Below are 131,046 nucleotides of genomic sequence, written 5' to 3'. Positions count from 1 at the left end.
TAGAGGAGAGGAGAGGAGAGGAGAGGAGAGGAGAGGAGAGGAGAGGACTTTCAGAAGCCTCTCAGCGCCTCGATCAGGTCGGGGCTGCGGACCATCGCTCTCGGGCCGCTCCGTGCGCGGAGCCGCAGTGCCATCTCCTGGGCGGCCGCAGAGTCGCTTCGAACGAAGGGCTTCGCAGCCAACGGGCCTCGCTTTTGGGATTCCCACCTCTGTGTCCCGAGGGATGACGACATCAGAGCTCTGCTTAAGCGAACGGAAAGCGGAATCTCAAGCAGCGGCTCTGAGGCTGGAGGAAGATAGGGGTCAAAGCGCTGCGGGAAAGGAGGTGGAGGAGTAACTGAGGAATTGTACCCCTCAGGCAGAGCTGGGCTGAGGTGTTGGGTTATATTTCTATCAACTCGTTACAGGTTTTTGCCACGGTGTTACTTACATGTATGGAAAGGGAAGGGAAAGGCTCTGCCTGCACCAGCCCTGTCTGCAGCAGCACGGAGGTGTTGGGTGCTGCAGAGGGGTCTCGAGGGACCTTTCTGTCATTGCAGATTTAATCGAATGCTGCAGGATGATTCCTTCAGTTACAGGCAGAGCAGGCGCTTCCCTGGTGCCCGGAGCCGAGTGGAAAGAGGAGATGTGTCTGGATGATGGATGGGGCCTCAAAAAATAGTGCAGCCCCTATTGCAGTGTGAGGTCCGGACCATAGAGCAGCGTGCAGTCAGCACAGCAGCGTGCCATACCTGCAGCAGGCACGGCGATGTGCAGCGTAGTTCGTGCAACCTTAGGGCGGCAGAAATCGTGTGCAGCAATGCACGGAGTGCGCTGTGCAGTGTGCGCAGCAATGCACGCTCGGTGCAGCAGTGCCGGCTCCGTGCGCGCAGCAGCACAGCCCGGTGCCCGCAGTCTCGGCGCACACCGCGAGGTGGAGCTCGGCGCTGCAGCCGCTTCTCTTCTCGCTCTGGGATGTCTCCCAGCCAAAAGACAAAAAAAAAAAAGAAAGATAGAATTGAAACTGTGTAGGCTATTTTCATCCACCGAGATGAATGAAATGTAAACTAAATAAATAAATAAATAAATACAGGTTGCAAGTTGTGAATTCTAAAATTGATTGGAAAATCCAAACGTGCTCTCAGCTTCAAGCAAGGGAGATTTCAGCAATGGGATGCCATAAATCCGTGGGACTCTGGTGAGTAGAGAGGACCTGCAGTGCAGCTCTGCACCTGCTCCTTGATCCTGGCACTCTTCACGCTCAGTCCTATGCCCTGCGCACATCCTGGCTCTCGTGAGTCCTGGTGCCTTGTCTGCAGCCATGGCGAGAAGGAGACATTGCATCCACTGATGGGCACTTGGGGCTCCCATACCAAGCCTCAAATTGGAGAGAGCTGAGCTGGCTGTGAGCTGTGAGGTTCCTGCACACAGAGGACTGCTGATAGCTCCGGTCCCAAAGGCTTAGCGCTGAGCTACAGCTGCTTGCCCCTCTGCACCATCCTGCACCCTCTGCACCCTCCTGAGCACATCTGGCACTGCTGCAATCCAGATGTTTGCTGCTCCTATCCATCGGGCAGCAGCACTAGGACCCAGAAACCCCCTTCCAGCACAAAACCAATGCTAATGGCAGTCTGGGGGCCCCAGAGGTCAGGGCACAAGGGCTGCAGGTTTCCAGCCGGCTGCACTTGTATTGGGGCACCTCCAGCTTTTGTTGGTGACTCTGACCATCACAGTGTAGCTGCAAGGACGGAGCAGCAGCCTTGAGATGTGGAGCATGGGACGTGGCTGCAGCATGAAGCACAGCATGGTCGAACCATCACTTCCACATCACTGCCCTGGTCCACTTCAGCCTCCCAGAGCCACCACCCCCTGCCCCAGTGCAGTTTGTATCACAGGGAAATGGTGCACAAAGCGCCATCCAGAAATATCTCCATCCTCTGCACTGCCTGGAAATGGGCTCAGCTCTACAGGAACTGCCCAGGCTCAGGGAAGGGGAAGAACACCAGGCTCTGAAAGCACACCCACAGGGCAAGAAGCCATGTGATTCATTCTGGAGGGAGCGTCCTGCCTAAAATAGGAGTATACTAAAAGAAAAAGGGCAAAAACACCTTTTTGCCCTGCTATGGATTCAGGAGCCAGCAAATATCCTCCCCTGACTGAAGCAGAAAACATCTCTGGAAATAGACCTGCTCCTTTGCTCCCTTGCTCATGGCAATTTGGGCTGGTGCTATTCAGCCACATTATATTTAAATTACTGGCCAAGCAATTGCACTGCATGGTCTTAAACAATATGAGCACATCCTGACTGCCCCCAGGGTGCCTGTATCGGCTGCATGTGCTGACGGCACGGCTGCTTCTTGCCCCAGTGACTGCACAGAGGCACCAACAGAGCGGCTGGAGGCATTCTGAAGTTTATTAGCTTTTATAATGGTAGTGAAAATAATTGGATCTCAGGCATGTGGCTGCCATTTGGTACAAAGGAGCACAAAAATGAGGCCAGATGAGGTGCAAATGAGAAGCAACTCCAGAGCTGCTGGTGCAGTTGGAGCAGAGCAGGGTGAGCCCAAGTGCTGCAGGATCAGGGGACATGGTGGGCTTTTGGATGCGGTTGTGCAGGAGGGAGGAAGGGAATGATCCCAAAACACCAGGGCTGAGTGCCCTCCGCATCCTCATCATCAGTTAGCTTAGATTAAATTAAGAAACAAGTCAGACAGCTGCTTACCCACGGTTCTGTGCTATCTCCATAGCATCAGAGCTCCCTACAGCCGTGATGATTTGTGTCTGCTTTGTGCTTCTGCATAAATGTACATGTGGACATAGATGACACAGATCCAAGGCGAGATCTCATGGATAATCCCACTGCTGAGTTGGTCCATGCCCTTCTGTGATGCTCCCTCTCTGGCCGGAGGTGCCCTGGGTCCAGAAGTCAGCATCTAAATTTTTCTGACCTACCAGAGTAATTCCCTGTGGTTTAAGCCTCCTCTGGCATAAAGGTGTGCTCACATAAGATCTAATCACTGATCTAATTACACTGATTTGCTACTGTTTTAAATCAGAGCAGCTATATTGAGCAGATTGCCTCTGTGTTTCTATTCCGCCTCATCACAAAAAATCATAATAAAAAGCACCTTCAGGACATTGGGATTCAAAAAGAAAATTACATTTATTATTTTAAATCCAGTCTCTATTCGTGGGATGTGGATTTCTGACAGGGGCTGTGAAATCCTTGGTGTCAGCAACAGTTACCTTGCATTTCTCTTATGCAAACCTCTGTAGAACATACATTACTGCTCCAGAAGGGCCTAAGGAGTTTATGAATGTAAAACCCACTGAAGGTGACAACTCATTTTAAAAACAATACAAATAAGCAACACCGAATATTAGACTGATAAAAATCTCATTATTTTTAAAACCAGCCCAAGATTATTTTTGTTCGTGATGTGAGGTTTGTTACTGTTTCCTTATAAATAACTTCTTCACCTCTTCCCTGGCACAGTCACTCGGAGGCAGTTGTTTCCACTTGTGGCCACGAAGGATTTCCTGATCGCTTTGGGGTTTGCTGGCTGTGTGACGATGTTAGCAATGCAAGCTATTCTAGGAAACAATTGCCTTCCAGCTAAAATCAAGTTAAGTAAACTTTGAAAGAGTGATGTAGGCACGTGGAGCTATCTATTTGGGCCAGAATCACTCCAACAGTGGTCCTTAAACTCTGATTTAGAGTCCGTCAAAAGCTGCAACAGCAGCACACTGGATTGCACAGCAGTTCCAGCCTCAGCCTGACAGCAGGGCAGTACAAGGCTTTCCCAGCTCCTTTCAGCCCCAGGTGACAGCCTGCAGCCCCCACGTTCCTCTGCAGTGTAGCATCAGCAGTTCACAGCTGGGCAGCAAACTGGTGCTATTAATCAGGCTAATAGTGTTAAATGCCCTGGCTCCTTTAAATCACTCTAGCTGGTGTCCCACACCTGCATTTCTCACCCCATCACCTGTGCTTCTAGGGAGGAGCTGTGAGCAGCAGCTGTGGGGTGAGGAGTTGAAGCACAGCAGGGGTTGCAGCTCTAAAGATAAGGGGTAGGCATCCTGTTTGCTGTTGAGAAATGGCACAGTAGAAACCCTTAGAGCTGCTATGGGGGAGCAGAGGGTGCTGAGACACTCAAGGACTGGGGGACTATGGCAATCTTGCCATCCCACACATTGTCACCATGGCAAAGCAACATTTGGTGAATAGTGAGGCTAATAAAGCAATTAACAGGGTTGCCTGAGAAAAGGTATCCTTTGGGATTTGAGTTCTTTGGGCTAAGCTAGTGGCTGGTCTTGTGCTGTACCCGAAGACCATCTTTGGCACAAGCTGTGGGTAAAAGGCCCATAGCACATCAGTGGGTGGCAATGGCAGTGAGTCCTGGAGAGGAGGATCACATGCAGGGCACGAGAGTGCAGAAAGGAAATCTGGGTTGGAGAAATGGATCTGGGCATGAGGAAGGTGAGTCTGCAATCATATCCACCTCTACCTGTGTTGCAGAGATCCTTCCTGTAGGCTCTGTGAACTTCCAGCTCTCAAAGCTGGCTGAAGCAAAGCTTTCCAAGGCTACATTTCAAATCAGTCCTGGTGCAGCAAGGTGGACTCTGGGGCACAGCTATGAGTATCAGCACTCCTACTGATTTTTTGGATGGGTTTTGGCTGCTCAGACCTCCTGGAGCTCAGCCCAGCATTCTCCACATCGTGTGGCTCCAGAAATGGAAGCACTCCAAGTGAGCAGTTTCTTTCCCGAAATGGGGATTCTTCCATCCTTTGGATGGAAAACACTACAGACAGGGGAAATATTATCTCACTGTACTGTGGTAGAGAACCATTTATTAACTGTGGGTACCAAATTTAGCTGGGAGTAGTTTTAATAGCAGTTGTGATATTAATAGAAGTGTTTGGACTCTTTCCTTGCAGTGTCAGGAATCTGCATCACAGCATTGTGCCACTACGTGAGAAACAGCAACAAAAAAAAGCTGAGGGAGAAAAAGAAGTGAAACTGACTACTCTGAATTTGTGAGAAATTCATTCCAGGGACAGAAATGACATGAAATGGTTCCCTATCTCAGTTGCACTTGCAGTACAGCACTGAAAAAGAGCCACCCCACTGCCTCCCACGCTCACCATGTTATGCCCTGGTGACTTTTGTGGTGTGCTCTGGAGCTCCCTGAGCTGCCAAGAGTGTGATGAAGAAAGCTGCATATCCAAGGCACTGCTTTGGGTATTAACACCAGGGCTGGCTGCAGCAAGGCACTGCTTATGGGCTTCTCATAGCTTTTATTTGCTGGGAGCAGGGAGGCAAAGGTGGCCTGGAGAAGGAAGGCATTGTAAGCTCCTATTTACAGCAGTATCTGCTGGCTCTGCCCCATCTTACATCTTAAACTGTGAATAACTGCTGTGGTTTATTATAGTGGAAAACAGCTTTCAAGATGATTTTGTTTCAAAGCACTCAGCAGCATGAGTAGGTACGAATGTTTGGAGCAGGTTATCCTAATAAAGAGTGAGCAGAGAGCCACATATCTGACTGTTCCTATTTCAGACAAGTGTCACTTTGCTCTAGTGACAACAGGCTTACAGGATACACCAAGCTGGAATACAGCACACAGGTCTCTGGCTGTGAAAAATGGTAAGCTAAGCAGTGCGAGTGTCCAAACCACAGCTTTTATACAAATGAACTAAGATCCTCCCTCCCCCCCCAGAAGATAAAATGAAACACAACAGACTCTAGATATGGGATTTTAGGGTTTAAATCTCTTTTGTAATTGGTTGTTTGTTACTTCTTTGTTGGCAGAGTGACACTTGTGCACTTGTTTAATATCCAAAGCCTTTTTAAAATACACTGTCCCTGAATTATGAGTGCTGGGGAACTTGCTGCTGCTGCCTCTAACAAAAGCAGAGATTCTTATGAAGTAACATCATAGAAAACAGAATAAGCAAACCCTGGTGTCTCGGATCTGCTGAAAAAATTGGAAAAGTTGGCAATGTTGTGTGCCTCCTGCTGAACCCTATGAGAGGGTCAGAGACCTGAGCTATTGTAAGCAAAACATCAATCTAGAGACATTTCCTTATGAAGCCTGCTTCATTGTAAGACATAAAATGCACTATATAGTAAAGCTGATTATAAAAGAGAATAACTGAGTGAACGCTATCCCGTTGGCTTTACATGATGCTGAAAGCAAGGTAATGGTGTGGAAAGAGGGCTATGGAGGGGTAGGGATTTGGATGCACAGGGTTTGTGTGCTGCGTAGGTCCTATAGGTTCTCATTCGTATTTAACTTCCACTTTTTTGGTCTAAAACATCACAACCTGAGCTGTTAGGACCTGATGGAGCATTCCCTCTTGTACTGGCCAGTGACCTATGTGGAGAAGCACATTGCTGCTGAATGGTGGCAGCTGCACACGTTGCAGTTCCCAGGCCTGGCACCTGTTCTCCCAGATGAGATGCTGGAAAGTGCAGAAGGTGATAGGGCTCAGCCTCTGCTTCCTCCTGTTTTGGCTTGTGCATCACAATCTTGTGCTGGCTACTGAGAAGTGTCCTGCTCTGCTGCAATTCCCACTGGGAATCAGTCCTCACTCCTTACTGCAAGCACAGCACTGTGCACTCTTTGGGGTGACATTTGGCAAAAGCGGAACTGGAAGCTGAATCTGTTCTGATAGCCACAGTGTAGTTGCAAGCTTGGTTTGGCAGGGGGATTTCCTGCACTTGCAGATCCCATCCTCGCACAGGAGGTCTGACTGGAGAAAGCTGTGGGATCCCATTCTGATATAGAACCACATCGTTTGTAAAGCTGCTCACCTGCCTCTGCCAAAATGAGAATCCTGAGCCTAAACACTGCAAGAGGCCCCAAGAACACAGAATAAATCCAAGCTCACAATTCACTGGAATTAGGAAGTGGAGATTTTCCTACGGGTTTTGTGTCTGGTATGATTTATTATTTAATTTAAACACATAATTTCCAGCAGTTTTGTTTTGCAAGCAATCACCTAGGCTACGTTAATCTGATAGTGATGTACTGCTGTCCTGGGGGGCCCTAGGACAGACAGAGCAAGACCACAGCACTCGGAGGTGTGATCTTCCCCTGTTTATCTTGATGGGGTGCACACAGCCTTGCCAGGGAAGTGGATCCAAACAACTTAACCATGTCACTGTCAGACACTGCTGTTGAAAGGGCTGGTGGTACAGCAGTAAGAGCTATATGGGGCCATATCCTTTCTCCACTCAGAGCCTCCCAGCACCAAGTGGTGCAAGTAGTCTGGCAAGGATTCATGGTTACACCTGCTAAAGACTCCTGGAGCATCACAAAGCAGGTTACAGCCAACCATGCAGGAGAGCAGAGACCACAGCCTTTGCTGGGACACGAGCTAGAAACTGGGCAGCTCCCTTTGAATTCAGAGTTAATCTGGCTGGCTGTTAGCAGAGTCTTGCAGAGCACGGTGCTGAGCCTCTTGTGCCAGTTTGGAGGTTCCCTTTTGTACCCAGAAATGTGCCTGCAAAAGCCCCTGAAGATGGCAGCTGCTACAAGGCAGAGTGATCCTTTCCTCTGATCACAGTTTGCTGCAGCATGGTGGGTGTTGCAGCAGCTTCTTTTCATGCAAGGCCACCTGAGCAAGGTTCCTTGGGAACCTGAAGATATTTAAGCTCTAACACAAAACCGTTGCTTCCTAAGGCTTTTAGGAATTTCTTCTGCCCAAAGTGGGAGGTGTGAGGCTGTTCTAATTGCACATCATAAGATACAGCCCCTACACCTCTGTGTGGCAGCGAGGGTAGGCTCAAACCTTTGGCTGTTCTGGAAACAAAGCCCACTGTCATCTCATTCCTCTGAGCTAAGGACAAACACCTCTTTCCATCACGTTTATATTTTAAAACCTAACAGTGACTAAAGCAGTTTGCATAATAAACACATCTAAATCCAGAAATATTTGCCTGCTCTCGGTAAAAAAGGAAGTCCTCAGATCCTCTCCTGAAGACTGCAAGAAAGTGACAGAGTTATCCCTTTACAGGATATAAATATGCAGTGCAAATAGGTGGCTGCTGTCTCTGCTTACATGTTGATGCATCTCTTCAGATAGCCTGGCAGAGCTGGATTATTTTAGCATCAAATCAAAGCCCAGGATGTGTAAAGAAGCTGAGGAAAGGTACAGTCTGTGTTGCAGCACAGGATGGTAGCTGCAAGAAGATTGGAAGCAGTCCTGTGAGACACATACCAGCCACGCATACTAAACCTGCCATTTAGTACATTGAAAAGGATCTCGGTTCAGCAGGGCTGCTGCAGAACAGAAGCAAATGCCTTCAGATTGAAGTTGGGGCAGGGGATTGTTCATGTAGGAAGGTATATGATTCATCCTCACATTAGCTGAAAAAAGATCTAGCTTTTGTTTCCTCTTTACTCTTGGTTTCCTCTTGAGAGAAAAATATAAGGCCTATTTACGCTGGAAGAAGAATCATGATGGCTGATCCCCTTTTTTAAAGCAGAAAGCTCTCATTTGCAATGCAGCATTGCCGTCCTTGACTTTAACATCAGCCCAAATCCATCTGATCCGCATCCCCCTCAGCATCAGCTGTGTGTGGATGCAGGGCATGTGTACAGCACTTCGCACAATGCAATCTCTGCAGGGTTACTGCAGCCTCTGCATTCTGGGCTGACACAATCGCACAGACAAACAGCGGAAGGTCGGTCACACGCTCAGGCTCCCTACAGGACAGATGTGTGCAGCAAGCACGGCTCATTTCCTGCCAAAGGAACAGGCAGCAGCACCGTCTTGAAAGACTGAAAATCAAACTGAGCCTCAGAGCATTTGCGGAGTGTTTGTAGGATTGTGGCTCAGCACAGCTCAGAGCTCCTCCAGCAGAGAGCCCGTGTAAGGGAGCAGCCCATCAGAGCCCAGCAGCTTGCACCGACTAGGCTGGCAGAAGCACGGTCACAACACCACAGCCGTGCAGGGGATGTGAGGAGGCTGAATCGACCCCCAGCACCTGCACCGCTCCTGGCATGCCCCTGCTCCACAGCTCAACCACGCTTCTCCAGGCTGGGAAAGACCTGCTAGGCCCCTGGCCCCACTGGGCTTAGGCCCCAGCGGCACACGAGGAGATCCAGCTGCCTGCCTGTACAGCAGGAGCTTCCGTGAAGCCCCGCAGCGTTTGCGACCACGGTTACAAAGGGCTCTGACGAGGGGACGCCCCGCCGCCTGGGTGCCGCCATGCTCCCTGACAGAGCGGGGGCGTGGCCTGCGGGTGGGTAGGCGGGGCTCGCCATGCAAATTCAGTCGGCCGCCGGCAGGGTGTGGTGGAGCGCATGCGCACTCCGTGCACAGTGGGGGACGGCTTATACACAATGCGCCGGGCTCCTTCCGAGGCGGGGAGGGGAGCGCCGGGGCGGAGCTTAGTATGCAAATGAAAGGTAAGGTCTTTTTCCGCGATTGGAGGACGAAGAGGAAGGGGCGGGACCGCGTGTGTTTTACGAGCGCGCGGGTGGGAGCGGGCCAGTCAGCCGCGTTCGGAGGAGCGGACGGGTGGGGGCGTGGCCTGTATGCAAATGAATCGCGACGCCGGACCGGGGCTTCTATGCAAATGATCCAGCTGCCGTTTCCCGGTCGCCCGTCCCAGCGTTCTGCCTAACAGCGCCTCGGCTCCGCCCCGCGGGTAAAAGGCGCCGCGTCTGCGCAGTGCGCCGAAACCAGGACTTAGTGTCTGTTACACAACCGCTGAGGAGCCCGGGGCTGCGCTCTGCGTCGCGTCCCCGCTCCGCGCGTCCCCGGCGGCTTCAGCTCAGTTCTGCTCCGCTCCGCTTCGCTCTTTTCCCGCTTCGCTCCACTCGGCCTCTTCCGTACCCTCCGGCATGAGCGGGGACCAGCTGCACAACGACTCCCAGGTGAGTCCCGGGGGAGCCCGGCGCGGGGCCGTTCGTCTCTTCCCGTCGCGGTGGGCCCCGAGGAAGCGTTTCACTTCAGCTCCCGCCGGGTCGGGACGCACCGCGGCGCTGCCCAGCGCGGCTGGGGGATGGCAGTCAGCCGGGCACGGCCGCCCGGATCCGCTGGGACTCGCTGCTCCCGGTCGGTGCCTCTGGGATGGGGTTGGGGTTCCCCGTGGGTGGGGGTGGGGGGGTTGCCGGTTCTTTTTGCTTTGGTCCCCCCCGCCCGGTTGTACGATGGCTTCAACACCCCCCTCCACCCCCCCCGTGGCGGCGTTCCGCATCGTGCCGCTGCCTTCTCGTTTGGTATTTAATTTTCCGGGGAGAGAGGAGGGAAAAAAATAAATAAATAAAAAATAGAGAAGGAAAGATAAAAGAAGGGGGGATCCGGGCCCGCCGCCCCTTCCCCCGAATAGCTCGCTAAACGCACGCGGCCCCCCCTCCGTGCTCGGCGTTTCTCACGGCCTCTCCCTGTCTCCTCTCCCCGCAGATCGAGGCGGATTTCCGAGCCAACGGTGAGTGGGCCCGGCGCGCCCCGCGCCGCGCAGACATGGCGTCCCAGAGACTAAGTCCCGGCTCCGCGCTCACCGGCCCCATTGTTCCCATCGAGCCGCCCCCGGCGCCCCCGCCCGCCCGCTCCGCGCCCCCCCGACCGCCTCTTCGCACAGAGGGGGCACCGGAGGCCCCCGATCCGCTCCCGTCGGCTCCTCCGGGGTTCCCTTTAGGCCCCGATTCCACGCTGGAAAGTCGCCGTGTCGGCGGTCGGGACTTAGTCTCTGCGCCATTTTCTTTTTCTCCTCTCCTCTCTGTGGCTTTTCTCTCCTTCTCCTCCTCCCCGAGCCGCCGCCGAGCAGCCTTCCGCGGTGGGGGCGGGCGGCGATCCCCGGCTCCAGCCTTCTATTAGCAAAGGGGAAAGCGAAGTTTTTAGCTAAAATAAAGCCCGGAGCCGTTTTTATCGCAGCCTGCCTCCCCCCATTCCCCCCCCCCCCCCCCCCCCCACGTTCCCTGCTCTGTTCCTTTCAGGGAATCCCTCCCTTCCCCTAAAATGAAAGGTGATTGCAACATGTTGCTCTTTTTCAAAGAATCTGCCGCATCCATTTTAAGATCCTTGGTAGTTCTTTCCTCCCCGTTTAACTGATGGAAGTTCACCTTCTTGGGTGGGGCTTTTAAATTAAAATTAAAATCCCACGTTAGGGAAAAACAAAATGACAAACAGAAGATAGCACAAGCTGTATAGGCAGTTCCAGAAATGTAGGCAGCATTCTTCCAAAAGTTTGCAGCTGTAGCTGTGCATTTTGTTTAGAAACGCTGTAGGAGTCCTGATTTTTTTTTTTTAATGTACACGTTCATATGTATTAATATATTATCTGATGCTTATATTAATATATATTTATTCTCTAGTGAACCTGATAACAACTGGGTTTTTTTTGGTGTTCATTTGGTGTTTATTTAGGATGCTAACCCCCTCCCTGTGCTGTTAGGTGACAAATCAAAGGGTTGGAGCCATGTGGGGGAAATGGGCCAGGTGTCACCTAGCTGTGTGTTACTGTCACACTGCTGGGGGTGGTAGAGCAGCCCTCAGCACTGGAGTGGCAGAGGACAAAAGCAGTGAATTGAAGATATCTTTGCTTTACTCGGTGCTTTCTTATAGTGATTTCTGGGCAATGTCCACGTGCCCTGAAAGCTGCTATGTGTAAATATTTACAATTCTACCTTTGTGTGCACCTTTCTTCCTGTCCCTTCGTTGGAATGCAGTTGTGTGTGTGCAGTGGGAACGTGCAGTAGGATTTAAACAGCTTTTGAACTTTATTTAAATGGTGATGCTGGAGCAAAGCTCTGTGAATGATTTTTAGCAGAGAAAAATATGAAGTGGATTTTTAAAGAACGGCAGTAGGAACTCCTGAAGCAACTTCAGTACCAGCGTGTATTTGAATACTTGTAGCATTCTTGTGCTGGAAAATGTTTGCCTAAGGATCATGTCTATTTAGGGGAAAGAACTCCCTGGAAAGCTCAGTTATGTGCTGCTTAACGTAGGGGAAATTGTGCACATTGACCCTTTCCAGTGAAGTTCTTTGGGGCATTTTCTCCCCCATTATGACCATGTACCCTTTTATTCTCACAGTGATCTTAATCATTTGGTACTTAAAACTCCTCCAGTTTTGATTTCTACCATGTGTTGAAAGAATCCGCTGTGCAAATTTAAGGACACCTTGATATAGGAACTGAGTTCTGGTAGCTCAGACACACACAGTGAATTCCTACCACTGCATCAGCACTCTTTTCCTTGTATTGTAGTTGTTCTTATTGCTGTCATGAAACATCTTTATGGCTGGTTAGAGGCCCCTAAAATCCCAAATCACCTTCAAGTGCTGGGAGGTGCACGTAAGGCTGTTAGTGTTGGTAAGGTATTCAGGTAACCCTGAATAGACATCTGTCCTCCCCAACCTTGTGGCCAGGGCTGATCTTCCTGAAAACCTGTCACCTCTGCTTGTTCAAGGCTCCTTTCCTCTCTGTGCTCCTGTGTTGGGAATTGTCCTGCAGTCTGAGAATAGCACGTCTCGTTTAGGCACAGCGTTAGGACTCGAGCTTTTATGTTCTTGTTCTGATCCTATTTAGTGGCAAAGAACAGAAGTGGGTGGTGGGAATCTCAAGTACATTTCCCAGATGTTTAGAATTGGTTTGTACTTTGGTTATTGTCAGACAGCTCTTAGCAGCAGAGGCAAAAGTCTCATTTCAGACTGCATTGACTCTGTATTTAGGGAGAAGGGAGGTTTTTGTGAGAGCTGGCTAATTCTGAGTGTTGAATGTAAGCATTGGTCTAAAAGCACTAAACATTTTCATTAACAAGGAGTGTTTTGGGTGACTTCTGATTAGTGTATCAGTAACAGGGCAACTTAGACGCTTCAGTGCTTCCTGTTGTTACAGATGTCTCATATTTAGGTCAGTGTCCACGCTGCTGTGATGGCACAAATTGTTGCAGCTGAAGGAGAGTGGGTGCAGGAGATGTGCTGGCTGGCTGAAGGTCTCAGGAGGGTGCTGGCTGCAGCGGAGCGCTTGGATTGTGTTGCATTCCAGTTTCATTGACATAGGGGTAGTATTAGGGATGAGAAAGGATGTTGCTTGTAAATATGTGTTCTTGGCTATTTCTTAGCGTTGGATAGCCAGATCGCTCTGGCTACTCCAAGCAAGAGTGTCCTGGGTGAGTTCCAACCTGGGTAATTGCATTCCATCTCAATATCCAGATTCTCCCTCCTGTTTAATTTGGCCATAGAGGGTATTTTTTTCACCTTAACTGTATTTTCAGTGGTAGAACAATCTGCAAAGAATTTTCCATGTTCAGTCTAAGAGCGGCTGTTTGCAAACCATCCTGAGAACAGGGCTGTGCTGAAGCAGTGAGGTTTTTTTTGTTTTGTTTTGTTTTTTTTTGTTTTTTGGGGGTTTTTTTTGGAAGTAACCTCCTACAGTCTGAAGCATCAAGCAAGCAAGAAGGGATACAGTAGCCTAAAACTGTCATTTCCAAGTACAGCTTGGTCATTGAAAATGACCCCTTCTTCACAGCAGTGAATGTTGAGTCACAACTCTGTACTCGAGTACAAGAAGAAATTGTGGTATTTTTTTCTCACTTGGCAAATTGTGCATCACTTCAGATGCAAAACCTGCTTGGAGATTCTGTTTAGTTTTGCCTTTAAGAGCTTTCCTACTGAGTTCAAATATAACAGTCTCTTCTCAGGGCAGTTCCAAAAGGAATTTATCTTGACTTTCAGTTGTCGTATTGTGTTTGTGGTGTGCAGTAGATAAAAATTTGTTTGCAAAATGATCAAATTCACACCAATGCTCCTGAATGGAGCTGGTGCTGTGACTGTTGGTCTGCATGCAGAACTTCTGTAATATCCAGCACTGCTCCAGTAGGAAGTGAAGCCATCACCCTAAGCAGTGTTGTGGTTGTTTTTTTTCCTTTCCTGTTGACTTGACCAATGATGTTAAGATTGAATTTGTAACCATTAGTGTGTATCAGCAGGAATGAAGTGTGAATTTCATTGACCAGTATTACAGAGATGGCTTCTAGAAGTCACGTGTGCTTGAATGAGAGGCTTGCATCAATAGTAGTTTGGGGAGGGGGCGGGGGAAAAAAACCTTTCTGTTCCAGCTTCTGCACCTTATCAGAAACAGGCAGGTTGAACTGAGTGCTTGGATGGCACCTCTGAATATCAGAGTGATGGGATGAAGGGGAGGGAGTAAGCAAGAAGGAAACTTAATCCAAATAGCAAGGGTGCCAGACTTACAAGGGTGCCTGCCTTACAAGCTGTGGAATTTCTGCATGCTTTGTTTCACGTTAAATTCATGTTTCCTTTCTGATGATAGAGCCGGACACACAGAAGGTGGGGATGGCTTAAATGCTAACAACCTGAACAGCAGCATAGCAGAGATCCTGGGGATTTTTTCAGTGGCTGTGAGACTCTGCTGGAGACTTGAATCGTCCTTCCTTCTCTGTGTTTCATTGGTGCCTCCTGGATGGCTGAGAGTCTGCTGCAAAGGAGAGCAGGGCCGCTTCTGACAGAGGGCTGGGTGCCCTAGTGCTGCTGCTAGAGCTGCAGAGCAAAACAAACCTCACCAAGTTAGGGAGCTGCGAGATAAGCTCCTGTGCTCTGTCCCTGTTGTACTTCAGGGCAAAAGTGGCTTTTAAGTTCCCTGGGAGTGTGATGTCATCGGTGCTTTTAAATGTCAGATGTTTGGCTGGGGATCCAATGTGCGAAGGTAGTTAGTGGTATTTAGAAACAGATTGATATCTCCACTGCGAATTTCCTTTCCCTTTTTTGTGATACATGGAAACGTGAATGTTAAGGAATGTAGCCTGTTCCTTCCAGCACAAGCTTTGAATCACTCCCTGCCTTCCTTTCCAAAGTGGGATGTTGGTGAGCCTGTGCTACAAGGACTGCTGCCTGCAGCCCCTGCTCAGAACAATGCTTGGGGTGGTTCTAGGTCTGAAACCACTCCGCTTTTGGATTTTAAAAGCATTTAAATGTCAGACCTTGCAAAATTTCTTTGGGTTTCCAGCATCTTTATCAGGATTGTAGAACGTAACAGCGTCGCTTTGCTAAGGGAGTCTTCAAGATGCAGCAAGTGAGGTTATGCTGCTGTCACTTGGTTATTTCTGACACGTCTCAGAAATGCAGGCTGTAGGGAGACCTTGTGAAATGTAAATAAAAATATCGTTGGTAAGCTCTTCTTGTATGTCATGTGCTCCATAAGTTATTTGCATTTATTTTCCCAGCAATAGCTTCGGAAGGGCTTTACCAAAGACCCAGATGTCTGTTGTGTTAATTGTTCTGACACGTTCAGCATTCAGGTTAAAATTTAATGGGTGTCTTGTGGGAGTGGGGAGCTGAATGCTTTCCTGTTAGCTGCGGCCAACTTCTGTTTTTGTTAAAACTCAGCAGAATTACCTAAATGTGCTGGAAGATGTGTTCTGGGGGTTAATGGCCTGTCTGCTTCCTACTTTCAGATTTTCTTAAGATGTTTTTCATTTTGCTTTCAGCATTAAGCAATATCTGTTCTAATATCCCATCAAGGCTTTTTTGTTTACTTTGTAAAACGTGACAAGATTTAACCATGGAACCAACGTTTATGTAGAAGTGTGGCTTTTTACATGGCTCTCCATAAAGCGGGCACACAGCAAATAAAGGTGGTCAAACACAAATTCGGATCTGATTTCATTTTATGGTTGTGATTTCAAATATTTGGCAGATAAATCATTGAATTCCTACCTCCTGAGCGGCACTGTCAGCAGAAATAGCAATAATATGTAATTATAGCAAGCACTTAACATCTCATTGACTCAGATTCCTCTGTTAATGATTTCGCTGGATTCCTGTTAAAGTGATATCTGCTGAAATGGCACCAGTCTGCCTTGGTAGAGAGGGACTCTCAGTCAGATTTGTTCTGATAGCATAAGTTGCTGTAGTTCCACTAAAATCGGTGGCGTCCTGATATTTTTTTGTTGTTGGACTGGAGGGCTGAGCTTCAATGATGCAGGAAATTCTTTATGGAAAGGGTAATTTAGCATAAGAAATCAGTGCAGACTTTTTTGCGTTGGCTTTTCAAGATGGAACAGTTTCTCTTTCAAGACTGCTTGTGCTAATAAAATTTCTTGTAAGAGACACAGACATTCGGAAATATTTACTGGCTTATTAAATTGAATTGCTTTAGTGGCAGCTACTTTTATAGAAACTGCCCCAACTTCTATATGAAACATCACACTGGAACTGGAGAGCAAAATACCATCTAGTGCTGTGTGCTCTGCTCCTGCTTGCATCTTTAAAGGTCTGTGTCTTAGGTTTCCAAATCTGAGAGAGGATACTGCTTGTAGGAACCGGTGTTTATCACCTTGCTTTTCTGGGGCTGTGTTTGAGTGAGGCAGCGTCAGGTGACAGCTCAGCCCAGCCGTGCCTTCTCCCTGCATGACTGTCAGCTCTGAGCTCGCTAGCACCGTCACTGTTTAAATATGTATCATCATTAGACTTTGAAATGCTTTCTCCCCTTAAAAGAACAGGGAAGGGAATGGGTTTGCTGTTGTTTCCGCAGCGTGTGAGTAGCTGCTGATCTGTGCTTCAGATGAACTGCTGGAAAATTGCAGCTTGGAAACAAACTTGCAGCTAGAGTGGAGGGAATCCTTCTAAACAGCATTCCCAGTGGCTGCTGTCCTCGGCTCTGGTAACAGGGAGCTCCTGCTCTCACTGGTGTAACGCTGGGATTAACACAGGGTTGATGTGCTTTTCTGGGCAGAGTAGTTGAGCTGAACGAGTTGTGGGGGCTTTCCAGCATCTTACAGGACTAACAGTTTTTTTAGCACAGAATTTGTTCAGAATGTCCTGGCTCACATAAATGCTAAACATTTCCAGTAGAGTTAATCAGACTTACAGTTAGGAGTGGTCTCACCTTCGGTGCTTGCTTTTTAACTAACAGTCTGAGGGGTGAACTGCAGTAACATTTTCTTGTATCACAGAGAAAGTTAGGAGCACTCAGAAAGGGATGTGAAGAAGGGGTGATGTTACTATTGTATATCTGTGCCCTACCGGGTGTAAAGCATAGCTGAAAGTTGCTGTTGGCTTTAGGAATGTGAGCCTACAAGCATTCTTTGAAATTGAAATGTGGTTCTGGAATGTAGATTCTGCAGCTGATCAACAGTGAGAGTTCCACTGGGAATGGAGAAAAGAGCCTGAGCTGCCGTCAGCCCTCCTGAAACTTGTTCTCATACGCCTGCTTAATGCGTATGGTTCTCAAACTTCTTGGGGATAAAAACAGTATTTTGTTGAACCTTCGTCTGTTTTGCAGTGTCAGCAGGGATATGGTGATAGGAAATAGTTCTGTGCCAGTCCTTGCAGTAACCAAAACTTTGGGAGATCCTCTTGATGCTCTTGGGGAAGTGGGAGACCTTAGCAATTAGTTCCTCATAACTGCTGATGATAGAGAGGAGCTCTACAGGGACGGAAGATGAGTAGAGAGCAGGCAATGCTTTGACTAAGAATTGCCTGAAAGTTTGCTGGAGTTTTATTGCAGAGTTGTGAGGATGTTTTCTATAGTCTTAGGACCTTTTGCCCGCTAGGATAGCATATTTCTGTGTGGAAAAAGAAGGGACAGATAGTTCCTGTGAGTGCTGCGTTCGTCGTGTTGTTTCACCCAGAGGAAGTTGCCTTTGTTCTGAGCTGTTAGCTGGATCCCAATGGCTTCACTTGGAGATGGTCGCTGTAGTGGCTCAGCTCAGACAATTCACTTGCACTGACAACTGCTGTGCGATTGGACTCTGCCAGCTCCCAGCTCAAAGGAGTCACAAGATGGGCAGCACTGAGCTTGTCTGCCTCCTGTCCTGGGGAGCACTGGAAGCAGGGGCTGGAGAGCTCTGAAGTGTGTATTTCAGTGGGATGGGGCCAGCGCAGGCTCAAAGGTGGGCAGCAGAGCAGGGCTGGTTGGGGTGCTTATTATCTAGCTAGCCTCAGCTAACAGTACAGCACCAAGGAAAACGCTTTGTCTTCACCCACAGTAGATCCTCTCTTATGTTTGAATGCTGTGCATCCTCTGGAGCTGGGATGATTGCAAGCCAAACAGAGGCAACATCAGGCCATTGGGAAGTCTGTTATCAGGGTCCTGTCAATCTCTTAAAACCAAAGATTGCTTCTCACAAAGCTTCCAGTCAGCTGATATCTTGAATTCCCTATCAACATTTTTGACACGAATGTATTTGTTCATCCTCACAAGCTTACCATATGCTTTGTGCAGCTGTGAGCTGTGTGGGAGTGCATGTGTGTATTTTTATCTCCTACCTTCGTCAGGGAGAAGGGCTTTTTTTAAGGAACATTATAAAGATGGTAGCTTCCTTCTGAGTATTGCAGAGCACTTAGCTTTGTGGTGCCCACCAGAAAACAGAGACTGACTGCTGCCTAGTTCTGCTTGGTTGTCTGTTAAAGACAGATGGACATCTGTGGGACTCAGCACTGGAGCAGAGCAATTCTGCAGCTGCCTGCATCCTTCTGACTGAAGTGAGATGGATTTCTGCCTCGAGACAGCTTGGAGGGTTCTTGTAGCTTCACTGGAATATTTTGATCAGTCTGTACACTCACCTCTGGCTAGGACACATCTGAGTCCTTTAATGACATGCTCTGTGATAAGGATGCTGGCTGTGTGTGCTAGGTGATATAGTGTAGAGTCTTATGCAGACATAAAATATTTTAGCATGTAGTGCAACACTGGGAGAAAAAAGCTCTCGCATCCTCAATGTAACTGTAGTTCTGATTCTTCAGAATATCTCTTTCTCCTTTAATACCATTTTTCAAAGATTTCCTAAAAATAAGACTTGGCCACTTGCTGCTCAGTTTGAAATTGCTGCCATTGATTTGCAACTTCATAATAATCTTTGCAGCAAGCACCTGGGATTTCGAGAGCATGGGATTCTGCAGTGTGAGGGGATAAATGATGGGCAGAAATGAAATATGAGCTCTCACATTCAAAGCCCACGTACAGCTCGTCCTGTCTGACAGTCACTGTGTTAATGCATGAGTGCTGTTATCTGCACTGCAAGGAGCTTTCCCAGCACACGGTGGTTCCTGGGCTGCCCCCCTGCTGAGTGTGCAGCACATGGGGTTGGATGGTGCCTCCATCCAAATGTCTGTCACGTTCGTGCAGCCAGATTTGTGTGGCAGCATCTAAATGGAACAGCATTAACATCTTCTTGAGGAATTATTTTTTTAGACTGTGAGCAGAGGTGTGGTTTGTGGTTTAAAAAAAAAAAAATACAAGAAAACAAGAGTGGAGCAGTGCCCAAGCACAGATAGCTTTTAAATTTCCTCTGGTATTTGTCACTTCCTCTGATCTATTGCCGAACATTGCTCCTGTCTTAGCAGAATACACACTTGTAGAGCCTTAGCCGGTGCCTGCCTTCTTCCTTTATTTACCACCTTTCTCCTGCAGACCTTTTTAATTTGAATGACAACATGGTAGCTTTTGTCTTTGTACATAGAGTGGCGTAGATCAGTGTGTTGGGGCAGGGCAGTGTACTTTAGTTGAACTTTTTTATTGATGGCAATGTATTACTGCTTAGGGCTTGTATTGCAATATTTGAACAGGGGCCAGACCTGTCAAAACAGCTGCTTGTCTTCCTCTGAGGTTGCAGTTTCTTGTTTTGGAGAAGTGGTTTGAAGTGGCCTAAGAAGACCTTTTTGGGGAGAGGATGAGGAAAAAGTAGACAGTAAACATCTGTTTTCCTTTGACGTACAGTAAATGTCTGTTGTGGGTTTTGAAGTAACCGGAGATAGAGTTGAGAAACTCCTAACTTTGGTCTTCTAACCAAAACACAGGGATTTCTGGAGTCAGAATAGCATAACTAGGAGACAGGCTTCTATTTTTGTGGTTTGCAAGCAGACTTCTGTGAGGAGAAAAGAAGAAATGATGGCAGGGGCCAGGCTGTCACATGGATCGCAACTGGAAATTGCGGACGCCCCATAGCCAGGTAGGAGGGCTGTCCTCATCCTCCTCTATCTTCCTGCAGTGGGTGCAAGTCAGAGTGAGCTTGCTGTGTCCCCAGGGAATTCGGTAGCTGAATAGCTGAGTGAGCTGACAGTTCCAGCTTTGGGTTCTGTGCGGCGCTGCTTTGCCAGCGGTCCATGCTGTGTCGGGCTGTGTGAAGATGAAGGGCTGAATGCAGGAATAGACCCTTCTGAAGTGGAGGCAGGAAGCTCTGGGGGGGGAGGGTGCATGTGGTACATGTGGACCCTGTGTCTGGGATTAATGTCTTTTGTGCTCTATACATTGTTATGCTGTCCTAAGGCCATCGTGCTTAAATAGACAGCGCAGTGGGTGGGGAGAGGACTGTGCTGAGCTCAGAGGTGGAGGAGCATGAACAGAGCTGGAGTGTCCCCAGGAATAGATACAGAGCTGCCTGCATGGGTCTAAGGTTCACTTCCAACCTGGGCTTCTGTTTCTTATGTTGAATTCTCTCCAGCTGAGAACTGGTGAGATTAGGAATGGGAAGTACAAAAAAAAAACAAAAACACAACCTTCTGCAGCTTATGTTGCAATATGTTTTAGATGCAGAATGCATCTCAGCAACTAATGCCTGTGTGTGTGTGTGTATATATGTATATATATATGTATGTATACACACACGCGTGCGCATGTACTGATTTATTTCACAGATAGTAAAATGTTGCATGTTGGGTTCTCTAGTGACAGTGCTGGGGTTGTAGCAGTGAGATGAGTGGCTGCCTGGTGTGTGTGCAGGGTGCCGGCATGGAGCGCTTCTCAGGTTTGTCTCTGCACCATGGATGCCAGCTGGTGCGAGTGTCTGCTAACTGCCTTGAGCAATAGGAAGAGCATCAACACAGCATATTATGTCTCTTGCCAGTTTGCGAATCCTAGCAGTGTGTGAGTAAGATCAATTACTGGAGATAAAACGGCAAGGATGGGCAGGTTCTGGTTTGAACTTGCCTAAGCAGGTACACTTACGGGTTAGACGAGCGCTCTCTATTTGAATCTAGCAGTTTGGGAAGCTGGGAGCAGGAGTGCTATAGAGAGATCTGAGAGCACCATTCATTGCGACAGAGGCAGCGTGTACAAAATGGAGGGAAGGAGTAGCAATAATGACGTAGTCTGAGGTTTGTACTCTAGAGTTAATGACCACCAGATGGGGAATAAAAGCTGCCTGCTCCTCTTTGGAGGGCTGAGAATGTCATGAAGCTATTAAAATGTGCTGTGTCTGTTGTAACACTTCCACGTGTACAGTGAACCCCTTCATGTGTGGATCAGAGTAAGCCTTCCTTCCTGGCATTTCCCTCAGTGCTTGGTTTTTAATGTTGTTTCAGATTTAATAAAAGTCCTCATGGTAGGAAAGCAATGTGCGAGCTGTGTTCAGCACACAGGCATAAACTGCCAGATCAGGAGGCAGCAACACCTTTTGTGTGATGGGAAATACAGTGTGAGAAATGAACTCTTAACAGAACTGATGCTGATCCTGCAGTATTGCCCAAGCCTGATGTAATGATAAAAGTGTCTTGAGCTGTATTTTTAACCAAGAAAGAGTGGCACAAATCAGTTGGGATATCAGTGCTGTTAACTCTGATTCCTGCCAGCCGTCATCCTGGAGCTGCTGAGACATTTGGGTCACTTCATCTTCCTCTAGCAGATTGAAACAGCTCTTCAGCTGTCCAGAACATCTTTGCTCATGGACGTGGATAATGTGTTGTTATTTTCAAGAGCCTTTTTCTCTTTAGTTTTCTTATATCCTCTTGTGTTCTTTCTACTCCAGAAGCAGGAACTGTCTCTGAGAAGCTAGCATCTTGTCTGAGTCACAGTATTATAGCTGGATATGTCACCTGTACTTTATTAGGAGAAGTGTAAGAACTGTCCTTGAAATACTTGTTTTTATGAGTAGATGCAGTTTTCTAATTTAAAATGTGCTTCTCTCTGGAGTTTGATGGCTGTCATAAACAATTAAGCTTTTCTTTTATCATCAAGTGGGCTTATTCAGCATCACTTATATCTAAAACAAGCTTCCTTTTAGATTTTAGACAGCTTTAATTATCTGGATATGAAGAGAAAATATGGCTTGAAACTCGATGCTCCATGCTTGGCTTCTTTAGCTTTCAGTGTCTGGTTTCGAGAGAGTTCAGCAGCGTGGCTGTATTTGCCCTGACCCATAGTGTGTCTTGCAGTGCATGGAGCAGAGCAGCCAGCAGGCACTAAGCTGGCTGTCCCAGTCACGTAGATCTTGCATTGGGTTTTGTGCAGAAGACAAGCGCTTGGATGGATGGATCCATCAGTTTCTTGTTTCATAAATGAAGGTGTGAAGCTATTGCTCCTCAGCTTCTTGAGCATTGCCTTCCATGTTGTGCCCCTTCCCTCCTGCTCAGGTCTGTTGCTGATCTGTTTGACCATGGTGTGAAATCTCCAACTTACGGCATCGCTGTCAAAGCATCAGCTCGAGTGTGTAGAGGAAAAGAGAATGTGCTGTTGAACCATGGCCTGATTTTAAAATGTTTTCCTGTGCCAAGAACACACCTTACAATATTCACCCTATGCAACAATTTTTTTTTTCCAGGAGGCTGATAGCTTTTTGTTTGAAGCTGCTGCTGTTGTCTTTGCAAGCCAGCTGAAACTGTCTGCGTGCAGTTTCGCAAACAGGTGACGTTGGTGCTGGCAGCAGGGATAGCTGGTTCACAAGGTGGGCTGGGTCTGCCGGGAGCTGATCTGTGCTTAGGCTTGGCTCATGGTGTGCTGGCTTAGGATGAGAAACAACAATAACCCCGGGTCACGTTCCTGAAGGATCGACAAGTTTACAGGGGCTTGATGTGCTGCACTCAGAGTGTGTTTTCAAATCAAGTCCTCTATAGAGAATGAAGCTGTGAGCATTGTTTTGTGAAATCCCCTGTAGCTGTGTTGCCAGCAAACAAGCAGTGTTCAAAACAGATGTGATCCTCGTTTGTTCATGTCAGAATTAGGTTGTTTTTAAGTTCTTATGTTTTTCTGCCTTTTTGTAAACACCCCACCCGTCTGTCTGCCAGGCACAGCAGCCTTGTGCTCAGTCTCTAACCCAGACTATGAGACCTTAAATCCCCGGGGGAGCTTGTTAGCATGCAGTTCAAGGAGTCCTCTTTTATCACACCAGCGAGTTTGTTTTGAGAAGGCAGTTGAGCTAGAGAACGCTTTCCAGTTTCGTTTTCACAGAGAAGTCCCAGGGAAGAAGTCTGCTAACTGGCACATGGCAAATATTAACTTTTTTGAATGGAGCAGAAATAAAAACGCTCTTAGACTTTTTTTCTGAGCTGAGTTTTTGCAGTGCCTTATGGTGTGTACTGACAGTTTAATCTCAGCAGAGTTGTGGAATTAGTCTTTGACAATTAGCTCATTAGGGGAACACTGTCAAAGAAATGCTCACGTCAATTGCTCTTCCCCAATATCACAAAAATTATTAATACTTTTATGATTCATAGTCTACAGACAGCAGTAGTGGCATTTTCTTCTGGTGGTTTCAGAGCTGAAAAGGTAAGTGCTCTGCTCTTTTTGTCTGAAGTCTGATACTCAGAAGGGCTTTGCTCTGAGCCTCCGTGAGGGCTTTAGGAAGAACGCAGATCTGTGGCATCAGCTGTGAATGAAGATGTCTCAGATCTGACCTTTGTGTTCTGAAGTCAGCGTCACTTGGCCAGCAGTGTTGGTGGTATTTGCTCAGTTCTTCATCCCATAAATAATTTCTTAAATCTGTACCACCTCCTTCCCATCATTCCGGAAGAACCAAGCAGTGTGTCAGTAGTGTTTGCAAGTTACTGGTTCGTGATGTAGCAAGTCCTGTGCTCTGAATGGTTCTAAGTGTATAGAGAGCTAAGTTGAAGTCACATTACCAGTAGAGATTGATACTCTTATAAAAGACATCAGTATGGAAATGTTGTCAGATGTCTGTCTATCAGGAGTCTTATGGTTCTGTTGGTCACAGCAGATGTGTTCCTGCACTTCAGACCTAACCAGAGTTAGGCTTGTAGGCAGATGCACATGCAGCTTATAAAGCAGCTTTGAACACACTCCTTGATCGAGCAAATGCTGATGTAAGTGCACACTTACCTGTGGTGAAGTTAGATTTTTGAGAATGCCACGCAAATTGCTTCCTTGTTTTACTTGTATGGATGCTTTCTGCATTCAAAAAAAAAAAAAAAAAAAAGCACAGACTTTCTAACTGAGTAGCTGCCACTGTGGTCACTGTATCTTGGCTTTTATTTTAATCACCAGGTAACAGTTGCATGCTTTATAGTCTTGCGTGGAAACCTTTAAACAATTTCTCTGTTCACAGATACATTTGTAGTATTTGAGCAATGACTACTGAACTACTTCACCTCTTAGAGTGCAAACAAATGTCCTTAGGAAACTTGGCTTAGGACTGTCCTCAGCTAGTGCAGGCTGCTCAGTACATCATTACTAAAAGTGAGGCGTTGCTGTTAATCCTGCTAATTTAATTTTCTATTTGATTATAGCTTTATCTCCAGGGATGTTTTGATGTGTCCGTGCTGTTTTGGGGATGGAATGTGTAGTTGAATATCTCTTGCCGTTGGTGAATGTTTTCAGTATAGGTTTTTCATATTCATTCTTACCGTATGAGGAGTACTCATCACATAGTTTTCTCACTTAGAGGCTTTACTTAATGCTACTGCTATGCATTAATAAAGGCTTAAGGCTCTGGTATTGCAGTATCAGTGCCTTTTGACATCTGATACTATCAAGCAAAGCTGATCACAGGTCACAGTTGTGATTACAGGAAAAACAGGGAGTTTTTTCTGATCTGCTGGAGCCTAGAGCACAGGAAGTAACATCATTGTGAATTATAAAAGATCCGAGGTTGAAAATAAACTCATTTACCATAAAACTTAAGAATAGCTTTGCTGAAGCACTTGTCAACTCAACCAGATTGAAGTGTGTTCCAGAGCTGCAGGGTCGGCAGGCTGCTGTGCTCCTCTGGTGCCAGCAGGTCTTGCTGTAGGAGCGTGAGCCGTGCTGCAGTGCTGTCTGTGGGCACGGGCCTGAAGGCTGAGGAGGAGAGGGAAGGGCAGAAGGCCACAGCCAGCTGCTGCTGTGCCTGCCTGGGAATGACCTGCTGCATCCCTGCAGCGGGCAAGTGGCACCAGTCCTTAATGTAATGTTTGTGTGAAACTGTACCAGGTGTGTGGGTTGAGCTCTAATAAGATTCATTATAAACTTTAAAAAAAAAAAATAAATCTGTCAACAGAAATAAGGCTGGCAATCAAGAAACATTTTAAAAATATCTTTCCCCACAGCTTGTAATTGAATCATTCAGGAATAAATTATTAGCTTGTAAATACACTTTGCTCTTGTCCTTCTTCCTGTGCCTATTTCTGCCAACAAAGGAGCAGGTGCAAAAAAACAACTTTTTTTTTTTCCTTTGGAATACTGCTGCAAATCAGCTGCGCCATTTTGTGTTCTCATTTCAGATCACGTTAACCAGGAATATCAAACTGTTGGGCGCTTCGGTAGTGCTCAGAGTTACTCAAGCATCTTTCTGAGCCTCACCAACCAACTTAAAGTATTGAAATATGTTAGCATTCACGTTCAGAAAACCTGGAGAGCGCGGTCCTGTTGCAGAGGTTGTGAAGCAGAACCTCTGTGATGCACATCGTTAGATAAGGACTCACATTTAAGAGCGATGATGAACCAGCTTGTGATGGTTGCACCTGCAGCATGTTTCCTTCAGTTTAAACAGCGGTGGTAATGGAAGCTGTTCAAAAGCTGAGGAAAGTAAGCTCTCTTTCACACCTAGTTATCTCTGCATAGGTAAGGAGAGGTCTGCTCTTAACACTGAGGGAACAAGGTGAGCAGAAGTGGTTGGTTCTGCTCGGCTCCTGGGGATTATGCTTCTTTCCTTTTAATAGGCTTCAGATGCGAAACAAATTAAGTAAATGTTTTTCTCCCATTCCTAAGTCATTCAAGGCAGATGTGAGTTCTGTGTGTAATGTAATCTGAAAATGTTAGTTGTGAATTTAGCAAAATTTTGATTTCCAGTCAGAGATGCAAGCCATTCAGAAAGCAAGGGGGAAGTGTGGAGCTGCTTTAATTGAAGTCAGGAGTTCATTATGCATATTAAACTGCAATGAGAGGTTACATTCTGCATTCAGTTATCTGTATCCATGTGACTTCACAGCTGCCAGCAGTGAGACTTGACCTGGATTTAGCAGAATAAACAGATTACAGATGCATAACAAGATTAAAATCAGTGACTTAAAGTAATATTTATCTATTGATTAAATTGAAGACTTCTAGAGGAGCTGGTGTGCTGCCTGTAGGAGCTTTACTGAGTGCTCATTAAGCACAGCCTTGTGCACTGTAAAACTTGCAGGTCTATGGGCGCACCTTGGATGTGGAAAAATGACTGAATGGGGCAGCCAACACTGGGCCTCGTCGTCATGCAGTGCTGGGACGTATGTGGACTCTGCTCGTGCCAAGGAAGTGTCAGGATTTCAGAGAATCTTCGAAAACATCTTCTTAGTGAACCCAAAACTACCACTTATTTACACAGCAAGCAAGAGAAAATATTTTTCCTAGTTGACATTGCTTGCAGTGTAATTATTCCTTACAACACAGCAATTTTCCTGCTGCCTAATGCAGTTTTTAGGACTGAAATTTTTCTTATGCTCCAAAATGAGATGAATCTCCTTATTTTTCAATACAGCTGAACTTTCCATGATCCTCTCTAAGGACTAGGAATTTGTTTTCTCCTTTCTTTCTCCTGATTCACCTGCTTTGGAAGTTTGGCTGCAATCTGCAAGTGCTGCCTTTGCATTCCAAATAGTGTTTGTACCTTTCTGGTGGTGGCATGAGGAGCAGTTGGAGGCACAAAAGCCTTCTGCTGGGGGACACTGGCTCAGTCTGCGAATGCAGCACAGTACATCAAGTTCCTGATTGCACTGTGGGTTTGTCACAGCTCGTACCAAAGGGTTTGCTTTGCTCTTGACCCAGTCTGCCAAAGGAACTGTTAAAGCTGTTCCCTGGGCAATATCTTGTGGAAAGTCTCAAGAATGTGATGGAGCCCACCTGCCTGTGACAGTGAGGAAGGAGCAGGCTCTGTGCTTGACCTGACAGCAGAGCACAGGCTGGACAAGATTCTCTGAGCTGTGGCAATACCAGAAGGGTACAAGCCCCAGGGATGCTCTGCCTTTTCCCAAGCAGGCTGTGGACCAGCAGCGCAGACAGCAGGTGTCTGGTGTGGCTGAGCAGCAGTAAGTGTGTCTGGCTTTGCACATCCTGCTGGAAAGGAGGACTGCTGGAGCCATGTGTCGTCCCCAAAATTCTGCAGCCTGAACAGTAAGATGAGCATTTCTGCTCAAGAAGAGGAAAGAAGCAGGAAAACAAGGATTAAGTGAGCCATTTTGCTTTGAATTGTTTTGAAGCAGAGGGGAGGTTATCTTGTGCAGTCACTGATTACTCCGTAGTCTAAACAAGGCTCTGTTTTGCAATCTCTGGAGCAGTGCTGGGTGGTGTGTGAGGCTGGCTGGGCTCCCAGCACCCACTGACCTGAGCCCCTGGTCTGTGTGGTGCCATGTGGCTGCCTTTGTCTCTCCTGTGTCTCTTCTTTGTCTCTCTGTGGGATGGCTGTGTGTGGCAGCACCCTGTACTGGACCTCAGGGATGTGCCGAAGGTTTCTTGCTTTTAAACTCTGGAAATGGGATTAGGCTCCCTTGCATTATCCATTTGGTTGGGCTGGAGTTCTACCTTCTGTCATTAGTTTAGGCTAGTTCTGTGTTTCTACACGCTAAGCTGGCCTGCATGCAATTGTCCAGGTTTTCTCCATGGCTGCTCTTCCTGCTGTGCCTGCGATGTTAACTGCATTTTGCACGATGGGAAGGAAATGGATGTGAATTAGAAGTGTGAGATTAGATGGTCTAGTGAACAACATTCAGTGTTAGAGAGGATCTCAAGGAAATCCATTGGGAACCTACCTACATCTTCTGTTTTATGCAAATCTTTCTTCTGAAGCTGGTTCTCATTTGAGTGTTCCTCAGCAACATTTACTTCTATACCCACCCCCCTCCAGAGCCTGTCTGGTATAGATGTCTGTGAGCTAATTGGAACAAAGATTGACTTGTAATGAGCATGAGGCTTCTGAAACTAGAGAGGAAATGAAGCTTAGGCCTGTAGCTGCCTTTTGTTCACTCTTCCCTTTTGGGTCTGATGTTGATGCTCAGAATCTGGTTGGGATACTCAGGTGCACGCAGAGCTGACAGAAATGGGTAGCTGGCTGCTACAAATGGCTGGCTTTCCTCTTCTCTATCTATTTGGCCCCCTTCACTGACTCTGAAAAGTAATTCTGAACTGGTGTGAGGTGGGAGGAGGAGGAATTAATGCTTCTGGAAGGTAAACTGGACATGATAAGGGCTAGGAGTGAAGCTGCTATATACCACGTGACTCTCACATGTTTCCAATGTGGCTTTAGTTCTGGTATCCTGAAGTGCTGTTGAGTCCCACTGTGCTCACTGGGTGGTTTTTCTCCTGTTCTTCCCTGGCTGTATCTTTCTGCTGCGCAGAGATGTGATGAGCAATGGCTTTGGAAGCTTGAGGTGGAAGCATGTGTTCTGCTTTGCTGCTGCTTTCAAGATGTACGTGCAGTCTGTAGCTTTACACATGTGGCTACAAATGCATAAACCAACAGGAAAAACATGCTGAAAACATTTCTACCCCAGCGGGGAAGGACTGTATTAGTTTGCAAGGCACTCAAATTCTGAGTGGAGGAGGTTGTGGAAAGTACTTCTACTCATAAGGTAGTATAGCCTTAAAGAATAAAGTTCATTAGGGTGGTTCTTACCTTATTTTCATAAGAGATGGTGCTTGACATTTGTCTCCTCCATGCCAGGGGCTTTTAAAGCTGGGTACTGACGCTGACAGTTTCCCCAGAGTCTTAACTTGCTTCTGTGTTTTAGTCTGCTTTGTTAATGGAAGCATACTCCTGGCTTTCGTTCTCTGATTTATGCAATTACAGGAGAATGCTTTACATCTTGGGAATCCCTGGAAGCACATGTTTCTGTTCACATTGATTCTATTTATTTATTTATTTGCTGAATGCAAATAATGGATTGGAATTTCATTGTTGCCTCTCAGTCGGGAGCCCTTTGGCGCGTGTAAGAGACAGCTATTAATTTAGCCTTTCTGTACTGATCAAACGTATGTTTTAATGCTTTGTAAGGCTTCCCCAGCCCTGCTCTCTGTGTAGTGCCTTCTGGTGTAACTGTTCTAGCAGTGATTTTATGTGTTTGTCAGCCAGAGAGTGAGATGTACTGCGGGACAGGGGGACGTGGACGTGCCACCTCTTTCAGAAGGAGGCCGTGGGGAAGCATTGGCTGTTATTGGGCTTGCTGCTGTTGTTTTTTCTGCAAAGTGTTTTCAGTATGGCAGCTTAAGGTCATCACACCATGGAGCTATCTCGAGTACTTCAGCATTAATTACCGATGCGCTGCTGTCACGTTGCTTACTGTTTTTCTCCCCTGGGTTGATGTAGCCCTGGGGTTTCGGTGAGGCAGAAGGTGTGTCCATCTTGTTTTGCAAACTTTGTATCTCAAAAATGCATGTAAGATCCTTGCTTTGTGTAATGAAACTTTGCTGGAGAGAAAGCGGAACTTCTCAGTCATTTCATAATGAGAGGGACAGAGGAAGACTAGAGACATTTCTTCAGTAATTTATCTATTATTGGATTACAAGATTAACAAAGAATGCAGCAACTTAGGGGTCTGTCTTTTGGGTAAGCCAAGTATCCCAGCACAGCCCTTTTAAGGAAAAAGCTATAATGTCTCCTGCCCGAATGGCATCTTTTGCCTTAAGTAACTGTTGAAGTATGGAGAGGTCACTGGCTTTAGTCTTTCCATCAGATTTCCGAAGTCTCTTTGCTTTAGGAGAGCAGAACTGGTGCTGTGTGGTGTGGTTCTGGCCCAGCCCTGTTGTTTGCTCTCCTTCATGGGTGGCAGAGTTTGCAGCAGTTCTTTGGGAAACTATACTCTGGGAAATAGGTTGACTCCAATCTATTCAGTGTCGATATATTCCTGCATTTGAACCCTTGGAAAAGAGGGAATGCACTATGTTGAAATCTTGCTTTATTACTGAAGTTTCTGCCTAAGGATAAACTTTTTGCTTATTCTGTTGTACTTTTCCAGGCTCCCTTCTCATGAAGCTTTCATGCTTTTCTTCCTCTATTTCTTCCCTTGCATGATTGGAAAATGAATTATGAGGATCTGAAGCTTCCTAACCGTGAGCTGCTTTGTCTGTTCTCCTTGTGCTCAGTCAAAACTGATTTAGATGCTTGGCAGCAAGGTAGAAAACTTGGGATTTGCTCTTCTTTGGGGGGGGGGTGGGGGGGGCAGGAAAAGTGTGATGGGATGGAGAGGTTTGTTTCTTCAGCGTTTTTAGAGCAGCAGCCTGGCTGGGCTGCTGCGCCTGAAGCCACAGCACAGCAATTGTACTTCATTTGAATTTGGCTTTGGGGGGGATTGAGGATTTAGAAATAGCTTTCTGATATCTGCTTACAGTCGGAACATGCTCTTTCTGTCGCAGTTTGGATTCAAGTACTTCAGTTTTTAAGAAAAAAACCACCACCGTCACAACAGAACATAACCTCGGCAAGCTGCAGTCTGTAGCAGTGTTGATAGTGGAGATGTCTTTCAACACTCGTGTTAAAGGGTTGGATGTGAAGCTGCTTTTGAAAGTTGTGCCTGTTCTGCTAAGTGCAGCTCTGCGTGAAGCAGAAGGCCAGCAGTCTGCTTGGGTACTGCTGATGTTTCATCTTGGCACCAAGTCCTGCTTCTTTACTGAATGTCATGCTTAGGAAACATTGTTTCCCCAGGTGCTATTTCTGTTATTTACTCTGATCCAAGTAATGGAGACTCCAATCCTGGCCTCCCCTTTTTAATCGCTTTCATTTCAGGTCTTTCGCAGTCGGCTGTTAGAGAAATTAGGCAGCAGAGCAAACAGACCTGCGATACCTTTCCAGAATAAACGTTTTATGTGTATTCTGTAGTTTCGTAAGTAGGACCATTAGGCCAACAAGTGACTTGTCCAGTTTCACTTGGGTACTCTGTTAGATTACAGTTTGCTTTTCCGGAGTATCGTCGCAGTACTATTGGCTCCCTGTACAGCGCCTTCTGGCTGTGTGTTTCTTGCCTCTGAGACTGCTAGGTGCACATAGATGTTGTCCCTGATACCTGGGTGCAGTTTTGTTTTCTGTCCAATAGATTTTCCTCTCCCTTTCAGGGCTGCAGCAATGGCAATCCATTTAAACAAATTGCAGAGATGTAATTAGTTACTGGAACAGCACAATCAAACTGTGGCTTCCTGCAGCTGCGGGACAAATACCATAGAATTGAAACCTTCCACACCGGTCAGGAGCAATTCCTGTATGTGCCTTTTACAATTGTTAAAACGTGTCAAGTCAGATAACTTGTCTAAAGCCATAACCTATCCAGCAGTGAGGATCTCAGTCCTCTGTGCCTCAAACCAGAGCCTGACAGAGCAACCTTTACACACATGGACTCACCGCTGCTTGTTCAGGTCACCTGCCAACCACACTGCTGTTCATGGTAAAGATCTTGGGTATTGACTGTTCCAATCTTTCTACTTGCTAATGTAATCTCTATACTGTAGAAAGTACTCCAGTACTACATTCTTTCAATCAGATGCCTGAGGTAAAAATATGGTCTTTGCCAGGAATACAAAGTGTGTTTTAGACACCTGGAACTGCATTCACGTGTTTGAAGATTCACAGCTCTTCTAGGCATCTTTTCAGCACTTGAACCTTAACAAATTTAACAGTTTTTATTCCCAGCAGATAGGAAATTAAATCCCTAATATGATTTGGCACAATAAATGATGCCAAATGGTAAAATGTGACTAGGAAAACTGGAAAGTGAAGAAGTCTTCTGATCCAAACTTTTACAGTGGCTGCTTTTGAGAAGAGCCTGTGAAGGAGGAGAAAAAATCTGTGAAATTGTTTCACCGGAATCATGCAGGGTCTTTGTGCTTTGCTTTCATGTCCCAATAGGTGAGAAGGAAATCGGCCTAAACTGTAAAAGTACTCTGTAGTTGTGTGGTCCAAGGGTGAGATGTTTCAGCTGCACAGCGAGTGCCATTGCTCAGATGACAGGACGGCTCAGGAGAAGGTTTGAACTCAACCAGTTCTTGAACCCAATCCAGTGTTACTGACTTATCTCCCCCTCGGCTGCATAATTTAGCAGTGGAACTGGAGAAGCCTTTAAGACTTTCTTCTGCTCTCTAGAAGAGAGGCTGAAAAGATGCATGCATGCAGTCACCCTGCTGATTACACAAAGCATCCTCTGTTGGGATGGGGAAGGATTTCTTGCTGTTCCTCAGTTTCAGGAGGGGTAAATGCACCAGTAGTAGGAAGCACACTGCATTCAAACTGACCAGTGATTCTGAAAAAATCTTCAAAGCTTGTATGCTTCTCTTGTAAGCAGTAGCTAATATTGAGGCACTGGGCTTAGGGCAGAAATGGAACCCCTCAGCTAAACTAAAAGTGCTGTGGGAGTAGCAAGTGGTTAGAAATGGTTTTTTTGGTGGTATTATTGTGGGTTTTTTTATGCTATGTCTTCTGATTTGGACATAGATTTCAGTCCCAAGAATCAAGTAAATTTAAATTGCCCTTCTGGACATCAGCACAGGGACACATTGAGGTGATGCTTAGAACGGACAGAATACAGCAGCTGGGGAATAGGAGAAACAATTGGAATATTGCAGGAACCAGAAAGTAAACTGCACAAAGTCCTTGTCCCTAAGACTTAGCAAGATACAGCAAAAGGGCAAAGACTTCTGGCAGAAACCTCTCTGTATGCTGGTAAATCACTGCATTCAAGTTGTGCCTGCAAAAGCTTACAAGAATGTGAACCCAACTACAGCAAATACAGAAGGCAAATAGATTTATCTGGAATAGCTCCCATTGGCCAGGAATTGGGGTTATCAGGGTTAATTTGCCTGCTATTTCACTTAATTTAGGAAAAACGAGGAGAACCAGATTGTTGCTCACATCCTTTTCTCAGTGCTTAAAAAGATGGTTCTAAAGCAAAGCGAGGAATGGGAAGCAGGTGAAAGTGGGTGTTGGGAGCGGGATCCAGTGGTGTCTGCATGGTCTTGTGCTGTGTGCCTGCAGTGCCCTCCCAGGTCCTATTGCTGGCTGCAGGGTTTAATTAGGAAAGTTGCCATGTAAACTGAAACATTGATGTAGGGAGCAGACCTGCTCCCCTTGATCTGTAAGTAATCTTTATTGGGGGAGTGGGGAGAGGTGGGTGCTCAAAAGGATTATGAAAGCAAATGAATTTTTCATAGGAGTTGTGTGTAATTCCATATAGCTGGGTTCTGTGAGCAGGGCACTGGGGCAAGGTCTGCCTGGAGGAGAAGGCTGCAGGGGCTCCTTGCTGCCCTTCTGCTCATTGTAGGAGCTGCTGAGCATTCTACAGCCCTGATCCTGAATAAAGAGTGAAACTGTGCTGTTGGAGTAGTGCTGTGCGTACAAGTATTGCAAATAGGGTTATGACTCAGCCTTTCCCTGGAGACCTCTGGGGGGGGAGCAGGGCCGCAGACCAAAAGTGCTTAGAATTTCCCATCCTTAACTTGGCTGTCCTTGTAATTAAGTAGAGTCCAAAGATGAATCAACATACAAAAATGCAGGGCTGCTCATGGTTGCTGGAGATGCAGAGAGGAAGGCAGGAATAGGACAGGACTCTGGTAAGCTGTTGGAGGCGCACCAGGCCCAGTGCTGACTGCCAGACACGGTGCCAGAGACATCAGGCTCTGTGAACAGAGGAGATGCCAAACTCTGTTTGGGTTAGCAGATACTGAAGGGAGAGCCTTGGGGAGATGGAGCCTTGCCCAGTAGGTGTAAACCCTGTCCCTGCTGTAACCTTGGCGCTGGAGACACGCTCTGTTCTGCCATCCTCAGAATGTCACACGGACCCATTGGGGTTTGAACTTTGCTCACAGTGGATAGTGAAGTCTGCTAACGCTCCTGGGGAAGCAGCAGCATTTATCTCCTTGTTTATCGCAATGGGGAGGAGACGTACTTAAGAGGTGGCATAAGAGGCAGGAAACAAATGCATGTGTGATAGTGTCTGACCTCAGCAGCTTGAATGAGGCTGGATCTAGTCAGCTGAGTCAGCTGAAAGCTGGGGATGTTACCGGAGGCTGAGAGGAGGCTTCTAGGAATTGATACGTGAACACATAGATCAGAGGAAACAGGTTATGGGCAGTAATTACTTGTTCCTTGTTCCCGTGCTGATGAGGTTTGGTGTGAGATGCCCTGTGGTGTCATAAGGTTTCATTCCAAATTCACTTTTCTGTTGTCTGTGTGACAGTGCAGAGGATGTTGTCCGGGTGTCTGGGATGTGGTGCACAGACTGGGGGGAAATGGCCAAACTCGTTTCGTCAGCCACGAGATAACCATCAATTTGGTCTGCTAGACAACAGCAGCCTGAAAAAGGTCTCCTGAGACTAGCCAAAGAAAAAAGTGCTGTCCCTCTTTTTAGCAATCTATCTGCTGAGCTACATTCAGCTCAGTCCTCAAAAATAAATAAATAAATGAAAAATTGAGAGCTTTAATGCCTTCTGGTGATGATCATATGTCAGCTTGAGATTATTTAATGAAAGCTTTTGAAGTTCAGTCTTAACCTACCTGATGGCATTACGTCAGAAGGCAGCACTGCTGAGTCTGAGTACCGAGCAAATGTTGCAGAGTAACTTAATTCTTAGGAGATGTGTCTGGGAGGCACTACGTGGAATTTGAAGCGTTGCTTACTCTGCTAGCAGAGAGGCCAAGTCCGTATCCAGTGCTGACTGTACAGGCCAAAGCTCTCCTGTCAGCTTTTCCTCCCTGCTTTCCACACCCCCTCCTGTTCTCCAGGCTCTCTTCCTGTCCTTTATCCCCGACACCCCCACCAAGGACCTTTCTGCAGAGTATCAGCAATGAGTGGTTGAAAGCTGGGCAGAGAAATGCTCCCAAGCACCGTTGGTGTAACCGGTGTGGTCTTTCTCCACTGCACCAGGCTTCTGTTGCCTGAAAACCAGGGTATGGCCTAGAACCACTGTTCGATAGCAAATACGAACTTGAGCTGGAAAGCACCAGTCAGTTGGAAGGGCGTCTGGAGATGAAGGTTGAAGACTTTCATTCTGCAGTGTTTTGCAGAGAAAAACAAACAAACAAACCAATAATCTCTAAAGCAAATAACACTGAACAGTTGCACGTATTTCCCATCAGTTGGTTGGTAGGAAAAAAAAAAAAAAGACTCTTCCTTAAGAAGTGAGCGTGTTAAAAAATGTGTATGTCTTTATATAGCATCATGATGGTTTTTTTCAAGCCGTTTACCTATTCATCAAGCATCAGTAGATGGCTGTTTGCTTCGGCCAGTGCTTTAGGAACTGGTGAGTACAGTCTGTGGAATAAAACCCAGGCAAACAGCCTGAGCTCCCAGCTACTGCTGAACTGCAGAATCCAAAGTGTGAAATACGCTGCAAAAACACTTGTGCCAGCAAAATGTGTGTTGTCCTGGTGGGAAGGAGACTACCAAGGAATTGCTTCCTGACAGCTCAGAGTGGGTGTCCAGTCCTGCGGTTTGTTGGAGATGGCTGCAAAGCTCCAGCCTGCTGTGAAAGAGATTTCCCTGTTTGGGTACTTGAAAACTCTTGGGTAGATTATGCTGTAACACCATATGTTCCACAGATTTTTGTATATCAAAATACAGAAAACTCAACCTTGAGCTTCAAATGTATGCAGTGTATAAACTGAAGCGTTAAGAAGTGTTGCCAAGTTCAGGAGGATCAAGGGAAGTTGCAGAAGGCAAGCAGGGGGCTTCACCATCAGCACTGGTGTCCTGGTTTGTGCTGTGTGACTGTGGGGGTCTGACAGCAGTTCCTGAAGTTGGGGGAACAGCTGGTTATATCGCGTGGCAACGTGAACATGGGTATGTCTGCACTAAAACCTGCTGAATATATTGAGGTTATAAGAGCTGGTGTTGGTCAAGGAGGAAAAAAAATGAATTTGTGGCAAAAGACAGGGAGGCAGGAGGGTGAGGCTGTTCCTTTGTGACTGTGGAATTTGCAACACCTTTGTCTTGCAGTTTCCTTTATATGAGGATGGCAGCCTTTTTAGGAGCATGTTAACACCTTTACATTAATTAATCTTTAATACCTTACATCCAAGATCTGTGGTGGAAGTGCTGGCACTGTTATCTGAAGGCAGTTGCAAAAATCAGCGCAGCGTGTTAGATATCCCAAAGAGCTGTTTAGTTTTAGTTGTGTTGAGAAGTGCATATGAAAAGTAAAATGAAATGAGGGGAATCCTTTGGCCTGCAAACACTCCGTCCAACACCATAGGAGTGACTTTGAGTGGAGGCCGTTGTGCCTGTTGGGGTGGGTTTGAAGTGCTCGATCAGCCTCAGCTCCTTCCTGATTTGCTTATGGGCCTGAAAAATGTTTACCTGTTCATTGCAGCTCTTGCACTGAACTGTCTTGGGTCTGTTGCTGGAGGGAAGTAAGTGTGCCTGCATGAGGGGAGCACAAGGAGAGCATTCCTGGTCTGTTGTTCTTTCTCCCATCTTTTCCTCTTCCCTCGTCGCGCCCCCTCTCCCATGCTGTGTGTCTGTCATGCCACGTGGGTCTAAAAACAAGATTTTAATAGGAGGGAGTAGGGGGAGGGCTGAGGTTTCAATGGAAAGTTTCTGTATCCGGAGTAGGTACTTATGGAAGTATCATTTTGGTACCAATAAGCCTACATTTCAGCTTCATGCTCTGTTTCTGCATCTGTTAGTTACATCTGATGTGAAATACTGACAATCATACAAGCTAGGATTCCCACCTCCCATACTTAACTACATAACAAACCGGGTTGTTTTTCCTCCCGGTCTGTAAAGCATTTAAAGATCATTGAACTAAAGACTGTATAAATGCAACTGTCGCCAAGATAAATTAACTTGGCCTGCAGGAACAATGAATCCATTTAGGACCTCTGAAAAGCAGGATTTTTGTTAGAAATTTGGAATCTGACAAAATAGTGGGTTGGGGTGGGGGGAAACGCAGAGGTTCATGAAGGAGGCACAGGGTTTTTTCCCACCTTCATTCCTTAATTATATTTTTTTGCCTCTCTGCTTGCAGATTCTCACAAACACAAAGATAAACACAAAGACCGAGAACACCGGCACAAAGAGCACAAGAAGGACAAGGAAAAAGACCGGGAAAAGTCCAAGCACAGTAATAGGTGAGGAAAAAACTAAGTCCTCTGAGGCTAAAACACAGTTGTTCATGCAGTCTTAGAATTGTTGTGATGAGGATGGAATTGCTGCATTTTGAATGGGGTTTATGAGTGGAAGTGATTAAAGCCCGACATGTGATGCATGTGTTTCCGTATGGGTAGTTTGTGCATCTTGCAGATTTTAGCCAATACTTCTGTATGAAAGATTATTATATTGAAAGCTTAGTGTGACTGAAGGTGTTGAAAGCTAGTTTAACCCCATCTTCATGAAGATGGATGAATATTGCTTGTAATCCTTTGTGTGCTTCCAATTCATTGTCAGAAATTTGGAGCTCATATGAGTGTTGGTTTAAATAAGCTCCATTGTTTTAGCTTGTGGAATTTGATGTGATTATTCAGCTTCCTAATAACTAGTGGTAGCTGGAAAGATGGTCCCCAGAGTGATGACATCGCCGTTGGCCTTGTCCCACAGAGCCTGAAGATGTCAGCGCTACGAGGCGGTGTTGTGGGGCAGCCTGTATGTTTGTCAGGCATTCTGAGCACATCCCAGCCGGGTTAGATGGTAGGTGTGCAAGGGTTGCCTGCTGATTTGTCTGCTCTGAATGGTGACTCCACCCCCACTGCCTGGGGAACCTGTTGTGTGGAAGTCAGCAGCGATTCCACCCACACCGAGCATCAACATTTGTGATGGTGCTGGGCTCTGGGGGTGGATGCTGCGGGCCAGTTGGTAACCACGTGTAGGTGCAGAATTGCAAGGACCAGGGGGTGCAGCTCTGTCCTCGGTGAAGCTGTGTGACGCAGCGCAGGGTGAGTGTCACACAGTGTTACTCAGAAAAGCTTTCCTGCTTGTATCTCCTGGCTTACAAGTGCCATGAAATGTGCGTTGCCTATTTGCAGGTCAGTCACAGGAGGGTCAGTTTCTGTTGTGATGCCCAGTAACTGGCAGACAGTGTTTGTGTTAGGGCCAGGCAGATGTTATTAGCTAATGGCTGTGCAACTGTGAGAACACAAACTAAAGTAGAAGACTGGATTAACAATTTCTGTTAACTAAAGTAGAAGACGGGTGGGAAAAATGAGTCCTTACTGAGCAGTGGGTTTGTTCCTTTGGGGTCGTGCTTTGTTTTCTGTTACCTTTTAGAAAAATAACACAACCTTGCTGTTCAAAAGAAGTTTCTTCTTCTTTTTTTTTTTTTTTTTTTTTTTTCAAAATAAATAGTTGACAGAAAAGAAAAATCTTGGCAAATAGTTCTCAGCATTCACTGACTTTCATGGCAAAGACTGCACGTTTTGGATGTGTTGTTTGCTCTTTTCTCTGCTGACATGTCTGTATTGCCTTATTTCTCATTTTTCTGATTTTTCAAGCATGCACCCAGTACTGACTTTGCCTCGCTGTTCCAAGAGTTGATTGCTTTACTTGGAAACCATTCTCCTACAATCCTAGCAAAATACATTCTTTTGTGAGGAGTAGTGTAAGCACAGTCTTTAAATTTCCAGAACTCATTAATGATTTTGCTTTATTTGTGTGGGAGGTAGAAAGATATTTTTAACTAGCAGAAATATTTTTTACCAAGTGCACATGATTTGTAACTCAAAGCTGCCCAGTACTAATTGTGTAAATAAGTATCAAAGCAGTGAAAAGGCTAATCTTCTGTGTAAGTTGTAGCTTTGCCATGAGATATGTAAACGTTCTTTATCTTGAAGTAATTCCTTCCTCCCTGCAGCGTTGCCTTGAAATCCCTGTAAGAAAGGGAGCCCTCTTCTAGGCACTGTACATAAAGCTTTCAGATATTTTCATCTGGCTATTAAGTATTGATTTGTTCTGTGAGCACAATATACTGTATTTTTTCCTTACCTAAAAGCGTGCAGCTATGTAGATAGTATGACTGCTGCACTTATGTGCAGAGCTGTGCTTCAAGGCATGTTCTGGGAGGAGGATGTGACATTGCTCTGCTCCTCAGTCCCCTACACGTGGTGGGATAGTTCCCCATGCTGAGTGCACAGCTTCCAAATATTTTCTGTAGCATTTTACTATCGTATTTTCTGCCTTTTAAACTGACACCTCAAAGGTGAATGTATCATATGTTGAATCATGAGACACGCAGCCCTGAAGATGTCATTCAGGGCAGATAATGTACACAGCCATGTGTGCAGCGCTCGCTTTGGATCCCTCCTTCAGGAGTCCTCTGCAGTCTGCACTGCCCCATTCGTGTTCAGTCATGCACAAGGTATGTGGCTGCTTGCTGTGTAAACCCAGCTGACTTCTAACAAACCTGTCAGAAATAACTGACTCATAATTGAAATGTAAGCACTTCTTCCCCAAATCTTTTGATTCGGCTGTCATTCATGTAATTCTATAAATACCAAGGTGTGCCTGTAAGGGATGGATTTAGGCAGCAGTTGTCTCGTGAAGGAGGCAGCCCAGCAGCTCACTGCGTGACGGTGGAGGAGGAGGGAGATCTGTGGCGAGCTGGGAATTAATTACGTAGAGCAGAGTGGTGGGAAGGTTCTGAATGCAGTGCATCCTCATGGCCTGGCAGCTGCTGGGTCTTCACGTGCAGGGTAAGACCCCAGGGATTGCATGGCACACTGCTGAGTGACTGGGCACAGTGGGGAAGGACTGAGGTGTGCTGAATGCGGACCGGTGTGGGAACAGAATTCCTGCCTTTGCTGAAAATGGGGAGTTTCAGCCAGATAAAACTTCTGTGGTCAAATAGAATGTGAGTCTCGAAGAGGGCAAAAAGCAGTGTCGGCCATCCTGAAACTCCTCCTAGGCTTGCTTGTGCTATGAACTGCAGTTATGGGGCTGTCATTACAGTCGCTGTACCAAACCACTTGCCTGGGCACAACTAAGACGCAATGAGAAGTCTGGGCTTTAGGAAAGTCTCCATGACTATGCAACTGGTGTGGAATGGTTGGGAATCATTTGAGTGACTGCCAAGCGTCCGTGACTCTCTTACTGCTAAGCAAACAGGTTGCACTGGGCACCTTAAGTGGATTCTCAATCGCTTTGCTGTTTTAATCGCTTTTAATTTCACCAGCAGTCAGAGTGGGGGTAATTTCTTTGTGTGGAAATAGCACAGAATCAGAGCAGGTGAGCACACAGTGGTTGTTTGGCTCTGAGGCCCTGCCCTGCTGGTGAGGATCCTAATAGCCATTTTCTTTGCAGAACCTTAGAAAATAAAATTACTTCTTCATAGTGAAGTTCCTCCTCTGGCAATGAAATAGCAGTTTAAAAATAGCCATTACTTCATTAAAAATGAGAAATTTCACAGTAATAAGGGGTTTTCCAATGACTTTTACCTGCATGGGGATTTTTTACAGCATTTGATAAGAGCCTGATGCTAAAACTGAATCATTCCAAAAAGTTTTAAATAAATAGAATTGCACATAAATCTTCAGAAAATCCATTCAGTACATCAAAAAGAAAAAAAAAAAAGCTGCTGTTATTGCAAGAAGCATTCAGTATGTCTTTCAGTTCTCAAAGAGATTTAGCAGAAATCCAAGCCATTTTTCAGGAGAAACCTAGGTTGGCACCGCTGATATATTACAGAGTGTGAAGAGTCCCTTCACTGCGTTCTGAGGAGCACAGCATTGCACTGCATGTTGTATAAACCTGGAGCATGGCCTGGGTGTGCCTGGAGCAGAGCATTTTTTATCCATCTGTAATAATTCAACAATTTCATCTGCTGCCCTGTACTTTAGGCTGCTAAAATAAAGCCTGCATCAGGAAGGCAGAAAAACTGCTCTGCAGGAGAACAAATGTTTTCTGTATGCAGACTTTGAAGGAAGGATCTAAACTGCCAAGATAAAGTCTCAGATATATCTAAAATAGATAATCTTGATTTCATGTGGCAGAAATGTGTGGTCTGGTATGTGGAACTTCTTAATTTTGCTTCTTGCTTTCCTCCTCTCCCACTCACAAGATGACAGTTCTGTGTGTTAACTACATTTGCAGCTGTAGTAAATGGGGAGAGAACATTCATACGACACAGCTCTTCTTGGTCACCCCTCAAAGAAAGAAAATGCAAAGCCCATTTCAGTAAAATCCTTATCAAAGTGTAAATCCATATCACTATCAAATTCTTTTCTTTTGTTCCTTCTCTCAACCCTTTATTTCCTGATCCCCTAAGGAAAATCTTATACCATCCATCAGATACAAATGTCAGCAGTTAAGAAATGAAATAAAACGAACTAAATGTGATGTGACAATAGGTTTCTGATCTCTGGGAGACGAGCCTTTCAAACAAGGAGGCTGTGAAATAATGAAGTGATGGGCCCTTTGGAACCAGGGCTTGTTAGAGGTTGGGTAAGAAGCACTGGCAGTAATGAGTGTCTTTCTGCTCGATGTCTTGGGCTTTGTGCACAGTGTGGGCTGCGCGGTGCAGGAAGGGCTGTGACAGTGAATGGCAGTGCAGTGGCTGCTCCTGCACACTGATCCCTCTTGTCAGTGTGATGGGCATCTCTGCTGCAGGAAAACACCCTCCGTCAGATTGCATATTCCCTCTGCTTACTAAATCTCTTATGATCACAGCTTCAGATGAACAGAGGCATGGAACAGAAGGGGTTTATTGACCTGATCTCCATTGGCATCTCTGCATTTCATGGTTTTGCTAGGAAAAACATATTCCAAATGCTTGCTACTGGAGAATGACGATAAATTTCAGTTCTGTCATCTTGCACCTCCTGACTGATTTATTGCATGATCCCTATCTGCTAAGAACTGTGTGCATTTGGGGAATGGAGATGCAGAGATATCTGACCTAAAGGGGGGAAAAAAGCCATTTTAGGGAGGATTTCAGCCCTCTGCCTCCTGTGTGGGTGTATGTTTTTCTTTGATGTTGAAGCACACAGTTGACCTTGATCAATTTTCTAACGTGGTGCCTCCTAGTACTAAAAATTTTTGCTTTGTTTGATGCTCTGTCTGATTCCAGTGCAAGCACTGAAATGAAAGTACGTGCCTCAGTGTGCTCGTACCATTCTGTTTCCTAGTGTTATCAGCTAGTGGTTAACCCAGCTTTTTATCTTGTTCTTCTCGCTGAAGGCTTGATCTGTTATCTGCGAGCTCTGGAGGAAAGACCCTGTTTAACTCTGGGAAGAGCAGTTTCAGGGTTGGTTGTTTTTTTTTTTTTTTTTATTATTTTGCTGAAATCCCAGCAGAACCACTGGGGCTCACGTGTTCATACCCTGTAATACTGTATGATAACCTGATAACAGCGAGTGTGAAATTCTGCAAGCCAGCTGAAACCTTGTCCTTCAGTGGGGTGCCTTGGTTCTGAAACGCTCCCTGCACAGTCAGCCCTTCCTCGGTGCGCATTCGTGGATGACCACATTTTTCCATTAGTGCTGTACGACGTCAAAGGGGACATGGGCTGCGTAACCTGCGCTTTGTCCCTATTGTGTTGTTAGATTTAGGCTAAAATCACAGCTTCCTTTTTATTTTACGCTTCAGTTGCGTTGTAGCAGTTAGCGAGTAGGCAAGCAGAGCTCAGCTTGCAGCCGGCTCTGATGCTCGCTCATAGCAGATTCCCAGGCACAAGCTAATTACAGCTGAGAAAATGAGAGAGGGGAAATAAGAGACACTTTAGATAAAGCGTCCTTTCCAGCTTGTGATTTTGAAGCTGGAATGGAAAGGGCCTGGGAAGGGATTATTAACGTGCATAAATGGCACCTGAAGAATGCGGGGTTAAATTATGGCAAAGCTGTTGCGGTTTGAAGAAGGAAGCTGTGATCTGCACATCTGCAGCTCTTTCCACTTGTTACTTTCCAGTGTGAGAGGAGCCTCAGCAGCTGCTGCCAGGTGCCTGATCTCCCCCCTTCCCCTTCCTGCAGGCCCCCTTGCTGGGAAATACAGCTACGCTTCCAGGGGAAACGGTTGCTTCTGTTGCATTGATCGCCTCTGCTTCAGCCTGAGCCCTCCAAAGCCTTCAAATGCCCTTGTTCATACTCAAATACTCAGTGAAATGCAGTAAGCTTGCAAAAGGGCTGCAGGGCCCTAGGAGAAGCGTTACTGCTTATCTGGCCTTTGTTTGAACTGAGCCAGCACCAGGAGATTGCTATGGATGATGCAGTCTCTGGTTCTGCCTGTATGGTATGATATCCTACTCGGCTGTATCTTATAATAACAACAAATAAATGGTTGTCAGCGTTAAGCACCATCAGAGATGTGTCTTGGAGTGCTGTGGTTCAGCTGTAAAGGTCTGGGTGCAGAGGAAGCTCTCGTTTTCTCAGTGGTCCTGGATGTTTCTAAAGCAGGTTGGGGGCAGCTTTGTTAGGATCCACGTGTTCTCTAGTCAAGCTGACTTGCAGTGAAGTTTTCCTCCATCTAGACATCTTTGCTGTCCTACTTCAGTGACTGCAGGCTGGATTCTCAGCAGAGAGGTACGTGTAGCAACAACACCGAAGGATCCACAGTGCTTTGAGAAGTGGATATGAGATAAAAAAAATACCTGGGTGCGCGTGGTCTTGACCCCTTTTTGTTTTGTTCTGTTTCTTAAAGAAAAGCATATTTTTCCTCCGATTTTGAATCTGCAAGGAAGTCAGACTTCTGATCTTTAAATTGTTCCCAATACCTCCTAATAATAGCATTGGGAATGTCTGGAAATAGCTTCTGATGGAAGGCTGAAACCTCTTCCCCAGGTCAGGGATGATGGCAACCCATTGCCCTCTCTTTTCTTTTCAGAGTAGTGTGGTGGTTGTGTTCCCCCAGAGGCTCGCCTGAGTGTCTCAGCCATCTGAAACATCACAATTGCTCAGCTGCTGGCTGAAGTTAATACGTGAGAAACTTGCTTTGCTTTTGGAGAAAAATAAGTACATTTTCTCAGGATTGTCTGTTGAGGTCTTTGTTATCAGTGTTTCCAAATCAGATGTTTACATGGGGAATTTCTTCATCACCAGGACCAACAAGCCAAGACCTTGGGACAAGTCACCAGTACCAGCTGTTTTGAAAATGAGCTGCAGAGTGAAACGAGAGACTGACTTATCTTGGGTTATCTGAGCCCATGGTGCTTCAATGAGAAATGCTACAGCTTGCTGCCAAGGGAAGAGGAGGGATGATCTTGTGATTATTTTTTTTTTTTTTTAAATGAAAATAAGGCCAACTCAGGAAGCCAAACTTGTTGATTCTGACCCCAGTGCTGGCCAATGTTAGCTGTAGATTACATGCTGCTTTTTAGTGATGGCCCCTTTCAATTCCTCTTCAATAAGAGATATTGTCTGGGTTTCTACATAAGCAAGAATAAGTTTTTAGCAATCTTTTCCTTCCAGCATACGTGTAAGCATTCAGCACATACAAAAACTCTTGCCATTTCTCTAGGCCAAGTGGGTTTTCTGCCTTTTTCAGATTTAGCTTTGCAGATGTAAATTAATAAATAACAATCTGTTTCAGTAACATTTTGTGTACCTCACAATGCTCTACTCATCGCACTGAAAGCTACCAGTAAAAAAGAGTGTGGTTGCAAAAACTAAAGCCAAAACTAAAGCCTTTTCTTCTTTTCTTGCTATTCTGAACTTCCAAGGAACAGGAACCATGATGAACTGTACCTTAGAGAGCCAACTCCACTGATGGCAGCCTATGCCGTGCTTTGGAGATGCAAATTGTTGTCTCAGTAAAACATGTTATTGCAGGTAGAATTTAAATACCAAATAACAAGAAAGCGTAGGAAAACAGACACAGGCAGTCTTGCAGAGAATAAAATGGATCTCAGCTGTGTGTGTTTGTTCTTTGGGTTGTTGTGGGTTTTTTGTATGTACATGGTGATACACCTTGGTAATGAAAAAACTTCACTCTTTGGCGGGTGAGGTGCCCATCTTGCATGCAGATCACAGAACAAGGTAGCAAGTCAGAATTTTCAGATTTCTCTGAGTTTAAAAATGGTTAAACGCACATGGGGTTTTGTGCTTTCAGATGCTCACTGAATCTAGTTGATGCAAAAGAAAATGAGATGGGTATCTTGAGCCTCAGAGACAGTGATGAACAGGAGAGAGAAAATGGGATGTGAGGTCTGAGCAAGAGCAGCAGGGGCATCTCCTGGGTGTCTGAGATCCAGTGTCAGGATGTTCTGTATGTGCTCGCATGTCTTGATCACGCAGCGTGCATAACACGATCTGCAGGGTAAGAATAGTCTGCAGTTGTTGAATCTTCACTCACAGCCAACATGTGCTGTGTGTCTGTCTGCAAGAATTTCTAGAGTGCCGCTGCCCTTTAATGTTTGTGTAATTCCATACTGTTTTATATGTACTATGAAGAGAAGTTGCTGGAGAGTTAAAAATGAAACCGGTTTCTCTTCCTACTGATCTCTTGATGCAACACAGCATATGAGTGTACTGAGTTCCTCTAGAGTTAAATTTTCTTACTTCAGCTGCTTTGGCTTGGAAGGCCAAGCGTGTGTTTATTGCACTGTGTGCTGCCTTAGGCATGAATAATTTAGGCCCTTAGTAGATGGCCCTTAGTCCTGGGCCATTTGTGCTGGCGTTACTTGGGGTGCTGAAACTCGCTGGACTTTGCAGCTGGGTGTGGACTGAAATACTTGTGATTAGTTGCCTTGCTCTTAATCATACAAGCTTCACGGGAGCTGGCTAGTGTGCTGCTTGCTTTATGTAGCCATCAAACAGCCAGGTCTTTTGCAGTTGGTTGTTTTTTGTTTTTTTAATAGAAACATGACTTGAAGCACGTCTTCTTCCAAAGTTCCTCTCTTACCCTACGTTCTAGGCTTGCTGTTCTGCAGGATTGCATTCTCCCAGATTGGTTAGGGCTTGTGCTTTGGTGCTGAAATAAGCAAAATAAGGGAGCTGCCTATTTCTAGTAAAGCTTTGCTTTATGTTGCATTGTCTGAAGCAGCTTGCCTCAGAGAGCAGCAGGGGTGGAGCGAGCCAAGGGTGGAGGACTGGGAACCAGTAGTGTGAGCAAGGCAGCTCACTTGGTGAGCTATTGCCCGACGAGAAGAGAGGCTGATTTCCTCTGTGCCTTTGACCTGCTTCAGCCCAGGGTGGGCTCAGGCAGTCCTCACAGCCTTTTCTGTTTAGCACTGTATAAACACAAGGACATCACATATCCTGTCTGCACTACTTTCCCATCTGTTTGGGAATAGTAAAGATCAGTGATCTTTCTCTTACTTTCAGAGATGAGAGCTGTTAAAAAGATAAACTCGTGCCTGAATGAAAGCTCATATGGGCATTGATGAGACGGGCAGATCTATTTCACTGACCTTTATGTGGACGTAAAGAATTGTGTATTGAACCTAAAGCACTGAACTTGAAGTGCAGTGACTGAGGATCTTGTTGGCAGCACAGGCTGACAGGGTTTCCTGATGTGAACTGCTTGTTGCGGTTTTGTGGTATATTCCCTTCCTGATCCTCTTCTTGAGGAGGATGGATGACATGTAATGGGAGACTGCTGGATCTTCCTGCTAGTGATCACCTTTGTTTTGGGGCTGGTAATGATTGGAACTTCTGGCTCTGTTCTTACCATTGGGATTTAACTGTATTGCTCAGTTCTTCTCAGGCATCCCCAAACATGCTCTTGTCTTGCAGTGAGCACAAAGACTCCTCGGAAAAGAAACATAAAGACAAGGAGAAAACCAAACACAAAGATGGCAGCTCAGAGAAACACAAAGACAAACACAAAGACAAAGACAAGGAGAAGAGAAAGGAAGAAAAGGTAGGTGTCTCCTGCAGGGGAGACAAGAGGATGAGCCTGTTTCACACAGCTGAATGGTAAAGAAGAAGAAAAAGACAGTGGATACATGTTGCTTACACTTCCAAGTTTTGAGGACCTGGAGAGATGTATCCCAGCCCTGAGGACTGGAGATGTGCTTTGTGGGGTGCCAGATGAGAGATTACAAGGGCTTTATCTGCAGATATTGTGAGCGAAGACAGTTTCACAGTGGAGCCGTGTCCATTTCTTTTACATTTTTCCATGTTAGTATTTTGACAAACTTAAGATTCAGAGACAAGATTAAGAAAATCTATTAATTGCATTGCTGTGTGAGGACAAACAGAGATGAGTAGTGAGTGCTGCATGAATTCTGCGCTTCAGTTCCTTCAGTAAAAAGCCAAGGGCCAGAAAATACTGACTTCTGATTACTGCTCGGCAAAAATTGTTGCTATTCTTGGTGTGTCATGTAGTTCTCTCAAGTCTGCAGGTGATAAAAGTGCTGGTCACAGTGCCCTTTGGTTCCCTCAGTAAGTTAAATACTCTGCTTGTGCTGGAAAAAACAAGTGGCTCTGGGCAATACTGATCAGGTCCTACTTTTCATGTTTTTCAGATTAAATTATCTTCTGGTGATATAAAAATAAAGAAGGAAAAGGAAAATGGTTTCTCCAGGTAAGCAATAAGGCCTATGATCTGGAAAAAGTAGCATTTTGACTTTTTATTGCTCAGAATTTTGATTCTTCTCACTTGGTCGTGGGGGAAAAAAAAGAATGCTTTTGACCTCTTCAGATGATACATATACATCTCAATTAAAGAAATTGGTAATTGATCCATTCGTTGATTTGTGATGGAGCTGTTGAACACCTGGTATCTGCCTGCACGTGCTGGGTGTATCCAGGTATCAAGCAGTTAAATTCTGCTGAGAACGGATTAAACGATGGGAAAAAATATTAGCTGGAGTTGAAAGAACCTCTGTTATAATTGTAAAAGTGATACCTGAACCCTGCAAGCTGTCTTTTGGAGATGGCCTTGTGAAGGTAAGCAACTAGAGGCTAAAGCCTTTCTGGGTAAGAAGGATGGTTATGTAAAATGAGAAGCACCTTCCAAGTCTGGACATCCTACTAAATTCCTGCCACTAATTAGAAATGAGCTTAAGCATATGTGAACTAAATGAACTTCAATATTGTGCTACTTGTGCTTAAATATTGTACTATTACTTAATAGTCTTACTTTTAAAATCATGAAGTGAGTAACTGATAGAAAAATATCAACTTGTTGCAATGTTTGACCAGCTAAGATCTGTCACTTGTGTAAATCCAGCCATTGGTTATTTTTAAGATGGTACCTCTGGTCCATTGACATTGCACCATGGTGTGATAGCTGTGTCCACATATGCTTTCAGGATAGTTTTCAATCATATGTCCAGTTCCATGACCCCACTTAAAAAAAAAAAATCCAACATCTCCTTGGTCTCACTGTGATGCAGAAGGAATGGGAGAAGGATCCTGTCTTAAGTCACAGCGCCTGGTAGTGGTTCGTTCCACATTTTGCACGTGCCCTTGTCTGTTTTATTTCCATTCTCCAGCTCTGTGGCTGTGCGTGGCACAGGAGAGAGGCGCCCTCTCCAGGTCCTTTTGGGAACGCTCTGGAAATAGAAAGCAATGATCTTCCAGGCCCAGCTGTTTAGCAGAATTGTGTGCGTGTGCTGCTCGCACTGGAGATGCTGGATGTTCTCACGTTAAAGTAACTGGGTCCTCTATTGGTCTAAAAGTGACTTCTGTGTTTGTGAAAGAAACCCGGAGTAATCATTGCAGTTGTGCCTTCTTCAAGGCCAAAATCTGGTGAAGAGCCATCAATTTCCTGCTGAAACGTTCATTTTCAGGTTCAGATGGTTTTGATTTGCTTCTTTGAGACTTGGTTGGAGAAGCAGTATTACAGTCTTGGGAACAATGCGAGTCAAGCTTCAGCTTGGTCATTCTTCTTCTAATGTGATCACTCTTCATTTCGCACTATTATAAAATGTTGGGAAATGCTGTGTTAAAATAGATGAGATAAAATTCCTAACAGCCTAACAAGCAGTAGTACGAGGTTTCTGCCTGGAAGGAAGAATAATTAGATGGGACAAATGCCTGTTTTTCTGTAGACGTTTTGCGACTGTGCATACTGCAGACTCATGTCTTAGCAATCCCACAGAAATGGGTTCTTAACAGCAGCAAAGAAAACATACCTGTTTTCTTTCTGCATCTTTCAGCACTGCAGTGGCTTTACAGCTGTGAAAGAGCAAACTGTCTTGTTCTGCTTCACGGACACGTTATCAGCTAAAATAAGACTCCAGAATGTCTCTTGCTGCCTGCCATCTACAAAGCGGAATGCGGCTTTTTTTTCTCCCAATTGCAGATTCTGCATGTTGACTTGGAAACTGAGTCAATTTGACATAGAAATTTGATTGAATACGAATAGGAAAGCCCAAGACAGCACTGTAACTTTTTGTACCTGAGTGAAATGGCGTTAAGTGCTTCCAAATGTAATTCTGGACTTTTTGTGATGTCTTTTTTATTTTTGAAGATAAGTGAAATGCTTCTGTGAAATCTGGAAATAATGAGTTTGTTTAAAGAGATGGCCTCTGTGCCCACTCATACCCTATTTTTCTTTTGCTACTGGTGTTCAGGGGGATTATTATGTCTGAAAGCACTGAGCTTAATTTAGTACTTGTGGTTTGAAGGGAACAGGATTGTTTGCTTCCCACAGTTTGGATACTGAAGAGAGACTAATCAGTTTAAGTTTGCCAGATCTTTGTTTTCTTCTCTGCTTTTTCATATGTATCAATATTTAGTTTGCAAAACATTCAGTAATATAGCTTTCAAATCTCTGCTTGTTTGGCAGTCTTTTACCGGACTCAGTAAGGATACTGAACTGAAATTATATGATGTTCCTGTCTGACTGCAAGATACACGATTTCAGTTTTGTTTTAAAAGTGCTGGAAGCTGCAGTTGTTTCTTTGAGACTTTCAATAAAAACAGTGAAATCTAAGCTGTGTGTAAACAATTGGTCTTGATGTTGCTTGAAAAATAGAAAATATGGGAATGCTGAAAGCCTTTCTGCTTGTGCTGCCTGCAGAAGTTGAGAGAACTTTGGGTCTTTGGCATCTGAGGAAGAAGACCCATTCCCAAACTAGAAGATGTGTCTGTTTTGCATCTGATCATTTCTTAAACGAAGAAGCATGCACTTTGAAGTTGAGAACCACCTTTATTTGTTTCTTTCTGTAGTCCACCACGTATTAAAGATGAACCAGATGATGACGGGTTTTATGCTTCTCCTAAAGAGGACTCCAAACCCCTGAAGAGGCCTCGAGAAGATGACGAGTAAGTGGCCTGGGTACTGGGGAATGCTTGGCTCTAAAAAGAGAACACCAAGGGAGCAAGTAGGATATGAGATATTCAGCCTGGACTGGGGAACTGGAGATCTGAGACCAAATTCCTTGTGCTGTTAGAAGTTTTCTGAACAGGATAAGGGTAGCTTTTGTGTTGTCCATGGAAAAAAATACCATTATCTGCTTCTCCAGATAGTTCTGTGCAGAGCTGCAGTGTTAGTAAATGGGGGGGGAAGGAAAAAAAAAAAAAAAGTGAGAAGAGACCAATGAAGACTATAAAACATAAGTCTGAGTAAGTGTGGTATTAACGCTAGCTAAGTGGCTGCACTGGTTTCTGTTGGGTGAGCAAATGACTACACAAGAGGAAGAAAATGCAGTCATCCTGTTCAGCATAGAGGAGAGGTTCACATGCACTGCATGGCATGATTCCCTTTTAAAAGTGTCTAAATATGTTGTGGATTATGCTGAGGAGTTTTCTCTAAGTCAAAAGAAAGCTCATGTGAGATTTGCCTGATGTATAGTAGCCTGCCCAGTAGAATAAAAGGGCAGTTACATCATGCTGTGATCTGTCACCATCTATGTGTGTCCAGCTTTTTAGAGTGTGACCTTATTAGTAGCCTAGACTTAAAGGCTTGGAAGAGTTTACCCACAGTGGCGTTCAGTTCCAATGTGATATTTCCCAGTGTCCAAGAGACATGGGTGTGACATCTTTTCTTTTGTGTAATCTTTTGCTGCCTTGTGTTAAGACCTCCCATCTCATGTCTGCAATGGAAAGATTAAGAATTTGCCAGCAGTCAATTTTGCTGTTGTTCAAACTAGTGGGGGATGCAAAAAGTGGGCCTTGGAGGCAGATCCCAGACTGATGATTACGAGAGGGACAGCAGGGTTGGGGGAAACATGCCGCTGAGCTTTTGTTGATTTATTCTATCCCATGTAATCACTGGGTGACTGCTAATACTCTTTAGTTGCTTCTTCATCAAGTAAAATTTTTGTGTCAGCAGTCTGAAACTTCTTCTGGGCGACTGTTTACAGTTAGAGCCTATGGATTTTAGATTCTTTGTAGGCTTTTCTGCTGGATAAACCTTATTCTGTCTTCTGAGAACAGAGTGCAAAATGATTTTATTCAGAGATTAAACGTGCCAGTAATACTATGAACTTGAACACACGTTTTGAACATGTATGACTTTATATTTTTATACTGGAAAATGGATGATTTTCATCAGCTAGTCTTTGTTCTCACAGCGCTGACTACAAACCCAAGAAAATCAAAACAGAAGACATTAAAAAAGCGAAGAAAAGGAAACAAGAAGAAGAAGAGGTAATGTGAAAGATAAGTTTGCTCCTAGCAAGAAAAGCAAGACTGACAATTTGGTATTGAGTTGTGTAGAGCAAGAGGAGTCAAATTCAAAGGGAAAGAGGCAAGGATTGGTCCTGGGACAAAGCTGCGTGTAGCAATCAGACTTGGAGTGCAGGTTAACTCATCTGAGCCATAATGTATGAAGTCAGGGGAACTTTGTCTCCTACACTTAAAGTAAAGGATGGAGGGGATGTTTCCAGAATTCACAGTGTGTTCCGGGCGGTTCATCTTTCTGCTAAGTATATAGTCTGCAGGGAGTAGAAGAGCCTTACTGACAGCACTTGGTAACTGCACAGGTAATGTAGGACTGTTCAGAAACAGAGGAGATGAAGCTTAGGTTAGTCACTGGAAAGACATTTAAAGCTTTTAGATGAAACCCAGGATGTAAATTTGGAAAGGGAGGTGGTGTTGAGGTTAGCCATAATTGGAGTCTTGAGAACTATGCTGCTATGTCTAGCAAAGGCACCTTTGTGAAGCACATGTTGCAGGCAGCTCCTGGAAACTTGATTAATTCTCTAGTTTAATGAAAGTGTCTTTATAGAGAGCATATACTATTTCCAAGAAGCCACCTCACAGTGATGTAATTTATGCTCTGTAGCATTTGCCAGGGTGGATATAACTAGTGCACACCAAGGAGGCTGTTCCTATAATTAAGCAATCATGTCACCGTGGCCCAAACTTACCACTTATCAGGTGAGGCAGAATAAGTGGTTGTTGTGTGCACTTAATATGTTCCACCTCTAAGGTAAATAATTTGGTTTAAAACTTTGAAGCGTGACTGTCAGCAGAGTTTGACTTAAACGTGCACTTTGATCATCCTGTTTGTATTTAGGCTTCAGTAATTCAGCTGTTTGTGGTCAAACTAGTGCATGCCGAAAGATAGTTGTTTAGCTTTAAAACACCTTTTCCTGGAGGATGAGAAAGCTGGAATGCATTAGCTTGTTCTAACATTTTACAGGACAGCAAAGCAAAGAAAGCTAAGAACAAAGATAAGAAAAGCCCTGAAGTGGACAAAAGAAAGAAGCCGAAAAAAGAAGAGGAGCAGAAATGGAAATGGTAACTATATATTGATGATGCAGGCTACCCTCAGCACCTGCACTATCGCTGTTACCTCCCATGCTAACTGAGTAAGCACATCTGCCTTTTTTTTGGTTGATTCATGAGGATTTGTTCTGAATAATTGGCTTACTTTCTCGTAAACTCTAAATGAACTTCTCATTCAGTATGTTGTTCATCCTTTGAAATAGAAGTGCAAATCCCTTTTTTCCTATACCACTGATGAGAAACGTTTCCTTCTGTCGCATGTAGAGACTACCCATAAAAACTCACTACTGATATTCTTGTACTTGGAACCTGGCCTTTACTTAACACCCTTCAAAGCAATGTGAAAGCTTGTGAGCTTGAGGTACCAGCAGGAATATGTGAAGGTGTGTGGCTGTATACATAGCTGTGTTCTAGCAGGTGTTCTGTGTTACATAAAGGGTGCAGTGTGAGCGAGTACCACTTTGCTCTTCTAGTTGGATGTCAGCTGTGCACCTCTCCAAACTGCTCCTGCCTCAGGCATGAGGGTGAAGGCTGCTCAAGTGAGTGGTGAAGCTCGAGCTGTTGGGAAAATAATTTTTGAAAATAAGTTTGAAATGGAAATGGAATGGAAAGCACTTCCTCGCTTACGATCCTGAAGTAAAAAATCATTGAGTAACTAAAATTGCATTATCAGAGACACTTAACATTTTTAAAGCCTTTTTAAAAGCAGATAGGAGCTTTGTGGTTCATGTGCAAGGCAGGCCTGTGTTGTGTTGGTACTGTGCTGTGTAAGAAACTTGCTGGATTATTTTAACTATTTGCAGTAATGTCACCTGTTGTTATGGCTAGATTTGAGGAGATAATGCTGATGTGCTTTGAAGTTTGGACTCAGTTTAATGCATGTGTGTTTTCTGCTCTCCTGTAATGTGTTTTTATGACCTTTTTGGGAAGATGTTTCAGTCTTTTCTCAGATCATTTGGCTGGTTTCTTATTTTTCTAATAGATCTGTAATGTCAGGGAGCATCTTGCAGTCTCAAATCCTTTCAGGCTCAGTCTTTTATACCCTTGTATTGTCAGTGTTACTGGTCCACCTTAAAAAAAAAAAAAAAAGCCTTCTGCAGCGTTTGTAGTCTTTGCATATTTCTTTGATTTTCCACAGCTTCTTCAAATAGAGCATCATCACTTGAGTATTTTTCATACCTGTGTTCTCTCCCAGAAATTTGCTTTTCAGGCCTTTCCCAACGGCTGTCCTGACTTCTTTTTCCTTTTGAGTCACTCACTTTTCCTTGGCTCCTCTGACAGCCTCTTTGTAATGTGCTTTGAAATGAACAAACTGCAGGGACTTCAACGAATAGGAAGCCACAGAAAGTCTCTTCAAGCGTTGTGATCTTTGTCTTTTTGGCTCTGTCTCAGCTGTCCTTGCTGGTTCTGTCTATATTGTTAACCACAGCTCCCTTTTACTGTAGTCTGTATCCTTCAACAGCAAATCTTTATTGGAAAGCCATACGTTTCTCCCCTCATCTGCCTCAGCAGCACAATCCCAAGTAGCTGCATTAAGCTCTGCAATTTGTGCTTCCTGCTGAAGGGAAAATTGCCTTTGAAAGCATGTTTTACAAAATCTGGCAGTAGGTAACTGTGTTCTTCTGCTGATGGTTCCTGTCATCCATCTGCAGCTTTGTATAGCATGGCTTTGCTGAGCAGGGTTTCATCTGCACTTTGATTGTGTCTCTTAAGGACATCTTATGTTCCATCTGAGTCAGTTTTCTGAAAATCTGATGTCTTTTCTTGGCTGGTTCCTTGAAGTGCTTTCTGCCTTGAGTATTTCCATCCTCACTCACGTGGATGCTTGGTGCCAGACTTTCCCAAGACACTGGCATTGTGCATCACATGTGGAGTTCTTTTTCAGAGATCATTTTCACACCCTTCACATTCTTCAGCGTGAAGAATATGATCTAGGAGTATACCTTATAGGCATTCCTTCCACCTTGTGTTACAATAAATTAATTACTGTGAAATAACATATCCCTGAGGTATATTGTGTTTTTTATAAGAATCTTCCCTATTTGCATTCCAAGTAAACAACCCTCCTCTCTTCCTGATCCTCCTTTGCAATCTTTGGATTTTGGATGAGACCTGATTATGGAACCTGGGTGACGGATGCACAGTTTGTGCTGACATTAGGGAAGTGACATTCCTCATAAATTCCATTCTCCCTGCTCCTGCTGAGACATTGCTCCAATGTTGCCATGGGGCCGGGAGCTGCTTCCGCAGTTTGGCTGTGAGTTGGTGTTTTGTGGTGGTGGAGTTGCTGGTTTTTTGATCTTTTGTCTTGGTGTTTATGTATGAGGTTTAGGAAAGTGGAAGTAGGTTTCGGAATTATTTGTGGTCTTTTGGCAGCAAACTTCATGGTAGCTGTGGGCTTGGAAACCACCATATGGATCTCATGTTTCCTTGTAGGCCTCCCAGCATAATGTGCTATCTACTATAAGCTATCTACTTAAACAATTACCTTTCTAATACTGATTGCACATGCATCCTTGATAAGAAAACAGGAATAGGAAGAAGAACAGAATGTTTAGGAATGACAAACCTGTTCTATAAAGTAGCACTCACTGCAGGTGATTCCCTTGTTACTTCTTAGCAGAATAAAAATACTGGTAGAGAGAGTGTTTCCCTGGCTAAGTGGAGACTGATGGTTCAAATACATTTTACTGGAAAGAGCTTCTGGGTAGAAGAGCCTAGATCTATCTCTGACAAAACATTTAGATTTCCGATTTCTAATTAATTTTAAAAACAATCATTAGGACTGTAAATATTAGGGATCTGGACCAAATGTCAATATCAGTTTCTTATCTCCACTGAAACGTGACGTGCAGGTTGTGTACTGACAGCTGGGCTTGTGTGCTTCGCTGTTAAAGGTGTCACTGTGCTTCTCAAAAGAAAAGTTGAGGTCTGGTGCTTCAGTCAAAGATGGCACCTAACTAACTGTAGTGAAGTGCTATCCCATACAATTGTTGTTCTTCCTAAATTACTGGCATAAAGGCACCAGTGGAGCTTTTTTGAGCCTTTTTGAGCAGAAGCTCTTTTCTCTGGACAATGCCCATCTTCTGTGCAGTGGCCAATATCTCCCTTCAGGAATGAAGTATTTAATTGTGCATCACTTTTCCGGAGATACGTGTGCTGAGAAGGGAACTACTCCATAGGGCTGACACAAGAGGGAAGCTTAAACATATTTTATTGTCGTTGGCTGCTCAACAGAGTTGTCTGTGCAATTCAAAGACTGAATACTGTGACAGATTAATGGTCTTGCAGTTGATGAATCACTAAGGTAAAATAGCCTGTCTCAGCAGGGAGTCCTGTGCCGGCGGTATGTAACAGTAATGTCCTAGTAATCATGAAAGAAGAGTAAGGGGAGGGAGTGTGGAATCAGTGGCTTGGGCAGTGGGTACTGGTTGCTGGGGGAGGAAGCAGGCCTGGTGTGACTCTGTAAATGAATTGCTGGCTCAGTGAGTTTGTTCAGCTGGAACCTGGGATTGGCGGCGCCTGCCTTGCTGTGTTGTGTTGACTAATGCATCATTTACAAAACGTTTTTATAGAGGTGCTCTAAGGTAAGCTTCTTATCTTCTTTGCTGCTCTGCTTTTCTTCAAGAACACTTTCTCATACCCCAAAAATTGGAATGAATTTAAAAAAGATAAACCAGGTTTTCTTCTTCCTTGTCCAAGCAGGTTTGCTCTCGTTTAGGTTGTAAATGAACATCTGTTTCTTTATCTCTGCCCTTAATGGGACACTTGCCCACATCTGAAAGCAGCTGCATAATATACCACAATTGTTTGGCTTTGCTGAGCAGGCATTCTGGACCTGATGTTAGATCACAGCTGACTCTAATTTGGCATGATCCTCACTGCTTTACAGGACTGAATTCTTCATTTTCTAGAGTTCTAAGCTTTTTCATCTGTGTGCTTTTGTGAAAAGAGCAGCAAGTGGGAGGTGAGGACTGACCATCAGATACCTGTGACCAAAGGCGTTCTTCTGTTTGTGGATGTTCCTGTGCTTGTTTGTTGTTTTGATTTTGTCTGTTGAAGAAGTGTAAATATCTGTGCTTAGTCAGTGTCATTACTTTATGAATTTCTGTTTCTTACACCCCCAAAGTAACAAAGCAAAGAGCAGAAACTGAATTATATTGTTGTGTATTTTTATTTTGAAGGTGGGAAGAAGAGCGCTACCCTGAAGGAATTAAATGGAAGTTCCTAGAGCATAAAGGTCCTGTATTTGCTCCACCATATGAACCACTGCCTGAAAATGTCAAGTTTTACTATGATGGTGAGTTAATCTGCACTTCCAGCAGGTTGGGAAGGGACATGAATATTCTTGGGGCATTTTTCTAGGGACTGAGGAGAGAAGGTGACCTTGTTACAGTGACTGGTTTAGAAGAAGTTCCTCAGCAGCTCAGAAAAGGGAGGATCTGTAGAACTAAAGGAACAGTCTGCTGAATTCTGCTGACTTGACAGAGATGAACTTATGCTCACTGTTAGAGTGGTAAATCTCTCTGCTGTCTTTACAGTGTGAGGGGATCTCGTGCCCAAAGTAGCAGTGTGTGACCAGTACAGTACATAACTGTAGCTGCTGCACCACTGCTCATCTGTTTTCTTCAATGTCACTGATTGTAATTTCCGTAATTTGTGTTGAAATTCGCAATCATTTGGTGACATTAACTGAATAAGTTACTGAATTTTGATAAAGGTGATGAGAACTTTGTGCAAATGCATGAGATCATCCTGGCCTCAAAGATACACCCCTCCAGTGTATGTCATGCTCCCATTTACCAATTACTGAGAGTAGTAGAACTAAACGATGTGGGATTCTGGTGTGCTGGGATTGCTGGTTGTTAGTCTCATGTGGAAGGGATTATATGATGTGATGCCTGCTGGAGACTGGACTTGATGACCCGTGTGTTTCCTTGTAGCCCTGTGATCGTGTTAAATGAAGGATCAAATTAACCCAGGATTGAATTAAGTGGGAGGCATTTGGAAGGGTAGAAATGTAATTTTTGGTGAAGGGGACATCTGTGCATGGAACTCTTCCAGAAGCAGTGTGGTATTTTCATGTGACATGACACATTTTTAAATATTGAGAAATAGGTGGCATTCATTTGCAGCGACAACATAGTGAAATAAACAGATTTCATCCTGTAAAGATTATCTCTAAGCGAGTAGCACAATGATCAAGGATGTCTATTTTCCTGCAGCTGTCTGTCTGAGGGTTTGATAAGAACTTGTTACCATGTTGGAAATATTTTTTCTCCTCTGCTGAAGAATGTGTGATCTCTCCTGTCTAGAGACAGAGAAGGGCAAATTATGCTATAATTATCCCTTTGGCACAGGCAGCAGTAAGCTTCTATCCTGCCACCTATTTCACAAAGCCTCTAGGAAATGCAGGGATTTTTGCAATATCTGTCTTTGTCATGGTAAGAATTGATCAATAGGCACAAAAATTAGAGGCAGGGATGGATTCTGGCAAACAAAGCAATCACGTAAGTCTTCCTTGAGAAGCTAGGGGGAAAAATAAAAATCAGATGTCTGATTTATGCAGCAGCTGCTGAGGGCTGCTCCCCATGCTTACAAGGCATTGTCTAATTTTGGGATTATCCTAGGATGATTTGTAGCATCCAATAACCACACTATGGCTGGCCAGCCAGCTGCCAAGCTGCCAGTTCTCACTGGAGGAATCCATCCCTTGTCTAGCGATTGCACTGCATCAAGGCTGCTTGTTTTCATCTAACTGATGTCTGCTGAGCTATGGGTAGTGATTACAACACCAGATTTGGTGAAGGAGCTTAAAATGCCAAAAGCCATCTTGTAGGACTTGGCTACGTGTTTGAGTGGGTTAACTTGCTACTGCTTGTATCACAAAGGTGCCTTAAACTTGCACTGTTCTTTCTGCAGATGGGGCAAGGTAAGGACGTGGGTGATGGCAGTGGTGTTTGTCACAGCAGTGTGATCTCTTCTGCTCCTTGTGTCACTGGGTTGCTCTCTGGTTTTCAGATTTTAAGTTCAGTAACTAATGCTCAAGGCTCTGAAATACATCTTCTTTGTTTGTTTGTTTTTAAATATACATTACTGCCAGTGAGAGCCTTTTCAAACTTTTATGAAAAGTGGAAATTCAGTAGAATGGAATCTATGTTGAAGTGGTAAGATAAGGATGACTGAGCCTGTACTACTCTTCAGCAATTTGGGAGCAGCTTCAGTCATTTAAACCCCATACTGTGTTATTTACTCGATAGCTTCTTTCAAGCTAGACTTGCAGCCTGGAAAAAAACAGCTTCCCTTGCTGTCTCTCCCTTCCCCCATTTCCTGTTGTAGGAAAACAAATGCAGTATTTTAGGTTGCAGCTTACAAATTGGCAGAGTTTCTGTTGGTTTCATTTAATTGTGGGATATTCTTAGATCATCGGGAGGACCTTTGTGAAGTCCTGGTTTACAAGTCTTTATAGATCTTCAGGCTTTATAGAAAACTCCTGTGCTTTATTTTTGGAGACGTAACTTTTTAAAAAAACATCAAAGTTGTATTTTTTTTCCCAATAACTTAGAATCAACAGTGGTGCTTCTTGTATTGACTTTTGTGCAGTAAGAGTCATTACAAAATCCACAGGTGTTGACTGTCTGCCAGCCCACTGGGACTTCAAATATTCCTTGCAACTTGCTGAAGATGTGAGTTGCATGCAAAATCCTTCACAGGGATCACAGGCACCTCAGGAGTGCAATCTGGACCGAAAAGACTCGATAGGAATGTTAGATCCACAGCTTCGATACTGCAGCAGCCTCTTTTCCCTCGTGCCTCAGTCTTTTTCCTTGCAGCGATTTCAGTTTGCACTGCAGTCTTGCAGATAAGCTGAAATGTGACCTCCTTGCTCGCTGCAAACTCAGTCTGTCTTAAAAATGACTGTATTTTGAGCCTGATGTGGGGAGACAGGAACTTGACAGAAACGGTAAAGGACTCAGACTATTAGCAGAATCCTGATACGTTTCCCTGCAATGAAGAGGAATTAAATATTGGCATCACTTTTCAGCCTATGCGTGGTGTAGATACATACTATATATATTATTTTGGCCTGCAATACATATAGGAAAAGCTCTTCCTAGCTAGAAATAGCTAAAGGCTAGAAGGGGTGTTCCAGAGCATGTCTGTCTGTGGGTTGAAAAGGAATACAGAGACTGTATTTCCCATATGTCCAAGTGCCAGAATATGAATATTAATAACATTCCTTGCCTTTTTCACTTCAAACAGCAGTATCTCCTCAGGAGCGTATGCACCACCAGGCTGCCACAGCAGAGGGTTTCCTGCAGGAGGCCTTTTCCCCTTCCTGCCCTGCATCTCTGGCTTGTTTCACATCAGACTCTCTTGCTTTCTTTTTTAATGTTTAAATTCCAGAGGAAACCACATGCTTTAAAAATCTTTCTTTGTAGGTAAAGTCATGAAGCTGAGCACCAAAGCAGAAGAAGTTGCCACATTCTTTGCAAAAATGCTTGACCATGAATACACTACGAAGGAGATCTTCAGGAAAAACTTTTTTAAGGACTGGAGAAAGGTATGCACATCATCCTGGGCTGTGATGACTGCAGGCCTGGCTGGTGTCCCCTCAGTGCTAGGCACTGGAAAGGGGCTGATGTTCCGTGCACGGCAGTTAGCTGTTGGCAACAGAAAGATGATCTGCTTTCCAGATCATCCCGTGGTTTCACCAGGAAGAGAATTTATATTTTATTTTATATATATTTCTAAACTGACAAAGTCAAACTTCTCCAAACCAAATTTGTCTGTTGCAAAGCTTGAAGGGCATAGCTGATCTGTCAGATCCCTTGGAAAGCAGTCTTTGTAGCAGTAGAAAGCCCTTTCCAAAGACCTAGAACCCAGAACTTCCTCAGTGAACTTGTCAGCTGAAAGGTAAACCTATGGACGCAGTTCTCTTAGGCAAGCTACCGGATTTTCCTCTCAGCAGCCCTGGCAGCTGTTCAATTGAGAGCACTTTGCAAGGTGGTGCTTGCACAGATCAGACCACTGGAGGGCCAACGCGGCATGCGCTCTTCTTTTTCTTTTTCTTTTGTCTTTGTTTGACCTTAGCTGGAGTCAGTGTGTGCAAGAATTTGAGGATTCCTGGGGGATTATTGTGAGAACCTATCTGTAGTCCTTGTTGAAACTGTCAAGGGTAGGATAAGCTCTATTATCTCGTATGAAAATGTAAAGGACTGCTTTCCTTCTGCTAGGAAATGACCTCTGAAGAGAAGAGCACAATCACCAGCCTCAGCAAGTGTGACTTCACCCACATGAGCCAGTATTTCAAAGCTCAGACGGAAGCTAGGAAACAGATGTCCAAGGAGGAGAAACAGGTACCAGAGGGGATTCTGGAATTGTTGATGCTGACTTGTCAGCATCTTTGTGTAATTGTTTCTCTACTCACTTTGCCAATGTTTACTAGCTTTCAAAATATTAACTTTCATATTAATTGTAGGAATATTTTCTCTGCAGCTCGAGTAGCACAAAGCACTGTTTACAGCTGAACCTTCATCCTGACTCAAAATGATATTGATAGGGCTAAGGTTCTTGATCTTGCTTAAGTAAATGATGAGAGTCAGAGGTGTTATGTCAATGGGAGCCTTGGTCCATGGCAGTAATGAGCAGTGGCAGTTCAATTAAGGATTAATTTTTATTTTAGACATCCTTAGGTTTGTAGGAGAAAAATCAGGGATAGTGGAAGGGATGCAGCCCTGACAGCAGTGAATAAAATATATTGAGAACAGGTCTTTTTTTTTTTGATGCAGTCTTCCAACTAAAAATGCAATTTTATTTTCAGTAGGATGGCTACAGCAGCTTGTAAAGAGAAAAGTAGTGTTTTTCTTGTTTTATTTTGAATGACTGAGACATACTACAACTAAAAGTTGGAACCTCATCTCCAGATTCTCTGCTGATCCTCTGCAATGCTACAGTAATTCTGAAGGGCCTGGTAGGGTGAAAAAGTGTGGCCTTTGGAGACAGAGGAGTCCTGCCAAATTAGAGAACTCATGCCATATTGCTGTTTCTGTTCAGTAAACATTGAGTGAGTCGTTCCCAGTTCCCAGCCATAGTAACTATTACTTAGAATAGAGCAGAATGGATTTTACTGCTAAGTTTCATAGCTGGCACATCATTGCTGTCTGTGGGTCAGATAGTTTATTTTGGGCTGCAGTGTTTGTATTTTTCCCAGCTTTTCCTTCCATGTTATTAGAGTTCAAGCAAAGAAATATGCAGTGAAATCTCAGCACATTCTTAGTTAGGAGACCATGTTCTGCCTTCGAGACCATTTGCTGACACAGGCCTGACATGCCTTCAGTAGCAGGCTGAAGACATTCCTCTGCTTGCTTTCTGATGCTGAGTTCAAACACAGAAGGCTGAACGTTTTCTACATTAACAACAAAATGTAACATCCAGTAGATGTAATATGCTTATTCTGGGGAATGAATATAAATCATCACAACTGTAATGGGGCTGTTGAACTTAGACAACCTTTGTGGCTGTGTTATGTGATGGCTTCTGTTGTGAAAAAACAGTCACCTTCACCAGCCCTAATCCGTTCTCTCAAGTACAAGTTTTAAGTGTTTTTGTGCATTCTTGCCCTTGCTCCTGCTTGTTTTGCTGCTTGTTTGTTGTGAATACTTATCTGGGCTGTCTGCTGGCCCTGTGTGTGCAGCGTTGGCACGATGGGAATCTGGATTTGAGTTGGTCTTCCATGTTTCCGTAGTGCAAATATCGAAATGTTCTAAGCCTTGGAATGCAGGGACATGTGGTGCTGGCCATGCTGTTTGATTCATGCTTTTGCTCTTTCTAGAAAATCAAAGAGGAGAATGAGCGGCTATTGAAGGAATATGGTTACTGTGTGATGGACAACCACAAAGAGAGGATTGCTAACTTTAAGATTGAACCTCCAGGTCTCTTCCGAGGCCGGGGGAACCATCCCAAAATGGGCATGTTGAAGAGACGCATCATGCCAGAAGACATCATCATTAACTGCAGCAAGTGAGCTTTGGGTGTTTTGCACCTTTTGTACTTAGGACAGCTTCTTTTCTAAAAGCCTGGATAGGCTGATGCTTATCATGTAGAAGCACAACGTGTTCCTTATCTCGGTGGGCTTTTCTTTAGTCCTGCCCTGATAAGCATCTGTTCTATTGCACTGTCAACAAATGAAAGCTCTTCCTAGGAACGTGGGTTCCACTGATGGCAATTACTTTTATCTCTGACTACGCTCTTTGATTCACTTGATTTCCTACTTCTGAACATTTGTAGTTACTTTGCCTTGGTTCCTCTACCTTGTGCTTTCTTTGTGTGGTGCTATCCGTTACTTAAAGCATTTTGATGTCTAAAATATCTTTGAATAGTTTTCATTTACTAACTAATTCACACAATTCTGTGCAGGGATTCCAAGGTCCCTCCCCCTCCACCAGGACACAAATGGAAGGAGGTCCGGCACGATAACAAGGTTACCTGGCTAGTGTCATGGACAGAGAACATCCAAGGCTCTATCAAATACATAATGTTGAACCCTAGCTCAAGAATTAAGGTAAAAATTTAGTTGGGGGAAAAAAAAAAAAAAAAAAAAATTACTGGTCATGTCTGCGTGATGCAAATATAGCTGCAGGCTAGGAGAGAATAAGAAGTACAAGTACTTCTGTTCTCCCTTGGAAAAAAAATGGGAGGATGCAACCGCAGCACTGGACAGCAGATGAAATCTAAAAATACATCCTTTGAAAAGCATTGTGCCATGCCTGATAGGAATCCTGTACCTTCTATTAGCTGAAAAGAAAATAATTTAGTCAAGAGCAAACTAGCCCTGGTGGGTATTTTATCCTCTTTTGGCCCTAAGTCAATCCTAAAATAAAAAGCTTGGCTGCGTTTCTGGCTGAGAAGATGACAAGCTCATGACTGAAGGAAAACAAACTGTGCTGTGGGAGCAAATAACTGGACAGTGGATTAGTTTCATAAAAGCCTGTTGAAAGAGAAGCAGTCTTCGATTCAGGGGTTAGAATTTAAGTTCTTCTCATGAAATCATTTTTGTAAGGGATTTTTTCCTGGGTTGGAAAGGTGTGTGTCCTACAGGTATGGAGGAAATCTTTGTTCCTGGTGAATTCATGCCCTCTTTTTGCCGTGGCTTAAATATATGATAATACTGATGAACGAGTGATATTGCCTTTACATTTTATGGATGCTTAATTACACAGCTGAAAGAATGTGTTATCTGAGTAAAGCAGAGGAAACCACTTATATATTGAGAAGCATGGAAGACATAATGTCTCTGGTGTCTTCATAGTTGCTTCTGTACAAGCATTTAATATCCTGGAAATCTGAATTGCTTACAGCTGCCTAGCAGCACAGTTTGGAGCTGAGCTGCTTGAGCAGTGAAATCTCAGTGTTTTTGTACAGTGAGACTGTTTGCTCCTCGTGCTTGTGACGACTTGGGAAGCAGATTGGGGCTGGTTGTCTGCCTGCTTTCTGATGCTGACTGTACTTCAATTCTCTCAGGGTGAGAAGGACTGGCAAAAGTATGAGACGGCCCGGAGGTTGAAGAAGTGCGTAGATAAAATCCGAAATCAATACAGAGAAGATTGGAAATCCAAAGAGATGAAAGTACGGCAGAGGGCTGTGGCACTGTACTTCATTGACAAAGTAAGGCTCACCCCCAGCACGCTGCCACCCTTCTTGCCCCTTTGGGATACTCAGAACTGCTGTTCCTAAGGCAGGACTGTGCCCGGTTACTGAGGTATCCTGAGACTTCCTGGTGCTCAGGCCTCCATCTCCTTTTCCTTTCCCATTACCTGGAAATCAAGAGCAATAAACTATTGTGCTGACCATGGTTATTTCAGGCAGCATTGTTTTAGCTCAGGCAAAATTCACAGCTGGGTCCCTGAATCTCCCGTTTGGATTACTGGGAGCTTTGTGCACCTTTTGTCTCCAGCTGTTTCAGTTTTTTCCTGCTGGGAATTTCTGCTACTTTGTCAACTCTTCAGCTGACCTCATAGTCATGAGGTTTCATAATTATGCTAAATTTCTCACCACAGCATAAAGAAAACTGAAGTTATATTGAATCACTTGGTGCTATTTAAAGCCTGCTCTCGTAGAGCTGTTGCCTGCTACTGTATGATATTTTGACCAGCCAAATTAACAGTTCCTATTCAGAATAGTCTGATGGAACTTCTGTTTGAATAACTGTGTTTTCGTATGACTATTACTGGTTTTTCTTAAACAATTAGAAATTGAATTAGCCGAGACAGTTAAAATACATTTTTATGCAGCCAAATGTAGCCTTTAGGTTACTTAAATAACCTAAAGAAAGTATCATATATGTTGTTTGAAGTTTGTTTCTTTAGCATGCGGGGAAAAGTAAAGATGTATAACTAAAGAACTTCTTGATTTTGTGTCAGATTGAGTTCACATGGATCTCAGATTTCTTTAAATGTCGAGCGTTTTGAAATTAACATTTTTTAAAAAGAGATTTTGATAGATTGGTAGAAGATTTTTGGCTTTAGAATTATTTAAAATAGATTTCAGGAAAATCTAGGGAGTTTTTGAAAATTGTCAAAGTTTTGGGTTTTTTCCACTCAAATACATTTTCTCCTCCTTCTACTGGGCACTCATGATTGTAGCCCCGTTACAGTCTGAAAGCCTCTAGCATCTGTCCTTTACAGGGACGGTTTGAAATGCTTCCCTCTCTTGTCTTGTTGTAAATGTAGCTTGCTCTGAGAGCTGGCAATGAAAAAGAAGAAGGGGAAACAGCTGACACTGTGGGCTGCTGCTCTCTGCGAGTAGAACATATCAAGCTGCATCCTGAGCTGGATGGCCAGGAATATGTGGTTGAGTTTGACTTCCTCGGAAAAGACTCCATCCGATACTACAACAAAGTCCCTGTTGAGAAGAGGGTAAGGATCTCCTGGAACACTCACAGCCACTGAACTGCAGGAGAACGTGGGCAGTGCAGTCTTATTGGCAATAATAGGGGGCTTTTTTCCTGGTCAGATACAGCAAGCCAGAAAACAAATTAGTTAATGTTCTTCCCTTCTTACTGGTAGCACCTTTAGTTGGGACCGACGAGCCAAAACGTTCTTGGACGGTGTTTCTTCCTTTAATTTTTTGTTGTCTACCAGTTTCATATCTTGGCCTTATTCCAAAATAAATCCCCGTCCAGCAGTTGGAGCTGGAGGGCACTGTCCAGAAGGACGTTGGTTATGTGGATGTAAGCACACCTCTGGCCCACACCTCTGCAGTTAGCACAGTATGTTGGATCACACGCATACAGTACTGTATTAATTGTAATGACACAGTGCAGCAAATACTGACCTCTTGGCAAAAAAAGATGGGAGAAAAAGAACCACATACTATGGCTGGTATAGAAATCAGCAGATGCTGGACTTCTTACTCCCTTGTTTAAGGAAGAGAACATTTTTCAGTTTCAATATACTAGTGTTGGTCTCCCTTCATGTCTCTTCTTCAGAGATTACAATGGGGAATTGATTATTCTGGAACTAGAAATCTCTCAGTGTAAGGTATCTATAGAGGAAGGATGTGTGTGTTGATGAGAAGCTGGAAACTGGGGATTTGAGTACACAGAGCTGGGATTAGTGGTCTCTGTATAATCAAAAAGGCTTCAATTATTTTCCCATCCCAATGAGGCTTGTTTAAGATGGAATTGGATGAAACATCTAACACTGCAGTGCAAAGGGATGGGGTTTTGGTAGCTTTACTCTGTGGGAAATGGCTCAGATGTCTCTTTGGTTGGAATAATTACTGAGAGAAAGGGGAGCAGGTGGCTTTGAGGTCTCCTCAGTTAGGCTGCTAAGCAGAACAGAATCAAGGCTCCTGCAATCTGGATCAAAAGGAAAAAGAATAAAGAGCATTAAATGCCCAGGACTCCTGTTGCCGAGGCAGAACTTTAAACATGAGCATCATCTTAAGAGATGGATCTTTGCCTCCTATTAGGAAGTTGGGCCCAGCGTTGTCACCGTTGCCTGAAAACAGTTGAGATGGCATCTTGGCCGTGTTACTTCCTCACATATTACTGCTGTCCAGCACTGTCCAGTCCTGGTGTCTTAAGGTGTGGGTTTTCTTTTCTTACAGGTTTTTAAGAATCTTCAGCTGTTCATGGAGAACAAGCAGCCTGAGGATGACCTTTTTGACCGCCTCAATGTAAGCACCTAGTTATTTGGAAGGGAATGGTGGTAGAGGACCATAAACAGGCTCACTCTGCACTAGGCAATAACAGCTGCTCTGTTCCAAAAAATGGTTTCAGTGGCAGGTTGTGTTTTTTTTTTTTCCAGAGCTGGCCTCAGAGACCTGAGTGAGAGTCTCAATGTGTTGTCTGTATTGTTCACTGTGGCTGCAGGTTCCTGAAGTGATGGGCTTTTACTTTGGAGAGCCTGGCTGGCTCTGACTTGGATAGGTTTTTTCACAGCTCGGAAAAGATGATTGTGAGTTGACAGACTTTCAGAAGCCATCCCTAACGCACTCGGCTCTATGGGAGCACCGTGGTGATTAAAGCACACTCCCTGGGATGGGATAGGCATGTTTGTACCTGCTGGGAACCATAACCTCCACAGTGAAGGAAAGTTCTTTGACCATTCATGGTGCTTGATTCTGGTCTAATATTTACCAGTTCTTCTTTCACTTGTGGCTTCAGTGATGTTTTGGCCTTTGGGTATCAGGTCCAAGTATGTGCGCCATGCTTCTGCCATGAGCTGTATCATCATCATCAGTGTGCCCAGAGATGTCAGTTCTGTAGTCATTTCTAATTCTATTTTCTCCTTTCTGCTTCCTTAGACCAGTATCTTAAATAAACATCTTCAAGACCTTATGGAGGGACTGACAGCCAAGGTATTCCGTACTTACAATGCCTCCATCACGCTACAGCAGCAGCTCAAGGAGCTCACAAACCGTAAGTCCTGTCCTTGTAGTTCCCATCCTGCACTACAGACATGGCTTAACTTTCTCTCTGCCTGCCTGGTTGCTGTTCTCCTGGTGTGGGAGTGTTGAAATGCCTGGTGCTGGGACAGTGCAGAGCTCATCTGTGAGCACACTACAGTTTGCCTGATAGGCTATGCCTGGCCTTTACCAAATCTCCACTTGTTAACTGTAAAATGCCATAGGTGACAGGCAATCTCTGTAAACAGCCCTATGGTTCTTGGCTGCTCATTCACAGACACACTGAGAACTGCCAGCTCGCACTTCAACAAGTGTACAAAGTGAACATGTTGGAGGAAACTGCCTTGAGCAGTGCTCTGCTGTTGAGCATGGCTGTGCTTCCTCTATCTCTTGAGAGACAGATGTTGTCTTTGTTGGTCTTGAGAGAGTTAAGGTTTGGAATGGAAGGGGTCAGGCTCTTGGCACTTTGATTCAAGTGTAGTGTTGAGACTGTCCCATCAGAGGGCATGGTCATTCCTGCAGTGATTGTGAGCTTGTAGAGTTGTTGGGCAGTGCTGGCTGGGGCTGCTCAGCCCTGTAGAACACGAACTGTTCACCGCTTTCTTTTGCTTTGCAGCGGATGATAACATCCCAGCGAAGATCCTTTCCTATAACCGTGCCAACAGAGCGGTTGCCATTCTGTGTAACCACCAGAGGGCTCCACCGAAGACCTTTGAGAAGTCCATGATGAACCTGCAGAGCAAGGTACCCCCCAGCCTCTGGGTTGGGGCAGGGCTCCAAGTGCTGCATCCCAGGAGTCGTGTTTCCTTTCACTTGAGGTGAAATGGAAGCGGAGCCTGCTTTTCCCTGTCAGGAATCGATTAGTGCTGCGTCAGGTGGGCCTGCTTGGAGAGGCAGACTCTAGAAGCACAGTATTGTGCTGGAAGGGCCACCTTTCAGCTGTAGTACTCTTACTCTTATAAAGATCATGACCAGACCCCTTTATTCTGTTGCTAATCAGACACTGAGTTCTGCTGCCATCAAACTTTCAGAGCAGCAGCCTAGCTCTGATTTGTATCCTCTAAAGAGCTCAGAGTGGGCATCTGCTCCAGTTGTGTGAAACCCAGTGCAGGCTGCGTATGTGACACATTGTGCCCCTCTGACTTGACCTCTTCCTTTGCAAATTGTTTCTGGTGGAGGTCGTGAGGTCCAAAGGAGTTAGGTCTGCTTCTGGTCTGGCTTTAGAATAACCTTCACAATCAGGACTTCTGGTTTGCACTGCAGTGACCCCTGCTTCTGTAACACCTAACATGGCTGCCTTCACCCTAGATCTTAGAGCTGGGGGGATGTTTAAGGGGATTGGCTGAAGGGGCTGCATAATGCTATATCTCCCTGAATCCTGAATTTACCAGTGGAGAACTGCTTGAAGCTTTAATACTTTTCAGCCAGAAAGATTTGGAGGCAAGAACAGATCCCTGCTGAGGGAAGAGGGATCGTTCTTCCATGGTATTTTCAGAACTGGTACTGCTGGGATACATTAAAGATAGGCAAGCTGCCTAGATGGGCTGTTGGCAGGTCCCTTTGCCTGCTTTGTTGTAGCTTTATTAGAAGGCTTCCAGGAGCTTTCTGCCAGCACACCACCTTGTCTTTGGCAATGACTGGAACCCTGTTTTCCAAGGGAAACTCCTCACTACAGTAGGATTTGCAGCAAACTGAAAAGCCAGTGGCCTCGTTGTTCTGCAGAAGTGCACCTGAGCGCTGATAACTTCTGAACTCGGTCACAAACTCACTCCTTTGGTCATGCTGCCCAGGGGTGACTGCCACAGTTGTCTGCAGCTTGTTGACAGTGCCGCCCTCTGGTTTTGCCTCTCCTAGATCGATGCCAAGAAGGAGCAGTTAGCTGATGCCAGGAGAGAACTGAAAAGCGCCAAAGCTGATGCCAAGGTCCGGAGGGATGAAAAGTCTAAAAAGTAAGGCTGGTCCTACTAGGCTGTGCAATGCTCCCAGCACCTCGAGCTCAAAATGGGTGCTTCAGCCCTCTGTTCTGTTTCCCCAGCCTGTGATCCAATTGATTTGGGAAGACTTTCTCAAGCTTTCTTATCCCCTCTTTCTTCTGTGCATGAAGAAATGGCCTTCAAGCCATCTGTGCTCTGCAGAGTAGTCACAGGGCTGCTGGGTTAAGGGAGCTCTGAAGGCAGAATCCAACATGACTATTACAGAGGGATAGGTGGGTTGGTTTTAAAGTGGGTGTAGCATCAGTGTAGTTGAGGCTGTTGCTTCCAACCCTTTAAAACAAAACTACTGCTTAGGATTTCTGTGCTGCATCTTTCAAAATGTCGGTTCTTAATTGCATGTGCTGAGTGTTTTGTGTCACCATCTGTGCTGACACAACTGCCTTTTGAGGCTGGTAGCATTGCTTACATGGAGCAGAGTCCCTTTGCCTTCCCACAACACTGCTGCCTGAAGCCCAGCAGGTCATTAGGCATTAACTATTTTTTCCTCCCTCACCCCAGGGCAGTGGAGAGCAAGAAAAAAGCAGTGCAGAGGATTGAGGAGCAGCTGATGAAGCTGGAGGTTCAGGCTACAGATAGGGAGGAGAACAAGCAGATCGCCTTGAGCACCTCCAAACTCAACTATCTGGATCCTAGGATCTCTGTTGCTTGGTAAGTGCCTGCCCTGGGCTGTGCAGAACTGCATCTTCACGTGCATGTAATCCCACTGTCTGTAGGCAAGGGCTGTGGCTGAGAGCAGTGCCCCTGGGCTGCCAGGGAGGTCTGACTCTTTATGGCCTTCTCTTCTGCCTCCACATGCTTTGGGGAAGTTTTCAGTGGATCTCTTGGGTCAGGTGCCACATGCCAGTCGTAGCCAGCACTGTGCTGGGAGGTGATGGCTCAGATTGTGCAGGGTGCAGCAGTGGAAGGCTGGTCCTGCCTGGTGGCTGCGTGTCCTGTAATGGAGCTGAGCTAGGGAAGTGCTGGGGAGGGTTCTGCTGCACCACAAGGCTTTGGGAACCCGTGCTGGGCTGACACTTAACAGCATCTCTTCTTCTGCAGGTGTAAGAAGTGGGGAATTCCTATAGAGAAGATATATAACAAAACCCAGCGAGAGAAATTTGCCTGGGCTATCGACATGGCAGAGGAAGACTATGAGTTTTAACCTGTTTTTAATGAGATGAATGTTATGGGAATAAAAGGGGGAGTAGCCTGGTTTTTAGGAAGATTGATAAACTGTGAGCCTTACTTGTCCTTGGATGCTGGGGAGGGGGGAGAAAAGGGGCAAGTGAGCATGGGATAAAACAGCCAACATCTTGTAGAAAGCATAACCTGGAAATATCCTAAAGGAGCTGAGCCAGTTGTCCTATGGACAACTTATTTAAAAATGTTTCAGAGATCCAAATTCTAGCTGTCTGGTTTGTGTGGTTTTTCTCTTGAGGCAGAGCAAGTGGATGGAGGATTTGTCAACCTTCCGCCAGGCAAATTCACCATCACACTGAGAGCGTGGGAATCTTTAGCTACTGTATACAAAATCCAATTATATTGGTGCGTTTTTACAGTTAGGGTTTTGCAATAACTTCTATATTTTAATAGAAAATGGACTCCTTAACCCCTGCCCTTCCCCCGCCCCATTTCAGAATCTAACAGATCCGATTTAAGAAACCCAACGCACCTGTTACAGCTGTCACTTATAGTCATGGAAGTATCCAAGATTATTTTTTTTTAATTGTCACTTGAAACGGTCGTGGCATTGGAACATAAATAACAAATATCCACCGCATCCGTCGGAAGCAGAGCGTGATGGGAAATGGAAGCGGGCCCCCCCGCCTTGTGTGCGTTCCTTTTGTTTTGTTTTTAAATGTGAATTTTTATTTCTTTTAATTATTTTAAAATATTTAAACCGTTTTTCTTTCCTTCTTCTTGATCTCAAAGATCACGTCGATGGGGGGGGGGGGGGCCGTGCTTTGGGATCCCAGCACAAATGCAACGGGCAGCGAATGCCGTTCCCGTCACGCTTTGTAGTGAACGCGCTCTGTACACTTCAAGAATATTTCCTTTTAGGTTTGTCAGACTGTTTTACCTTCCCCCCCCCCCCCCCCCCTTTTTTTTTCTAAGCCCCCTCTCTTTTACTTGAAAGATTTTATTGTGTAAAAAGAAGTTTCACAGGTCAAAAATTTTGAGGGAAATGAGCATCGGTCCAAAAAAGGAAAATAATCAAGATTTTAGGGCTTTTATTTTTTTTTTTTTTCCTTTTGTAATTGTGTAAAAAAATTTTAAAAAATTACAAAGCAGAATTTTAATGTGAAACCTTTTTTTGCTATAATCATTAGTTTTAGAGGCATTGTTAGCGTAGTGTGTGTGCGAAGACCATTTCCTGCAGCCTTTCCTCAACAAGTATCTTCTATTTTTATCATGAATTCCCTTTTAATCAACTGTAGGTTATTTAAAATAAATTCCTACGACTTAACTGAGTGTTGGCGTCGGTGTGTTCTTTCACCGAGGGCCCCAGCCCTGCCCCAAGGTCAGGATGCTGTGCTGGAGCGTCCTGGGAGAGGGGCTCAGCCCCCATAGCGAGACGTGGAGCTTTCCTCATCCAAACAGCAGCACGAGGTGCTGAGGGATGGCGGGGGCTGGGGTGCACCCAGCAGGCCCGAGTTGAGCTGTAGGTGGGTTCATGGAACAATGCAGCACGTGAAAAATCTCTATTTCTGCAGCCTGCCCCGAAGAACTTCCCATCCCACACTGCTGAGCACTGTGCTGGGGCGGGCAGAGCGCAACAGGGGCTGAGCCCACACCTCTCCTCTGGGGGAAACTGAGGCAGCGAGCACTAATGGGACCGGAAAGGGTGAGTTGGCTTGGCACTGCATCTGCTCTGGCAGCCCGGCTGTGCTGCGGGCAGCCCAAGGAAGGCTGCAAACCCTGCTGGCTGCAGCCCCATCCCCCCTGCGGCCTCACAGGCTGCAAATTGAAAACAGGTGAGCTGGGAGGCAAAAGCAGCCTGCGTTCCTGCAGGGAACTGTTTTGGAGAGCCCAGCAGGAGAAGCTCCGTATTCCCATGGCTTCCATCCTGGGCTACGACAGCCCTAATGCTGCTGTTCACTGGAGACCGTGGGGCTGTTCTCAATGCTGATCCCTGCCATGGCACACAGCAGTTCCTGGGCTCTCATGTAGGAAGGATGCTGAGCTCAGGCACACGGGGGTGGCTGCAGGGTTTTGCTTCCCCAGCCCTGGAGGCCATCTCTGCACTGTGCCTGCTGGAAGAGCTCACCCCACTGCTCAGGGAGCATGGATTTCTTTGAAAGAGTCCAAGGAGAAAAGGCTGTGCTGGGGCAGATCCCTGCACAGCTGCTGGGTAGTGGCAGGCAGCAAACAAAAGGGCTTCTGCTCAGGTTCTCCAGTGGCACCTGCAGGGCCTTGGAGCTGGGCAATGTGCTCTGACAGCACAGCCAGACGGGTCTGGGAGCACAGTAATCACTGCCTCTGTTTCTCCCACAGCTGTATTACTGCCTAGGTTTGGCCCTCAGAACAATGATATGCCCACAGCACTTTGCTATTTGAGGAGTCCTGGGAGCAGGCTGCTTCCTGCTGGTCCTCAACAGGGATGAATGGGGAGCAGCTTCCTTATGGGACCTGGCATGAAGCTCACGTGGCTGCCTGCCAGCACTGCCCTGTCCATGTAGCACAGGTGGGCCAGGTTTGTATCTCACTCTGTTCATCTTTTCCTGTCCCAAAAATGGGTGAGATGCTGAACTGTGAAACTTGGAGGGCTGCTCTGCACGTGTGTATTTGTCCCTTTGGAGCCTGGTGGAGCATGAGGACAGAAGCAGCAGCAGTGGGATCTGTTGAATCGTAGAATCCTACATCCCAAGTTGGAAGGGATCCAAAAGGATCATTGAGTTCAACTCCTGGCTCCTCGCAGGAGCACCCAACAATCAGACCATATGTCTGAGATGGTCATCCAGAATGGTGAGCTGGTGCCAGCTCAGCAAGTGGTGCCCTCTGCGGGGTCACCCCTGTGCCAGGCAGCACTCAGACCGCACAGATCACAGAATGTCCTGGGTTGAAAAGGACCACAGCGATCATCTCGTTTCAACCCCGCTGCTCTGTGCAGTGTCGCCAACCACCAGACCAGGCTGCCCAGAGCCACATCCAGCCTGGCCTCAAATGATGTGTGCAGCAAATAGGTATCTACAAACAACCACAGAACTGTACGTGCTATATGGGGGCCTTCGGCAAATCACTGCCCCCCGCTTGCCCTGCTGCTGGTGTTGGGAGCACCCGGCAGCCCCCCGTCCCCACGCTCTGCTCCGTACCAGGGGACATGGCGACCTATAAGCCCCTCCGCTGCCCCCCTCTGCCACGCCGGGCCCCCACACCGCGCGTCCCCCCCATCCCGGGGCAGCTGTTTGGCAGCACACATCTGGCGGCCAGTTGAGCGCGGCTGGGGGGCCGGGCTGGGGGGCCCGGAGGGTTCTGGTGCCGCTACCACCATCATCTGCTTCTCCACGGGCACCCCGAGGCGCTTCCATCCACGCGTGGGTCCGCCTGAAGCGCCGAGCCGCACCTCGGCCCCGGCTCCGCGCGCGCCCCGGGGACGGCGGCTTCTCCCCGCCCCCCCCCGCACCGCGCGGGCCCCACGCGTGGAGGCGCCGTCCTTCGGCCGCGCTCCGCCCCTTCGCTCCTCCTCCTCCTCCTCCCGCAGCTCCCGGCCGCGGGGCGGGCGGGTCGGGGCGCGGCGGCGGTGGCGCTGCGGGCGCTCCGCTCCCCTTTGTTCGCGGCGCAGCGCGGTGCGGGCGGCGGGCGCTGATGGCGGCGGGGCCGGGGGCGCCCAGCGAGGCGGAGGCGGCGCATCTCTGCCGCAGCCTGGAGGTGGGCACCGTCATGACCCTCTTCTACTCCAAAAAGTCGCAGCGGCCCGAGAGGAAAACTTTCCAGGTGAAGCTGGAAACGCGGCAGGTCACCTGGAGCCGTGGCTCCGAGAAGACCGAGGGAGCCGGTGAGTGTGAGCCGAGCCCACCCCCACCCCACAACCACCACCAACCACCACCTCCTCGCCCCGGGAACGCGGCACCGGGCAGGAAAAGCAGGACGAGGTGTTCCTGCTTCCTGCGGGATGGGGGCGGTGGGAGCCTCTCCGCACCCTCCCGCCTCCTCTCACCCACTCACACACCCAAAAAAAAAAAAGACAAAAGGAACCCAATCTCCCCCCCGCCCTCCCCCAGTCCCCCGGGTAGCTCCGTGCGCATCCCGCGGCGCGGCCGCACGTGACGGTGTCCGGTTTCGGTGCCCCCCCCCGGGGCAGCCCGAGCTCCTCCGTGCCGTGCGGTGCGGATCCGTCCCGGCCCCGTGCGGGGTTCGGCCCCGAAAGCTGTACGAGAGCTGCGGGGGCCGCGACTGAGCGCAACAGATGGGATGGAAGGAGCGCAAAGCGGGGCGAAACGCGGCAGCGCGGCTCCCGCCTCCCGCTTAGCCGAGGATGGGGCGTCGGCGGGTTCGGTACCGCCGGGTTCGCTGCGGACCCCGGCAGGGTTGCGGTGGGACACGGTTGGTGGCGGCTCTTTCCCTCACACGGTGCTCTGCGGGGGCAGAGATTTGTCAGAGCTGCTGGAGACCACAGGGAGAGGTGGGAAGGGGAGGGGGGGAGGCCCTGCGCTGGGAAACTTCCGAGTCTGGTGCTGCTTTCCTGGGCTCTGGGCTCTGAGCTCCCATCCCCAACGCTGTGTCTCCCTGCTGACCATCCGATACGTGGATGGCGTGATACAGCAGAGCCGTGGCAAGGCCAAACTGCTCTGCAAGTGCTGCAGGCCCAGAGTGGGGAGAGCAGGAGCTCAGAGCCCTGTTGGGTCCTCAGACGAAGGATGGAGGTGTGGTGGTTGCTGTGCTCCTCTGGTGGGACCCCGGAATGCAACTGTCCCAGCTGGGGGCTTTGTTTGAGGCTGTGCCCCGCAGCATCTCCATGCCGCTCTGGAAGGGCTCTGCGGCCATTCGGAGGTGTTGAGCTCCCCACGGAGCTTTCAGGCTCCCTTCTCCCCATGGGCAGACTCCCATGAGTCTCTGTAGGGCTGGGACTGTGCCTTCCAAGGGATCCATCCTCAGCTGTGCTGGTGATGTGGTTGTGGGGTTCTGCTGCTGTGCCAACAGCCAGGAGCAGGACAGAAAAAGTACAGAGTGCATCCCAGGGACAGAGATGATCAAATAAGAATAATTTTAAAAATCCATAGGTTTTTAGCAAGAGAAAAATGGGGATGGATGAACTCCAACCAGAGGTTCCATCCCATGCATCCATCCATCCATCCATCCCCATCTGCTGCTGGCACCAGCAGTCCTGTGCTCAGTAGCACAGCATGGCCCACCCCCAGGCTGCAGCCCTCGGTGCCCCCCATGGTGTCCCTCAGCTCCCAGACAGAAGCTGTCCTCCTGCCCTGCTCCTTTGTGAGATGTCCTGGGCAGTACAAGGTGGAAATATTGGTTTGTGTTGTTTCCCCCGAGGCCAAGCTGTGCTGGGATGTGAGCAGGAGGCTGGGGGCTGCTCTATGTGGCAGCACTGGATTGGATGTGACTTGCAATGTGTGTGAGGCAGGAAGCAGGCAGCTGGCAGGTGTGCTGTGCCCTGCGTGGAGCAGCGCCTCCACCCCAATGCCTGTGCATCACCAAGTGCTGCCATCATGGGTTGGGAATGGGTGTTTGCTGGGGTATGGAGAGCTGGAGGGAGCTTTGGGTGGTCCTGTGCGTGAGTTGTCTGGGTAGGAATCATGCTGGTTTCTGGTTGGTTGCGTATTAGGAAAAGCTTCTTCTCAGAAAGAGTGTTGATGCAGTGGCACAGCTGCCCATGGCGTGCTGGGCTCAGCGTCCCTGGAGGTGTTCAGGAACTGTTGGGATGTGGCTCTGAGGAATGTGGTCAGTGGGTGTGGTGTGATGGGTTGGGGATCTTAGTGGTCTTTTCAAATCTTAATGACCCTTTAGCCCATTTCAGAGTGAGGAAGCAACTACAGGTAACCCAGGGGTCTCAGATTTGAGTCACATCCCTGTAAGGGAGAGTTTCCTTCTCTCAGGACACCGTGCACTCAGCAGCAGTGAGGTTGGGCTGAAGAGATGTGCTCACAGTGGGATGAGCAGCATCAGCACTGGAGCTCTCTGGGGCTGGATACACACACAGAGGTGCAGGCAAGTCACTGCTAGCATGACCCTGGTTGGGGTGTAGGGATGCAATACCTTGGTGCCAGGAGGAGGGGGGACCTGGCTGGGTGACCCCTGTGTAGAGCTTTGTGCGTGTCACATAAAGAGTGACCTTGTGTGATGGGCAGCACTCACTGCCCTCGCAGCAGCTCTGACTCAGCAGCGGGCACTGCCAGCTGGGCCGGGATGAAGAACCTCCTCTGTCTGCACGGGCCCATCTCTGCTCCTCGTTAGGCTGCTCCTCGTTAGGCTGCTGGGGCAGGAGGAGGGATTGGCTTGGGCGGGGGGAGCATCTCGCCTGGAAAGTGCTTTTCCAAAACCAACATCGTGTGCAAAAAGAGCAATCTGTGCACACACGAAAAAGCCATTTGTCCATTAATATTTGTCTTTACGCTGGGTGTTTTCAGCCAGCTCTCATTATCAGCGCATAGCTTTCTTGCTAATAACTCCGCCGAGGGCCGGGCTGTAACGGTGGGAAGAGCTCTAATAATTTTCTGTTCTTTTTGTTAATCACCCACAGCACAACAGAGCCGATCCCCGGAGTCCTTTGTCTTTTATGCACTTTTTTTTTTTACTTCCTGTGTTATGTAATTCTTTTTTAATGTAAGAAGGTCCTGCCTTCATAACTCTGCATCCTGGGGGGGTTGCGGGCCGGCTCCTAATTGATCTGTTTTTCTTGAACCGCATCTGAAAACTCAGAGAGTTTGCTCAGAGCACGAGCTGCAAATTTGGAGCAGATGTTTGTTTTATAGGAGAGAGAGGGGGAGGAAGGGGGTAAACACCTCGACAAAGCCCTTGGATGCGTTCTGGCGCTCTGTGAAATGAGCTCAGTCCTGTGGAGGTGGAGAGAAGCCGTTGTGGCAGTGCAGGAAGAAGGCAGAACTGTAAAACAGGAACGCAAAGCGACCCCGCAGGGCAGCCCTGCTGTGTTTCGGGGCCAGCAGCGATGCTGTGTGCCTCCCTCCCAGCCTGCTGCACGGGAAGGCTCCTGGGGACATCAGGTCTGGGGACGCGTGCCCCCCAGCAGCAGAGCAGCCCCCCCCAGCTGCTGACCTCTGCTGCCCTTTGCACCGCATCACACGGTGGTCGCTGCTATCAGTGCCAGCACAGCGCCCGCTCAGCCCCATTATCTTATCAGGGCGCCGCCTGCGGCCACCAGCAATGGCCATCGGCGTCCCACGGCCCCTGGAGAGCGGGCGGGCGGCCTGCTGCCTATCTGGCAGATTGCAGATGGAGGCCGAAAGGCTCCGCTGTGTGCTCTGCAGGAGTCGGTGCTCAGGTCTGCGTGTGGCCGACGTGCTGCAGGAAAGGGCGCAGCCTCCCGTGGGGTTCGGCGGTCCTGGGAACGCAGGCGCTGCTCTTGGGCTGAAATCTGCTCCTCCAGGGAGCTCTTGTCCCCCGGGAGGGGACCCAAGTGACGCTGCCGTGCCGTGATGAGGATGCAGAGTGAGGATGTGGCCCGTCAGGATCGTCCATGGGACAGACTTTGCTTCCTCGAGTGCAGCCATAAGCATCTCCCTGCTGAAAAGGGCTGAACAGGAGTGGGAGAGGAGGGCACGTGGTCCAGGGCATCCCTGGGCAAATCTGCCAGCTTCCCTGGGAGCCCAGGCAGGGACTGTGTGTGCCATGTATCTGCTCCTGGGCTACTACAGGCAGTGAGACCTGGTGCGCAGCATGGCATGGCAGGGAGAATGTTCTTGGAAGGTGCTCAGAATGCTTTCAGAAAGTTACACCCCATCCACTCATACCTCTTCCCCTTGGCCTGTTGAATTTGGAGAGCTGACAGTGTGGGGATGCTGTTACAGAGAGAGGTAAGGGCACCTGCCCAGCACAGGGTAAAAGCTGTGTGAGCCAGAGGAAGGTTTGTGTGTTTAACAGAGAGCTGAGGCGATACAAGGAGAATTGCTCACTGCCCGCGGGCTCAGAGTCCTGGGAGCTCTGAGCAAGTTTGATGGGAAGCTGCTGGCTCTCTCTGTGTCTACTGCTGGGTCTCTCATCCCAGTATCACATGTGAGATCGCCTGAATATCTCACACGTGCTCTGTGTGGGGACAGAGCACTGCTGGGTTCACAGCTGCTCACCGCTTCACATCCGTACCGCTGAGGTGCTGGGTTGGGCAATGCAGGTGGTTCCCTTCCCACAGCTGTCAGAAGGGGAGCAGACTTTCCTCCAGCCTTTGGGCTCGGAGGGTTTTTGTGTTGTGCAGAGCGCTGTGCATCGTGCAGACAGCACTCTTCTTTTTTGAGCTTTTTGATGCTGGTTTGAACTGGAAATTTTCATTTCTTTTTGCATGGCAAGGGGCAGGGGTGAGTGCAGGTCAGGTTGCAGTGTGAACACAGGGCTGTAGGGAAAAAGTCATTGCTGTCCCCAAAAAGCAAAAAGGACGATGGAGGCTGGCACTGTGTGTGTGCAACAGCCAGCAGAAGCTGGCAGCCCGCGCTCTGCAAAGGCTCACCAAAACCAGGATTCTTACATTGCTTTTTCATGCTGAGTGTGTGGTCGGGTGGCTGTTCAGCTCCATTTGAAGCTGTGGATTCTGGGTTCAGCTGGCTGGAAAGCCACATAAAACCTCCCAGACTCACAAATGGACCTTTCTCCTGCTTCCCCCTGCAGCTTGTACCTTCTATTTACAAAACTTGCGGTTCTGAGATTTCAGTCAATAATCCCTTCTCTTGTTGCTAATGCGGTGCCCGGTGGCGTGCCTGGCATTCTGCAGGCAAACCAACCCACATTGTTTTTCTAAAGATTACCCAGACAAAGGTCGCAATCCAGCAGTGAGCTCCCACACGTGGGATGTGCTGAGCTGACTGCATGCAGCCTTGAGGAACAGTGGAGGCTGAGGGCCTCCCCAAACCATTACAAAAGCATTTATTTTCCTTTTCTTGGAACGTGACTCTTTCTGTCTGGACGTATGAGATGGTCACACAATGATCATTGCAGGCTGCTGTGCTCCCTGTGGCATCGCTTTGCTGTCTCCTGCTGTCAGCCTTGCCTAGTGGCCGTGTGCCCTGCTGCAGCATGGCAGTGCCCTCTCACTGTCTGTGCTGTGGGTCCTCAATCCTCCCTGAGGTCACCCTGCTGTCCCACCCTGGGATAGGGGCAGGCTGTTGGAAGGCTCCATCCGAGGTGCTGCTCCAGCTACCTGGAGAGGTGGCTGAGTGAAGCCTAAGGAACGTGCAGTGGATTTCCCTTTTCTCTTCTGTATCTCATGCAAGCATCTATCAGCACTATGGTCACATCAGATGGTGCTTGAAACCACAGTCACTCGTCTTCCAGCACTGCATCTGTGGGCCCTGCCTGCTGACCCTGCCCAGGGTGAGGACACATCTGTCAGATATGGACCTGCATCTCTGTGTGGGGCTCTCCCGGCCCATGGCAGCAGTGGCCTGTTTGGTTTTGGATGGAGTGATGCCGGCAGGTCGGCTCTCCATGTCGTGGTGAGTGGTTTCCCTGCGTTCCCTGTCCCTGAGAAGACTTCAAGTGCACGCGTACTGGAGAGACATCAAGGCAGGCTGCTCCCTGCAGGGAGGCTGGGTAGAGCAGCTGCTCGAGAGGCTTTTTCCTGTTTACTTGCTCCAAGAAGAGCTGGGTAACGTGCTGATTAAAAGCCATCTCTCCCGGCTGTGCCTGTTGTCCCTCCTCCTCCCGACCCATCTACAGGGTCACACTCTTGCTGTATTGGCAGAGAATTGTGAAGATGGTGCAGGTTATTTGGTTGCTTCTCTGGGTTGCTTCACTTGCCATTTTTTTCCCCTCTGCTTTCCAGCTTTGGGGACCACGCTCCTGACTTAATTGCTCTCCCAGCCCCAGCTGCTGCCCAGAGCCACCCGGCTGTCCATCAGCTCCTGGGATGGACTGGGTGGAGATGTGGGACCGTGGGAGTGCAGGCTGTCCCAGGGGACTTTAACCCCCTCAGCACCCACCCTGTACATCTGCAGCCCATAAATCTGCCTTCCAGCTGGCAGAGGGGTGGGGTGGCCGTGTTTGTTTGCCCAGCACTCAGTCATCGACTGACAACGTGATCTTTCTCAGCACGAGCTGCAGATAGCCCAGCCCGTATCAGATCAGCAGCAGATAGCTGAGCGGGGGGCATCTGCTCTCTCATTGTGACCAGCTGCCATCCTGCAGGCTTTCTTCGTCCACTTGTTCTGGCTGAGATGCAGCTTGGCTCTCAGGGAAGCATCAGAAAGTGGTTTTTCCTCTTTTTTTCATTCCTCTTCAGTGTCTCATCAGTCATTTTAATGCCTTGTGGCGGTTTGTTGGAGAGGCCTCGCTGCTTGTGGAGCACGGCTGGGGAAAGCACCAAGACAAGAGCAAGAGCCTTGGCACGCCAGCTTTGGTATGAGCCTTGGAGCAGCTCATCTCCAGTGCTGGAGACCAAATAAATCCCAGGTGAGGTGGTTAAGATGAGGTGAAGCCAAGCAGTGGTGGAGTCTGGCTGTAATGACATGAAGGCCATCGCCAAGAGCTCCTGCATCTTCCACCTGAACTGCAGGGCACAGCACCGCTTGGGCTTAGCTGCTCTCTGCTCAGTGCTTGGAGCTCCTCTGCTGCACGCTGCTGTGGTGGGTGGCTGTGCAGCAGATGGGATCTCTGCACTCTTCTTCCCAATTTCTACCCTGGCAATGAAGAACTCAGGTGCTCATAAAGACAGAAATAAGGCATCTCCTTGGTGCTCTCTGTCAGTGCTGCGTAGCAGTCATCTTTGCTGGTAAATTACTGTCACGGAAACTCAACTGTGTCGACGGGTGGGATGGGTGAAAACTGAGTCACAGCATCTGAGCACCGCTGGCATTTGCTGCGAGCGTGGCAGATCTTTTCTGGCCTTTGGTTTTCACTCCTCACCTCTGTGCCCTCCTTATATCCTCATCCCAAGCACAGCTTCACAGTAGGCATGGCTCCCTGGGCTCAAGTCAGGAATACAGAAGTCCCTGTGGAACTCTCCAGGCCCACGTCCACCATGGCTTCCCATGGATGGCATGCTGTCTGCTGTGCTGCTGGCTGACCCCTCTCCTAGGGCGGTGTGGTGCCTGCCCTTGTCCCTGCTCTTGGTCCCATGCCTTGTCAGAGGCCCTAATGGCTGTGGGTGGGAGGGCAGCTGTGTGTCTCCACATCTCTCTAGGCACAAGGAGAGAGCTGCTGCTTGCTGCGTTCATTTGCAGAAACCTGGCCTGGCAGCTCCCCTCTGCTTCTCGCTGTGTCAGATGCCTCCATCGATCCGTCCGTGTCCTCTGCAGTACCTTTCAGATCTGGTTACCGCTGCACGTCCTCTCTGGAGGAAAGGAGGGAGGCGGGCTGCAGGAGTTCCCCATCCTCCCACCCTTTTATTGCGTTCCCTTGAGGCCGTGATGCTTCTAGCTGAGGCAGGGCTGAGGGAATGGATCCTCCATGCTGTGCAGGAGGTCACCTTGGAGCCCGCCATCCATCCAGCAGCACTGCTATGGACCTTCCTCTTTCCATTTGAGTCAGTGGAAGCTTTTGCTTCTCAAACAGGCCAGGCTGGTGACTGAAAGGCGGCCCAGGGCCGTGTTTGGTCTGCAGTGGGGATGCATTGCTTTAAGGGTGGCAGTGCTGGGGGGAAGCAGCGCCCATATGTGAAGTTTTGGCCTTGGTAGCTGAGACTGTGCGGTGGAAACTGCCAGCCTTCACGTGCCTGCTGCTTGCTGGGCTGTGGGCAGAGATGTTGAGATAGCAGCATCCTGCTTTGCTCACTTGGGGGACCAGTTCTGGTTTTTTTTAACATGTGTTTTCTTGCATCTGAGAGTAATCAGGAGAAATATGCTGATGATGCAGGATAGGCAGCCGTCAGCCCCCAGCTAGCTCTGTTCCTGGTACTGGGAGGATGCTCATGAGATCTTGAAGGTCACTTACACGAGGCCAGGGCTGGTGGAGCAGCAAGGCAGGAGCCGCCTGGGGGTCTGTGCTGCCCTACAAGAGCAAGGCAGTGTTTGGGCAGAGCCTTCACCTCTCTGCTTCAGACTGTAAGGATGAGGAGCTGTGAATCACCTCATCTCCTGCCCATCTCCTGCAGCATGCTCTGCCCACTCTGAGAATTTCTGGGGACACAGGGAGGAGTCAGAGCTCAGAAGCCACAGGGCACGTGATGCAGGGGTGCAGAGCAGCTTGAGGCGAGGCAGGAAGCTCTGTGCCCACGGAGCAGCTGCTCCTGTGGTTGTGCATGTGGGGGCACTGGGGCTCCCCCAGAGCAGAGCGCTCTGCCCCATCCCACTGCTGGTGGTCAGCTGGGATCAGGCCGCTTCCATCCATCCTGGCTAACTAGGAGCTCCCTGCTGCCTCCAGCCCACTGAGTTGTTTTGAGCACCATCCCTGCTCACTGTGGATGCAGCTGCCTCTGCTGTACAGCTAACACAGATGTCAGTTCGTAGCAAAATGCAGCAGCTGAGAGTAAAGGTTGCAGTTTGCTGTGGGAGTGGGTGAGATGAAGCAGCTTGCCAGAGCTAGCCATGGCACTACTGAGCCAAGGCTGGAGGGAAAAACAGCTTAATCTGTGTCCTTTCCTGAGGCAGGAGAGGTTCCTGCACATCACAGCAATGAGAGCAGTGGGATGAGTGTGCTGCCGAGTACCAGGACTGCTGTGTTTCCCCAGTGCAGCCATGACAGGGAGCGAGCTTTTTGCAGGGGTTTGGGTGCCTTAATAACACGGTAGCTCATCTGTTTCCAGTTCGTAGAAGGACAAGGAATGTGCTGGGGTGCAGAGCTGTGCTGTGCGGGTGTTTTGGTTGGCCTCTGAGGATGCTCAAGCCACTGGGTTGGATGAGAGGCCTCAGCGGGTTCATTGCTGCTCTAGCCAGATCAGCCATTTGCTGATGCTGTGGGATCACCTTCCTCCAGAAACCTGAGTGCTGATGGCTGTGTGTGTGGCCAGGGAGAAGGAGCAGAAACCCAGCACTGCATCTCTGTGCACAGACAGTTAATTACCATTGCACTATCCCATTTAGTCTCATCTATTGAGAAAAGTGCATAGGGCTGAGAGGCTGAGGTATTGTCACTGTGAAAAGCTGTCCTGATGAGAGAAGGCTCTTCCCACTGAAATAGGTTTCTGTTGTGTCAAGGTTACTGCCTTCTTTCAGATAGGATATAAAGTGTTGGTCTCCACTTCTCGTGTGCCCCGTGGGTGCAGCAGCCACGTCCAAGCTCAGATCCTCACTGTACAGCTGGCACCTCGGTGGGTGCAGCGCAGCACAGTGCAGCAGCGTGTGCACAGGAGCAGCGCGTGGTGCAGGCGGTGCTGCAGCGCAGCGCATGGCTGCAGTGCTTGGTGCAGGAGGCCCTGGCCCTGCTCCAGCAGAGCACTCAGCACTCGCTGGACCCACCTTCCAAAGATGAACAGCGCTGGCCCCAGCAGTGCATTCAGTGGCCTCCTATTGAAGTAGTGAGAGGGAGGTACTGCTGTTATTCCCTGTGGTGCTACGTAACAGATTTCTCTCATTTCTACCTGTATGCCTCTATGAGTTGGGGCTTTTTTTCCATGTTCCTCACCTGCTGTGCTTTCCCCGGTGGCCAGGCCTTCCCTGGGAGCTATGGGAAGACTAGAAGTTGTCACGCAGGTTGTGGCTGGGGGAATCCGTGGTGCAAAGAAGACATTTCTCACTGTTTTTTTTACTGGGATAAGAAGGTGGCAGTCCTCTCCACCTACGTAGGGCAGGGTCAGTCCATGCTAGGTGAGGTCAAGCTGCAGTGACGATGAACACATGGATGTCAGTGCCCTGTGGTCCCCATGGGGACATTCTGCACTGTGCAGTGCTCGTGGTGTGGATGGATGGGTGTTTTCCTGGAGGTTGTCCCTGAGAAATTCATCCCAGAAGGTAACCTGGCCCAAATCCTTTTTTTTCTTTTTTTTTTAATTATTATTTTAAAATCAATCTAACATCTTTCCAAAAACCCTCCAGAGATGGAGATTTTGCAGCTCTGTTTCAGGGCGTCCTTATCCTTACAACACTCCGTTTTGGTGCAAGAGAAAAGTGGGGTCTGGTGCTGGGGCTGCCCTCCCTCTGCTCCCCCGCAGGCTGCATGCAGGTCCTGTGCTGCTGCCGGGGCTTTGCTGCCCAATGGGGACATGGGATGCTGTAGGGATGCAGTATTGCAGTGCTGCACGGCTGGGACGATGGCATCTGTGCTCACTGAGCTTCCTGCTGAGAGCTCATTTCCTTCCACAGTGCGAGGAGGCTGGGGGGGTTGCAGGAGGCTGAGGGCTGCCGCGTGGTGAGGTGCGGGCTGCAGAAACCAAACCCTCATGCACCCAGTGCACATGGGTATGTTTGGGAGGATGAGAGATGAGCAAGCAGCTGCAGGCAGGCGTGGGCCGCAGCTTCTTACCGGCTCGGTGTGCAGGGTGCTCAGAACAGCAGCCGTGAGCCCAGCAGCTCCCTGCACCGCGTTCCTTTGCTCCAGGGGCTCTCCCTAGCGTGCATTTTGGGGATGCAGTTTGCAAGGGTAGCTCAGCCTCCTCTATCCCGCGGGTGTGCTTTGCAGCAAGTACTTATTGCCTGGTAAACTGCCATGAAATCTGTTCTTTCCCACTGCTTTTGTCAGGTCCTGGGACAGGAATTGTCTTTGCTGTGCGCGTCCCAGATGCAAAGACCGCAGCTGTGATGCGTTTTTATTTTAGTGGTAAGATGACATGCCATGTCACTAAGGATGTGACACACAGACAGATGACAATGGGACACCATGAACGTCCTGGCAGCCAGTTTCCAAAGGGTAGGTGATGCCTTACAAAGGCATCTGCTGGCTGTAGGGGGCTTGTCCAGCTGTTCGTGCACCTGGGGAGCTGGATCCGCACGTGGCCTCAGCTGCTGAGCTTTGGGTTACTGCAGCACCAGGCAGGGTTTCGCTGTACCAGAGTAAGTTACGAGTAAGCTGTGGCCATCCCAGGCTCCCTATGCAAGGTTTTTAACAAGTGCCAGGCTGTATCCCAGCCTCCTTTTGGGTTTGCTGGGAGTGAGCATCTCACGACCCAACTCAGTGCTGTCAGCCTCTACAGACTGGTGGTTAGCTCACACTTCTGTCTGCTCTCAAACTGCATCAAACGGAAGCGAGAAGCAGATCAGTGCACAGTGACAGTGGTAAGTGGAGTTTAATTGGGATGAATTACACTCCAGGTTTGCAGTAATCACCATCCCACATTGCTCAGAAGCATCGTCTGCTTTGAAAACGTGACTCAGAAATGTTGTTATTTGATTCCCCCGAGTGTTTCAGAAACTATTTTTCCAGGAAGCAAAGATTCTTGGGTTTGGGTTTGTTGGTTTTGTTTTTGGGTTTTTTTTTTGCTGTTGTTGCTGCTGTTGTGTTCTCTTTGTCTGATGGTAATGAGTGTCCTTTCCCAGAATTTCCTCTGGGGAGAAGGCTGAGGCCGCCCTCTTCAGCATCTCTCCAGCTCCCTCTTCTCTCCCATGCTAGCATGCTGGCACACTGCATCCTGCCATGCTTCAGTTTCCCCATGCTGCGCTGGCCGTGTGAGCACTGCACTGCCCTTCTTTCTCCCTTAAGGAACCACAGACCCTCATCTTCTCAGGAATTTCGAGCTCTTTGCTGAAATCCCTTTTGTTTTTTCCCCACGTTGTCTCTCAGTGGATATTCGTGAAATCAAAGAGATTCGTCCTGGAAAGAATTCACGTGATTTTGACCGGTACCAGGAGGATCCGTGCTTCCGACCAGACCAGTCCCATTGCTTTGTGGTCCTCTATGGCACAGAGTTCAGGCTGAAGACCCTCAGCTTGCAAGGTAAAGGGCAGGGGGCAGGCCAAACAGTCCCCACATTTCTCAGACATCCTTTTGAGGGACTCTGGGACACATCCTGAGCAGATGCCCTTTTTGCCTTGCAGAGGGCATGGCTTTGGAAGCAAGTGGCAGCAGCGCTGTGACAGGCACTGCTTAAGTCAGTAACCGATCTGGTAAAGCCAGAAGTTGGGTAACAAGACCCCTTATTTCAAAGCACTGGATGTAGTGCTTTATCTCAGCTGGACACATCACGCATCAGCTGAGTGCTGTCAGCCACACACCAGTGCTCAGAGCTCACTGGTTCCTGCTCTGCAGCTCAGAGCAGGAGAACAGTGCCGGCTGGTGGCACAGGGTGACTCCATGCGTTGCTCTCAGCTTTCCTGAGCATCCTGTCCATTGGCTTAAGCTGCACTCGGGGCTCTTAGCCTTGTGCCTCGCTAATGCAGTGCTTTCTGCTGTTGAGATTCATCTTGTCTGGGTGGAGGATGGGCTCACAGTCATGTGCTGCAGTTCGGCTGATGGGTGATGCCTTGTTATCCTAGCAGTACCCAGTCTTGTCTCATTTAGACCCGTGTAGGCAGGTCGTGCTGACACCTGAATGTTTGTCAGATCTGCCTTCTGGATGGGGCTGCAGCTCACTGGGACAGAGACAACCTTCTTTATTCAGAGGGAATTGCTGCCCCTGTCACCCAGGACTGGGCAATGCTCCTTGGGGACAGAGGTGGCACAGCTCTTAGGGATAGCATGGAAGGCTGTGGGGCATGGGGACCAGACAGCCACATGTGTCCTGGGGGTGAGCAGGGAGAGCAGCCTAACAGAGCATCTGCATGGGAGGGAGTTGTCTGAATGGGGTGAATGAAGAAGGAAGGGATTCAAGGCACTGGGGACAGCCTCAGAGGTTGGTGACGGGCTTCTGTGTCCTTTTCTCCCATTTCCTCTCTTCTTTCTGCAGCCACTTCTGAGGATGAGGTCAACATGTGGATCAAGGGACTGAACTGGCTGGTGGCAGATACTCTGAGGGCTGCCACTCCTCTGCAGATCGAAAGGTGGGAGCTCAACCCTGTCCTGTGCTTGTGTAATTTTCCCTCTCCATTACCTGTTGTTGCTGCCAGCCCCCAAAGCACTGTGCTGGGCTGTACAGCAGCACGTAGTCAGGAGCGTCCTCAGTGCTGGGGTGGGCTGACATCTCCTCTCCCTCTGAGCCATGGTGACCCCATGTCCTGTCTGTGTGAGCATCTCCCATTGACTGCCATGTCACAGCCTCCATGGCCAGATACCATCTGCATTCCTTTCCTTCCAGGTGGCTCCGGAAGCAGTTCTACACACTGGACCGCAACCGGGAGGACAGGTAACAAGGGGAGCAAGAACCAGCTGCACAGACACACGTGTTCCCAGGAGCAAGGCTTAAGTCCTCAGTGCCTGAATCCCAGTGTTGATCAGAGCCCTATTTCCCAGTCACTCACAGCCAGGAAGACCTTTGAGACCCCATCACTCCAACCAGCATCTCCAGAGAGGCAGACTGCAAAGAACCATCAGTGCTTTGCATGACTGAAATCCCAAAGCAGAGGACATTTTCAGCTGTTAATTCCCCCAGGTCCTTGGGCACCCTCCTTCTTCCACCTCCCCCTGCTGAGGGCAGCCCAGGGGTACTCAAAGGGTGGAATACCACCTGAATCTTTCCAGATTTGAGCCCCTTCTGTCCTGTATAGCTGTTACAAAGAGCTGACCTGCCCAAAATTAGGATCTGATTTCTGTGTCAGTGCAGGGCAGCCTGTTGGAGGCAGTCTCCCTCCTGCTCCTTGCAGAGGGATCAGTGGCTGGGAGCTGGGCTTGGGGCAACCAGGGGGTGATGTCCACTGCCATGAGCAGGAATTTGAGACCGGCAACTGGCCTGGCTCCTCCTGGCATTGCTTTGCAAGGCTTTGTGTCATGGAGCAGCGTGAAGCATTGGGATGTTGCAGAGGAGGGGTAAATCACCTTTAATCTGCTGCAGCTGCCCTGCATATGCCACACAGCTTTCAAGTCAAGGCTGAGGTTTGCATGCAGTGATGGGACACGGGGAAGGTGGCAGGAGTGCAGCACTGCTCCCTCGGGCAGAGCCCTGGAGGGAAGCCATCCTCCAGCCATGTGCATCACTGAGCCCTTTGTTTGAAAACTCCTTTAACTCAGTGATGGAGAAGGCATGTGGGAGCAGCTGTGTGGGAGTTTGGAGCATGAATACAGGAGAAATGGAAAAAATTGCACCTTTTTCTCATCCAGTCACACGGTAACACTGCTGAAATGGCCCCAGGACAGAGGGGATGAATGTGCTGCTTGCTCTCCCTGAGGTGTGGTCAGTGGGGTGAAAGCTGCGCTCCTGCATCTCTCCATTTTTGTCATACCACCTCTGTGTTATAATTAAGCTAAGAAAATGCCAAATATTCTTTACCTGTCAGTCGGGGAAGTGAGTTACATGCAGAGCAGAAAGCATTCCAGTCCAGGCTGAGCAGGGAGCACGATGAAAATGCTGCAGCGTGGAGGGGAAATACAGAAAGGTTCTGTCTTCCCTGTTTTACAGGCACCCACGTGTTCCCCATAAAGCCAGCAGTTAAGGTCCCATACAAGCTCTTGGCTGAAGTCTCTGTGTTGTCACTGGGCTGTTGACTTTTGCTTCTGGGCCCGGGAGCTAGCTTTGAATATGAATCAAGGAGCTGTGCTCTGCACACCAGGCAGATGTGGGAAGGCTGAGGACCCACTGCCCGTTGCTGGAACCCACAGGGGTTTGCAGGGCTGGAAGTGCTGTGCTCACCCAGCAGAGCCCATCGTGACCCGTCCCCTGGCAGCACAGATGCTGTGGGTTGGCGCTGGCTGATGGCTGTTTGTTTTTTCAAGGGAAGTTAGGTAGAAAGAGGAGGATAACAGGATGCTGGGTTTTTTCCTAGCTCCAGAGGAGGCGGTTTCACCTCTGGCCAGGAAAGCTGCAGAGTCACAGCGCCAGGAGTGGGGAATGTTGTCATGCCCTTTGAGAGGGCTGGATCCGTCCTCTGGCTTAGCTGTGGTGAGGCCTCAAAAAACCTTCCCTACAAGAAGTTGGTTGGTTTATTTATTTATTCTGCTTTCCAGTCTCCAAATAGCACCGAACTATTTATCAGAGCTCATCCAACGCTTTAACAGCTGGTGCCTCTGAGTGTGTGCACCGCCCAGTCCCAGGGTGAGACCCCTCGCTCTCACAGCTCCTGAACGTGTTTCCCCTCTGTCCCACACCAGGATCTCTGCCAAGGACCTGAAGAACATGCTGTCCCAGGTCAACTACCGCGTGCCCAACATGAGGTTCCTGCGGGAGCGCCTGACGGTGAGCTCTGGCCCTGCTGCTCTCCCTCCTCACTAGGAACCCTCAGCAGAGTGTGTCCTTTCTTGGGGTGAAACCTGGTGGTGCTGAGGCTCCCACCCGTGCTTGGTGGGATCCCTGCTTTTATGTGGACGAGCTTGTGGAAGCACATAGTGGGGGCTTAGAAGCCTGGGTGCTGTGTGGTCCCGTTGGCCCCAGTGGAGACATCCAGGAGATGAAATCTGGCCAAGTTTTGTCGCTTCTCCAAATCCTGTGGGCAGGTGACAACCCCTGGCCACAGGGATGCAAACCCCTCACTTATGGCCCCTGCAACACCTCCGGCGCTGTTTTTTTTCTTTTTGGCTGTAGGACATGGAGCAGAGGAATGGGGATATCACATACGGGCAGTTTGCACAGCTCTACCGCAGCCTGATGTTCAGTGCCCAGAAAACGGTAAGAGCTCAGTTCTCCAAGGCAGAAAAGAGAAAGCAGAGACCATATTTGTTACTGGGCATCCCCTCTTAATTGCCTTTTTAACCTTGCCTCCCTCAGCTAGTGGTTCCCATTTCCTACCTCTGGGGCAGGGAGTAAATCAGTTATTGCTTTCACCTGAGTGCAACCCTAAGCTCATGCTGCTTTTTTTGCAGATGGATGTTCCATTCCTAGATAGGTGAGTTTTCTTTCTGTTGGCGGGGGAAGGGGCTCTGCTTTTTCTCTCCGTGCTGTGCTTGGATGCCTGCAGCAGCTTGGCTGGGATGTGGCACACTGTGTGCTTCTTGTGGTGGCACTGCTCATATTTTTGTGCTCCGTGCACCTTTGCTGTAGACACTCAGCCTGGGTCAGCAGGGCTCTTCCTCCCAGACATTCCAGTGAGACCCAGCTCAGATCAGCTGTTGCGATTTAAAAAAAAATCTTTGATGTAGACATGGAAGCTAAAGATTTGTTGACTTGCCCAGGTAACATCCCATGGTTCTCTCCCTTTTATTTCCCACAATCACAGAAAAAAAGAGCTGACCAGGTATGTCCCTTTGCTCAGGGCAGTCAGCACTGCCAGCTCCATTTCTGCCTTCTTATCTTAGTCCCAACATGGCCCCTGTTGGCCGTTACAGCTCAGTACTCCCGGATGTCTGCTGAGATAGCCAGCTGCAAATGGTCCCCCCCTTCCATCCTACACCCTCTCCCATCCCTTGCTGCTTGCTCTGTCTGTCCTGCCCTGCTGCCTTATGGCTCATAGGTGGCCTTTTGCTGGCAGCAGAAGGTGGAGCAATGACTGAAGTTTCTCTCCCTGTGCTCTCAGGGGTGGAGAAAGGTCTGAGCACTTCAGGGTGTCACTGATGGAGTTCCAGAAGTTCCTGCTCGAGTACCAGAGGGTGAGCTCAGCACAGGCTGTGGGGCTGGGCGATGGACAGGGGGCTGTGGGGCTGTGCTTCTCCCAGGGCTGGAGCTTCACCCACCCCCTGTGCTCTTTGCTGATGGTACAGAAGGCCGATGGTTCCCCCTGAGCAGCAGCTGATCGATCTGCTTGATGCCTGTGCTGTTAAAAGCCATCTTCCTCTGGCAAGCAGCAGCACAGAGTGCACATTCTGACCCATGCTTGGATGCGCTTAGTGTGTTTGCAGAGTGTGCAGACCCTTTCTGTAGGCTCCTGCAATGCCACGCTCCGCGTGAGAGCACAGGGCCTCCTGCTTTGCACCATCCTCCCCATCTGCAGCTGCAGGGAGCAGAAAATTAAGCAGCAGCCATTTGGATGACCTCATGAAAGACAGCCAGGGAGGGGGAGACAAAAGGAAGCCGCACTGGCTTCTGCTGCAGGTGGATCTGGGAAGGCAGATCTGTGCAGAGGAGCTCTCAGAGAAAATGCAGAATGTTGAGAAAATGAGGACCGCTTAAAAATGGCTGGGATTGCTGCTGTCAGACTGGTATTCTTGCTAATAGCTGAATTCCCAGGCAGGGGTGGTTAAAGCTTCTAGCTGGATGAGCTGCCTGCAGTTTTGAATAACACTTCCCAAAATGCTCTCTTGTTTATTCCTCTTTGGTGGTTTGCAGGAGCTCTGGGCTGCAGACAGCCTTCAGGTACAGGAGTTCATGTTCAACTTTCTGAGAGACCCTTTGAGAGAGATTGACGAGCCTTATTTCTCCCTGGATGAGGTGAGGCACTTCCAACACCAACATGCCTACAGTGGGGTGGGACGTCCCTGGTAGGAGGTGGGACTAAGAAGTAAATGGGGTGAGTGTCCCTTGGCAGAACATAATCTGTCTTTTCAAAGCAAGGAAACCAGTGACCAGCTATGCTGGAAGCAATAATACCATCTCCATGTCACTGGCACTCTGGCCCAAGTCCCACCCAAGAGTCCCCCGATCCATGTGTAAAATGAAAGGCAGAGCTGATTATTTATCTGCAGCTGGGTCAGCTGTAGGATTTATATGTGTTTATATGTGGCAGGGCGCAGGGATAGGTGCCAATGCCCAGCGTTGTGGCTGCTTGAGCATGGTGGGCAGGGAGCTGTGCACCCTCTGGGCTGCCCTTGGCAGGGTTTGGTCAGGTCTTTGTCTCCTAATGGTGGTGGGGCCAGCTGGCGCTCCCACTGCAGGAGTCAGTCTGAATCAGCTTAGGTTGAGTTCATTCACATGCTTGGGGCATGTGTGACACTGAACCACGGGACCCAGACCTTCCCCACCAGTAACACACTTCTGTTTCTTCCTGAGCAGTTTCTCACCTTCCTGTTTTCCAAAGAGAACAGCATCTGGAACTCACAGCTGGACATGGTGTGTCCCGAGAACATGAACAACCCCTTGTCCCATTACTGGATCTCCTCCTCACACAACACGTAAGGACCCCGGGGTGGGAATGGCTCCCTGCACCCTGTGCTGAGGGATTTCCTGACCCAGGAGCTGACAGACACGGTGCTGCAGGGCCTGTGAGAAGAGATACTCTAAAAGCCAGGCAGGGTGATTTGCTTCTGTGGTCCGTTTGCTTCTCTGCTGGTTGTAGCAGCTCACGTCCTTTGTCTGTGCTCCGTCCATCCGAGGCAGTGCGTTAGCTGAAGTGCAAGGACTCTTCAGGGCTCGTCTCAAGAGCCAGCTCGAGCTGTGCCTGCAGCCCTTGCAGTGGGGACGGGGCTGCCGTGTCTCAGCGCACATCCCCGTCCTGCTGCTCTGGCTGACACGTTCTCTCACCTCAAGGTACCTGACGGGGGATCAGTTCTCGAGTGAGTCCTCGCTGGAGGCGTACGCCCGCTGCCTGCGCATGGGGTGCCGCTGTATCGAACGTGAGTACGCAGCAGAGCCAGCAGCTTTGTCAGCGTTCTTGTGACGTTGTTCCATCTTTGGGTGGAAGATGGACTCATCTTCCCATTTGGGTCTCTTTCAGTGGATTGCTGGGATGGTCCCGATGGTATGCCAGTCATCTACCACGGGCACACCTTAACCACCAAGATCAAGTTCTCTGACGTCTTGGTCACCATCAAGGAGCATGCCTTTGTCACCTCTGAGTGAGTACAGCGGGCACCTGGGCTTCCAGGAGAGGCAGCAAGTGGGGTGCCACAAGGTGATGCCCACCTTTACCCTGGCACAACAGGGAAGGAAACATGCTGGTGTGGTTCCAGCCAAGGGGAGATTTCATTCAGAAAAGTGTGGTAGGAAGAGAGGCTCTGAGCAGATCTCAGCAGTGGGCTGGTTCGTGTCTGTCTGCTCGCTGCCAGCAGTGCTGAGGACACTGCTTGTAGAATGGTTCCACTGAAGGCCTGAGACTACACAGCTGCAGCACAGATGGGTGCTGGGGCAGACTGCTCTGAGAAGCCAGGTTTTGAATGGAGTTCCCCTTCCAAACACCACTCTGGTTCTGATGGCTCTTTCCTCTCTGCAGTTTCCCCGTCATTTTGTCCATTGAGGATCACTGCAGCATCGCTCAGCAGAGGAACATGGCTCAGAATTTCAAGAAGGTCTTTGGGGACATGCTCTTGACCAAACCCGTAGATATTTCTGCTGACGGACTTCCCTCCCCAAACCAACTCAAGAGGAAGATTCTCATCAAGGTGAGCTCCCTTCTCTATCAGGACTGCTAAATGGAGAGAATGGGAACACGTTGAGATTAGGGAGCATGGGGAACTGCCTGCTTTTGGAAGGAGTTCTTGTGTTGATGTCCGTGATTAATTTCACCTTGAGAAAAAGGTTTGGATGTGAATGCAAATAGGAATTCCTCACAGTTTTGGGGCAGTTTGGCTCCAGGTCTCATCAGTAGCCCCATTCTCCTCACGCTGACTGCTTAACTGCTTCACTTCTGAATTACCTCAGTGTGGGTTACCATGGCCCCATCCCAGCCAGAAGAGAATGCTTTCTGTTTGGCTGATGGTGTGAGGGATGGAGGAGCAGATCTGCTGCTGGAGGCAAGGGGAGGGCTTCTCTTGTTTCAGAGGAGCTGCCGGGCAATTTGCTTAGTAGCTGGATGCTGCCTTTCTTGGGAGCATGCTGGTATTTCTGCTGCAGAAATCTCCTCTGGGCAGGAAGGGTGGTGGGACTTCAGTGCCATCTGATGATCATCTCAGTGACCTGGGTTGTGCCTTGGTCTCTGCAGGTGAGAGGAACTCTCTGCAGCAGACCTGGAGGTTTAAGGCTGTTTAGCATGAAACCCGTGCTGTTGTTGGGTGCCTGCTCTTCTCAGGAAGCCTGACCCACTCTCTTGTCCCACAGCACAAGAAACTGGCAGAGGGCAGTGCGTACGAGGAGCTGCCCACTTCTGTTATGTATTCAGAGAACGACATCAGCAACTCCATCAAAAACGGGATCCTCTACCTGGAAGACCCCATCAATCACGTAGGTGCTGCCGCCACCACCTTGTCCCGTGCATTAACCCTGACTCTGCAAATGCCTCCATGCTGTGCAAACACTGCAAGGGGCCCATGGCCATCCTGCTGCTGGGGCAGCTGAGCACCGGGGGCTCTTTGTGCTGGCTGTCTCCTATGCTCTGCCCTAGGCATCTCCTGCTGGGCCTTGCTAGAGACAGAAAGCTGAGCTAGAGGGAGCTGCTGCGCTGCAGCCGTTGTGCTGCTCTGTAGTCCCTGTAACTCTTAGCTGCTCCTGCAGTAACTGCTAGCTGCTCCTGCAGTAAGTTCTGGGGCCAGTCTCAGTTTCCAGGCCTGGCTGGCTCCTGTCAATGTGTGACCTCTTACTGCAGCTCAGCATGGTCTCATGTTGCTTTGCAACGTACCCAGCTTTGCAGTGCACCCAGCATGTGCCCTTCCTTATCCATAGTCTGCTTCTTCAGCTGCTTTGCTTTGATGAGGATCTCGTCAGAAGTCCATACAGAAGGACCGGGAATTTGGAAGATTGCAAAGTGCAGTGGCCACATGGCTGTATCTCTGACAGCTCATCTCTGATAATCCCTCTGCCAAATCCATGCCAATCATTTCCTTTTTTGCATTGCTTTGCTCTTCATTCAGTCATCTCTTAATTTGTACTGGGGTGTCTTTCAGCGTGATGTGCAGCCAGTTTGTGTGTCAGATCTATCGTGTGCAGGTTTGTTTGTGCCACAGATGAATGGGTGCTTCAGATCACGGAGGTGCCACGGAAGCTCCCACTGAAATCAGTGCTGTTGTTGCCTCCTGCACAAACAGATCATCCTTCACTGCTTGTGGTTTTTGGAGAGAGAAGGTCCCAGTGGTGGGTGCTGCCTCAGGGGGCCCTCACCTGGCATGTGTTTCCTTGTAGGAGTGGAACCCGCATTACTTTGTCCTGACCAGCAGCAAGATCTATTACTCGGGGGAGACAACCAGCGACCAGGGAAATGAGGATGAGGAGGAGCAGAAGGAGGTGAGGGCTGGCTTGTGCAACGGTGAACAGTTCCCTCAAGACTCCACCTCACTGCCCAAGGGCTGAGCTCCTCTGTCACCAGCTTCGGTGGGAGATGCTGTAGGAGGAGCTTCAAAAGGTCCTGGTGAAACCCCCTGAGCATCCTTGGTACCTCCCACAGTGACCCCAACCCGTGCCTGTCCCCTCCTAGGTGAGCAACAGCACTGAGCTGCATTCCACAGAGAAGTGGTTCCATGGCAAGCTGGGAGCAGGGCGCGATGGGCGGCACATCGCTGAGCGGCTGCTGACAGAGTACTGCATCGAGACGGGGGCCCCCGATGGCTCCTTCCTCGTCAGGGAGAGCGAGACCTTTGTTGGGGACTACACCCTGTCCTTCTGGTGAGGGCCCTGCCTGCCGCTGCTCCTCGCAGCACCGCATCTCTGCAGCATTGTGCAGTGAGTCTGCAGTGGGGCAGAGCGCTGCATCTCCCTGCGCTGTGTCTGGGAGGTGCCATCTCCCCACGGACCGCCCCCCTTTGTCGCATCCCACAGGCGCAATGGGAAGGTGCAGCACTGCCGCATCCACTCACGGCAGGACGCCGGCAGCCCCAAGTTCTTCCTGACAGACAACCTGGTGTTTGACAGCCTCTACGACCTCATCACCCACTATCAGGAGGTGCCGCTGAGGTGCAATGAGTTCGAGATGAGGCTGACAGAGCCGGTGCCTCAGACCAACGCCCATGAGAGCAAAGAGTGAGCGTGGCCGTGATGAGTTGTGTCGTGGCAGTGGTACCCCAAAGGAAGCCCTCCCAGCTCTCTGCAGTCCCTTCTGGGGGGTGGTGGTCCCCATGGGTTCCCCATTGGGTCGGGTGTGAGCTGCAGTGGCTGCATGGAGAATCATATCCATCTGTATGTCTCCCAAAAGGTGGTACCACGCCAACCTCACTCGTGCCCAAGCTGAGCACATGCTGATGCGGGTGCCACGGGACGGAGCCTTCCTGGTGCGCAAGAGGAGCGAACCCAGCTCCTACGCCATCTCCTTCAGGTGCGTCCCAAGGGAGCACAGTGGGACAGGCATGGGGGAAGGGATGCTGGGGAAGAAGGAGCAGAGCAATGGGACCGAGAGGTGCTGTGACGGGGGGTTCTGGCACATTGCTGCTGGAGTGTTTATCCTCGTGTGGCCTTTCCAGGACCCTGCTGCTCTTCGGCTGTGCTATCTTCTACCTCTCTCCCTGACCAATATCCCTGTTTCTGCAAGGAAAAGGGCACCTGGCTTCATGTCCCCATTGCCCTGCATGCTGTGGGACATCCCTTCTCCAGTGCTAGTGGTGCTAGTGGCATGCAGATACACCCCTGTGGTGACACACCTGCACTGGGAGATGGCTGCACTCAGCAGCCAGTCTGGGTGCCTTGATTTTGGGTCAGATCCTCGGCCACGTGCCAAGTAGCCCCTCTCCCTCTCCACATGCCAGGGCGGAAGGGAAAATCAAGCACTGCCGTGTGCAGCAGGAAGGCCAGACTGTGCTGCTGGGCAACTCTGAGTTCGAGAGCCTGGTGGACTTAATCAGCTACTATGAGAAGCACCCGCTGTACCGCAAGATGAAGTTGAGGTACCCCATCAACGAGGAGACACTGGAGAAGATCGGGACAGCAGTGAGTGTGGGCAGCTTTCAGAAGGGCTAAGCCAAGGGGTGCTGCATGGGTGGCTTGTGAGCTGATGCCTTGAGCGGCATTGTGTCCCATCTCTTATTGCCCCACTGCTGTCTGTTGCTTGAGCAAGGCTCCGGAAAGTGTGGGCCGTGCATGTTTGCTCTGTGCAGTATCACGGCAGTGCAATGTGCCCTCCCTGGGGTGTTTTCCCCCTCTCCACCAAGGCAGGCCCACGTTGTCCTGCCAAGCTGCAGCTCTCATTGCTGGCCTTTGCTTTTGCAGGAGCCGGACTATGGAGCGCTCTACGAGGGACGCCATCCTGGCTTCTATGTAGAGGCCAACCCCATGCCGACCTTCAAGGTATGTCCCACTGCAGCATGCTGCAAGCTGAAGGCCTGGCTGCTTCCCTCAGCCCCATCCCCATTACACCCTGCCCTCCTAGGCTCTGCAGGGGTCAGTGAGGATGAGGGAGGACCTTCTGTAGGGTAGATAAGACCCAATCCCTTCTGCTGCCATCTGCTCTTCTCTCAAAGCTGCTGAGTTTCATCTCCAAACAAATGTTCTTATGAGAACTCTGTGGAAGATGAAGTCTGGGTTTCTCTCCAGCTCAGCCATACTAGGCTGAGTAGCTGGGCCAGTCTGGGTTTGTTATTCAGTTAAAAATTAAATGATTGATGAATCAGAGTTCTTCCTGGCTTTTCCATGCCAGGCTAGGTGGCACTGTGCCTGCCCTTGTCTGCAGGCTTCCTGAAGAAATTCACTGTGCAGCAGTTTCTTTCTGACACCTTTATGGCACTTCAGCCTTCATCTTCAGTGGCTCAGGGAGGACACCTCAGCCTCCAGCTCTGAATTTCACTCTATTGATCCAGCCAAACTGCAGAGCTTGCCCCAGCCCCAGCTCCCAACCCCTTATAGGGTTCAGTATCCCCAGGGCCTGAGCATTCAGCAAATGCCTCCATTTCCCAAAAACCTTATTATTTGGCACGTCATACCCCCATGGTGTGGGAGGTGACCTCCTTGTCCCTGTGCCATGTCCAACGCTCACTGAACTCCCCTCTCCTCTATGTAGTGTGCAGTCAAAGCTCTGTTTGACTACAAGGCGCAGAGGGAGGATGAGCTCACCTTCACCAAAAATGCCATCATCCAGAATGTGGAGAAGCAGGAAGGAGGCTGGTGAGTCAGTTCTGACCCTCCTTTTTCCCTAGAGAATGCAATCAAAGCATGGTGTCACCTTGTGTGTCCCCTTTGGGGTGCGCATTGCCCACAAGCTGCACAGCCCCAAGTCTCTTGAACCCTGTGGGTGGCACAGCATCTGCCTGTCACCTGGGATGCTGAGCCAGCATGACCTGGGGTCCCCAGTGGGTGCTGATGTCTCCTTCCCTCTGCCCCAGGTGGAGGGGGGATTATGGTGGCAAGAAGCAGCTGTGGTTCCCTTCCAACTATGTGGAGGAGATCAGCAGCCCCAGCAGCCTGGAGCCAGAGCGGGAGGTGAGCTGGGGTCAGGCAGTAGGGAGCAGCGTGTGCATGCAGCATGCAGTGCCTGGTGACAGTGCTGTGCTTTGCTCCCAGCAGCAGCTGGATGAGAACAGCCCCCTGGGAGACCTGCTGGGAGGTGTCCTGGATGTGCCGTCTTGCCAGATTGGTGAGAACTGGGAACCACAGCATCATAGGGATTGGAGGGGACCACTGGAGATCATCTGATCCAGCCCCAAGGAAGGGGTGGAGGAGATGCTTTGCTCCGGTAGAGGGATTTAGTAGGCTGCAGGGCTTCAGCCTCCGGGCACCTTGTGCCTGAGCACATGGCCACTGTGCATGCCTGATGGGCTCAGATGCTGGGTGTTGGACATCTTGGAACCCAAACATTTGGTGGCAGGGGGCAGCCCTCTGTGCTATGCTGAGGAGCTGTTCCAGCGCTCTCTGAATCTGCTCTGCCACGTCTCTCTGATCCCACAAGCCCCGAAGGCATTGCATAATATATGCCAGGGGGCTGCAAGAGGGTGGAAAGAGGAGCTTCTCCTCTTAGTTCCCAGACTTGGGCTGGTTATGGAGGTCCCTTAGTGCCTGTCCCCTCCCACTGTGGTGTGACCATTCTGCTCATGACCATTATTCTGCTCCCTCTCCCACGCAGCCATCCGCCCTGAGGGAAAGAACAACCGCCTGTTTGTCTTCTCCATTAGCATGGCCTCTGTGTCACGCTTGTCCCTTGATGTGGCAGCCGATACACACGAGGACTTGCTGGACTGGGTGAAGAAGATCCGGGAGGCAGCCCAGACAGCTGATGCACGGGTGAGTCTGGAGAGCCCTTGGCAGTGGAGCCAAGTTCAAGGATTTCCACGTTGCACAAAGAGAGGTTTGGTTGGTGAGGATAGCAGTGAGGTGGCTGCCAGCACCTCCACACAGAGTGACCATGGCTGTTGAGCTGGGTTGGCCCACATTGCTGCCCTGACAGGAGGTAATGGTCTTAAATTGTGCCAGGCTGGATATTGGGAAATTTTTTTTTTTTCTGATACGAGTGTTGATTCAGTGGCACAGCTGCCCGTGGAGGTGGTGGGGTCACTGTCCCGTATTCCAGAGCTGTGGGGATGTGGCACTGAGGGACGTGGTCAGTGGGCACGGTGGGGTGGGTTGGGATTGAACTTGGTGATCTTATAGGTCTTTTCCAATCTTTATGATTCTGTGATTCTGTGAGACCTTTCTGTTCTCCTGGCAGCTCTCTGAAGGGAAGATGATGGAGAGGAGGAAGAAGATTGCCTTGGAGCTTTCAGAGCTAGTGGTCTATTGCCGACCCGTGCCCTTCGATGAAGAGAGTGAGCACCTGCTGGGCCCATGGTCAGCACAGGCAGCCACTATGGTGGTACAGACCCTGCTGTGAAGGTTCCATTGCACTGCTGCAGAGATGTGGCACCATCTGGAACAGCCCCAGGGAGGGGGGCAGGGATCCTCCAGTCTCTATCATCTATCAAATGCTTCTGAGGGCAGAGGAGGGGTTACATGTGCCTGGTAGTGTCTGAGCCAGCACTGGGATGGGCTTGGTGGAGGTGCCTGGAACAGGCATGTGCTCCTGTCCAGGGGCTGGATCGCTTCGTAGCGGCTGCTTTCCACCACTGCTCCTGGCTTACATGTGCTCTGTCTCTTCCCAGAGATCGGCACAGAGAGGGCCTGTTACCGAGACATGTCCTCCTTCCCTGAGACCAAGGCAGAGAAGTACGTCAACAAGATCAAAGGCAAGAAGTTCCTGCAGTACAACCGCCTGCAGCTCTCCCGTATCTACCCCAAGGGCCAGCGCCTCGACTCCTCCAACTACGACCCCCTGCCCATGTGGATCTGTGGCAGCCAGCTGGTGGCCCTCAACTTCCAGACTCCTGGTGAGAGCAGCAGGCAGGGCAGGGGGTCCTCACATGCCTCCTGTGGCAAACACTGGGGTGAGGAGGGTCCTGCAGCCCCCGCTCTGTGTGCCAGGCCCTTCTGGGAGCCCGCTCATAGACTCACCAGAAAAAAACGACCTTTATATTTCTTTCTGCTGGGCTTTCCATTGCTTTTGTGAATTGAGATGTCTTGCAGGTTGGTTTGATAAACTGAAAAGAGAGGGAGGGGGGGAAAAGATGACTCGTGGATCACACGTCCCCCAGGCAGAATGCAAGCAATGAGTGTGCGCTGAGCAAGGCTGTGCGGCACAAGGGTTCTGGGAGCTTGAGTCTCATGCAAGGCACAAAGAACACAAATGGGAAGGGCCTAGGACCTAGGTGATCAGTGAAGTCCCTTCCAGTTCAAGGCATTCTGTGATCCCATGATCTCCTCCACTCACCTCCTTCCTCCTGTGCTCCCCAGACAAGCCCATGCAGATGAACCAGGCCTTGTTCCTGTCCAGCGGGCAGTGCGGGTATGTTCTGCAGCCGGCCAACATGCGGGACGACATCTTTGACCCCTTTGACAAGAGCACGCTGCGCGGCGTCGAGCCGCTCTCCATCTCCATCGAGGTGAGAGCCAGCCTGTGGCTGCTGCTCTGTGGCAGGACGCCCCAAGGCCTGTGGGGTGCCAGCAGGTGGCAATCATGCACTGTGCTGTGCCACATCCCTGCCAAGGCAGTGACACAGCCATGCCTTGTCCCCTGTGCTGGTAAGGGCTCGAGGTGGCTGCTTTGCTGTGGGCTCAACCCCCTCGGGGAGGGCCTTTCAGCCCCGTTCCTACTCATACAGGGTTGGACTGCAGATGTTGGCCAAGGCTGGGGCACCCAACAGAGCCATTGCTCTGCCTGGGGAGGGCACGGCGTTGGCACCATCCGTTTCATAACTCCTTAAAAATCCCCAGCACCATTTCTCTGTGACTTCCGTTTACCAAAGCACTGCCCCCTAAAATCTTCCTGCATCTTAGGGTAGAGCTGCAGCCTCCAGGCATCAAGGGACCCCATGCTACAGTCATCTCCTTGAAGAGATGAGCTCAGCTTCTTGTTCCCTGGCAAAGCTGCCTGGTGTCCTCACCAGAGCCAGCTTTCATGGATGGAGAAGCTGCCTGGTGCACAGCATGACTCAAAGCACGTGTTATGGTGCTGGCAGTGTCTTCTTTCCCAACTCCGGTGACATATGGCCCTTGGCAGGAGGAGCAGGGAGCTGTGCTGTGAGGAAGCAGGTTGTCCTTTGTGCTGAGCACCCACTGCTGTGGGCAGAGGGGAGGAACAGCTTCCTTCAGCCAAAGCAATGGGAGCAAGAAGTTCTGATGAAGCCATGGGGGTCCAGTGCCAAGGTCCATCTATTGTCTGAGCCCAGCTTGGGGGAGTGATGCTGTGGTCACAGCTGGGCTGTGCAGCTGCAGCAGGACTGCAGACAGCTGAGCTGCCTTGCTGCTGGCTTCAGGGTAAGACTGGTGAGATGCAGCAGTTCCACATCTGGGAGCAGCATCCCTCCAAGCGTCTGCATCTCTCTCCACTTAGTGCAGCCCAGGCGGGGAAATTATTCAGACAGCAAAGTTCTGTGTATACAAACAAGTCTTTTCCTTGGCTCCCAGCCTTCACTCAGTCTCTGTTCCCCAGGTCCTGGGGGCCCGGCACCTCCCCAAAAACGGCAGAGGAATCGTTTGTCCCTTTGTGGAGGTGGAGGTTTCTGGGGCAGAGTACGACAACGCAAAGCAGAAAACAGAGATTGTGGGTGAGTGTGGAAGGAGAGATGGCATGGGTGGGTTGGTTTCCCCCCCGATGCAGCCCTTCTGCTGGCTGATGTGCTAGCAGGGGCTTGGCAGCAGTGGGGGGGGGGGGGCGGGGGCTGAGGGTGATGCTCAGACACCTCCACACCAAGGGAGGAGATGGGGCTGCAGGCTCTGTCCCTCACCTTTAAGGTGGAAGGAGCAAAGCTGTGCTGGGGCTGCCCTCTCACGGCAGCGTTCTGTGCACAGCGGACAATGGCCTGAACCCCCTCTGGAGCCCGAAGCAGTTCCACTTCCAGGTCAGCAACCCTGAGTTTGCCTTCCTCCGCTTTGTGGTGTATGAGGAGGACATGTTCAGCGATGAGAACTTCCTGGCCCAGGCAACTTTCCTGGTGAAAGGCTTGAAGACGGGTAAGGGCTCAGGGCTGCCGTGTGCACAGTGTTGGTGCTCAGCCGTTTGCTGAGCATGGGGCAGTCAAGGAGCTGTGCTGCAAATGGCGTGGGGCTGTGTGTGCTGCAGGGTTCCGAGCCGTACCCCTGAAGAACAACTACAGTGAGAACCTGGAGCTGGCTTCCCTGCTTGTCAAGATCGACATTTTCCCCAGCAAGGTGAGAGGGCCTTGCTGCACCCATCCCGCAGTGAGCAGCTGTGGTGTCCTGGCTTCTGCTCCCATCCAGTCCCTAGGCTCAGGGCCATTGGGAAGAGCTCTTGGAGATAAGTGAAGAAATCAAAGAAATATATAAGTCATGCAATGGAATGGGTTGCCCTGGGTGGTCGTGTGTCCCTGCAGGTAGTGGCAGTAGGAGATGTGGCTTAGAAGCAGGGTGGTCCAGTTGATGGTCCGACTCAGTGAGCTCAAGGGTGTTTTCCAACCTCGGAGTCCATTTTGATGGGAGCCCATGGTGCACCTGGAAGCCTGGGACACCGCAGGTTATCTTTGGGGCTCAGGGCAACCTTGCCTATAGCTCTGCACCATCCCAACCCCTTCACTGTCCTGTGCTCTGACCCAAGCAGGAAAATGGTGACATCAGCCTCTTTGGTGGCTCCGTGCTGCGGGAGCGAGGCGGGGACATGGCCAGCCAGCTGCTGGCCAGCAGAGCCAGGGAGGGCTCCTTCGAGGTGCGGTACCAGCAGCCCTTTGAGGACTTCCGAGTGTCACAGGAGCAGCTGGCGGAGCACTTTGAGAGCCGGGAGCGAAGGTGGGCCAGCAAGCAGGGGAGACGTTGAGCATTGGGGTCCTTGGGGGGCAGGCTGTGAAACAGAGTCTCGTGCTAGGGCTGAGCTGCAGCTTTGTCTGCCTTCTGGAAACCCTGAATTAAGCTGGGAAGTAATGGCAAGGCTTAGGGGGTTCACTGCTAATGGGTCGGGGTGGGGGTGATGAGATGCACAGCAGGGGATGCATGGAGGGGTGCTGTGAGCTGCTCCATGCCCTTGTCCTTCTGTGCTGCTCAAGCATGGGCATAGGAGCTGGGAATAGAAACCTCAGAGTGGTGGGAGCTCAGTGTGGGGCACACAAAGAACTGGGGTGGGGATGCAGCAAAGGACCTGGAAGCACTGTGTTGGCTCTGTGTCCCCGCAGGGCGCTGCGAAGGACCAGGGTCAACGGGGACAACCGGCTGTAGGGCCGGCGGGAAGCACCTCCTGTGCCTGTGAGTCTCAGGGCACGCTGCGAACTGGTTTCTATGGAAACGGCACTGCTATGGCCTACTTTCAGGCAGCTTTTCCAGTTTCTCTGCTGAAGTGTGTTCGAGTGGAGAACTAAAAAAAAAAAAACAAAAAAGGAAAAAAAAAATAATAAACAACCAAAAACCCACCCCAACACCCACCCACCTTCACCACCAAGCCCTTAATGAAGTGGATGGATGTGCACAGTCTGCCAGCCGCCGGGTGAGAGACAAAACTGCAATCACAAGGAACTGGGCAAAACAGCACCAAGCACTGCGCCGCCCGCCCTCCACCCACTGTCTCAGTGTGCACAGAGCTGTACGCTGCCTCCAGGGGCAGCAGCAGCCCTGCAGCTCCACGGCCACTAGCTTAAAGTCCAATAAACGTGTCAGTATTACGTGCACGCTGTCTCATTTTGCTGCCCTTGCCTTCCTACGTGCTGGGAGGAACGAGCAGGAGCTGCCCCAGGGTTACAGCTGGGGCGAGATGCGGAGGTTGTTCGGCTGCAAGGGGGGGCAGGGCTGGGGGGGGGATGCAGCCTCTCAATCAGCAGCCGACTCTCGTTCGTATTTTACGCTCTTTATTTAGGAACAATCAAAAATGTCTGGTTTCATTTCAACAAACTGTACAAGCAAACTCTTTCCCTCTCCCACCCTCACGTCCACATATACAAAAGGAAGGGAATCTTGCCGTTCACTTCTCAGAAGTGGCATTGTTGCTACAGGGAGTTCGTGCCCTCAGAATGAGAGCAGTAAAGTCCATAGCAGTGCAAGCTACCCTAGCCCAAGTCATAGCCACAGCCCACAGTCACAGGCAGCTTCACTTTCGTTTTGTTTTGTTGTTTTTTGTTTTTTGTTTTTTGTCTTTGTTTTCTCTTTAAAACCTTTATGAAAAGTAAAAACTATTTCCTGTCTCGCCCGGCTGCCAAGGTGACCATCTAAAATCGTGGTCTTAAAAACAGTAAGAATTGGAACCCCCTGGTACAAAGACACAGCAGAGCCTCTGCTCTGCCCCCAGCTGCACGGCCACCCTTATGAAAGGTCCCGGTGCAGCTACAATTACATTTTCCTTTGGATAAATCCAAGCAAAAAAAAGGAAAAAACAAATCTCACTGAGCACAAGAAAAAGAACTACAATTTTTATAAAAAAAGAAAAAATAAAACAAAAAAGAAAAAAAAAAAAAAAAAAAAAAAAGAGACCCCATTAGGCTGACTTTATGGTCTGCTGAGAAACAAAGTGATCAACACGCTGTTCCCAAAGTCTCTCTTTAGTGCAATGTTAGTATGTGCAAGGGGAATCACAGCCACGTACCCATGAACACCGCCAGCCAGATGGGGCAGACAGAAAGTGCAATTTTTAGCAAGAAGTTTTCTATGCCACGAATTCCTAAGCCCAACCTTCGCTAGCACCAGTGAGCAAGGGCCCTCCTGACCTGCCCTCCATCCATGGCTTTGGCTGCACCATCCACATCTGGCCAAGGGCGGCCAGCAGAGCACTCTGCTGAAATAGGCAATGAGAAAAAAGAAAGGCAAAACCACTGCTGCTTCAGTAACAGCGCTCACTTGCTCTGCTCTAATGGCTTGTGATGCCAGTGCAGTATTCCTGGCACGCACTGCTGCCAGCAGGAGACACAGCACAAACTAAACTTGCAAAAAAAAATATGAAAGTAGAGCTTGCAAGGCCATCTCCACTGCCTAATCTTTCCCTGCTGGTTTTGAGATCAACTGAGAAATTAAAATGGAGCTTATGCAGTGAGCTGAATCAGACGGATTTGAAAGGTGAAGCCACGGTTATCTGGAAGCAGGAGAAAGAAATTAATGTTCCAGTCTGTGCCTAAGTGCTGAAGTCATCCTTCCCTTCTGATTCCCAGTGACCCCAGCAGCTTCCAAACATCTTGGTCACATCTCTGAACTGGCTCTGAGAGAGGGACTGTAGGGAAGGAAGAGCACAAAACTTCCCCCATGACCGAAAATCATTACTTTTCGTTAGCAAATACACAATAAGTGGCCCAAACACGGAATGCAAAACCAGCCTAGCATCAGCCAAGCAGATACCCTGCGGCTCCTCTGCACGAGCACTGCTTGGCCAGGGGGATTCAGATCACAGCTGCCAGCAGTGCCCAGGAGGAAACCCTGGCAGGAGGGGATGCGGCCACCTTAAATACCTGCACTGGAGCTCTGTGTGCTGACAGTGAGTGCTGCAGGACATGTGGCTGTGTCCACTCCTGCCAGGGCTGTGAGCCTGATGGGCAGCACTGCTCAGCTTGCAGGCAAATGGAAACAGGAGCCTGAAAATCATGGTTTAGTGTTCTGTTTCAAAAAAAATAATAATTTTTTAAAAGGAATGATCTCCAGGATGCTAGTTAGGGAGCAGAAGAATTAGCAACCCACGTAGAACACAAAGCAAATGTGGAAATGAAACAGCTTGGCTGCTGATATGGATGACTCTTGCACTGGGAGAACCAGAGCCCTGTAGGTAAGCAAGTCAGGCACAGCACAGATCAGGGTCTCAGATGATTAAGCAATTGGATTGCGACCTGAATCTAAGCAGCTTCAGAGACAGAAGTAACAAGATTCATATGGATTACAAAGGATGCTCACTGCTGTGCTTACTGAGACCAAGCTCACACACAGCTGACGTGAAGAAAGTAATTTCCCTTCCCTACTGATGCTGGCTACATGACCTCCATCCTACTTTCCTCCTTTCAAGTCAAGACATCACCTTTGATTTGATGACGATAAATGTTCATTCTAAGAGCAGGGCTGCAGTGACACCTGCCCTTACCACCAGGACAGCTGTTCTGGGACTGCTGAGCCACCTCCTCTATTTAAGTTCCAGATGCAAACACACAATTTCTAATGCCCTGCCCCTAACCTCAATCAGTTTGGAGATTACACCTGCTTCTCTTTAGCTTCACAACTGATATGATAGGGGAAACAGAGGACCACAGAGCTAAACCCTCTCACGTTCAGCTTATACTTCCACAGAGATTTCAAGTCAACTAAAAATGCAGCTAAGGAGGAATGTGTGGGAGTCAGAAAGCAAACTCGGTTACTTTTTATGTTGGTTTTTGTCCTTACATCTCCCCACCCTGCACAGCTCGGCCCTGCGGATGGGGGGAGCCTGCATGGAACCACTTCTTAGAATTCCTCTGCCCCAAAAGAAAGAAAACTCCTGCTGTGCTTCTATGAATGCATGCAGACAAAGCTCAGAACTCTCAGCAGCTTCCAACCCTCAAGGCTGTTTTTCTGTGTACACCGGGAAATTCTCCTTCTAGCTTGCAAGGCTTCTCAATTTGCTGGAAAACTGGCCAAAAAACAACCCAAGTGCAAAACGTTTCAGCTAGTGCATGGGAAAACAGTTTCAAGGGACCACTCCACACCATCATCCTTAAGCATTTCTGTAGATGAGCGGGGATCACTCTTCCAATTAGCCACAGGCCTATAAGTGCACACCAAAATCCCACAGAAAACCGCCTTGAATGGGCAAACTACATTCCCAACATATTTATATAGCGAGTAGTTAGTAGAAGTGTACATTTTCAATGTACCTCTTAATGCAATAAAGAATCAATGGCATATCTGAACTGTATATATGTGTACTTAAATAAACCTGCACGTACATAGACAATAGTAAATTACCTACCTGCATTTGTTCTCTGAAGGCAGCACTGGACATGCACTCACACTCCATTCTGGCAGCCTTGTCTCTGGCAGCACCCCGCTGTCCCCCATCTCCTGGGCACTGTGGGGTGGAGGTGGCATCGCTGCTGTGCCTCCGACCAAGGCACGCAGGCAGCAGTGCTGCAGAGAGGAATCAGAGCCTGCTCTAGCTCATGGCATCCTGGGGAGGATTTGTGACTGCTAAGGGGGTTACAACAACACGTCTGCATCTCAGTGCCCAGCAGGCAGGCATGTACCGTGAGAACCCCCTGCAGCACAGAGAGCTTCTGCCAGAACGCTGGGCAGCCTCGTGAAGAGGGGACAGAGAATGAACTGGAAAAGCAAAAGCAATTAAAGGTAGAAATCAGACACCATCTTTGGAAGAGGTTCTGAAAGAGCTTTTTGTTTTTAAAACAGATTTTTTTGTAAATTTCTGGATCTGATCCTCTGAGGCTTGCTACCCACCCTTCTAATAAATATCATTTACCACTAACAATAAAGTCTCCCACATTAAAAAGCTCTCACTAAATAAAACCCTTCTACAGAAAAAAAGCTTGGCAAAAATAAGGAGCTGTGACTACTCTCCATAAATACATCAGCGGGTAAACACCAAAAACTATTTAAGTTAAGGGACAATGTTGGCTCCAAAACAAACCAGGAACAAACTGGCCACGAATTAATTCAAACTAGAAATTTAAAGAAAGTTTCTAACCATTCAAAGGCAGCGGAGCTCTGGAGCTGTCTTCCAAGAGCAAAAGTGAAGGCAAGACATGGAACCAATTTTGAGCTGGGAAGTGATTAGTTTACGACAGGATGGTCTGACACAGCACTTGGCTGGGCTGTTGCTTGGTGCTCCTCCAGACCTTGTGTTCTGTTAGGGAGGGATACTGAAAAATGCATCACGCAGCAACCACTGAGACAAGAGGAGCACGTCAAAAAGGAGCAGGGTGTGGAAGCAGAGAGGTTAACGGAGAAAAATGCTTGGCTCTGTCACATGGAGGCAGAACGGCTGTGGATGGAACAAAACAAAAAGTGGAAAAAGCAAAGACTTGAAGTTATCAGCACCACTGCCGGAGGATCACTCGTAGTCAAAGAGGGCTGAAAGTGGGAAACTGCCCGACTGCTGCTGCCTCACAGAGCCCTTGGAGACAATAATGGCCTGAACCACTCTCAGCAGCTCTGTGCTTCTCTGTGTTCGTCCTCTGAAGAACAGCTTGTTCTCTCCGAACAATGAAAAGGATTCCAGGTCAGGATGGAAAAATTACGATGTGCTAGTTCTCAGTGATTAAAGGGAGACTTGGAGATTGAACAGCCTGCTGCAGTCAGTCTCCATCTGCAAAAGGGAACACGCTTTTGGCCAACAAGGGACAAACAACACTGAACTCCCTCTCCTGGGTTTGCTGCTGCTTAATGGAGAGTACGCAATGCTAAATTTGACCTCACCCCTCGGGATGAACACTGAGCTCCCACCTGGCCTCAATGCAAGACTGGCAGCTTCTTTCTCAGGTACCTTTTCTGACACACACCCACACATATACACACGTGTGCATCCTGCAGAACTCTTCAAAGCCAGAGCTTAGGGAATGAAAAAGGCAGAGAGGTTATATGCAGCCACGCCAGCCTTTAGAGAACAAACACCTTAACGGACAGATGAAAAAAATGTATTGTGCCATAATAGTCCATATCTAAGCAATGACCTTGTTTACACAATGTCTGAGATTCGTTATGCTTGTATAGGCAGCTGTAGGCATCGGTATATGAATATGAAATCTGAAAGTTCATCCACTGAAAAGCAAACAAGAGCATCCTATTTCCTGGGCGTGAGCTGAGCCCACAGCCTCCATCTCTGCCAGCCCTCAGCCGTCTCCTGGGCTGGGCCAGAGCTCTGCACTCAGTGCCCAGTTTGCACTCGCACTCTCTCTCGTGCTGCACTCAAAGGTCTCATTTATGGCAGTGCTTTATCACCGTGTCCTGTTCCTGACGTCTGTATCAGACTGGCCCATCAACTTCTTAAAGACCAAAAACTTCTCAAAGGTAAGAGTGGATCCTCTGGGACAAGTGGTTTGAGTTCAGTCTGTTTCTAGAAAAAAAAAAACAATACAGGTATCAGAGATGCTCCAGCATGCCGCAGGTGCCTGCAGCAGGGAACAGGGGGTGTAGGTGCACCTGATAGCAAACCAGGAGCCCTGATGGAGCAGCTGCAGAGAAAAGCTAGCCCAGCATCCAGTTGGGATGGAGAGGGACACCCAAAATCCTTCTGGGAGCAGGGCTGGGTCCTGCCCAGTAGAAGGACATAGAAGGAACGTCTGTGTCTTGTCAGGCCTCAGGACCTTGCTGTATGGAAGAAGGCCATGTTGGAGGGTGCCAGCAGGGACACTGTGTGGAAACCTCCTCTCTTCCACACATGCCTTTCAAAAGCAAGTTCTAGAGAAGGGATAGGGCCAGCAGATGTACATGCCATGCTGGCCCTGCCCGTTCCATTCTTCTTTGCAGTCTCTCTCAATGCCCAGGCCTTGCCATGCTCCAGATAATGATGCTCACATCATGTGAGCCAACAGAGGTTCAAAACAGGAGTGGGACAGGAAGAAGCTCTGCTCTGCACAGGCATGGAGTGTGGGCACACAAGGGCACGTGTGCTGCCCAGGGCCATGGGAGAACTTGCTGTGAGTACTGGCAATCAGCAGTCAGACCTCTGCCTTCTCAAACAGCCACCACTTCAGAAATAAACCTAAAGGCCACTTTCTCCCAGAGGAAGGTATATGGACAAGCACATCTGCTGGTTTTACCCCTAAAGCCAGGATGTGGCTTTGGAGCTGGCTGCTTCCTACCCCCTTTCCACGATCCCATTACCCAGGGAAGAGCTTCCTCAGTTTAAACCCAAATAGCCTCAGCTTCCAGTGGGAAGCAGAGTGCTCAGCACACATCCCCCCAGCACACATCGGTTCTTACCGAGCTGTGTGGCAGGTGGCTGGACGGGGGCTCCAGGGGGCTCAGCTGCCCCCTCCGGACCGCCCGGCTCCCAGGGCTCGCTGTTCTCCAACACCTCCGAGCCAGCATCAGGCGGCCCTTTCTGGCTCCCCGACTGCTCGCTGCTGGAGAAGGCATCCTCAGAGGTGCTCCGGGTCTCCTCCTCCACCTTTGCTGCAAACCACACCTTCACCTGCTGGGCGCTGAGCTGGGTGCGCTCACAGAGCCCGGGCAGATCATCCTCACGCAGCACCTTGTGCTTCTTGTAGTGCTCCTCCAGCACCTCCCGCCCCGCCGCGCTCACCTCCAGCAGGCCGGGGGGGAAGATGCCCCGCCGGTAGTTCTCATACCATTTGAGCTGCCCGTTCTTGTAGCCGTACCGACTGTCACCAAACCAGCGGATGACCTCGGCCCGCGGCAGGCCGGTCTGCGACACGATGGCATCGTACTCCTGGTTGGTCGGCCGCTGCGTCTGCACGAACATTTGCTTCAGTAAGTGCCGCTGCTGGGCTGTTTTCTTAAAGTTCAGTTTGGGTTTGGGAGGGCTGGGGGGCTGGTTGCTGCCGCTGTCCCCCTTCTCACCTGCAGCGGTGCCGGGGGCCTCTCCCTTGCCGTTGGATTCTGTCACACGGAGGTTCTTCAGGTTGATTTTGATGGGACTCACCTTGCGCTCGGCTGAGTTGGGGTTGTTGGCGGAGGCATCGAGCGAGCAGTTCTCACCCAGGGCCCTCAGGTCATCCAAAGAGTCTTCTCCTTCCCCACGGCTGTTCTCAGCCTCTTCCTCCTGTTGCTGCCCTGCTTCCTCCGCTTTCTTGCTCTCCTCTGCCACCTTCTTCTTCCTCCTCTCTGTGAACCAGCTGTCAATCTCCCTCCGCGTCATCTTTGTTTCCCCCCTCAAGCGATTCACCTCTTCCTCCGGGGGCTGAGGATTTTGGGCAAAGCTGCTCTCCAGGGCCTTCAGCTGCTCTGGCGCGCGCTCCTTGTACTTGGTGGCCGTGAAGTCGGGTGCCTGGTGCCAGGACTGCCGCCTGCCCGGGTGCTGCAAGACCGGCATGGCCGCAGGCGTCAGCTCCACTCCCTTGGGAGGCACCTCAAAGGGAATTTCAGGCAGAGAGTCGAGAGCACTGTCTCCAGGGAAGATGGCCCTGCCGCCTCGCACGTTCCTGTAGTGGTATCGCCTGTCGCTGAACCACTTCCGAATCTCCTTTGTGGACAAGCCAGTTATTTTTGTCAGCCTCTCGACCTCAGCCTGCCCAGGGAACTGATTCCTGCAGAAGCTGCCCTTCAAGGCAGAGAGCTGCTCGTGAGACTTTTTGTTCTTGAAGACGTTGGGATCCAGGAAAGTCTGTGAGGAGATGGCCGGGCAGGCGGTGAGCACCGACGGGGTGGCTGTGACCACCTTCAGTGCTGAGGCGCTGCCGGAGCTCACCGTGCTGTGCTGAGCTGCCGGTGGGGGCTTGGGGACAGAGCTCACTGCCAAGGTGAAGGAGGAACTGGTGCCTTTCAGCCCATTGGCCATGATGGGCTGTGTGACCAGCAGCCCGCCCGTGCCCTCGGGCTGCCCCACCACGTGGCCTGGCAGAGTTGCCTGGATGAGGTGCGGGACGCTGCCAGGGTTGGCAACTAAAGGCGTGTTCAGCACTGTGATGGTGGGCTGCGGCACGGACTGGATGACCGTGTTAAACATCTTCTTCCTGGCATCTTCTATCTCCTCTGGGGACCAGCTGATGCCCTGCTTCAGCCTCTGAGCAGTGAACCAGATCTTCAGCTGCTCTTCGGGGTATTTTGTCACCACGGTCAGGTAGCAGAGCTCAGCTTTTGTGGGGTAGGGGAACTTGTGGAAAGAGTTTTTCAGGAAGCTGTTGGAGTCCATGGCTGCATTGTACGTGGGAATGCTGCTCAGGGGAATCATCACCTTGGGAAGGGACTTGGACGTAGGTAGCTGCTGATGCAGGGGAGGCTGCTGCTGCAGTGAAACAAGCTGTGCAACACCCGCCGGCAGAACGGGCACGTTTCCAATGATGGAGCCGTTCACTACATGAGATGATTTTGTGGCACTCGTGGTGGCCTGGCTGACCGGCACCGAGCCGCTGGTGAAAGAAGCCTCTCCGTCCTTTGTCTCCGACTCAGCACCCAGCTGACTCGGCACATTCTCCTTCAGCGTGTGGATCTTTTTGGCCTCAGGTTTGCCTTTCATTATCTTCATGATGGGAGTTTTGGTGATGATGATTTCAGACTGACCGTCTGCCACTTCCTCAGAGACCTCTCCCGGAGGGTCATGGCTGCCAGCAGCTTCCGCGAGGCTTTGCTCCACGACCGTACAACTGTCCTGCTTAGCCACCCTCCAGACAAAGCTTGTTTCGCTGCCATGCGACTCCGCGTTGTGCTGTGAGAGCCCTTCATGGCTTTTCACCAGAAAGTTGCACGCAACGCACACAAACGTGGGCTCTTTGCTGAAGTCCGAGTGCTCAGAGTCCAGGTGCCCGAAGAAATGCTGAACGTCTTGAGACCCAAAGTCACAACCCTTGCAGATGTAAGAGTCCCCATCGGTGATGCTGCGGTATCCGTTGGACAATGCTTCACTGCTGCTGGTGGTGGCACCAGCATTGCTCGAGGCCAGCCCTTCAGTGGGAGCATCTTGCTGTGTTCCTTCGGGTTCCTCTTCAACAGTCTCCAGTTCAGTTTCCTGAAGCACCAGTGTTTTTACTGGGATCATGCAAGGAGTCGTAGATTTCCTTTTGCTAGCCATCGCTACAATTAATCTGGATGATACTATTTAAGTTAAATTAAATTAACATTTAAAAAGCGCTATTGCAAGTGCTCTGCCTTCTAGATTCCAGCAAATTCATGATGTCCCAAGGAGCTGATGTCAAATGTTGACAAATGTTCATATTTGCCACTGAACCTGAGGACAAGGAGAGGGAGGTGGTGTTAGTTCCCTTGGCATCACACAAAGCACAACTGTATTTAACCGTTTCACTCAATAAATCACTTTCAGTGCCTTTTGCTGGAAAATAAAAAAAATAACTTGACCTTGGATTTCCCATATTTTTAGACTCACAGACTATGAATTACCTGTTTGAAAAACGAACACACGAGCAGGAGCCAGCTGCGCTGTGGCAGCGAAGCCGACCTGCTGCTCACACTGCTGCTCCCTCCCAGTCCAGCTCACAACCCCAACCTCCTCCAGCTCCATCCTTTAACATGAAGCACCCAGCTCCACCACAGCAGTGCTGTAAGCACCCATGGGTGCTGTATGGCAGAGCTGAAGATTTTTTTTTTCCCCAGAATCTCTTGTGAAGGAATGCAAGGTATTCGTGGTGCTGTGTGCGCTCAGCTCCACTCCACTGCTCGGCTCTACAGCGAGCAGCAAAATGCAATTTTCCTACCTGTGCAGCACAACTGTGCAGTGCCTCTTTCATAGGCTGTACCAAGTCCTCATTTGAGGAGCACAGACACCAGGATGTCCCCTTGCCATGCCCTACACCAGCAGCATGCCGGGAGAGCCTCCTGGGCTCCTGCCTGCTTCCCATCACAACACCTGATGAAAATCAGTTTTACTCTTGTAAAAAAAAAAAAAAACCTGAACTAAAAAAAAAAAAAAAAAAACAACTTACCATCCTGCCCAATGAGCCCAGAAGCACCTCCCACCCATCAGAGCAGCTGGGCACCCAGAGCTCCTCTACCACATACAGTGCTGCACCGTGCACACAGAAACGCAGATAGGAAATGACTTTGTGATGCACGCACAGTGCCAACACTGCTGCATTTTGATGGCAGCTTTTAGGACAGAGCAATATGAAATCCTAGTGCTAAAATCAAACCGAGGAAGTACAGTCTGACCTCCATCTGTACTTCTTTAAAAGTTTTTGAAATATTATTCTGGAAAAAATGATGTCAGCTTGCAAACAGGAGAGCCCGGATGGGCAATTCTGGGCTCAGCAACTCTCGGGCACGATTTAAAAGACTGATGGGAAAACGTAACTTCCCGTTAATGTGGGCTGATCTGAGATTACAAAACAGTCCTGTAAATAGCGTTAGTCATCACTGGCATCGGGAAACACTGTTTGCTGTGATGGAGCTTCACAAAAAGCTAGAAATCATAACTTTCACAAATCTATAAATGAAACAGCCTTAAAGCTGCGTGCTGGATTTGGATGGTGGGAGCTGTGCGTTCTCAATACCTGCTTTATGCTGCTCCTCTCCCACCTCCTCGTGGCCAGCCTTCCCTTACAGAAGGCCAGAAAGTTATTCATGAGCATTCGCAAGTGGAATACTTGGATGACTATGAATGGGCTCTGCTATTCAGCAGGGAACAGCATCCATTTGACACCAATCCCAGGATCCTCATTTTTGATGCTAAGTTAAATATTACACAATCTAGCTGGGTACAGTGACCTTTCCAAGTTGAGTCAATTAGGAAAAAAACAATAAGAGCAGCCTGAGGGCTACAAAATACACCTTTAGAGGCTGGAGTTTGGTGGCATGTCAGCTTCACACCCTGCAGCTCTGATACAGGGAAGGGAGGAACTGCCGGCCCCTTCCTGCAAGCTGCCAGCAGACCCAGCTTCAGCATCCACCCCCAGTTCTGGAGGCAGCTCCAGTCCCAGACAGAGCTCATGTTGTGGCTACGGAGTTTCCACAAAAAGGTTATATTTCATCTGTCAACAGAGTGAATTTGATACAGAGCAACCCAGATACACAAAGACCCCCATTGTGTCTCTTTAGCAGAGTGCCTCTTCAGGGCGTGCAGTCAGCATTATTTTGGGTAAATGTGCGCGGTCTGTCCCACCTATGGAGAACCTGAAAGCTCTCTGTTTCATTTACCAGCACGCCTGCATCATGCTCAGCACTCTCTCCGATGAGTTTTGTTAAAAATGCAATCAGGGCAGCACAGCCAACGCAGCTCTCCTGCTGGGGATCCAATATTAATGCCACCTGAGAACACAGATTGCAAATCTGGCTGGAAGTGCATCACAGTGCCAATTTACTGGTAAAAAAAATTAATGGAGTGTACAGTTTGTCCGCTTCATTTCCATGGAACAGTTGCATAACCGCATGTTAAGATCATGTTTTATTCACTGCTCACCTTCTGGAATGTACTAACTCTTTAATACAGCAATCATATATAACAGAATGCACAATTCGCTGATCTCTGTCATTGAAATAAGCAAGGCTGTTTTAATGGATAGGTTAAATTAACAGCAGAAAAATTGTGCAATTAAAAAGCAGCCTTACGGTGGAGCTCAGCGTGCCACCACTGCGAATGCCTCAGACCCATCTGCACAGCCATGTGAGAAGAACTTGATTTCCTACGCATTACGTTGTGATTAACTGGAAGAAAGATGAGCTGAATGCAATATCCACCCTGCGGACAGGAAGAAAGAGAGATCATCCTCTCCAATCCACACCTGCTAATTCCACAGCAAGGCAGCACAGCAAGCAGCAGCCACCACCTGATGACCCATGGACTTAAACCTGCCTCGCACACTGGAAATGTGAAGGCAAACTGACCTCAAGTGGAGGAATTTGGTATCAGAGATGCTCAGAGAGCTCACAGCAGACGGGCAGGCAGCCAGGAGCCTCGGGCCAGGTCTGGTTGCTCAGAAAGAAGGAATGGAGAAGGAAGATGGAAACTGTTAAACTCAGGATCCCAGTCCCAGAACACAGTACAGAGTTTCTGCTCCAGGCAGCCCCCAAACCAACTGGGCCAGGGAGAACCACCGGCCCCGCAGCCGCTCTGCACTGCCTGGGAGAACAATGCCCAGAGAGCAGTCAGAGGGAGCTCAGAGCTTCAGAAACTGTGCTTCTGCAGAGATTAACAAAGGGAGGTTTCGAAATCGGCACTGCTGAGTATGAACTTTCAGCTTTTTCCAGCTTGGCTGGATACAACTGGTTTGGTTTTAAATGTTTCAGTGAATTAATGAGTTAGGTCGTTAATGCAAAACACTCATTCTGCGCGGTGCCAAGGTCCTCAGTTAGAAGATTAATTCGGTGACCTTTTGCAAACCTCCCCTAGAAACAACAGGGAGAAAGCCACCCCGCAGCACCCAGCAGCCATCCGCACCAGGGACACGTCGGATGGCGCAGTCCTGCTGCGGGCAGCTCTGCCGAAGGGTAAATGCTCACTTACAGGGAAGAAAAAAAAAAGATCAGCACCAAAATAGAAGTAAAATAACAGTTTTCTCAATGCTTTCTGTGCCTGCTAGGCAGGCAGACGCGCTCCCCAGGTCAGGGACAAAGTTGATGTTTCTGTCTCATGCGGAGCCAAGCACAATATTGGCACTTCAAACAACAGCAGCTTGTTTTTCAGCTGAAACACTGCGGGCCCCGCTTGATAGCATAATATGGAAAAAGAAAATTAAAGGAAGAAGAAAAGTTGACACTTGAGAGCTTTCCCTTTACTACCTGCCGCACAGCACAGAAGAAGCAATCCTTCCATTGGGAGTCATTGAAGCTCTCCAGCAGCAGCCAAAGCCCAGCCAAGGGGAGATCCCTGAGCCTTGCAGCCCAGGGCTGGTCCTTTCCTCTGCCACCTCCTGCTCCCCAAAGGGCGGTCCTGCCTCAGCTCCGGGCGCAGTTACCTGGGTGCTGGCAGGGGAGGGAGCACCTGATGCATGCAGCCCTGAGGACGCAGCCCTTCCTGCTGCCACTGGCCCTGCAGTGCCAGGGCTCTTTCCTCTTGGGTTAGTCATTAACATTTGTTTTTCATTTTAGTCCTTTCATGAGAAATCATGTAGGAGTTTACCAGTTACACTAATTATCCAGCTTATTGCCAAAACATGCCCTGTTGGGGCTGGCAGGAGGCAGGAAGGCCACAGGTTCCTGGAGTTTCCAGACTAACGTAGGAGAGGTGAGATCTGCCCCCAACATCTCTGAGCAGCCATGGGCCTCAAGTCACAGGCACTGGGTACCACACAACATGCGGTGAGGGCGTACAGCACATCACACCCCAACAGGGAGCTGCGAGCAGTGTGGCTGCTGCTCATCAGCACGGGGACAGCAGTGCCACCGACCTGCCACCAGCAGCCTGGTCTCAGCACACAGCAAGGCCAGCACACAACATTCTGCTGGGTTTAACCCCACAGCGAACCGCAAGTTCTCATGAACAAACAGCTCATGACACCTTCCCCACCAGTGCAGATCACTGGGGCTCTGCCACTGCTGGTGTTCTCAACCAGCCACAAAGCACCAGCAGCTCCAGACAAGTCCTGCAGGCAGGAACAGCCTCTCCATGTCTTATTGTCTCACACCACACCAATGTACAAACACACGCACCGGTTGCAGCAGTTTCGAGCTGCGAGCAGCATCGCACAGCAAACATTTGTGCTAAGGAACAATTTCTCTTTATGCCGACTGCTGGGGCGCGCTGCAGCCCAAGCCTGGCTTTGCACTGCATGGCTGGGCTGAAGGCACTGGACCCCACGGCCCAAACAATCGCCTGCATTCTCCATTCCTTGGCAGGCCTCAAACAGACAGGCATCATTTTCATTCAGACCAGCGAAAGAAAGCTATTCATTAGGATCTCACCCTTCTATAGGCTGCTGCACCTCTCCATTTCAAATGTGCCTTTAAGAGACCTCTCCTCCATCCTGCACGTATTTCATTGACCTGTTTCAAGCCATTTCCAATCTAGGAGACAAGTCTGTGGGTTGAGCTGTACTTCCAGAATAGCAGCACTGTGCCTTCATCTCTGTTACCTGGGCAGAGGCTGCCTTTGTGTGCTGGCACCCAGGGACCAAAGGTAATTATCTCCGCTCTTTTCCAGCCGAGCACAAACCCGAGCGAGATGGGAGCTGGAGAGGGGTGCTTGAAACAGAACGCGATTAGAGTATAAAAATAGGTCACTGGGATAATATAACCTTTAGACTACTGGCAGTGTGCCCCCCTCAGAGACAAGCTGCGTGCTATATTTCAGCAGAACGTCGGGAATAAAAAACACAACACACATCAAACCAAAACCGCTGATCATCCCTCCGAGCTTTGCGTGCTTCTGTTTGAACATCACTAACACCAATTCGCTCGCTCTTTTTCCTCTGCTCTCATCCATTTGATCAGGGACCAGATGAGCATTATGCAATCACACCCCTGACATCTCCAAACAAAACCCTCTTTCAGAGCTGCGTTACAGATCTGCTCTGAGCTCTACCTTTGCAGGGCTCTCACCTCCACACACAGCTTCCATCCTCACGTTTTGTCTAAGTTGCTGAACATCCCTGGCCTTCCCCCAAAGGAAACAGGCAGTCAGACAGAGCAGCACCCACCAGCATAGGCCTGAGGACTGGCAGGGCACACTCTGCTCATCAGAACTGGGTTTCCTACCACTGGCACCCAGTTCATGAGCTCCAGTGTGTGGGTCTGTGTCCAGCCTAGGCAGCAGAGCATCAGTGCCACTTACAGACACAGAGGGGCTCTGATTCCAGCCCCTCATTCTTTCTCTAGTAGGTTTGCTTTTGCTTGCATTATCATTCCCTGATCACAGGCACCTAAAATGGCCACGTATGGTATAAAGGTGATATTCTGCAATACTCATGTCCGTTTGCAAAGCACCTCTCAATTCTACACATACAGTTCTCTGTAGAGTGTTGCTATTTAGACAGAGCAACTTTGGCCTTGGCAGAAATCAGCTCTTTGGAACGCATGTGAAAATGGAAAGATTACACCTACAATATACCTCTCAGTGTTTTCATAGCTGAAGTTGCTCAGTGAGCTCTGTGCTAAAAATCAGGGGAGCTCGGAGGGAAGGCTCCAGGGCTCCAAGGCAGAATGAGAACCATTGTTATATCTTGGCCAACGTTACATTTCTGGAAAAATACTCGAGTCTTTTAAAGCAGCACCACGGAAAGGCATTTTGTGGGATACCTCCAAGCTGCATTTCCCACACCGTTCTCCTCCCAGCCCCATTCCAGGCGCACACCCATTCCCATAGGGGTGACCCAGCTTGGGGCCATCACTCCACACTCAGAACCTCAGCTCTAGCTGTTACAACACACACTGTGAAAAGAAACCCTGCATCAGCTTTTATACCATGAGTTTTAAAACAAGATGTGGAACGTGGGTGGGAAGGACCAAACCGAGCTATTAACCAGTACCAGACACCAAGCACAGGGTACTGGAGCCCATCATCTGCAGCACAGACAGCACTACATCCTTCCTAGCTGAGCCTTCCTGCATTACTTCACTCACCATGCCCTTTTGCAATATGCTAGATCCGAACACTGCCTCGCGTTCTGGCTCACCATCAGCTCCCATTCCCCTGCTTACAGTTGCTATAGCCAAACAGACAGCTGCAAAACACGTCAGCTGAAAGCAAGGAAACGGGGCTGGCAGGTTGGGCTCGTGGATTTTCCTCCCCTGTGGGTGCAGCTCGGAGCCCTCCTTTCAGACCCTGAGCACAGCCGATCACTTTTGCAGCTTATTGAGTACGCCAGTTTATGGCAGTGTTTTTCTGCTCACTGAACTGGCTCATTCTTTCAGCAGAACAAACTGTTCCACGTTGAGGCAGGAGTTGGCTGTGTTTTAACAAAGGATTTTTCCCTTCTGACAGTGTTTTGCAAAAGACCCAAAAAAATGAGTTTGGAGCCAAGTTACAAAAGGTCAGGAGAGGCTAGGCAAGCGATGGGTGTAGTTCCTGTATGTCACAGCCAGTAAAGGAAATGGGTGGAGAGAAGGGGAATGGCATTTTGAGCAGAAATAATACGCATAAAGTGATTTTAATGAGGATGGCAAGTATGCAAGCACTACGATTTTTGCTTTACCAAGGTAGGCTGAGGTCTCTGCAATGATTTATCCACATGAAGTACGTGCACGATACAGTTCAAGCAGCAAGGGCAGCAGGAAAAAGTCTGCCCTGCATGCCTCTCCCCCCCCCCTTGCTGATTGCAGGGAGCTACCAGCCTCTCACCTCCCTCAGCCCAATGAATATTCAGTAGGCTTCCGCCGAGAAAACAGCAGTCAATCACCAGCACAATGCCGGGGGAAGGAAATACAGTGAGAAACCCGGGTGGGACTGCTCTGCTCCAGCATCTCTACCATTTCTAACGTGGGGTGAGGTGTTCCCACGGAGGCTGGCCATGTGCAGGTCTGCTCCACCTGCATCATCCATCAGCATACCCACGTGAGGTCAGGAGCTGACAGCAGAGCTTCCTCTTCTCTTGAGCAAGCTGGGATCAAAATGTTTTGTGATGGCTGCAGTTCTGCTTGGCCCCACTCTGCAGCAGCTGGCAGGGCCAGGTCCATCTGTGCTATGTATGGTGCATAGGCAAAGCAAGATGGCCCTGCAGATGTTGAGAGGAGGGGAGCGTAGGGGATCTGCAGCAGCTGACAGAATGTAATGCCTAATACTGAAGCTTCTCCAGGCTCCAGAGGATCCCTGAATAGAAAGAAAGCACCCGCCACTGGAACACAGCCACTTTTGTGGCTGGAAGGGGCAGATGTTCAACCCCGTACAACAATGCAACCCAACAGTTGAGACTGTGGGTGAAGAATGCTGCATCCACTTAAAACTGAAGAGGGAAATTAGGGACACCATCTAATTCTTGAGTCACCATTTGGTCCTAAAGCTTTGAGTTGACATACCTGCTCTGCAAGACAGGCACAGGGTTTTCTTCCATTGCCTTCAGACAACACCCTGACCTAAAGCACCGAACCACAGGATTTCAGCAGCATATGGTTAGACCAGCAAGTTTTCAGCTTCAGCTGGAACAAGATTTTCCAAAAGAGCCCTTTTTAGTACCTACATAAGAGACAGACTTCCAGAAGTCCCCTGGAGTGGGGACTTCATTCTAGATCTCCATGGGCAAAGTACAGGAGTCACAGCTGAGCATCTGCCAGCCAGAAGCAATCTTTGTCACCTGCTCTTTGGTTTGAACACCATTTGTCAAGGCATTCTGGACAGTACGCAGAGAAACTGAGCAAAGTTCAAGGGTTATTTGTGGTATGAACCATTCATGTCAGGGCTCTCCACTTCCTCTGGCTGTTTAGTGGGCCTTGGAATGGATTAGCGTTGAAAGCTCACCATCCTCTGTAGGTCAGCTGTGAGCTAAAAGCATCCCAGTTATTTACTGCTGGAAGTTGGAGGAATTTCCTTACTCTCAAAAGACTGACATTTAAAATTAGTTTCAAGTACAGTTGCGATAAACAAATCACGTCCTCCTCCCCTCCCCCTTCTGTTATTTGGGGTTTTTGTTGGATTTCTAACCAGGACGCAGGAGAATCATGCCGAGTAACAGACACCAAACCGAAAGCAGTAAAGTCAGAAGATCCCTCCTTTCCAAGCTCTCCCTTAGACTTTTGATTTCCCGGACTTTAATTTTTGAATTCCTCATACCATAACAACAACAACAGGAAGCATTAGGCTGTTTTCACCACGCTCATCCCATGAAGAGCAGAAGGTGAGCGGTTGATTTGTTACCTTACCACAGGGATGCAAGGACAATCAGGTGCTGTGGCTCATCCACGACGTGTTTCTCATGGGGTGGAACACGAGCTGGCTCTCAAACAGCTGCAGGGGGAAGCAGCCCTTGGCAGGCACATGGGGGAAGACGGCAACTATTTTAAAGCAGTGTGACAGCCTAAGGAAAGGGGCTTGGGTTTTGGGCTGAGGTTTCCTGTGATCCTTTATTCCAAATAATGATGCATTCATTAATTTGCAGATCACAAGGCCTTAATATGAGGAAATTTGTTTAAGAAATTCAGGCGTGCTGGGAGAATTGCTTCCTTGCCATGCATTAGCAAGCATACCCGCAAAGCGCCAGCAATCACTAAGCCTCCCCTCTGCATTCAGAGCTCTGTACAATAGAGTTTATTATTTTTAAGCTTTTCAGACATCAGTGTGGAGAATTTAAGAGCACTATTTGGAAGATTAAGACACTAACACCACCATATTATTCAATTTAGCTCCAACACTGAGCATTTTATTTCTGTAGACAGTCGCGACTGAACCTCCATTTCTGACTGCCAACAGACAGAAATACTTACAGCTTTAAGTCACATTTCAGCACGGTCTTGCAAACCAAATTAAGGAAACGAGAACAAGGAAATTACTGTCATTATGCAAATAGTGCTCAATTACTGCCAAGCCATACAGAACCAACCTTCAGGTCGCTGCCCTGGGTTTGAAACTATACACGTACAAATTGCAGCAAGTGGACAACTGTTGTGGGTGCAGCCAGGTGTGAGGTTATCAGCACATCTCCAACAGCTGTATTCTCCATGCACGCACTATTTTCTGAGTCCACGCAGGCACAGAGAGGCACACAGCTCTTGCCAGCCCGCTTCCCCAGCTCACTGCCCCTACCAGCAGTCTCACTGCCATGAGTTCTGGCAGTCAACCCATTGGCCCCACCACATGTGACTCTGGTTCCTGTGTTCTTGGCCCATAAGAGTGCCACGACATCAGCAATCTCACTCTCAGCCCTACAGACAGCCTACCTTGAACAGGTGATGCTTTTGGCTGAGTATGCTGCAGAATTAAGGCAGTCGCTGAGCCGCATCACTCACTCCTCTCGAGCTCCTATCTGGAGTCTTTATGGATATCTACACCACCAAAAAGCATCAAAGCCCATATTATTCACTCAGAGGCACACAAGCCAAAAGCCTTTCTTCTTCTTCAGACACAAAGAGCAGCCACATTGCAGCAGTCTGAAACACTCACCATCATCATTAGGGTGAATGGCACAGGATAAATTTTTAACTCTGTTCAACATAACTCAGAGAACAGCGTGAGACACTGAACTGCAGGAGGAGGCAGCACAGAAGACCAACGTAACCATAATGTTAGTGCTGTGTCAGCAGGCTGCCTGTGAGCCCAGGGCTGCCTCAAGGCTCGGTAACTGCAATACAGAGCCTTTCATTTCCAGGTCAGCAGCTCAAACCAGAGCCACATTCACAGAAATGAAGGCAAGCATTGAGACAAGGTGAATGACATACCAGTTCTGTGGGACAGGAGCATCTCATGGAGGTGAGGTGCCAGCAGGAGCCCGGCTGTTGTGCACATCAGCGGGAGAACAGGCACAGAAACATACCATGAACAAATGCAGCCTTCATTTGCCAGCAGGCCATTTTCTCAGTGAATGGCCCGAGTCGGGTTAATGTTACTTTAATTCTGCTTAGCATTGGAAACCCCAGAGCTGAAGTTATTTAGCTACTGCCAATGGCATGAAAAAAAAAAACACAACCAACAACCAGACACTGTGGACAAAGGAGGGAAACAACAACCCAGCACTGTTTCTCCAGGCAATTGCCTTCTTCCTTGTGCTGGTAGAGAAGCGGACTTAGAAGCATCTCAATGATACTGCAGCAAAAGGCTGCAAGTCAAGCTGGATAAGACTCAGGACAGCAGGAATTCCCCCCTACAAAGCCCATAATCACCTATGGATGAGAAATGAAGTGGGTGGATGTGTGAAGCAGCAGGAAAACAAGAAGAAACACGGCAGCCTGTGGGATGCAGCTCCCATCAGCTCACAAGCACACAAGGCAGCTCCACAGTCAGATCCCTTCAGATCAATCGCACAAATCCTCATGCTGAGCTGCTTGAGTTGCCAGCGTTGGGGAAAATAACCAAGTTCAGTAAATGAGCTCCCTGGATGAATGGTGCAAAACTGTATGCACCTTCCAGCAACAGCCAGGAAAATGGCGTGCAATGCTACCCCAAATGCTACACAGCTCTAACACCCCAATTTTTGAGCCTCTTCTAAACGATCTGCTTTCACACCCAAAGGACTTAGCAGTCCTCTCCCCTCTTCTAAATCTGGTTCAAGTCTCACTGCACCTGGCAAGCGCTGCCGAGTGATGAAAAGCTGCTAGCAGGGATGATACCCTCACCTTCTAGTTTAAACGAGTTGCTGTCTTTGGCAATGGTCCCGCAGGATTTCAGCCTTCCATTGGCCAAGGAACACTTCTCCAGTGTCTCTTCTTCACTGTCCCCAGGGTAAGAATCACAAAGCCCAGCGTTACCCTGGAGAACCGCTTGCATGCAGTGCATCCCCTATACTGAGGATTTGCTTTACCTCCTGGCTACAGACGTGCCTGAAAACTCCACACCACCTCAAAAACAGCTTCCAACTTCCTCAAGAGCCTTAACCCAGCCTCCAGCACCTCCGCACCAAGGGCAGCAAGCTACCGAGCAATCATTCAGGCAAAAGATACCCAGTGAGTTTGGAGTTTGGGGTTTTGAGAAGGGCTGCCTCAAACAAGCAGAAGCACAGACTTCACACTGATCAGGCGAAAGCTTCTTTGCAAGAGGAACACAGTTCCTCACCACTGGGCCATGCCCCTTCCACAGCCAATAAGAACTTCATCTAACAAATACCCCAAAGATGAAAGAGCTGGTCCCAGCTTACATCCCCAAAAGGTTGCCATTAAGGTGCTTTAGTGGGTTCCTCAGCAGTGTGCACAAGGCACTGTACCCAGCTACATAACCACAGGTATACAATGGGCAAAAGCAGAATACTTTAAAGGACAAAGGTAGAGGAGCACTGGAAACCTGCTCCACCAAAGCTGACTGTTGACTTCAAGCTAATGGAAAACAATGAATGTGATGCTAAGGGATGCTGCCCAGCTGAAAGAGCAGCTGCCTGCCAGGAACATCCACAGGGAGCTCTGTGTGGGATCTCAAAGTGACAGCAAGGTCCCTGGACATTGGTACAACCACTGAAGTTATTGCTGTTCTCTTTTCTGCTTCTGCTCTGCCTTCTGCTCTGGGCTTCTCATTCACTGTCTACAGAGGAGGCTCTGACTGCCTTTATTACCACAGCACTGCTGGGCTGGAAGGGAAATGCTGTTACAGAAAAGGACTTGCAGCACTGAGCAATGTTCAATAACTCACTCAAGGTCCCAGGAAGTGACTGAACCCAGGACATGTGAGTCACCACATACTTATTTATCAGAGATCTCCCTCCTCATGGGTCACCTTTTCAGAAACTCTCCCACTTTGCGTACAAGCACACAGCTAAGAGATTACACTGAATTACACCGAGACAGATTTATCAATGAGCTTCCCTTTCAGCTCAAATTGTTGCTTTGGAAATAAAACCTAAATTGCTGTATGCTGAAGCAGACAACTCAGCACTGCAGATAGCCCCACCAGCAGCATTTGCCAGACCTCAGATCCAGCTGGAGATGTGAGTTTGGCTCACTTTTAATCACTTTGTTTTGAAGGTGACCTCCAGCAAGTCAGAACATACCTATGGTGAGAGTTGTGTTTGCAACTTTGTTCAGAAATGCGGGTGTACATATCCAGATGAAGTAGAGTATCACAGCTCTAGAGCTGCTCTGAATGCCAAAAAGCCTTTTCTCTCTGCATGATGCCTCACCCTTGAACCTGGCCTGGACAACGCTCTGATATATGGTCTGATTTTTGGGTGGTCCTGTGTGGAGGCAGGAGTTGGACTTGATACTTATGAGTTCCTTACAACTTGAGATATTTCATCAGCCCCAAGGCTCTAAGCACGTGCTCATCCATTCACAGACACCAGAAGGCAGAAAACCTTCCACAGCCTCTGGGCACCCTGGCTGAGCAGAGTGGCTGTAGCAAAATTGCACATCCCCAAGGAAGCAGGGCTGGGGACAGTACAGGGCAGGCAGCCACACTGCCCTCAGCCCAAACCCCACTCAGCTCCAGCACAGAAACAGCAGCAGGTGCAAAACCTTCCAGCAAGGAGACGTGTTCCCAATCCAACAGTCAAACCAAGCTGTGGATATCTACAGCACTCAGATCATTTTCAGCTGATGACAACAGTAAAAGTATGAGGCAATAGGTCTGGAAAAGGCCACACAGGATGGGATTTGCTTTTCGTGCAATACAATGCAGCGTGGGTCTAGCCAACAACTTTATGCACTAAGCATCTAGTGGCCTCAGCCTCCGCATACAAGCAATTGAACTTGTCAGAGTGATGTCTTATACACCCTGAGCAGACAGGTCAGTAAGAAAGAGCGTGGCTCTTCTGGGTGGAGTAGGAAGGGAGGGATGTGAACACATCAGGAAAGCACTGGGCTGCTAGCTAGGAAAACTTCACAGCTACACATCCTGAATGGGCCAATACGAAAATGAAAGCACAGCTCAGTTCCCAAACCAGGTTCACAGCCACACGGCCCTGTCTGGCAATCCATGAGCTGTATTCAGCATCTGTCCCTGCCCCTACCTGCAGCTGCCTGACCGGAGCCAAGGCAGTGGAGCTTCCCAGGACGGAGGGAGCCCTGAACAGCCTTCATGACAGCTCAGCACAGCTCACCAGCGTCTGCCACACAATGCAAGTGCTTCAAGTGGAAAACTCCAAAGGTTTCACCTCTGAATGCACTGAATGAACATTTTTTCCTTCAAAGTTGTCTATTTGCATCAGCATCAAGAAAGGCACTGTACAAATGCACTGCTAGGAATAGGGTGTTGTAAACAAAGTTTTACAAAAAAGGAAGGTTAGCACACAACATATTTTTCTCATTACTTCAGTAGATCCTGCAAGCTCTACAAGCCTGGTAGAGAAAGAGTCTATTTAAAAATCTAGGGTGGGGAAGAATTAGCTCACCAAAACCATAAACAGATTTGCTTTGCAATTTTAGTCCAAGAGAAAAACAAGACGAGGTATGTGCATATCGATGAACACAATAGCACAATCATTTTAAAAACAAATGAACTGGGAGGGAGAGGACATCAGAGGAGGGTGGGGGAAAAGGAATTGTTGAGGAAAAGGGGCCAAGTCTTAAAAGCGGAGATCTTGAAAGTTTGGCTCTCAAAGCTCCTCCAGAAGATACTGGACACCCCGCATGTGCCAGAGCAGGGCTGGGAGCACGCAGAGAGGATGACACAAGCTGCTCTAACACCATGATTTGCCTGTGTGCAAAGCCTCAAATTATTTTCTGCAGATGTAACACAGAGGAATCCTTTCCATTCACCCAGTGACCTTCCACACAAATAATCCAAATGCACTATTACTATCTTTCAGTGGCAAATACTGAGGATCTAAAACTTGACCCTTTTCTCCCTATTCCCTCTCTGAAGAGGCCTTGACTCTGTTTACCAAGCCGGGCTGGCAGGGTCCAAAGCTTCCCCCCCCTTCATCTCACCAAATTCTCTATCCCCAATGGGAAGGCAATGCCAAGTTGTGAGAGAGCACCAACATTCACTGCACTGGCAAGGTGACTGACAGATGGTATTTGAGGACCCATCTAGTATGTGATTAATCAACAATGAAGGCAACTTCAAGGGAGGACACTTCTGAGGAGACCCCAGCACACCCTGTGCAACAGCAGACTCCATCAGCCTATTTCCATGAGCCAAGCAGTCTGGATTTAGCCTGCAGAACTGGAAATGTGACGGGAAAGCAACAGTTACGGTGGCAGTGTCAGTCCTGTTCTGCTCCCCACAGGGTCAAGGACAGCTGAAGCCCAGCAGCAAGCAGACTCCAGGTATGGCACAACTGAGGTAGAAGTCATTTTGGGGTTGGAAAATCTCCCCTTCTATTGGGATGCTGTCATACAACCAAAAACCAAGGGAATGAATTCCCCACCAGCTACTGTCTGCTCACCAAGGCTTAGCCACAGAACTTTGTTTCTTGCATAGGAGATGGTTTTGCTCTGGTATGAGATGCAATTTTTTCTTCAAAGCTGTTCAGAGGCATAATGGAAAAAGGGAGGGCTATTTCCAAGAGTACATCATCCACCCACAGAAGCCAAGAGGGAAATGCATCACTTTCCTCGCCCCCTCACCCGCAGTACAGGGCAAACACACACTTACTAAGTGACATGTATTCTTTAGATTGAGGGGAAAAAACCTATCAGTGGTCCAGCACAAACACATGTGAGCACCAGCCAGGAGATAAGTACAACTGCACAGGACTTTTAAACTCCATCCTGTCCAAGGCACAACATACAGATGGAAGAAAAACCAGTCCCTTCCTCAGAATGCTGGAGCACAACCCAAGGGGCTACACCAAGCACAGAGCAGGGCATGGCTCAAAGGCTAACAGAGCAAACCATCACAAGGTAACTTATTTCAGCCATCGGACTAGAAAGCCATTCACAAGACAACCTGTGAAAACACCACTCTGCAGCCTTAAAGGAAGAATTTCTCTTCACCCCCTCTCCCACCTTTCCCCTTTCCCAGTGCCTCACAATTACTGTTCATGGTCAGCCACCGAAATCAGTAATTATCCCACAGTTATAACACAAACAGTCCCAGCTGGGTTAGGCAGAACTGTGCACTGAGCACATTCTGGCAGCACAGCTGTGTCCTACCTGCAGAACGGAGCACATCCTTAACCCTTCATCTTCCAGCTGTTCTTCTTTGCTTGTACGCATCTTTAAAGTGCCAGTAGTCAACTCAGAGCTAGAAGAAAGCACATTGGACCAAAAGTTACCACTACAGCTAGAGAGAAGGTGACCCTTGGTTAGTAAACACCAAAAGTACAAACGTAACTCCAATCAGCTTCACCCCTGCCCTTAGCCATGCCACCCACCCCACCTGGCACAGCAAATCTTCACTGAAGAATCCCAAAAGGTGCTTTTTCCCCTGAGTCAGTGAAGCTGTTGCTCACCAACAGGTAGCCAAGCCCTCTAACCACACTGCCCAGTACTCAGCTGGGTCATATTTAGAGAAGCAATTCCAACCTGAGCAGCACTGCCGCAGCAGGCATCTATATATAACCCACAGCTTCACTTTTAGCTATGCGCTTCCTCTCTGCCCTCCATTTCCCTCAGCTGCTGCCCAGTCCCCATTCCCTCATTCCTCAACAAGCAGCAAAGCCAGCCCCATGCATTTCATAATTTCTACACTTAACTGTATAAAGGGATGAACAGCCAAGAGGATTTCTGGGTCTGACTTCAGACGGAGGGAGAAAGCAGCATATTTAAAAACAAAAGTCACCCTGGAAAAAGGCCTTGCAGCAAGGATGGAAAACAGGAAAGCTACGCTGTGATTCCAAAGTAAAGGAAAATGTTTACGTGTTGACTCTCCTGCTGCAGCATGGCAGTGAAAACTGAAAGCCAATGAGGTTTCAACACGCTTGGAAAGATCCCAGTGCTGAACGAAGGGACCTTGACAGAACAGGTGACAACCTCTCAGATGCCAGCAAAAGTTGAACATATGATAGGAAACAAATATTAGATTGCTGACAGAGCATTTTTTATTCCAGCAATGTGTGTAATTTTCCTGCAACAACTTGCAAAACGTTGCAGCCTCCCAAACGATGTGATAGCAGAACAGCCACAGCTGCTTATCTGCCACTGCTGCTCCGACAGCAGCACGGGGAGCACAGCCAGCTGCCGACTGTGCCACAGGTTCCTGCTGCTCCCACTGCACAGACTCACCTGGCTATGGAGGTTTAATAGCATCTGCCTGCTCCTTTAGGGATGAAACGTACACCTGAGGCTTAACAAACAAGATTTCTTGATCCTTGGGGTACCTGAGTTAAGAAGAGTGACCTTGCTTGTAACGGTTTGAGCGCCTTTCGATTCTGCAATTAAAGGTGTTCTAAATAGAAACTCGGGCTGGAGGCAGAGCAAAATGCAGGTTCCTAAAACCTACTTCTGGAAACAGAGCAAAAGAACTGCATATTTGGCAGCATGAGCTGCTATACTACCCTCTGCAGCTCCTGCCTGAATTGCCTGAGGCTGAATTGCCAGTAAGACAATGTGTGGGAGAGGTGGGGGTAAGGAACATGAGCTGGGGGCTCCTTTGAGCAGTGCATGCCAATAGCTCGGCTGCCTGTCATGGAAACCATGGGCAGCCAAAGGCAACCAAGGAATGCTTTTTTCCCCCCTAACTTCTTTCACATACAAAAATCCCAGGCACTCTGATAGCTATGACACACTCAGAGGGTTGTTCAGGTCCCTCTGCATTAGGGATTTCAACTCTGTGCCAGAACTATTCATTACAGAACTTAACCTCCCTCCCAAGCATTACAGCTTCCTTGGGACTGAACAAACGGCTCAAAAGCTGCAATTCAAGAATGAAGACAAATATATTCCCAAAATGTAAGTCCTGGCACAGAGAATCAGTCACTCCAACATACCTGTGGTTTACAATCTGCAGTGCCTGAGCCACGTAGGACAGAAGGTTTGTAAAAAGAGAGGGAGAACAGCAGGTCCCACAACAGCATTACCCAAACCCCAGGCAGGATCCACTGCTGTGTTTGTGCACACATGGGGTCTCAGTGCTGAGAGTGCAAAGCCCCAAGAGCAGAGATTGCTCTGGTTTGCTCTCACTTGGCAATCTCACCTTTGAGTTTTTAACAGCCCTCCTCTTGCTCTGCTCTGGGTTCTTTTCGATGTTACTGGAAACTGCACAGTGCTGTTCCAGAATAAAGCTTCCTTCCAGACCAGCAGAAGTGACTCGCAGCCCAGTTGGGTGCCAAGGGCAGTGAAGGAGGCAGCCTGAACCCAGCTCCCATCAGCCTACCCTGCAGGAGGACAAGCCATTGAAGTACAAAACCATCCTCAAATGACAGAAATGAGTCCACTCTGGTCCCCAGAGC

The 131,046-nt window shown here is 48.5% G+C and overlaps 3 protein-coding genes across 8 annotated transcripts in view; 2 read left to right on the top strand and 1 right to left on the bottom strand.

The window, feature by feature from the left end:
- Positions 1 to 9,678: 9,678 nt before the first annotated feature.
- On the top strand, positions 9,679 to 71,958 carry TOP1 (DNA topoisomerase I). The gene is made up of 21 exons (XM_042834499.1): positions 9,679 to 9,867; positions 10,397 to 10,421; positions 37,084 to 37,186; positions 46,709 to 46,835; positions 47,443 to 47,501; positions 50,096 to 50,191; positions 51,442 to 51,517; positions 52,515 to 52,612; positions 56,785 to 56,900; positions 60,043 to 60,164; positions 60,838 to 60,960; positions 62,436 to 62,623; positions 63,020 to 63,164; positions 64,124 to 64,267; positions 65,332 to 65,517; positions 66,713 to 66,781; positions 67,412 to 67,526; positions 68,130 to 68,257; positions 69,368 to 69,462; positions 70,006 to 70,155; positions 70,546 to 71,958. The coding sequence occupies exons 1-21, from the start codon at positions 9,835 to 9,837 to the stop codon at positions 70,646 to 70,648; spliced, it is 2,301 nt and encodes a 766-aa protein (XP_042690433.1). The 5' UTR covers positions 9,679 to 9,834; the 3' UTR covers positions 70,649 to 71,958.
- Positions 71,959 to 74,292: 2,334 nt separating this feature from the next.
- PLCG1 (phospholipase C gamma 1) lies at positions 74,293 to 104,346 on the top strand. The gene is made up of 32 exons (XM_042834553.1): positions 74,293 to 74,482; positions 86,254 to 86,406; positions 87,356 to 87,449; positions 87,704 to 87,751; positions 89,650 to 89,734; positions 90,080 to 90,163; positions 90,358 to 90,380; positions 91,008 to 91,080; positions 91,757 to 91,858; positions 92,420 to 92,538; positions 92,894 to 92,979; positions 93,081 to 93,201; positions 93,576 to 93,744; positions 94,400 to 94,522; positions 95,417 to 95,518; positions 95,709 to 95,896; positions 96,050 to 96,250; positions 96,423 to 96,542; positions 96,970 to 97,150; positions 97,430 to 97,507; positions 98,217 to 98,320; positions 98,539 to 98,635; positions 98,717 to 98,789; positions 99,276 to 99,433; positions 99,858 to 99,954; positions 100,288 to 100,512; positions 100,976 to 101,124; positions 102,174 to 102,288; positions 102,533 to 102,694; positions 102,804 to 102,892; positions 103,296 to 103,483; positions 103,864 to 104,346. The coding sequence occupies exons 1-32, from the start codon at positions 74,293 to 74,295 to the stop codon at positions 103,904 to 103,906; spliced, it is 3,840 nt and encodes a 1,279-aa protein (XP_042690487.1). The 3' UTR covers positions 103,907 to 104,346.
- Positions 104,347 to 109,250: 4,904 nt separating this feature from the next.
- Positions 109,251 to 131,046, bottom strand: part of ZHX3 (zinc fingers and homeoboxes 3) — a 31,496-nt gene continuing 9,700 nt past the window's right edge. Inside the window, exons 2-5 of one of the 6 annotated variants that reach the window (XM_042834513.1) lie at positions 130,791 to 130,971; positions 128,810 to 128,900; positions 110,561 to 113,483; positions 109,251 to 109,691 (exon numbers count right to left, since the gene is read on the bottom strand). In XM_042834513.1, the coding sequence (XP_042690447.1) occupies positions 109,681 to 109,691; positions 110,561 to 113,327 (2,778 nt within the window). In that variant the 5' untranslated portion in view covers positions 113,328 to 113,483; positions 128,810 to 128,900; positions 130,791 to 130,971 and the 3' untranslated portion in view covers positions 109,251 to 109,680. Of the gene's footprint in view, positions 109,692 to 110,560; positions 113,484 to 116,092; positions 116,250 to 116,986; positions 117,491 to 128,809; positions 128,901 to 129,351; positions 129,530 to 130,790; positions 130,972 to 131,046 lie in introns of those variants that run through there. The other 5 variants (XM_042834514.1, XM_042834512.1, XM_042834516.1 and 2 more) reach the window with 5 other exon arrangements.

This window comes from Centrocercus urophasianus, unplaced genomic scaffold (genome assembly GCF_019232065.1).
Source record: "Centrocercus urophasianus isolate 14NV4802_14NV808 unplaced genomic scaffold, USGS_Curo_1.0 seq_47, whole genome shotgun sequence".
Classification (NCBI taxonomy): Eukaryota; Metazoa; Chordata; class Aves; order Galliformes; family Phasianidae; genus Centrocercus; species Centrocercus urophasianus.
The sequence above is the reverse complement of the archived record's forward strand: the minus strand, read 5'-3'. Positions and strand labels throughout refer to the sequence as shown.

Excerpts from the sequence above, each read along its gene's own strand:
- TOP1 (XM_042834499.1), top strand. The coding sequence starts at position 9,835 with ATGAGCGGGGACCAGCTGCACAACGACTCCCAG. Across the intron at positions 64,268-65,331 it reads CACTGTACTTCATTGACAAA|CTTGCTCTGAGAGCTGGCAA; the intron begins GTAAGGCTCACC and ends TTGTAAATGTAG. Across the intron at positions 67,527-68,129 it reads GCTCAAGGAGCTCACAAACC|CGGATGATAACATCCCAGCG; the intron begins GTAAGTCCTGTC and ends TTTGCTTTGCAG.
- PLCG1 (XM_042834553.1), top strand. The coding sequence starts at position 74,293 with ATGGCGGCGGGGCCGGGGGCGCCCAGCGAGGCGGAGGCGGCGCATCTC. Across the intron at positions 93,202-93,575 it reads CATGCCTTTGTCACCTCTGA|TTTCCCCGTCATTTTGTCCA; the intron begins GTGAGTACAGCG and ends TCCTCTCTGCAG. Across the intron at positions 102,893-103,295 it reads TCGACATTTTCCCCAGCAAG|CAGGAAAATGGTGACATCAG; the intron begins GTGAGAGGGCCT and ends CTCTGACCCAAG.